Source organism: Schistocerca americana, chromosome 7 (assembly GCF_021461395.2).
Source record: "Schistocerca americana isolate TAMUIC-IGC-003095 chromosome 7, iqSchAmer2.1, whole genome shotgun sequence".
Taxonomy (NCBI): domain Eukaryota; kingdom Metazoa; phylum Arthropoda; class Insecta; order Orthoptera; family Acrididae; genus Schistocerca; species Schistocerca americana.
In genome coordinates, this window is record NC_060125.1 from 528,705,165 (window position 1) to 528,849,343 (window position 144,179).

A 144,179-nucleotide genomic window follows, 5' to 3' on the forward strand; every position below is an offset into this window, starting at 1 on the left:
AGATTAGCCTGCCGCTGTACTGGCTACCAACCATTAAGCATCTCGGCCACTTCTAGTGGCATACCAGAGTGCGTCCGAACAATAGCACCCCATTTCAACTTTCCGAACTGGAAATATCTCGTCTCATTAACACACAGGAACGTCCTGTCCTGAAATATTCCTGAAGGGTGACCCAAAAATTCTTTAATTCGGGTTGCAAGTTCGTGGCTTACATTCTCACTATTTAAATGTTTTCTAGTCCGCGTTTGTCGTCGAAATTCTGTAAGATATCGAATGCCCACATTCAGAAGCTCCCCAGCAGCCATTCGCATCACTTGGATTGTCTGTCGTTGTCATTCAGAACCTCATTCACCATACTCCAATCAAAAGAAATGTAATCTTTCAAGTGTGAAAAATTAAAACATGTAGAGAGAGACCACAGCTTGAAAACGCATGTAAGTTTTTGTAATTATGCAACTCTAGGAAGACTTCGCGGGTGGTGGGCTGGGTCGCTTCAAGTCAGTCATTGAAGTGTGACAACGACAACAACAGCAACAAATTAATACATTTCTTAATCTTTCCTCTTGGTGTAGGAGGACAACGGCAAAACAGCAAAAGGGTCACTCACTATTTATTATACTGTATTAGCTTTTCCCAGCCACACCTTGCTGTTAATTATAAGAGAAACAAGAGAGAAAGCACACATTTGTATTATATACAGGAATGGGATATACGTCGTAATCTCGTTCTCCCCCTTGTCTGTGTCCATCTTCTCCTCGCCCCGTCTCTCTCCATCCCCTCCTGCCACCTTCCTGTTCCCGTCTCTCTGTCCATCACTTCCTCCAACTTTTTATGTGCTCCCCTTCTCTCTCCATTTCTTCCTGCTCCCTCTCTTGTCCCGTCTCTCTGTCCAACACCTCCTCCGCCTTTCTATGTCCAGTTTTTCCTCCTCTTCTACTTCATCCTGCCCCATGTCCATTTCTTCCTTTCCGCTTTCTATGTCCATTTCCTCCCACCTTCCTGTCCATCTCCTATTCCCCACTCTCACTGATTTTGTGCCTTGTTTATTGCTACTTCAGATTCAGAAACAAAGGTCGATAAGGAATAAATGCAACTGTCATCTTTGCTAACGTTTCAGTATTATATATATATATATATATATATATATATATATATATATATATATATATATATAAAAATTCTGTCCCTACATAATTGGTGCCCAACATGGGGCCTAGCGAATTCTATCAGTACAAAAGTAAGTGTCCTGGAAATAGCAAGAAATCCTGGAAACTTACAGGATAAATGTCACATAGGATACATTTAAATAGCCATCCTGAGGAATAACTCACGTGCATAAGCTTAGAAGCCTGTCCATCTCCTCATTATGTTCCAGCCAGGTATGGGTACTTATTCACACAGAACAAAGAATAAGACGCAGTTGGTAAGCCCACAGGTAGAACCAACAAATCACATGAAGTTGAGTAAAGCAACAAAAGGAAAGTCCCCCAGCTAACAAGAACTGTCGTAGTGCGAGCTAGCCGAAAGAAACTTCATCTTCCATTTAGAGACTCTCATCGTTGTAAACGCAGATCTGTGTTCACAACCTTTGTTAATAACTCAGTTACTGATAATGGTGAGACCGCACATCGATTTTAAATAATCTAAGCAAGATGGTGCCACAGCTGTGAGAATTTGTTGCTACTGTAGGTAGCATGACCAGTGTACATCTTTAATTTTCGTTTGCGTGCTTTTCAAATGTTGTATGTCTCTAAATAGCTATTTCTTTCACTAAGCACTGATGCGACATATTATTATTATTATTATTATTATTATTACTATAGTAAATATTTTGTCAAATCGAAAGTTGATTCGAAAACCACAGAGAAACTACAGTTTAGGGTGGACTCTGAATTGTGTGTGTGATACTGTTTTACACTTCTTTGTTATTGATATTATTACAGCCCTAGGATCTCTGCCACGCTAAAACTAAGGGTGAAAGTTACATTTGCGAGGGTACATGAGGGGACGAGGAGAGACAATAACTATGTACAGTCTGCAATGAAAGTGGGCTGCATAAATACAGCAGCCAGCGTAACACCTGGAGGTATGTGAGCGTCACTCGCATCTTCTCCCTCCCCTATAAACACAACGATTATTAAAAGTATTTTAAAAATCTCACTAAGTCACGAATAACCGGTGGTTACCTCCCCAGAAACGAAACCTGGGTCTCAATCTGATATGTTCCTGCCTTGGAGGGAGACTGTCTTATTTGTTTCAAAATCTTGAACATGGCTGCGAATCAGCGAACATATAAATCTGAAGAGGTTGAAAACTCTGTCAACCAGTTCAAAACAAATGTTTATTAGCCTTTGACTTATATTTCGATATTTCTAAAAATATCTTCTTCAGAGAAGAATGCCCACTCCTGAAGATGTTTTTATGTTTTTAGAAATATCGAAACGTAGCCCAAGAGCTAATAAGGCTTTGTTCTGCAATTTGTTGGCTGATATTTTCAACCTCTTCTTATTTGTTTATTTATTTACTAGCCTTGTGCCTGTGACTTCGTTCATGCATATGTTCGTCACATGTATTGATCACACCTCCTCTTTCCCCTCTATCTGCCCACCTCTTCCTCCCTCTCTCTGTCTGTCTACATCCTCCCAATTAATTATCTTCTCCGCCCCCCCCCATTCTCTGTGTCTTATCTCCTACCTCCTCTCTTTGTTCATTTCCTTCACCCCCTCTCTCTGACTATATCTTCCTCCCTCTCCCCTCTTATCATATCCTACTCCTCCCTATCTTTCCATCTCCATCCGTCCTCTTCCTTTTCCACCTGCCCACCACTCATCTACACCTTACACATACCTCGCGCATCTCCCCTTCCTCCCTCCTCTCTGTCCATTTGCTTCTCCACTTGCTCCATCCATCCTCATCTGTATCTGTCACAACCTGTCCCCAGGCATGATCGTTGGCAAATATAGCTCGTGCAATACAGCTCAAGAAAGCAGGCTGATACTACTCACACAGTCATACCTCCCATGAAGGGCAGGCAATACATCAGGGAACTAAAAATCATTATTTGCCCCTGAGACACAGGCCGCCATGCAAAGCAGATCAATAAAGCGAGGTAGATACTACTGTGACAAAACATGCCTGTAATGCATAGCACACTGCTTTTCAGGGCCTGGAAAACTGTTTCTTTCCCGTGACATGTAGGCTGCCCTGGAGAGGAGGTTGTTTCGCCACACTACATCTACATCTACGTCCATACTCCGCAAGCCACCTGACGGTGTGTGGCGGAGGGTACCTTCAGTACCTCTATCGGTTCTCCCTTCTATTCCAGTCTCGTATTGTTCGTGGAAAGAAGGACTGTCGGTATGCCTCTGTGTGGGCTCTAATCTCTCTGGTTTTATCCTCATGGTCTCTTCGCGAGATATACGTAGGAGGGAGCAATATACTGCTTGACTCTTCGGTGAAGGTATGTTCTCGAAACTTCAATAAAAGCCCGTACCGAGCTACTGAGCGTCTCTCCTGCAGAGTCTTCCACTGGAGTTTATCTATCATCTCCGTAACGCTTTCGCGATTACTAAATGATCCTGTAACGAAGCGCGCTGCTCTCCGTTGGATCTTCTCTATCTCTTCTATCAACCCTACCTGGTACGGATCCCACACTGCTGAGCAGTATTCAAGCAGTGGGCGAACAAGCGTACTGTAACCTACTTCCTTTGTTTTCGGATTGCATTTCCTTAGGATTCTTCCAATGAATCTCAGTCTGGCATCTGCTTTACCGACGATCAACATTATATGATCATTCCATTTTAAATCACTCCTAATGCGTACTCCCAGATAATTTATGGTACTGTTCCCACATAACATGCCTGTTATGCAGGGCATCCTGTGAACCAGGGACTGGAAAAGCATGTTTTTTCATGTATCTCCGCTCCTATTTGAGCTAGGATTTTACAAACCACACAGTGTAGATACTCGTGAGGCCTGCTCTTTCTGTGCCAAGTTTGGTTGAAATCAATACCAAGTTAGTGAAGAGATCCCAGACACACACATATTCTCATACACTCTGCCTTACATATATAACAGACTTATTAGATTAGTTAATGTGCCAAAATTACAGCCATCAAGTTCCCTCTCAACTCTAACCAAAAATTACAGAAAGGTTGATTCCTGGCAGCACTCATCGTTAAAATATACCTTTCCGTAATTTGCTTCTCTTGAACTAATGTTGTTGTTGTGGTCTTCAGTACTGAGACTGGTTTGATGCAGCTCTCCATGCTACTCTATCCTGTGCAAGCTTCTTCATCTCCCAGTACCTACTGCAACCTACATCCTTCTGAATCTGCTTAGTGTATTGATCTCTTGGTCTCCCTCTACGATTTTTACCCTCCACGCTGCCCTCCAATGCTAAATTTGTGATCCCTTGATGCCTCAGAACATGTCCTACCAACCGATCCCTTCTTCTAGTCAAGTTGTGCCACAAACTTCTCTTCTCCCCAATCCTATTCAATACCTCCTCATTAGTTACGTGATCTACCCACCTTATCTTCAGCATTCTTCTGTAGCACCACATTTCGAAAGCTTCTATTCTCTTCTTGCCCAAACTGGTTATCGTCCATGTTTCACTTCCATACATGGCTACACTCCATACAAATACTTTCAGAAACGACTTCCTGACACTTCAATCTATACTCGATGTTAACAAATTTCTCTTCTTCAGAAACGATTTCCTTGCCATTGCCAGTCTACATTTTATATCCTCTCTACTTCGACCATCATCAGTTATTTTACTCCCTAAATAGCAAAACTCCTTTACTATTTTAAGTGTCTCATTTCCTAATCTAATCCCCTCAGCATCACCCGATTTAATTTGACTACATTCCATTATCCTCGTTTTGCTTTTGTTGATGTTCATCTTATATCCTCCTTTCAAGACACTGTCCATTCCGTTCAACTGCTCTTCCAAGTCCTTTGCTGTCTCTGACAGAATTACAATGTCATCGGCAAACCTCAAAGTTTTTACTTCTTCTCCATGAATTTTAATACCTACTCCGAATTTTTCTTTTGTTTCCTTTACGGCTTGCTCAATATACAGATTGAATAACATCAGGGAGAGGCTACAACCCTGTCTCACTCCTTTCCCAACCGCTGCTTCCCTTTCATGCCCCTCGAGTCGTATAACTGCCATCTGGTTTCTGTACAAATTGTAAATAGCCTTTCGCTCCCTGTATTTTACCCCTGCCACCTTCAGAATTTGAAAGAGAGTATTCCAGTTAACGTTGTCAAAAGCTTTCTCTAAGTCTACAAATGCTATAAAAGTAGGTTTGCCTTTTCTTAATCTTTCTTCTAAGATAAGTCGTAAGGTTAGTATTGCCTCACGTGTTCCAACATTTTTACGGAATCCAAACTGATCTTCCCCGAGGTCCGCTTCTACCAGCTTTTCCATTCTCTGTAAAGAATTTGCGTCAGTATTTTGCAGCTGTGACTTATTAAACTGATAGTTCGGTAATTTTCACATCTGTCAACACCTGCTTTCTTTGGGATTGGAATTATTATATTCTTCTTGAAGTCTGTGGCTATATCGCCTGTCTCATACATCTTGCGCACCAGATGGTAGAGTTTTGTCATGACTGGCTCTCCCAAGGCCATCAGTAGTTCTAATGGAATGTTGTCTACTCCCGGGGCCTTGTTTCGACTCAGGTCTTTCAGTGCTCTGTCAAACTCTTCACGCAGTATCTTATCTCCCATTTCATCTTCATCTACATCCTCTTCCATTTCCATAATATTGTCCTCAAGAACATCGCCCCTGTATTGACCCTCTATATACTCCTTCCACCTTTCTGCTTTCCCTTCTTTGCTTAGAACTGGGTTTCCATCTGAGCTCTTGATATTCATGCAAGTGGTTCTCTTTTCTCCTAAGGTCTCTTTAATTTTCCTGTTGGCAGTATCTATCTTACCCCTCATGAGAGAAGCCTCTACATCCTTACATTTGTCCTCTAGCCATCCCTGCTTAGCCATTTTGCACTTCCTGTCGATCTCATTTTTGAGACGTTTGTATTCCTTTTTGCCTGCTTCGTTTACTGCATTTTTATATTTTCTCCTTTCATCAATTAAATTCAATATTTCTTCTGTTACCCAAGGATTTCTATTATCCCTCGTCTTTTTACCTACTTGATCCTCTGCTGCCTTCACTACTTCATCCCTCAGAGCTACCCATTCTTCTTCTACTGTATTTCTTTCCCCCATTCCTGTCAATTGTTCCCTTATGCTCTCCCTGAAACTCTGTACAACCTCTGGTTCTTTCAGTTTATCCAGGTCCCATCTCCTTAAATTCCCGCCTTTTTGAAGTTTCTTCAGTTTCAATCTGCAGTTCATAACCAATAGATTGTGGTCAGAATCCACGTCTGCCCCTGGAAATGTCTTACAATTTAAAACCTGGTTCCTAAATCTCTGTCTTACCATTATGTAATCTGTCTGATACCTTTTAGTATCTCCAGGATTCTTCCAGGTATACAACCTTATTTCATGATTCTTGAACGTAAACTGTGCTTTTTCTGCAGAAGTGGAAGAGTGAGAGAAAGAAGAGCATCATTGTAGAAAAGAAAGTGGCGTAAATGATGAGATGAAAAGAGAAAGAAGCGTGGCTGGAAGAAGGTTAATTTCTAGGGTACTTAATGAGGTTGACCAGCTTCTTCTTAAAAGTAATTGGTCATTAAACTGTATGAAAAGTGCAGGATAGCTTGATCTGGAAATGGTCAGCAGCACCAGAAAAGCAGTGCGTGATTGTTTTGTTTTATCGGTAGCCACAGCTAGGATAATAAATATGTGGGACCTTAGGTTTCGGTTATTACAAGGTAACAGGTACTTAATATCTAATTTGAGATACTTGCATGCAAGCACATTGAGGGGCTGATGAAGCAGATGTAGCATATGGTTGTCATTTAAAGTGTCTGACTGCAACCAACATCACTGGGCATATGATAAAGTAGGCTGATGTTGCAGGTGTAAAACTGGCACGTATTCGTGGTCAGTACTGTCTAGTGCACTCACTACTTGTGCAATGATTACAGTGCAGCAGTCGAGCTTCGGTGGCATGAATCACTGCACAAATCTGCGTTTCACATCCTGTGGAAGCGTGGTACAAAGCTTTTGGAGGCAAACTGAAGTCTTCCTGAATGTGGCGACAGTATTTTCTACTCAGGTGAGGTACTCATCTGAAGTGCAATAGCCGGCCGCGGTGGCCGTGGGTTTTAGGCGCTGCAGTCCGGAACCGCGGGACTGCTACGGTCGCAGGTTCGAATCCTGCCTCGGGCATGGATGTGTGTGCTGTCCTTAGGTTAGTTAGGTTTAAGTAGTTCTAGGGGACTGATAACCTAAGATGTTAAGTCCCATAGTGCTCAGAGCCATTTGAACCATTTTTGAAGTGCAATGCGAAGTATTTCTGATACGGCACTAAAATTGTCTCGCAAGAGATAGAAGACAATTGTTCAAGAAATTCAGTAATTAGTAATTTGCTCGAGGCAGGATTCGAACCTGCGACCGTAGCAGCAGCGCGGTTCCGGACTGAAGCATCTAGAACCGCTCGGCCACAGCGGTTGTCGTACTAAAATTACTTTGGACTTTTTCGTATTTATTTTGTTCCCCGGTATTTGCATCCATCTTACTTCTGAAAATCGATTATCATTCATCTGGACGATCTTACTATTTGTGTATTCAAGTAAACTTGGGAGTCATTGGCTTAGAAATATTTAGAAGACAGAAACGACGAGCTATCGCTAATTGTACAGCAACAATAGTGATCCTAGGACTGACCCACTTGGTACACCAGAGATTACATGCTTCTAGCACTTCAGTGTCACCTCGTGTCTTTACCTCACTTTCCTCTGACGCCCTGACCGAAGCGCTGAACCTTTCGGACCGCTGACAAAAACAGCGCCACGTCGAGACGCTGGAAGGAGCTCCCTTTGAGTGACTGGACGCCGCACAGTGCGCCGTAATCCAGCCTCCAGGAGGCGCTCCCACAAGAAGCGTCGCTTCCAGCTGGGCAGCCTCCAGCTCTGACAGCCCAGCTGCCCGGGCCGGCACGTAGCCTATACGTGGTCCGTGACACGTGCCGCTCCGGCTGGCGGCAGCTTTTCTTGCTGCTGCACTCTCCGGCTACAAAGCCGTTTACACGAACGCTGACACCGACATGCAGAGCTGGTCAGCGGATGCTCCCAACTCACGAGTTAGTCGGAGTAAGCTCCTACCGGTTACGACAGTTTTTTTAATAAATTACACAAGTCTACAAATTTATACTTTGCAATATTTTCTTAATCATTTTAGATGATTATAACGTTTTTTGATATTCTAATTTCAGAATAGATTATGGTTTCCTTCCACCATAGCAAAAAGGTTTCTCACAAAGTAATGAAGATCCACAAAATTCAACGTCGTTATGTAGTGTTTTGCTCTTCACGTTTACTACAAAGGTATAAATCTTAGCGTCTCTTCTTTTTCTCCCCAAGTCCCCTTTGCTTTTCTTTCTATGCACTGACTGATGACACCCCATGTGCAGCGTTCAGGTGTTAGGTATCACACTAACATTCTGTCGGTCTGGTAACCCCGTTCAATTTGTTTAATGTTGTCATGGAACCTTTCTCCCTGTTCCTCACTCACGGAACCTAGATTTTCTACCAAACAGCTGACGTGGGAGTCCAGAAACTGCAGCTTCAATCTCACTGACCTATCCAGTACTCTGAAGATATCCAGTATGTTCCTTACAAATTCTCGCAGTCAAGGACTTTGCAGTTGCCAACAAACTTGTGGACTACTTGTTTAAAGGCTATCCAAGATGAAATTTCAATTTTGTTTCTAATGTTTCGTCTTTCATTTGTTGCTTTCACCTTAGCTTCAGACACCTACGGTAGCTTTCTACTTTCTAGCCACATACTTTGGAGTGTCACTACCTTTTGGTAGGTCTTCAGTAAATTGTTTTACAATGCCAAGTTTTTTCTGAAGTGGCGGCGATTTTTTTTTTTTTTTTTTTTTGAGGGGTTTGGGATTGAGGGCAATACCCGGCCTTCGAATTAACCAATTTTTTTCAGGCAAGTGCTTATCTTTTGCCTCTGCAGAAGTGTCCTAGTTGCATAGGAAGATGGGGGTCCTTTCCCACAACTTAAGTACACTTGGTGTGGGGCCCATGACTTGTTCTCATCCAAAACCTTTACACCGCAGCACGCAAAATACACTTCTTTGACAAAGATTGAGATTGTCAGTTGCTGCTTTTTCAATGTACATTTGACATAGATGTATCAAAAATGGTAACAAGCAGCAGCAGTAGATTTATCACATTTTCTGAAGTTCTCGTGTAAAACGATATGAAAAATAAACATACAAGCCTCAACATAGCAGTATTACCGAAATATATTGGCAGCTGCATTGTGGACTACAAAATGAAACATCTTTTTTTAGCAATTCACATTGAAAACCTTCACAGAACGATACTGACGTCATTATAACGATTAAATACACTTATGGAAAAAAATCGCAGTTCCCAAAAACAATAAATGTAGAGTACTGAAATTTCGGGAATACATTTCTCTAGGTAACATACTCAAGTGGTTAATATTCCAAGTTCACAGGTTAATGCAAGCGCGAGATAAGCCATTGCAATTGTGAAAATCTGGTACATTAATAACCGGTGTAACCGCCAGAATATTGCATGCAATCATGCAATCGTGCATGCATTCTGTCGTACAGGGGTAGGATTGTGGGGGGGACTGCCATGCCTGTTGCATTTGGTCGGTCAGTGCAGGGACGGTTAATGCTGTTTGTGATTGATGATGGAGCCTTCGTCCGATGGTTTCCCATATGTGCTCCACTGGAGACACATCTTGTGATCAAGCAGGCCAAGGCAACATGTCAACACTCTGTACAACATATTAAGTTACAGCAGCGGTGTGTGGGAGGGCGTTACTCTGTTGGAAAACACCCCCTTGAATGCTGCTCGTGAATGCCAGCGCAACAGGTCGAATCACCAGATTACCGTACAAATTTCCAATCAGGATGCGCGGGATAACCACCCTAGACCGTAACTCAAGCTGTAGGTCGAGTGTGTCTAGCAGGCAGACATGTTGGATTCAGGTCCTCAGTTGACCTCCTCCTAACTCAGAAACGGCATCACTGGCAAAGTGGCAGAACCAACTTCCATTAGAAAACGTGACACACCTCCAACCTGGCCTCCAATGAGCTCTCGCTTGACACCACTGAAGTTTCCAATGGCGGTTGTTTGAGAGTAGTAGAACGCACGCTACAGGGCATCTAGCTCAAAGCTGTCCTTGAAGAACCGATTTGTAACAGTTCGTTGTGGCACTGCGGGGGCAACTGCTGCTGATATTGCTGCTACAGATGCGCCAGAGCCATATGCCGAACACCATGGTCTTCCCTCTGGGTAGTGCCAGTGGCCTTCCGCCATCGTACAGTCTAGTGACCATCGCTGCCAGCAGTCATGTACAGTGGTTACGTTCCTGCCAAGTCAATCTGCAGTAGTGCGTAAGGAACATCCAGCTTCTCGTAGCCCTATGCCTTAAAGGCATTCTTGACAAACATCAATTCACCATGTCCAACCTCAAAGGTAACTAACGCGTATATTTAAAGCTAACCTGATATGCATCCTTATAGTGATGCTATTAGCGCCACTTTTATGCAACTGGAACGAAATTTTAATAGGCATCTTCATATGTAAGAACACGCCTACCAACTTCCGTTTATGTCGCACAATTGCTTCTTGGTGTTGCGATATTTTTGCTGTCAGTGTATCTACATTTTGCAAACCTAACAGAAATTCTAAATCTGTATCATAACTGCGCGTGACTGAGCATTCTAAATACTTTAGCCGAAATGACCACACAAAAGTACACCACAAAAACCTTTTACCTTTAAGAAAAAATAGCGCGTCAACCAGTTATTCCTTCGTTTAAGAGAGAAAATAATAGTTGATGTGTAAGAGTTATCGTGCAGTTCATACTTATAGCATGAATTCTCTTGCTCATGCTCTCTCTTTATCTCTAACAATAGTCTATAAATATTGTCACTTTATCCAGCGTACTCACCTCATTTGTACGGTAGCTTGAGAAATATTTTAAGTAACATGATTACTGAATCAAAGTTGATAGTGACACCTTGCAACAGATTTCTTGACAGTAACTTAAACTGATGTAATGTATGTTACATTTTTTATGTACAAGATATATTTCGAAGAATAGTACAACATGTTGTTTGTCTCTGATTCCATAGATAGGACCCCAACCGCACAATCCTTCTGAAACCGTATTTTAGAATTCATATTTCGAGTGTTGAAACCAGTTGAATTCATCGCCTGGCATTTTGCTACCATGAACTGAGGATCTATGACAACTAAAGATCATAACAGAGTAATAGTTTTCATGGGGAACCTACTTGTTTGGCTATTTCCAAAATTGTATCATGTATTGTCCAAGGGAGCTGTGGTGCAATATTAAAATTCAGTTAAATGACTGTTTTCAAAAGAATTGTTCAATCAACTAATACTGGCCGAGGAAAGATAATGATTTACTCATGCAGCTGTCACCCAAACGCGTCAGGTGAAGTAATATTACTACAGTATTAATCATAATACAAAATTATCCGTAAATTCAGACTCGCAAAATCTAAGACCAGTTTTGGAATTGACAGGAACATTCCTTTAAGATTTTACAGATCATTTAGCAATTGTTTTCAATTTCGTACAAAATGACATTAATTGTATTTTGTTAAGATAGCAGAAAGAGTTGTGGAAAGGAAAATGGAATCAAGTAGTTTTGCTACCACATTACTATAAATTCCCAATAATTTAATATACTAAGGGGAAACTCTTTTGAGTTAAAACTAATATAAATTAAAATAGCGGTAGCCTTCAGGCAACATAATTCCACTACGAAGTGCATAATTCTTCATCGTTTTTGTGGCGTCATACACCTTGAAACTGTGGAGAGAGGCAAGCCTATAAATACATTTTAGACATACGCCGAAAGGCAGTTCAGAGTTAACTGTCGTCGTAGAAGATCGTGTAAATCCACAATACTTTTATTTCTGTGAATGTCTTACATATTTTAGTCGGCAACAGTGGGAAAACATGGCCGATGGGCGTAGATACTGTGACCTTGTGTTGTGAACTGCGTTTACGAAAGAAATGTGGTTTAACTACATGGTTCTGATTTATTAATATTCAGATAGCACTAGTGAACTCTGAGATCAGTCTCCTGGAAAGGAATGCAGCCAATTTAATCCATGGCATGTTATTGATAAAATCCATAAATTGGATTTGTGGCATCATTTATTGTAGCTCAGACATTATTTCTATCAAACACAAGCTTAGAAAACGTCGTAAACTGCAGACTATGCAAATCACAGTAAGATTTTAACGCGTCGGAGAAGATTGCACACTTCTTTAATTTGTTCTGACCTAGTGTCTTCACTCCTGATATTTCTCCCAGGACATTGAAAGGTGAGGTGTCCTATCTTCATCAGGTACAGTATTGTTGAAATGGATTGCTACTACACGTGACTCTGATCTGTAGGTTCCGATAGACGTAAGTTCCATACTCGGAAATGGCTGCCAGTTATTTTACTTACGAAGTTATCATTGGTTAAAATAAGATAACATCACGAAGCCTCGTCTTCACATCGGCAGGCGATATACACATCCACACTCCAAATTATCCACTCATGCAACCAATATGTTAATAAAAAACCACCACAGCTGAATTGATAGACAATTACACTGAAGAGCCCAAAAAACTGGTACACCTGCCGTAACATCGAGTGGGGCCCCCGCGAGCACGCAGAAATGCCGTAATACGACGTGGCATGCACTCGACTGATGTCTGAAGTAATGCTGAAGGGAATTAACATCAATGCTGCAGGACTGCCCGTACATCCGAAAGAGTACGAGGAAGTGGAGATCTCTTCAGAGCAGCACGTTGCAAGGCATCCTAGATATGCATAATAATGTTCATGTCTGGGGGGATTGGTGGCTAGTGTTTGTGTTTAAACTCAGAAGAATGTGCCCTGGAGTAACTGTGTAGCAATTCTGGACGTGTGGAGTGACGCATTGTCCTGTTGAAATTTCCCATGTCCGTCGTAATGCACACTGGACATGAATGGATGCAGGTGATCAGACAAGATGCTTACGTATCACCTCTCAGAGTCATATCCAGACGTATCAGGAGTCCCATTTCACTCCAACTGCACAGGCCCCCCACCATTAAAGACCATCCAACAGTTCGAACAGGTTGCATGGATTCATGAGGTTGTCTCCATAACCGTACAGGTCCATCCACTCGATACAATTTGAAACGAGACTCGTCCGACCAGGCGACATGTCTCCAGTCATCAACAGTCCAATGTCGGTGTTGAAGGGCCCAAGCGAGGTGTAAAGCTTTGTGTCGTGCAGTCATTAGGGGCACACGGGTGCGTTTATCAATGAAGTTTCGTTGATGGTTCGCACGCTGACACTGCTTGATGGCCCAGTATTGAAATCTGCAGCAATTTGTGGGAGGGTTGCACTTCTGTCACGTTGAACGACTCTCTTCAGTCGTCATTAGTCCCGTTCTTCCAGGATCTTTTACCGGCCGCAAGCGATGTCGTACAGTTGATATTTTACTGGACTCCAGATATTGACGGTCTACTCGTGAAATGGTTGTACGGGAAAATTCCCACTTAATCGTTACCTCGGAGATGCTATGTTCCATCACTCGTGTGCCGGCTATAACTCACTTAAGTTTTGATAACCTGGAATTGTAGGAGCAGTAACCGATCTAACAATTGCGCCAGATGCTTGTTGTCTTATATAGGCGTTGCTGACCGCAGTGCTGTATATTGCCTCTTTATATATCTCTGTATTTCAATACGCATGCCTATACCAGTTTCTTTGGCACTTCGCGTATTATATGACGACCAATTACGCTCGAAAGAACATCAAGTTACAGTGCTAGCAGTCTTCATTAGAAATCCCACAGAATTGTGGCAATATCATGACCTAAGATGTCTGTTTATCTCACGCAACGTTAAATACGAATTCTGGAACATGAACGGCGAGCAGCGAGTGCAGGGAACTTGGCATTCCGTGTTCACTAGACTCCAGTCTGCACGAGAGGAACAATGGTGTCTTTTCATTGGAATAGAGCTTTCTCTAAGCAGAGAGTTATGTCACGTTTGGTACAAAACAAGGTGAATGTTGGTGGCAATACGTAAAACTTTGGCTTACGCTGGATAAGGTTGTCCATCATTTTTTGAGTTGATTGCCATCCGCTTCACCCATTCTTCCAGGACTTTAACAACACATGTAGAAGAATGCGAGCATAAGCATTACTAACCTGCTGCCTGATAAGTGTCATGGTTTCTGATCTTCATCACATACACAACCGCATGCACGTGTTCACACAGAAGTCTAATGGAATTCAATATAAGGAACGTGCCGGCCGCTCGGCTTGACCTCTATGACTTGCCCTTTGTGGCCAAAGTGGACAGCCAGGTGTGTCTAAATACCTCTTCTTTAATGGTGTGGAGTACCATCTACGGTGGCGCGGTTTCTTTTGCCCGTTACCTGCACCTACAAGTGAACTCGTTGCAGCAGATCGCCGATAGGAAAGCCGAGCAGAAACCTACCGTACTGCAGCTCGCACCGGGCTACATACAACGTAACTATTCCAAGGATCGGGAAATGGTCTTAATTTTGAATGAAAGGTGGAAATACTGCCAAGACTTCGGTATATTCTGAACCTTAATATTGTACACGTTCACTGCCAAGCCCATGCTAACCTTTCATTCACGTTAGCAATCTTACGGAAACGTATTTTCCGAAATCTGAACGGCTACTAAGCACGGACTGTCCTTAAATACAAATGCTTGCCGTACTGCTAGGTTTATAGATACCTAATGCACGCAAGTTTTTAGTCACCGATCTGCTCAATATTCCACGCGGAATTACTGTGTTTTCACATGCACAAAATTACTTAAAAAATCCGTACTTTCTAAAAAAAACACACCGGAATAAAATTGCCTTCACCTTAAAACACTTTTGATACATGTAGCACAACTGAAACCGGCAAATTATAAATTCCTTCGGAGCTGATACTACACACGACCGTACCATTGAAAGGCTGGGCTCCGATCCCTTAGACTGCTCTAAGCATTCTATATCTCCAAGAGAAAAGACGCGCGAAGAGTAGTCCGTTCTGAGTGGTCAGTTTTCTTTAAGGCCAATAGAGAAATACTATTCCCCGGCGTTAGTCAGTGCTTTTCATGACTAACCAATCAACAAATAACACACTTTCGAACTGTACTTCTTTCCGAAATAAAGATTTAACATTCTGACATTTTGTTTACACTTTACATTATTAACTATTTTCATTCGCACTCAAATTAACTTTCTTTTTACCATAAACTTACTTAAGTAATAACGATACAAAATTCCCCGTCGTCTGCATTCACACTGTCTTAAAACTTTCTCACACTAGTTCGTACAACGTTCGTCAGTAGAACAATGATTTATATATATTCACTTTAGACCACCTTCACATATCATTCACACTGCTGAAAGCATATACAAAACTGTACAAACATAAATAAACAAAAAACCTTGGAGAAATAAACAGAACAATTCACAAAAACATTTTCTTGATCTGTTCCTTGAATCTCTCTGTCCCCTACTGTCCTCTAGAAGATGAAAATTAGAACTACGTACTCGATTGAACCCGCTTCAGACCATCTGTCATTGTGCACACATGAGTCATTCTCCCGATACACAGGTTCTAGAGCCGCGCGCGATTAGCTGAGCGGTCTAAGGCGCTGCAGTCATGGACTGTGCGGCTGGTCCCGGCGGAGGTTCGAGTCCTCCCTCGGGCATGGGTGTGTGTGTGTGTGTGTGTGTGTGTGTGTGTGTGTGTGTGTGTTTCCTTCGGATAATTTAAGTTAAGCAGTGTGTAAGCTTAGGGACTGATGACCTTAGCAGTTAAGTCCCATAAGATTTCACACACATTTGAACAGGTTCCAGACAGTAGCGATATAAGGCCCGTCTTCATACAGCAGCGACGGCAGCACATTTTCGTTCAATAACTGCAGATAACAAGCTGCAGTTTGTGTATCCATGAGGAAAGGCCCAATAAAGCGAGAACACCTTGTTCCGCATCACATTCGATGTTCCATTTACCTTCTAACGATTCACCCAAACTTGACATTTGACGGAAATATGTGATTTTGTTTATTTACCCCTCCGTTCACATAGAAATGTACTTTACGACTTGGGGGAAACAACCGTTTTCATCAAGCTTGCATATAACCAATTCTACGAGGGGCGTTGTATAAGTAATGCAACATACTTTTTTCTAGGCCAATTTCGGTTGAAATAAATGCAGAATTGGTTGCGAACATCGTGTAATATTTCACCTTCGCACCCTATAATTTCATAAAGCTCCGATAGGCGGAGACGCTACACTGAACCTCCAAAATAGCGTCTGTAACTCATGTACGTTCCAAGCAAAGAGCTGTCATTAACTTTCTTTTGGCGGAAAAGCATCACATATATTCATAGGCGCTTGCAGAATGTCTGCGGAGACCTGGCAGTTAACAAAAGCACGGTAAGTCGTTGGGCGAGGCGTCTGTCATCATCGCAAGAAGGTCGCCCAAACTTGTCAGATCTCCCGTGAGCCGGTCGGCCACATAAAATTGTGACTCCTGCAGTGTTGGAACGTGCGGACACTCCCATCCTAGGAGATCGACAAAAAACGGTGATGCATCTCGCTGCTGCACAACTGGATGTCTCTGTTGGCAGTGCTGACACAGTTGTCCGCTAGATGGGGTACTCAAGGATGTGCGCCAGCTGGGTTCCACTCCAACAGAAGACCATAAACAGCAACGAAGGACGATGTGTGTGGAATTGCTTGCACGTTACAAGGCTGACCGTGACAATTTTTTGTCGAACATCGCCAGAGGCGATGAAACATGGATTCATCGCTTGGAACAGGAAACAAAACGGCAAACCGCGCAGTGGCGCCACACCAATTCTCCCCCGCAGAAAAAGTTCAAAGCCACGATCTGAGCCGGTAAAGTCATGGCAATGGTCTTCTGGGATTCTGGAGAGGTTATTTTGTTTGACGTCCTTCTTCATGGCGCAACGATTAACTATTAACACTTTGCCGTCCGCACGTCTCGTACAAACTTATTCGCTTGGCGCCGGCAGCGTTACGTCGGACTACTTGGCTTGTCGCCGGTCGCTTGTCACCTTTCCGTTGATGATTGCGCCCTTTAATTTACCGGAAATCCTCTATTTTTCCATATCGTTTCACCAACTCGAATTTTCCTTTCAAGTAACTTCTCTGCAAGTTCTACACTGTTATATCCATGCAAAGGTGATGCCACTTTCCATCAGAATGTGTCAATAGTTCCATCACTGTATTTGCTAAAGGCTGTCCAGCGCCGGAATATATCTTGAATGAGGAAATGTATACCGTACTCGAATCACACAGCATCCGAATGAGTATGCCATATTTCGCAATTTTCGACTGATTATAAACTTTAAAATTTAACCGTCCACATCACTGTATCATTTCTTCATCAGTCGAGATGTTTTGACTTACATTAAATGTTTCTTTAAACTTTTTGCAAAAATAATCAATTACGAATTGCACTTTGACACGCCGGTCGGCATTATCCAGTTTATTGTTGCTGTCGGAAAAATGGAAAAATGATAATATTTGCCTGAATCGATTGCGGGACATCATTTTGTGAAATATCGGTGTGTCTATCAACGGATTCGTTGACCAATAGTCACTGATCCTTGCTTTTCTTACCCTTCCCATAAGGATAGCAAGCCCAAACCATTTTCTAAGTTCGGGTCCCGTGACGTCGACAAATTTGGCATTTTTTAAATCCAGTTTCCTTCTACTGCAATTTTGACTGTAGTACGTTTTGGTTTCGTTGCTAATATATTCAGGTAGATCGTTCCCAGTATAGAATTGTACGATATCCTCGACGCTCTGTGTATCTTTGGGAAATATGTTTGGACCCGGGGATCCTTCAAATTTATTATTGGTCCTCGGAAATCAAAGTCTGACCACTGTGCACTGTCTTCTTCGTCTGTTTCAGCCGAATCAGTTGACAACCGCAGCGTTCGCCGAATTCTTCTTGGACTTATTGAACTATCTTCCTTCGATTCGGCTTCACTTTCATTTTTTTGATATCCAGTGTCTTCTCCCCTATCGGTCAAGTCGTCCGGAACGTCAGACAAGACGTCCGCGCATTCATCGTAAATAATCCTATTGTCTCTTATAAAAACAAAACATTTGCTGTAGTGTGTAAGTTATTGTTAATTTAAAAAAACACCAACAGAATGCAAAAGATACTAACATGCTGTCGCCGGCCACTGCGCGACGCTATGCTCATGACACCACTGTGCTGTCACCGGCCACTGACTGATACTATGCAGACGGCAACACTGTGCTGTCGCCGGCCGTTGACCGCTATATAGTGCACGACACCACTGTGGTGTCGCCGGACGGCATAGTGTTAAGTGTATTGCGCTACCCTCAGGAAACTGAAGAAACGGCTTCAACGTGTTCGTCGCCACAAAAATGCAAACGAACTTCTTTTTCTCCTTGAGAACGCAAGGCCTCACACAAGTCTGGGCACACGACGGGTGCTCACAAAACTTCATTGGACTGTTCTTCCTCATCCTCCCTACAGCCCACATGTCGCACCTGCCGACTTCTGTTTGGCCCAATGAAGAATGTACTCCGTGGGAAGCAGTTCGTGGATGATGGGGAGGTTATTGACGCAGCAAGACGTTGACTCCGACACCAACCGGCAGAGAGTACCCATGCGGGCATCCTGGCCCTCCCAGCAAGGTTGCGTAAGGCCTTCACATTGAACGTAGATTATGCTCAAAAATAGGGTTTTGTAGCCAAAAGAGTGGGGAATAACATAGAGTATTGGAATAATGAATAAAACCAACCTCCTTTAAAAAAAAGTGGTACATTGCGTATTGAACGCCGTTCGTACGAGCCGAACCTGACGGAATGGATTTTCCTCTTTGAGATGTTTCGACATTTGGAATTTGCAAGGGTGTCATTTATGAGTGGCCAAAACTCGTTATTTCTGGACGGCTGAACCAAGTTTTGTGTGAGTGCGGTGAGTACAGAGCTCTGGACTCTCACTGAACGGTGCCAGATCAGCGACTGATGTTTCATCCGTAGTCGTTTACGATCGTCCATCGCTCAGTCTGTCTGTGACACAGTTGCATGGAATTTCGCAAGAACTTTCACCACTGCCCAGTGGGTGGTGAGTGGTTTGTTTGGGTGGCGCTGGACAAAATCATTCGCAGCAACACGGGTGCTCCTATCTCCTGATATCACGACGACTCAGCGATTTTGGCTTGTGCAACGTCGTCACCTTTCATGTCACCCATAAATAAGAAACGTCTGTCAGAATTTGTAAAGCTACGCTCAGATGAATGTCAGGATTGTTTTTCTTTATTCTTTAGGTACGTTACACGACCAACTTTGAATGTGAATAATATGAGTTACATCCAAGATGGTGGCTTCTAAAATGGCTGCTATGTTGGTAACGCGATCTCAAAAGTTTTCCCCCTCTCCCATTCTATACAACCTGACTTAAAATTTCTATGACCTGCTTTTGTTTCAGAAGAGTGACTCCACATCTATGACCACCGAGCACTTTGCATGCCACATACATATGTATTTTTTCGGAGATAATGTTGACTTTCAAACATTTACATTTATATTCGATTTTAACAAATTTCTCTTTGAGAGAAATGCTTTTTTTTCTATTGCCAGTCGGCATTTTATATTCTTTCTACTAGCGAATGTAGTCACTTATTTTACTGCTCAAATAGCAAAAACGCGTGTAACACTCCTAGTGTCTTATTTTCTAATCTAATCGCTTCAGTATCATCTCATGTAATTGAACTACATTCAGTTACCTTTGTTTTTGGTTTGCAGTTGTTCATCTTAAATCTTTTTTCAAGATATTTTCCATTTATTTAAATTGCCCTTCCAAGTCCTTCGTAAACCCAATATTTTATATTTCTTCTCACTGATCTTAAATCCTTTTCAGATTTTTACTTTTTCTTTCAAAATTCACTCAAAGTAGAAATAAATATCACTGTATCTCTCCCCTCACAACTACTGCTTCTTTTATGTACTTCAGCTCTTAAAGCTACCGTCTGGTTTTTGTACAAGTTGCTAGTAACCTTTCCGTTCCTGTATTTTATCTCTGCCCCCTTCTGAATTTCAGAATGTGTTCCGGTCCACATTTCCAGAAGTTATCTCTAAATCCTCAAGTGCTATAAATGTAGACGTGGCTTTCTTCAGCCTGTCTTCTAAGGCAAATCGTATTCCCCAGTATCGCCTAGTGTGTTCCTACTTTTTTCTGGAACCCAAAATGGTCTTCCCTGAGGTTGGGTTCTACCATTTTTTTTCCAATTCTTCTGTAAATAATTCGTGTCGGTAGTTTGTGATAATGGTTGATGAAACCTCTGGTTCGCGCGGTATTCACACTCGTCAGTAGCTGCCTATTTTTGAATTGGAAATACATATTCTTGTGGAAGTGTGAAGGTATTTCACCTGTATCATACGTCGCAGCCCAGGTGGAATATTTTTGTAATGGCTGGCTCTCCGAAAGATCACAATAATTCTGAAGGAATGTCGTCTGCTCCAGGTGCCTTCTTTCTTTCAATGCTACATCTAATTTCTATCATCGTATCATATCTTCAGTCTTAGTTCATCAACATCTGCTTCTGTTTCTATAAAATTATCTTCAATTTCGTTTTCTTTACACATATTCCCCCCAGTTTTCAGTTTTCGCTTCTTTGATCAATTCTGGTTTGCTATCTAAGCCGTTATTATTCACGCAAATGCAACTTGTTTTTACGATAGTTACTGTACAATGCCTAGATGTAACCACCAGCAATGAAAATATCGTTCTTGTGCAACGCAGTTAGCTTTTTATTCCCATGGAATAATGAGTGCAACTGTCAAGCGATCTCAGATCGATTCCATATTCCGATATTTCCAGAAGGCTTTTGATACCGTTCCTCACAAGCGACTATTAATCAAATTGCGTTCATATGGAGTATCGTCTCAGTTGTGTGACTGGATTCGTGATTTCCTCTCAGAGAGTAAATCATCGAGTAGAACAGAACTGACATCTGGCGTGCCGCAGTGTAGTATCATAGGCCCTCTGCTGTTTCTGATTTACATAAATGATCTAGGTGATAATCTGAGCAGCCCCCTTAGCTTGTTTGCAGATGACGCTGTAATTTACCGTCTAGTAAAATCATCAGACGATCAATTCCAATTACAAAATGATCTAGAGAGAATTTCTGCATGGTGTGAAAAGTGGCAACTGGCTTTAAACAAAGAAAAGTGCGAGGTCATCCACATGGGTACTAAAAGTAATCCGATAAATTTCGGGTATACGACAAATCGCACATATCTAAGGGCTGTCAATTCGACTAAATACCTAGGAATTACAGTTACGAGCAACATAAATTGGAAAGACCACATAGATAATATTGTGGGGAAGGCGAAACAAAGACTGCGCTTTGTTGACAGAACACTTAGAAGATGCGACAAACCCACTAAAGAAACAGACTATATTACACTTGTCCGTCCTCTGCTGGAATATTGCTGCACGGTATGGGATCTTTACCAGGTAGGATTAACGGAGGACATCGAAAAAGTGCAAAGAAGGGCAGCTTGTTTCGTGTTATCGCGCAATAGGGGTGAGAATGTCACAGATATGATACGCGAGTCGGGGTGGCAGTCACTGAAACAAAGGCGGTTTTCTTTGCGGCGAGATCGATTTACGAAATTTCAATCACCAACTTTCTCATCTGAATGCGAACATATTTTGTTGACACCCACCTACGTAAAGATAAATGATCATCACAATAAAATAAGAGAAATCAGAGGTCGAACGGAAAGATTTAGGTGTTCCTTTTTCCCACGCGCCATTCGAGAGTGGAATGGTAGAGAAGTGGTATGAAAATGGTTCGATGAACCCTCTGCCAGGCACTTACGTGTGAATTGCAGAGTAACCATGTGGATGTAGATGCAGATGAAAAAGTAACATAACATGTTGGAGAATCTCTCTCACATAGAGTGAGAGATTCTCATCGGCATCATCATCTTCATCTACATTCATGGATTAGGTCCGAGGAACCTGTTGTGGCTTCAGTGTCTTAGCTCCACCACGTCCTGGACCTGCCCAAGTGCCTTACCACTTTGGCTATATAATGAACAGCTTTTAGGATATCTTTCTACATGTTGCTTCCATTTCTGCTTATATGTGTCGTTTTGTTCTGTCATTGCAAATAGTTTAAGCTAATTTTTGATATCCTCGTTTCCTATTTTCTTTACTTCATTTAACTGATCTGAGGAATTTTATTTCTGACGTCACTACTCGGTTTATGTCTTTCTTGTTTGCGATCCAAGCCCCAAACCGAAAAGTAGCACTGAAACAGCTATTCATTTGTATTTCTTTAGCTGTCTTTATGATTAACATTCGTTTTATTTCTCCACAGACATCCTGTAGTTTCGCTGTTTTATTTGTATTTATCGTGATTAAAAGAAATATCGCAGCCCAGGTACTTAAAGTGACCTACTTGTTCTATAATTTTGTTTTCAATCATTATTTATGAGCGCACCTTTTGTTTCCCTCGGGATGCAATTACTTTTTTCTTTTCTGTACATTTTTTGAAATTATAATTTTGGCGAACATGGTTTAATGTAAAGATATGTCTTTGCATTTCTTCTTCAGAAATGTCTATTGTAGTCTGGTCGTCAGCATACGTTGATATTTTTATATGATAGTAATTATGTAGTTTTATCCTTTTGTGTTTCTTTGTTCCTCTTTACATTTTTAATCATATCATTGATATATAAATCGAACAAAATCGGAGAAAGACTGAAACCCGGTTAGTAAAAATGTCATTCTTACATATTTTGTTTCCTGTCTCGTTGTATAAGCTTCTTAAGGAAATGCAATTCATCCACGAAAGCACGAAATAAATGGTTTATAAAAGCCTTGTTCGACCGATTCTTGAGTGTTATCAATACGGGACGCTTATTTGGTTGACTTAATAGGAGAGACATAAGAGAGGAGAAACGCGTTTCGTCAGAGGATCATATAGTAAGTGCGAGACAGTTACGGAGATGCTCTACACAGTCTTCAGCAGCAGACGCTGCAAGAGAGGCGAAGTGAATCATGGAGAGATTTGTTGCTGAAATTTGCTGTAACTTATTACTTTCTCCCACATATGTGTAGCGATATGACCATAAAAATAAACTGGAGTTCATGCAGAGGTTCACAGACAGTACTCTTTGCACTTCTCATTCGCGACTGCAACAGGAAAGAGGGTGGGGAAAGTGTGAGAGAACATATACTGGTAACAGAAATACCCTAAGCCGCACTTCGTAAAGTGGATTCTGCAGCGTAGGTGTAGATGTATATGCAGTCAATTCAGGTTTACTTCTATATCGATTTCACATGTGGTGGTATTCAGCTGTTCCCTACGATTTATTTTCCGATTTTTAAAAAAGTGTACAAGCTATGAGGGAGACAGAAAACTATTTCCAGCAGTGGATTATCTGCACAGAAATTCACTAAGTCACTTCTAATATTTTCTGGGTATTGGGTTCCGTTTCATGGGTACTGGTTGGTGCCATTCTTTTCGCGATGCGGTATCAATCATCTCAGTTTTTTATTTTCAGTCCATATGCTTTATTTGTTTATTTACATTTTCTACAAGTAAGTATTGTATGAATTACAATTGTTTGTGAGTCTGTCACAACTTCGAAATTTTTTGGTAACTGTATTTTTATTATATTGTAACCCTTCTGTATTTTAAGTATAATTTGAAATTTGTAACAACAGATATTCTAGTGAAATTTTTGCAGTAACTTTTTTCATGAAATAATAATTACCGAAACAGTTATTTGTTGCTAATATTTTATTAGCGCAAAGTATTTCGACATGCTACCGCTATCAAGTGCGTTTACTGTCACTTTTACAATTGTAGTTACTATGAAGTGAGGTTAGTTTCCTTTGCTGTGTGTGCCAGTCATATTACGTGTCAAAAGGGCGCCTGTTCAAGAAGATAAATATGTTATAGTGTGTACATTACGTAACAATCATGATTAGTCATTTTGTTAGTGCATTCACTTACATCTTTGTTGATAATTATTTGTCTGGCTAAGATAAACTAGTTTCTTTCGCCAAAACAGTAGTACACAGTGAAAATGAAGCATTTATACCTAGATATAGTTATGTCATGGCAAATATTAGGTGAGCGGAAGGTAAGGCAAGTCATGTAGATTCAAATGTTTCATCTTCACTGTGTAGTATTCTTTTAGCAATAATACTAGTTTATCTAGGCTTTTAATACACTTTGGATTAATGCATACAAATGATTGTGAAAGTGTTAAGTTATGATGGACTTGTTACTGTGGTCTGTGCGCCAGACTACGCAATTGCAAAAAAAAAAAAAAAAAAAAAAAAAAATTAAGTAAATGCAATAACAAAATGACTAATCGCGCTTATCACATAATGTACACACTATTACAGGTATGTTTTAACTTTTTAACTCATAACCTTACTGGCACACACAGCAAAGAAAACTAACCTGTAGCTATACATACACCTGATGATGGCAGTATGCTGCCGAAACTCGTCGTGCTAAAAAATATTAGTAACAAGTAACTGTTGCAGTATATGTCATTTCATAATAACTTAAAATACAGTTACAGCTCTCAACTAATATTATTGTAACTGTATTAAAAGTCAAAACATAATTTGGGAGCTATTTAATGTATCTTCTTCGTTCACGACATCTTTGACGGTTACATGTCTTTTGTACAGTTTCCTCTATGATGTAGATTTTCAAAAGAAACCAGATGGGAGGTGAAGTTGTGGGCGAGAGCAATGTGATTCTGTTGAGATTTTAGCGAAGAACCCAAATACCAGAGTAAGTTATCTAACAACTAGCTGCGAAGAAATATCTTCGCCACAAAATACAGTAGATAATTGAAAATTTGTTGTACTCCTTATTCCAGGTAAATTTTAACATGTGCAAAACATCCGTTTCCTAAGTAAATTGAATTCAACTTAATTTTTCATGGCTGGGTGGAAATTGATGCTGTGGCAGAACACCTTTCTCATTCCTAGCTATGTAAAAGTTAATCGACAACTGCACAGCGTTTCAGAGAGACCATCAAGTTGGCAAGTGTGTGTTCCGAATTTACTGCAGTGATAGCCATTCGCGTTACATTACCTGTAGCCAGTGACTGGATATGTGCGTCGATCGCCGGAACCATTACAGAAGTTGTTTGCCGTAAGAAATCGACCGGAAGGGGAAATTAAACTGATTGGCACGGCCCTCGACTGCGGCGGTTCGCGGAATTGGAGTGTTATGGCAGAAGTCACAAAGCGCTGCTTTTAAACTGGCGTCGTTGGCGCTCACAGCGGAGCGCGGCTCTTCCAATTTCGTACTTTAGTACTCACTGTCGCAAGCCCTCGTTCACTTTCAAATGGTGTCGTACTCTCACAACAGCACTGCGAAACGAGCAAAACACCTCATATTCTCCCATGTTTTTCAGCACTCAGAGCTGCTCAGGGCAGTCCGCAATTAGTCAACCACACGGAAGTAGAGAGCAATTTTTAGTACCATAAAACTGCGCGTGAAACAGGATTATGAGACAGTCAGCAGCCAACAGCTGTTTCTAATCGCGCATTCGTTCCGTTACAACTTCTTCTTAGCTACCTTTGGACGCTGTGTGATTGTTCGGAACGTTTATTGATGTCAACAGGGACAGGTGGGCCCAATGTTCAACACTTCCGTAAAATGAGACTACTCTCTTGTAGGTGTATATCGTACCTTACTGAAAGGGAAGTGCAACTTCTGGCGGTTATCAAATAGCGAAAAACAAGACGTAACGTCACTCAGCCTTTAATATGAAATTTTCAAAAGACTGTACATGCAGATGCATCTCAAACTAATGAAAACATCTGTCTTAAATGGGATTTGGATAACCTCCTCCAGCACTGTAACTGCCATTCGACTATAATGGAAACGAGCTGGAGTTGCTAAAATTGAACGATGCCTCAGGTATCTAAGGGACCCCTATCAGATTTTATACAGGAATAGCTGGGGTACTCGGCTTCTCTCAGGTAGTTTATATGAGATTGTATGTTAATTGGAATAAAAGGATAAACTTTATCGCGTAACTTTTTTTTGAAAGAGCATATTCTGATAATTGAATGAACTGTTTTGTTAAAAATTCTTTTTTATGTTTGTTAACACCAGGGCTAAATTTTCTCAGGGCGCTATCGCCAGAAATATCATACGTATTCCAAAATGAAGACATCCGTCTTACTCACGATGGAGTAAAAAAAAAATCTTTCTTTAATATTAAGCGAAAAGCCAATTAAACAATATGCTTAATTATTTTTCCTGTGAGGCCTAATGCTCAAGGATAGCTGCCTATGTGCAATGGCAGCGTACACATTTATAGAAGTTACTCTTAATAAAGTTGTACCTCTGGCCAAAAATGAATTGGAAAATATTACAAGACGCCGTTTGGTATTTATTGAGATTATTCTTGTTAATACCTTTAGCATTAAATTATTAAAATAGCTTATATCATTTTTATCATTAATGGCGTCGCTACAAAAATGAGTCTATAAAAATTTCATATATATTCAAAATATTACTAGTACTACTACAGTACTATTATCTACAGACCGTGAACAATAAGCGTCCGTCAGTTAGAACATCAGAACCAGGAAGACAATGAAACAAAAAACGTTCATCCCTTTTGTACCAAATGACAAAGATACTACAAATTAATATTCTGAGAGCGCATATAGCGCTTCCACTGTTGAGTATCGATTATTTAATTTATACTCTTTTTTTCGGAGGCTATGCTATAACTCTATGCTATAACTTTAAATTATAAGGGGTAAAAAAAGTTTATTGAAAACATATCCTAACTATTTACAACACTTGTTTATAAACAAAACTTTTCGTTTTGTTATCCGCGTTGTATATGTACAAGAAAGCTACGCGTAGTTGACCGTGAGAGAAGCAGGAGTCTTTGAGGCTGCTGCTCCAATCTTTTAAAGTTTGCCCTTTGCGCTTTGTATTAATTGTAAATCTGTAAGCTAATCTGATTGGAAATTTCAGTTTTTTAAGTTGGAATGGAAGTTCGTTAGAGATCAGTGGTATTCTGGGGATAAATACTGTGTGTCCTTTGTGCTTTCCAGTCATAAGTTCGGCTTAGATGATGTTATTCGATAGTTGTTTGACGACCAGTCTTGTTCCATTACGTACATTTGGTGAGTTGAGATTTCTGAGTAGTATGATCTATGATCTGAGCTCCAATTTTAAGTCGAAGGCAGTGTTGCGGCATTTGTAGTACTTGAAAAGTGTTTAGAAATTTTATAGGGAAGTTGTGTATTCTGTCTTCACCAAGAATTTTCTTTTGAATATTGAAGCTGGCGTAGTTTACGATATTATTTTTAGTTGTCAAAATTGCTCTTTAAAATAGCCAGACAGGTATAATCTGGATAGGTATAGTGGTAAACAATGTTTGGATAAATTTGGTTGATTATTCGCTTTCAGCAGTGGGTATGTTGTAGAAATAGCTGTTGAGATTAATGAGGCCGGTCATCTGGTCAGTGGGATATGCGCTTTTGCTTATTTGTAAAATTTGTTTATCACAATGTGCTTTTGTTTCGTCTTTCGATAGTTTTACAGCCTTTTATCGTAAGACTGTATCGCAATTCTTGATTCTTCAATCCGTTAATTTCGTTGTCCTTTGGTTTCTCTGCCTCTCGCCGTGTTCATTGTCGTCTGTTGGGAAATTCAACGCGCTTCGCGATCTTCGTCTGTTTCGTTCTATTCGTCTGTTTCGTCGTGCTTGGGTAGCTCAGTTGGTAGAGCACTTGCCCGCGAAAGGCAGAGGTCCCGAGTTCGAGTCTCGGTCCGGCACGCAGTTTTAATCTACCAGGAAGTTTCATATCAGCGCACACTCCGCTGAAGAGTGAAAATCTCATTCTGCAAGCGTTGTATCATTTGAGAAATACAGAGGCGAGCGAGTGTGCCGGAACCTACAACACTTCACTGCTAGTAGCGCAACTTCATCATAACGCGCCTGTGCGTAGCACCATAATCTAAGGATGACACTAAAAATTAAAGTAGCTTTTCCAAAATCTGTCAATATATGCTTCAGTGTTTTGTTGTTGTTGTGGTCTTCGCTTCAGTATATTAACGTTTAAATTGTCAGATCTCAGAGTGATCAACTGAATATATTTCGCTAAATACATAGTTTTAAGCGAAAAACAAGTGGCACTCAATAATAAAGCTAGACAGCCAAAAATTGTTATGAATACGCACATGCATGTCGCAATCAACTGTTACAAGTCTGAACTTGTTAGGAGCTATATTTTGGTCAAAATCGGCGTTTTTACGAAAAATTGAAGGCGCTAAGTATTAGACTCAGAAAGACGAAAAGTGGTATGAAGCTTCAGTTTGATATAAAAAACATTGACTTTGTGACCCCATTAAGCTTCTTCTAATAGATTTCAAGTAGTTTAATAAAAACTAAATTTGGAACAAAAACATCCTTATTTGTAATAGATTAACTGTCACTTGTATTAATGACAGCACTTGATTACATCTATCAAATAACGATAAGAAGCTTCAAGACTTTAGCGTAAATAACAATCAATACAAGAACTCTTAAAGAAGTAGTTCAATGTTCCACTGCCGGTTACGTCCTAAAAACTCTAGCCGACAAAGTTTAAATGCAGGCGAGCTAAAACTTTTTCTGTGATTAAAGTTAACTTAACTCTCTTCATACAAATATTACGAAGACTGTAAATTAATTCATTAGTTATTAAATAATGTGAGTCCGAGAAAGCAGCCATTTAGATTCTGCTACTAGGGCATACAGCAGATGACGGCAAGTGTTCCCTTCGGCCGTCCGTATACAAATACTGCCTGGGAGGCAGTAACCAAGATAAGTATACAAACATAAATTCTTGTCCTGTTGAGAATGGCCTTTCTGATCATGGCGTTCAGCTAGCTACAGTATCTAACATAGCTCCATTCAGTAATTCAAAACTACCCTCCAAAGTTGTGCCTTCAATTAATGATTCAACAATTAGAAATTTCAGGGAAAATCTTCAGCGGTTAGACTGGGATGAAATGTACAAGGAACCGGATGCTAATTTAAATTATAACTTATTTCATGATACACTTGTAAGAGACTTTGAAAACCGGTTCCCCAAGAAAATAGTTAAATCTAATTATAAGAAACCATGCAAAAAAACCTTGGCTTACTAAAGGAATAAAAATATCTTGTAACCACAAAAGGGAACTGTATCTAACAACAAGAAAGAGTAATGACCCAGAAACAGCCAAATATTATAAAAACTATTGTGCTACATTAAGAAACATTATTAAAAAGTCCATAAGCATGTGCATCATGTCTGAGATTAATACCTCTGATACCAAAATCAAAACAATTTGGAATATTATTGCAAGGGAGACAGGGCAACCAAGAGTACAGGATGACGGCATGACCAATGAAGAAAATGTAAACTTGAACAACAAGTCGGAAGTCGAAAACATTTTGAATAATTATTTTTTATATGTTGTAGAGAAAATAGGATCTAAATGTTCATTAGAAGGAGCAAGGTAGTTAATGGAAGAGGCCTTACTCACACAATTTGACACAATTGAAATTCCACCCACCTCTCCTTCTGAAATCAGGAATACAATAAACTCTCTCAAGAATAAAAGCTCACGTGGAACTGATGGCATTTCCAGCAGGATAATAAAAGCTTGTTCCCAAGAGATAAGTGGGATTCTTAGCCACATGTGTAATAGCTCTCTTAAGCAGGGTATTTTCCCAGATAGACTGAAATATGTCATTGTTAAACCACTGCACATAAAAAGGGGATACGTCTAATGTCAACAACTACCACCCGATCTCTCTTCTGACTGCCTTATCCAAAATTCTTGAAAACGTAGTGTATTGTACAGTAGCTTCACACCTTTTTAAAAATAAAGTTTTAACAAAATGTCACTTTGGTTTCCAGAAAGGTTTTTCAACGGAAAATGCTATATATACTTTCACTAATGAAATATTAAATGCTCTCAGTAACCAGAAGTCACCCGTTGGGATTTTTTGTGGTCTCTCAAAGGCTTTTGATTGTGTAAATCACGGAATAATTCTAGATAAGCTCAAGTAATGTGGCATGTTTTCGGTAAAAATAGGAAGTGAACTTGCGTGGACTGTACTCCGTCCTGGATTGTTTAGATTTCTAAAACGACACAAACTTCGCGCGGAGCTATCACTCTGTCCGCGTCAGTCAAACGCCGACTTATGCGCTGCTTCGGATGACGTCACAGCGAAGCTGCTGCTAAATACATGTTTGCGAGACAAATAGGAAGTGAGCTCGAGTGGACTGTACTCCGTCCTGGATCGTTTAGATTTCATGGAAGTAACAGTTTGTGTGCTGTCCATAATGTTAACAGAATTGCATGGCAAGTGGTGAGATTATTTGCCACTTTGTGGCTTGCAATTATCTATGATGAACAAAAGTCACGAAGATTATTTTAACTGGAACTTACGGCAGAGGTCGCCTCTGGAGTGCTACTAGAGCAGTTTATGATAGGAACATTATTATTGTTGTTATGAGGAATAGTATTCTGTTTTGCGTGTGAACTTTTTCTGAATATAATTGAATCAGTTAGAACTCAAAACCTTTATTCATAAACATAGTTCATGATCCCGCTGAGTAATTAGAGAGGAAGAAACATTTTCTTTCAGTGAGCGAAACAAGAATGCGGACTTGCAGACTGGAAACTATGGTTAGTGTGTTCTCCATGGCTTTCTGGCTGACCGCAAAAATAGTTTTCAGGCTGTGGTAAAAGACGGCGAATTGCAAAAATTTCTTACTATTATCAACCCGCCACGCCACGACATCCATGAAGAAAGATTTATCAGAGTATTACCCACCTCCATATATATGCCACTATCCCATGCAATGTCATCTCAGCTGCGCCGGAGAGGGTGCCATGACAGAAGAATACGGAGGATATGGGGGGGGGGGGGGGGTAAACCAAAATTTGGTGGGTCCAAGAAGCAGAATTTGTGACTGAAACGTCAGGAGGTTAAAGTAGTACGCTAATACGCTCCTGTGACGATTTGCTCCTTACGAGCGTAGTTTGTTAGTACTGCATCATTGCATGCCCCCCCCCCCCCCCAAAAAAAAGAAAAGCATCATCCTGACTTATTTTGGTCGGGTCTTCACCATTTTTTGTTTATTTTTTTAACCTGATATGATTGGGACCATCAGACTCTCTCTTACATCGGAACAGGGTTCTCCACATACAATGCCTTTTTCCATCACAGTTTCTTAAGAAATAAAAATTTTAATACGTCAAACAGTAGTAAAATGATTTGAGTGTCTATAATGACAATGTGAGTAAGTAATACTGAGTATAAACTTATAAAGCTAACACTTGCAATACTTGTACTACTACTGCTGCTGCTGTCACTGATAACAATGATAATAATAACAATATTGACAATACTGACAATAATAACAATAATGACAATGGCAGGTACACAAAGAATTTATGAACATACCAAATAGATATTTTCTGATACCGCAAGTTCTGGGGGAAATGAAATGTAAGGAGACTGTGCCAGCTAAGAATACGGGAAAATTAGGAAGATCTGGTTGGAAAAGAAGGACGTACGGAGGTTATGAGTGCGTACAGGGAGAATGGTACTCATTCATCCTTCACTAGATACCTCATTAAATACACTCCTGGAAATGGAAAAAAGAACACATTGACACCGGTGTGTCAGACCCACCATACTTGCTCCGGACACTGCGAGAGGGCTGTACAAGCAATGATCACACGCACGGCACAGCGGACACACCAGGAACCGCGGTGTTGGCCGTCGAATGGCGCTAGCTGCGCAGCATTTGTGCACCGCCGCCGTCAGTGTCAGCCAGTTTGCCGTGGCACGCGGAGCTCCATCGCAGTCTTTAACACTGGTAGCATGCCGCGACAGCGTGGACGTGAACCGTATGTGCAGTTGACGGACTTTGAGCGAGGGCGTATAGTGGGCATGCGGGAGGCTGGGTGGACGTACGGCCGAATTGCTCAACACGTGGGGCGTGAGGTCTCCACAGTACATCGATGTTGTCGCCAGTGGTCGGCGGAAGGTGCACGTGCCCGTCGATCTGGGACCGGACCGCAGCGACGCACGGATGCACGCCAAGACCGTAGGATCCTACGCAGTGCCATAGGGGACCGCACCGCCACTTCCCAGCAAATTAGGGACACTGTTGCTCCTGGGGTATCGGCGAGGACCATTCGCAACCGTCTCCATGAAGCTGGGCTACGGTCCCGCACACCGTTAGGCCGTCTTCCGCTCACGCCCCAACATCGTGCAGCCCGCCTCCAGTGGTGTCGCGACAGGCGTGAATGGAGGGACGAATGGAGACGTGTCGTCTTCAGCGATGAGAGTCGCTTCTGCCTTGGTGCCAATGATGGTCGTATGCGTGTTTGGCGCCGTGCAGGTGAGCGCCACAATCAGGACTGCATACGACCGAGGCACACAGGGCCAACACCCGGCATCATGGTGTGGGGAGCGATCTCCTACACTGGCCGTACACCACTGGTGATCGTCGAGGGGACACTGAATAGTGCACGGTACATCCAAACCGTCATCGAACCCATCGTTCTACCATTCCTAGACCGGCAAGGGAACTTGCTGTTCCAACGGGACAATGCACGTCCGCATGTATCCCGTGCCACCCAACGTGCTCTAGAAGGTGTAAGTCAACTACCCTGGCCAGCAAGATCTCCGGATCTGTCCCACATTGAGCATGTTTGGGACTGGATGAAGCGTCGTCTCACGCGGTCTGCACGTCCAGCACGAACGCTGGTCCAACTGAGGCGCCAGGTGGAAATGGCATGGCAAGCTGTTCCACAGGACTACATCCAGCATCCCTACGATCGTCTCCATGGGAGAATAGCAGCCTGCATTGCTGCGAAAGGTGGATATACACTGTACTAGTGCCGACATTGTGCATGCTCTGTTGCCTGTGTCTATGTGCCTGTGGTTCTGTCAGTGTGATCATGTGATGTATCTGACCCCAGGAATGTGTCAATAAAGTTTCCCCTTCCTGGGACAATGAATTCACGGTGTTCTTATTTCAATTTCCAGGAGTGTAGTTCAAATGGCTCTGAGCACTATGGGACTTAACATCCGAGGTCATCAGTCCCCTAGAACTTATAACAACTTAAACCTAACTAACCTAAGCACATCACACACATCCATGCCCGAGGCAGGATTCGAACCTGCGACCGTAGCAGCAGCGCGGTTCCGGACTGAATCGCCTAGAACCGCATGGCCACTCCGGCCGGCGATACCTCATTAGCTGTCTTTTGAAACTGGAGATGTTACTCATTACTCTAATGTAATTTGGGAGGTTATTCCAGCGTCCGGTTCCTGCTGCTGGAAGAACATCGAGAAAGTAGCTGAACGATGGGGTGGGACAGAAAGGATTTTGCTCTGATGGGAGAGAATCTTTCTGTGTTGTTGTTGGGACAAGACCGTTAAGAACAACGTGAGAGATAAGGAACAATGTACGTTGATAGGACAGTAGAGAAGATAGAGGGTATGGAAGTCTCTGCACAGACAGGATAGCTGCGCATATGATGGTAAAGTATGATCAAAGAGAAGAAAATCACAGATATAACGAACACAGGCATTCATAACCAGTTTCATGCGCAGTGAGCTTTCCAGGGGAAAAGACCTTGTAGGATAACATCGCTGCATTGAATGACTGGAAGTGTAAATATTTGTACAAGTTCTTTGTTTTCAGGTCAAGAGGGACGACCTTCTTATATTTTTGTAGGGCGCGAAGAGATACTGATGCCTTCTTGTATATTGCAGTTCATGCTGAATCAAATTTAGAGTTTCATGTATTATTGCTCCTAGACGCTTTCCTGATTCCTGATTCCATCTAGAATAAAAGATGGTAAGGATACCCGATATTTCAGGTTAATCAGACTAGAATGACCAACCAGTACCGTTTGGGTTTTCGATGGGTTGAGCTCGTCCCTATGTTCTGCGCCCACTTTGGTAGTTCACTCAGGTCTGTCTTAAGATTCTCGATAGGTGTATTCACGTTTTTTGGTTTTATACTTATGTACAACTGGAGGTCATCAGCCTACACGTGGTACTGCAGTCGAAGAAAACCGATGACATGTCACTGACATACAATAAAAAGAGTACAGGATCTAATACCGAACCCTGGTGGACGCAAGGCGGTGGTGAATCCACATGTTTCCTCTGTTTTGCTCCTACGTCTCGGGGTTGTAGTGACAAACCCAGCACTCGTCCATGGTCATTAGGCCGCTAAAGATGTCATCTAGATTGGCCCGATACTGCGACTTTCCCGCTGCTGTCTCATTTCGGTATGGCCATGTGGGCGGTTGTGAGCAGTCGCGGAATGTAGACGTCGTCGGCGAACTTTGTCATGTTCAAAGGCAAGATGTTGAAAACTGATCCATGAATGGTTCTCATTCTTTCCCTATCGTCTCGAATTTGATACGCAAGACTTCGATCACGAGGGCCTCTTTTTATTTTACGTTCTACACAATAGAATGCTATACCGCTTCGTTCGCCATTCATAGGTTACTGACTACACTGGAACTGTCTGTGCCAGCTAACCACAGTGTGTGAGTATGATGGCGTGTTGTTGCCGTATACTGCCACAAACTCATTGTGGATCGTAGTAGCGTTGTTTCCTTGCAAGTGTAAGAAAGAATTACAGCACGATACTCCAATTCACCAGTGGGCTGGGCTATACTTGTTTGGCTCCTCTAGTGCCGTGAGACGTTTCTCTTGCTCCGGGATGTCTATGTGTGTGTATAGATGCGAAACAACAAATTATTAATTAAACTCTATTTTCTCTCGAGATGATAATGAAAGCTTTATGACTACCCGTTTTAGTTGCAAAAAACATACTTAAATATTATGTCATACTATGTAAAATTTGCCAACCGAATAAAAACTTCGATCCTGTAACTGGTCGACCAGCCTTGAGTGGAAACAGATGCCAACGAATGATAAGCCTGTATCTTAAGGTCTACATTAAAAATCTGTTGTTGCACGGAAGGCGGCGCTACGGTGAAAGTGCCTTATTGCTACACAAACTTGCAAATGAGTGATAGCAAAAGAAGCTTTCCCGAAAAAACTCGAGAATCGTGAGAAGGAATTAAGCGGCAGGCGTATACTGTTAGGATTTACATCGATTAGGCTGCATTTAATTTACATTTATGGAAAATTTCTCGTGTAGCCCGAACAATTGCAGGTTCCCTCGCTTTATAATGCTGTATTTCTTTTTGTTACGGACGGCCTGGAAATGGCAGAAATTCTGGGGAGGAGATCCGGTGTCTGTGCGTAGGCCATTCGCCTCACACAGAGGTACGGCGGACAGCCGATACGAATGCTGGACGGGCCGCTGTCTGCAGAATCACAGGACTCATCCCGTCGAGTCCCGGTGTAGAGGTCAGCACATCAGCAGTAGTGACCCGCTATCTACCTCCCTCCCCCCCCCCCCCCTGTTGACCAATTACTGCTCATGGAAATTTGTTCCTCTACCGACGTGCTTAACAGAAGTAAAATGAAGGTGTAAATAATCAAACATTTTAGCATCTTAGAACTCATGTTCGACTTGTACCGGAGTGAAAACGACTTAAACTTAAATAGTAGTGACCCATGTTTGACAATACGACAATGCAAAGCAACATACAGAACCTGACCAAAAGTATCTAGACACATACCCTGACTGAAAGAAAGTCGCACCAACAAGGAGGAGTTGTGCAACGTAAATGAAAGTTGGTAAGTATAGTGCCCCTTTTGAAATATTCAAGCCGATATATTTGAAGTAAATAATAAAAGGACTCTGAATAATATTATATGGACATAAACGACAAATTAATTATGAAAATGTATTAAATTAGCTTCAAAGAAAGACTATATCTATTGCAATGTAATAAAAACACATTATTTATATTAGACGAGATCGTAGTGCATAACGTCCTCGAAACTAACATTATTATCTTTGTCATTACATATAGGAGAAAAAAGATATTTAAAATCACTTCGAGTCAGATCATTTGTTCTGCTGTATGTAAGGTACGGTTGCTATTGTAAAGCGGTAGCTTTTGTTCTATTTGTTCTCGTACGTAGCAAATAATTCAAGTGTGTATTCTGTGCTTAGTGGAAATATATTTACAAAAACTGAGTGCATTCTGTTACTTAAAGAACGCGTGCAAACAATTCTTCCTGAATTAATAACTGCAAGAAGTTATTTAGCATTTTTTCAGTATCTGCGAAGCGAGCAGCAGTGATATTTGACTGGCAACAATTGGCAGCCATTACGCGGCGTATTTAAATTTATTTTTTTGTGTGACGTATCACCACAGACGGAGCAGAAAGAATCTTTTCAAGTTATTCAATTGACTAAAGTGCAAAGCTTCGCTAATTTTATTTAGTCAAAAAATGCATGCTTTCGAAGATAGGATTTATTCTAGTTCAGTGAACTTGGCCTGCATTACATTTCGCCGAAAGCAAATGAAATAATTTGTAGGTAGCCTGGCGCTCATTTGAAACAATTTAATATTTATCTTTGGCCACCTATATATATATATATATATATATATATATATATATATATATATATATATATAGACATTCCGATCTCTTCTGGAACTTATATATATATAATCCCTTTCATGTGTTTCACTTAATAATAATAATTAATAACCACAAAAAGGAAGGGATAATATATAAGCCTGTCTCTACATCTGAAAGATGATCACACCAGTCTCCTAAGACCGGCGCTAATAGCGCCACGTAAGGATGCTTATCGGTTTAGCTTTAGATACACGCTGTAACGGTCGAGAGCGTCAGTTACGTTTGGGATTGGACGCAGTGAGCTGATGTTAGGCAAGAATTTCGTTAAGGCAACAAAGACGCCATTATCAACACCTCACTGAGTTTGAACGAAGTCGTGTTAAAGGGCTACGAGAAGCTGGATGTTCCTTAAGCTATACTGCAGAAACACTTGACAGGAATGTAGCCACTGTACATGACGGCTGGCAGCGGTAGTCACAGAATGTAAGGTCGCAAGAAGATCGGGCTATCGACGGCCACGTGACACTACCGAGAAGGAAGGTCAACGTGTTCGGTACATGGCTATGCCGCATCGTACTGCGTCGGCAGCAGTTAGCACCACAGTGGCAAAATGAGCCGTTGCAAATCGGTTTCTTCAAGGACAGCCAGAGGCCGTGTAAAGTGCTTCCTATTGACCCGAAACAACCGCCATTTGCGACTTCAGTGGTGTCAATCTGGAGCTCATTGGAAGGCAGGGTGGAGGTCTGTTGTGTTTTCAGATGAAAGTTGGTTCTGCCTCGGTGTCAGTGATGGCTGTGTGTTGGTTAGGAGGGGGCCAGTTGAGGGCCGATATCCAACCTCTCTGCATGCCAGAGACGCTGCACCTGCAGCACCTTGGTTGCGATTTCGTATGACAGCAAGAGCACCATGTTGGTTGTCCCATACACTCTGATTGCAAATCTGTACGTCAGTTTGGTGATTCGACCTGTTGTGCTGCCATTCATTAACACCATTCCAGGTGGTATGTTACACAGGATTACTCTCGCTCACATAACGCTGTTTTAACCCAAGACTCTTTACAGATTGTCGACATGTTACCTTGGCCTGCTGGATCAACAGACCTGTCTCCGATCGAGCCACATATGCGACGTCATCGGATGATAACTCCAGCATCATCGACAACGAGCATTAACCGTCCTTTTCTTGACTGACCAAGGGCATGGAATTCCACCCCACACCTTGTTAATAGTAGGCAGACACTACTTACGCAGGTAGGTAACCAACCATTTTAACTGCTAATACAATTATTTTATATTATTATTCTGGAGACAAGGACCTGTAAAATAATTTGGTGAGGCCTATTTCAGCACATACATTACAAATAACGTAGGATCATTGGTTTTTTAGTCACACAAAGGCATCTATCGTGTTTTAAGGCTTAAAATATTAAGAACATAAACACAATTAACTTCAGTTGTAGTTTCGGAATTAACAAAGAAGTATGGTCTACAAACAAACGCATAAGTCTAACATGGCGAATGCTGTATCTTTACTCTGCGCAGGCCCTCTTGCGTAGCTGGTGGCATCGGCAGATCGGACCTCGTGACCGCCTTTTGTCACGACGCTACCGCCAATCCCCAAACTTCTCTCGGGCCAGTGAACCCGTATATATATCCCTAAGCAAATAGCTTCTGATGACACAACCCACAGATACGAACTCTTCCTCTACCGAGTGAGGTGGCGCAGTGGTTAGCACACTGGACTCCCATTCGGGAGGACGACGTTCAATCCCGCTTCCGGTCATCCTGATTTAGGTTTTCCGCAATTTCCCTAAATCACTCCAGGCAAATACCGGGATGGTTCATTTGAAAGGGCACGGCCGCCTTCCTTCCCCGTCCTTCCCTAATCCGATGAGACCGATGACCTCGCTGTTTGGTCTCTTCCCCCAAACAACCCCAACCCAACCAACTCTTCCTCATTGGTATTGGTGTTAGGCCCGCAAGAAGGATGATTGATACTACACCTGAGCCAGTGGCGCCATACAAAAGTCTATTAAATTAGTAGAACCATGGCTCAGGATTATTATTTTGCAAAGTTGCAACACTCAAAATGCTGTCGATAAAACCGTAGTACTGATGGCAACTGAAGACAGGTAATCGTGCGTTTCTTGGCATAAATAAAGCGTAATTAAATTTGTACCACCATTTTTATGGATAAACTTAAGTTAACTCGTAAGTATTAACGGTACAAGAGGTATAGAGAAGAAACGTCGACCATTCCCACTACGATATTAGAAATACGGTGCATGAATGAATGAGAAATCTCAACTATTAACAAGAACCATGCCATAAACCAGGTGCATCCGATTATGATGTCACATTATACTTGAGGATGGTCTGTTTCTGACCGGAATTAGTTGTTTAATAAAGCGACAATACAGCTGTAGGTAGTCCATGATTCTCCAAAAATTTCTAGAACCATGACCCCACAAAATAATGTATATCTAAAGCTTTGTAAACACGTATCCACAGGGCGTCCACAATTAAAATTCTCGCCGTCAAATATGAACAGCATGTTATTGGCACAGGGGGACACTTCATAAAAGAAAAGAAAAAAACAGAAAAAACGAAAACTGTACCAACAAATGTAAGTGTGTTAATCTAAAAGGTAGATGATGAATCGAAATACGATGGCTCTGGTTTGAGTTGTAAATTACACCATCCGTACTGTTCAATATCCATGACTGCTCAAGTCGACAAGCTACAGTTATATCACTGTCCATATCCACCACGGCAAGGTCGTACCACATTGGATGGGAATAGTCGGTTTCTGCTGTCCTGAGGCCAAAAACCGTATAAAAATCGAAATGACGTCTGTTTTTATTTGCCCTGGGGCCAAAATCCTTATAAAAAACAAAATGACATCTGTTTCAAACCGTCGTGAGACTGGCCCTAGACATGTTCAACATGCTGTCCGTCGTTTCCTATCACAAGTTGAAATCGAGAAACAGCAAGTTCCACAAGAGATCGGAATGTATCTGTAGTTATATCCGGAACCCGTTGCGCAATGCGTGCCTTCAATTCAGTTAGGCCTATGTTAATTGGAGCTCTAAACATGACATCTTTCAGATAACCCCACAGCCAGAAGTCACACGGATGAAGATGAGGGGATCTGGACGGCTGGCTGTAGCGAAATGACGGCTGATAATTCTAACATTCCCGCAATACCTGTCCAGCAGCCAGTTCACTGGCTGTGCAATGAGCGGAGTAGCGCCACATTACATAAAATTTATCCCCCCACCCCGTCCCCCTTCACACACACACACACACACACACACACACACACACACACACACACACATGCACACTGCTGGGGTTAGAATGCCGCTGGTGCTCAAACGAGTCTCTTAGCGTTTACCAGTGACGGTACAGGAAATACGGCCCGCAAGACCCATCTCCTCGAAAAAATACACTCTACGGTAAATGGTGCCCTCAACCCGCACCCCGAAGTTTCCATTGCAGAATTAGGTTGTACCGGTTGAAAATGCGTCCAGAACGAATTTTCCTTTGCATGCATTCTGCATTTCGCGTGCTAAAATGTCCTTAGGGATAGAAATGGGCTTCGTCTGCCCACAGGATGTTCCATGGCCGTTCATCGACCACTTCCATGTGAGCAGAAATTCCAGAACGAACTTTTGTCTTGCTAGTAGTTCAGCAGGAACGTAGGTGATCTTGTTTGGATAGCAACGCAGAATGTTTCGTAGGATTTTATGCATCGTGCTCGCAGGCATGTCCGACGTTCGCTCAATTCCCCGTACACTGGCATGTTTGCACACCACCGCTCCAACCATCCTGTAGTGCTATGGCCACATCTTCGACAGACGTCGGATCAACTGCTTTCCTTCCTCTAAAACATTGTATTTTAAAAGAACCTGTGTTTTCGAGTTATGTAATCATTTTCGTTAGACCCTTAGCACAAGTCGGACCAATGCCTTTATTCATAATCTTGAATGTCCGGAACATCTGGAGGGCTACTGGCGCACAGTCACCATCCTTGTAAAAGAGCTTTAGCATCAATGCGCGATCCTTCATAGACACAGTCATGTTGGACGTCTCGAGCGCAGACTGAGGCACAGCAGTGGGCCGCTCATCTGTGCAAATTCTGACGTTTACGGCGCCATCTACTGGTTAAATTTTCGATAATTTTTTTATTCCGTGACGTTTCGTCCTACGTCAATAATATACTGTTCAAATTTGACGTCATTCTAAGCAGTGTTTCTCTTTCTACAGCGTCTTGAAACTGGAGCTTTAATTATGGACACCCTGTATACTGAGAGCATTTTAGGGTTACAACGGCGCTCATTCTTCAGAATAAATAGATGTAGGTAAAGAAATGAACTTTTCTGATATTCCCAAAAATCTTTTGTGGGAGAAAATTTCAAATAAAAAATAATTACTTCTCTGGGCTCGCAACGATTGTGGAATTATTGTTGCATTCGCCTGAAGACGTTGTAGAAGACCACAGTGAACTAAAATCAGGACATGAAGAATAATAAAAGCAAGAATAGGTCGTCTTTTCGATCTTCATAAACAACTTGTCCGAGACACACAATTACGGGAAGCTTTGTTCTCCATGTAAACACTTAATACCATCCACATCAGTGAAATAGAAACCCGTGGTGTATTTTAACATACGCTACGAAACTAAAAGCTTACGTTGGCACCAGTTCTAAGTTTCCGGTTCTTGTGGTTACCGGTACTGGTTCCCGAGGTACGGCTAGATGGCTAGCTCATTCATGGCACAACGTGCGTCGAGTCCGCCCGGTGATACGGCAACAAAAGGCATTTTGTGTTCTTTGTTTCAACAGGTGCAATTCAGTTACAACTGTGTGACGTGAATTTCATGGAGAGTACTGCACTACATTTACTACAGAGCAAAACATTCGACCAAAGCACCAGCTGTTTAAATACAATTTATATAAGGGGGAATCTACAGAGCACCACCGTATGATCTTTGAAGCCGTAGGGTGCACTGAACAGAATTTTGCACATGGTCCACAAAAATTTAGTCGCCATGCCAGTTGAGAGATATCCGTTTCTCACGTACGTGTCTGGCGTGTTTTGGGACAACGTTAGTGTTTCAGACTATACAGGAATCAACTGCTAAAAGCATTCATGATGGTATTAAAAAACAATATGAATCGTTTTGTGAATCCATTCCAGGCGTGAAGGTGGTAGACAACAGTTTACTTTTACGTTTATTGACAAAGCGATCCGCCACAACGTCAGAACATAAGTAACACATGAAGAGTGGCTCCTAAATTGCAACTTTCAGTTTGGTATTTCTCACAGTTCAGTTACTTCGCTTATTCCATATTCCAGGGTCACTGCCTCGTGATGACTGTGTGTTGTGTGATGTCTTTAGGTTAGTTAGGTTTAAGTAGTTCCAAGTTCTAGGGGACTGATGGCCATAGATGTTAAGTCCCATAGTGCTCAGAGCCATTTGAACCAGGGTCAATGCCAAGACGCTATTTTGTACTTGGCACCGATCAAAAACAGCTTGCTTACCTGAGGGGTAGTCTGCAAGGCTTACGGAAAGTGTGTTTTGGTTTTCCGGATGAACGAACCGATCAGATCACTACCCGCTGAGCTCGAGTGTGAATAGAGTACTCTTACGTTACTCGAGGTGGAACACCACGTATTTCTGGATGCTGATTGGTGAGCTGGTGAGATGCTGCTAGCCTTCTCGTAGAAAATGCACACTTGGCATGTGACCTTGTTAATTATTCACGACGAATATGTGATTCATGCGTACCTATTTTCTTGATTCGCATCGCGAAGTAGCTGTAACTTTCATGTACTGAATACGCGTCTCCTGTGTGGTTGACGCTTCTTTGTGTCTTTGTGAGGCGAGTTCATTCAGAGACTCGGTACAGAATCTGATGCTGCTAATTCAACCAAAGGGTAATGCAGTCAATCGAGTAATCTCTCCATTACCGAATCTTTGTAAATGCCTTGCGATCTGTATTGGATCACAAATCGTCCAGTTATTTTTCACTTCAACTATCTGTAATGCGACATGTCCTCCACATACAAGTAATACGTACATCTTGGTGACTTATTCACTTTGCCGAGATCGGTTTATGAATTTCCATTTAAACATTCGACACAGTAGTTCTCTTTGTAATGCCTTCTCCTCTTTAAACAAAATTAAGTCTATTTCTGTACTACCCCTTGATCCAAGAGTTTGTTGCATGACTACCTCCCGTGGTATATCTTCACGATTTTCTCATTGTAATTTACTTTAACAACAGTCGTAATCACAATGTATACGAGTATTATTCGTTACATTTCTGTGCATGATTTCAGCAAATAAGGTAGGTTCTGGAGCTGGCGAAGGAAGTAGAGACACAGTGCTTGTTCTACAGAAAGTGTGTTTATTCTGTATCCTGCGTTTTGTATATCACTGCAACGAACTGGGGCACATTCCCATTGCACTGCAGATAGCTATAAGGTACGTTGCTTGAACTCTCTCACACTTTTGAAATATGTAGTATGATTTTCATCCTTACTTAGATTCAATTTCTTTTTGCTATGCTGACTATGAACCTATGGGCTTACAAAGTACAGGAAATGGACAAATATGTGGAAATTTACTACGCATAAAACGATGTAGGAAACCCGTTGGCTTTCAAAGTGGGCTCCTGCCGTTTCGGAATGGATAGACACATGTCCAGTATGGTTTTCGAGGCAATCTTTTACCATTCTTTCTGCAAAATAGTAGCGAGTTTAGGTAACGATTATCGAGATAGATTACGCACCATTTCCGCCTAAATGGCTCATTAATATTGAGATTTGGTGACTGTACTGGGCAGTGGGAACTGTATGAAAGTAGATGCTGCCGTCTTGGAACAAAGCATCATTGGGGAACATCTGTTTTACCATGGGATGGACGTGATCAGCCGAAAAGATCACAATGCCTTGGCAGTAATACGACCTTGCAGAGTAACTATGGAGCCCATGGAGTACTATCATATGACTACTCAAATCATCACCGACCCCCTGCCAATTCACTCTTGGACGTAAACTCGTCCAGAAGTTGAAAACAGTGTTAGACAAATCTAATCTGAAGTAAAGACTTTCTTTCGTTGTTCCATAGTCCAGGTTTTATGGCTTCTACATCACGTTTTCGTGTTCGTATCATTGATGAGTGATTTTTGATTACTAGCTCGCCGTGCAATTCCCTGCTTACGAAGCTCCATTCGTGTTATTTAGTGCTGACAGGGTTCTCGAGAGTGACATTGAGTCCTACAGTGACTTTTACACCTAGGTCCACTTATTTTTCGTCAGAGTCCTCTTCAAGGAGCGTCTGTGACCATCACTGAACACACATATTAGTCCGTGCTCTGATTAAACGGATGATGCTTTTCTGCTTTCCTTTTACGTCGTATAAAACTGATACGGTGCCTCTTGAATGCTAGCATCTGCATTTATGAAATCTCTTGGCAGATTAAAACTGTGCGCCGGACCGAGACTTGAACTCGGGACCTTTTCCTTACGCGGGCAAGTATTCTACCATCTGAGCTACCCAAGCAGGTTTCATGACCCGTCCTCACAACTCCAATTCTGCTAGTACCTCGTCTCCTACCTTCCAAATTTCGCAGAAGCTCTTCTGCGAAACTTGCAGAACTAGCGCTCCTGGAAGAACCGATATTGCAGAGACATGGCATTTATGTTCAAGCATACCTTTCTTGCGGTGTTTCCGTATTTTTGTCCAATCCCTGTAAGTGTTAAGTGTCGAGGTAAATTTGTATATATTGTTTGTAATTAGAATGCGTTCCTGAATTTGATTCATGGGTTAAAATTTTGTATATGAGAGCGGATTGTTTCCCAATAAAAGGATATTCGGACCTACTTTGATTCGTACACGCACCACACTCGAGCACGAGAGAGACTAACCCAAACTTCTTAAAATTTGCCTCGATATTTACGACTCGAGCTTTTTTGCTGATAAAAATCGGGTACCTGAGAGATGTAATTCTTTTCACAGTTGTGAGAACATGCCGAAAATTTAATTTTTAAACACGACGGAGCACCATCGTACTCTCAGCTGCATCGGACAATATTTCTTAACAATGAGCTGCCCCAGCCACGGATCGGTAGTAAGGAGTCTACGGCTCGTATATTGCACAATTGGCCTCCAAGGTTACCTCACGGTCTGCGATATTTTAGTGGCATTCGTCTCTGTTACTCCATTTCCAGCAGCCTACGATGAATTGTGACTTTGCAGACTAACATCAATAAACGCAGCCGCTCCACACATGATCGCTAAAGTTCGGACCGAGTTTCTCTATCGCCTGCGCATTTGTCTTGCGTTTGATGGTAGGTACGTTTATGATTTGTGAAAGGCAAAAGAAAAATTTGGTACTAAGTGTAATTATGGAAAGTTTGCAAAATTTGACATAATGTCCTTGGACAAAAAGTCCTCTATTATTGGTTTCAAAGGAGACTGCAATAATTTGAAAAGTAATAATAATAAATTAATGCACTCAAGACGCATGCATGTAAAAGATATAATTTTTAAATTCGGATGGCTGTTTTGAAAATAAATACAGGCCAAGTATTTATCTTTATTCACGTAGAAGATATACGAGAGCTATTAAGAAAGTAAGGTCCGATCTGGCGTGAAATGGAAACCACAATACAGATCCAACGGAGCTTTGCACCGATGTGTTGGACACTGTATCTAATACTCCCGATGATCGCGTTACGTCGGTCCTTTCAGTTCTTAACCCACAGTGAGCATGCATATATGCCTAGAAAATATATCTACCATCATGTATGAGGACCTGATAAGAGATTTCGCCTGATACCATGCAGCCCACACAACACACCTGTCGTGCGTTTCATTCTTCATGACGATTCTCGGCCGCACTCTGCAGGGGCACTGAAGATGCTCCTTCAGCGTTTTCGATGAGAAGTTATCAACCACAATACAGCACATACTGTCTGCCCATGATGTTCATCCCTGTTTAGATGAACCGCCCGCTAGGAAGACAACATTTTGACATAGACAATGAGCTGTATACCAGTGTAGAGAATTGGTGGAATGCACAGGCGGCTGCCTTCTACAGCGAGTGTAATGGAAAGTTGTTACAACGCTATGATAGATATCTAAGTCGGTGTGGTGACTATGTAAAGAAGTAGCTGGAAGGTGTAACTAACTGCTACAAATAAAACATCGTTGATTTTCACAGTGGTTTCCATTTTGCGGCCGATCTGACCTTACTTTCCGAATAGTCTTCGTTGTTTTGTGCATTAGATGAATTTTTTGAAACACACATTGTTCTGCAACAGCAGCTGGAGTAGGACCCACTGTGTAGATTTTGCAGTTACTAATCGTGTATTTCAGAGGAAACAGAATGTAGGAGACAGTTTTGCAAACGTCAGATGTCCAAGTTAAAAGCCAGAGTAATGGACATAAAGTAATTGCCAGAATCAGTAACCGGGCGAACGTCTGGGTGCTGGGCTGTCAGACCTGCCTCCCCGTGTTTCCGCCCAGGTGGCTCTGGCGTTGGCGCGGCTTGCCTGTCTTGTAAGCACCCGGAGTTACCCAATTTTGGGAAAGTTTAAAGGCCGGCCGAAGCAGAAACTCGGCTGAGAGGCTGAAGTGCCGTGTCGCGTCTCATACTTAAGACGACAGGCGGTTCGCAACAACTAAGGAGGGCCCCAGCGTCTCCGTTAAACACTGACGAGATGATTTTGTTAGTAAAAATGTTCTCTTTTCTGTCTATCGATCATTGTTTATTATGTCTGGGTTACTGGTTTCACACATTACCACACGTCTTCAGGCCGGTTAAAAATATAAACTCAAATACTGATGCTAAGGAGTTTAAAAGTTAAAATATTATGAAACTAGTTTATCTTTCATATATTTACGAAAGCAAAGATTGTATGACACACCACATTCCTAGTTACGCAGTAACCACTGTTACAGAAACATTATCAGTTTCATTGTCATCAACACTGAAAAACAAATTTTACGTTGGTCAATTTGAGAGGAATTTAGAAGTCTGTTACAAAAAATCATTCTGGTCACAGCATTAAGAAGCAAGAGAGAGGTAGTAAACATGAACTCCACAACACAGGCAAGTAGATGAAGGTAACGCTCAGGAGTGAGGTTTGTAACATTTAGAAATTCTTCCAGTCCATATGTGGCATAACAGCAAACCATTGCTTACCAGTATTGGTTAAAAACAGTCTTGGTTGCAATTCAGTGTTTTTTTTAGTTTTCAACGACGCTTTTCGCCTTATTTAGGCATCTTCAGGTTATCTTTTCTAGATGGACGCGAGAGGCACCAAGATCTGCATAACGCGTTCCCGTTCACAGAAGCGAGTAACAGTCACCGCTGCTACGGTCGCAGGTTTGAATCCTCCCTCGGGCATGGATGTGTGCGATGTCCTTAGGTTAGTTAGGTTTAAGTAGTTCTAAGTCTAGGGGACTGATGACCTCCGATGTTATGTCCCATAGTGCTTAGAGCCATTTGAACCATTTTCAACCATTTGAATCTGCATAACGCGTTCCCGTTCACAGGAGCGAGTAACAGCCACTCGCTCCTGTGAACGGGAACGCGTTATGCAGATCTTGGTGCCTCTCGCGTCCATCTAGAAAAGATAACCTGAAGATGCCTCAATAAGGCGAAACAAGTCGTTGACAAATAAAAAAAAAAACTAAATTGCAACCAAGACTGTTTTTAACCAATGCTTTGTAACATTTATTTTCGAATTTACGCCCACAGTTGTCGGTTGCTTCTACATTTTTAACTAATACGATGGGCGGCAGTACCTGGAACCTGTAATCTAGAGACAATAAATAGCGACTGACAGCCTGAAAGAAGAGAATTTTATAGAGTAAAAGAACGTGGATCACTCACTACTGATAGTATGTCCAGTTTTCAGGATGTTTTTTTGTTGCTGCTCAAACCTGCACAGTCTAGAAATTAGCGAGAAACACGTCAATAATATGTGTACAAACATGCTATTCTTCAATTTTATGAGTTAATTTGAGTTACTTTTCAATCTGGACAAATACAGAAAAAAATTACCTTTGTTAAATACTGATTCCGTGGGCAATATAAGTCACCCTCTTAGTATGCATTGTAATCGCAGATAGAGCTCCACATTCAATAGTAATGTCTTAATATTTTATTCAGTCTATACATTGAGAGGCCGGCCGCTGTGTCCGAGCGGTTCTAGGCGCTTCAGTCCGGTACCGCACCGCTGCTACGGTCGCAGGTTCGAATCCTCCCTCGGGCATGGATGTGTGTGATGTCCTTAGGTTAGTTAGGTTTAAGTAGTTCTAAGTCTAGGGGACTGATGACCTCCGATGTTATGTCCCATAGTGCTTAGAGCCATTTGAACCATTTTTTATACATTGAGAAAGCTGTAAGGGAAATCAAGAAGAAATTTAGAAAGCGATTTAACCTTCAGGAAAAAGAAATAAAAATTTTTAGCTGATATTTTAATGGCGAATTACAGTGTCAGATACTTAAATTTATTCCTGAAATGCAGCTTAACGGTAATAGGTATAGATGTTCTAGCTAAAGCGACATATGCAACTTTGTTCGTGAACGGGACTCGTACACGTATTTTCCGCTTATCGTAGGCTGTCGTCTTACCACATGGCGTATCAGAGCACGCTTCCCACACAGATGCAATTTCCATATGTCACACAATCATCTATTTCTTCTCATCGATTATTAAAATTGGTAGATCGGGGAGCTTGTTCGGATAGTTAAAGCGGTAAGGCGACGCAGCGGGAAATCCGGGTTCGAGTCCTGATGCGGCACAAATTCTCATATATTGATTTAGATAGTGGCTCTATATTACAGTTAAGTTCAATTTCAGGATTAAATTTCATAAACTTTGAGATTTCGAATGTTATTTATAATCCGATTGCAAAAAATGTTTATTCACATGACCGGTTTCGGTTCCTCTAGAACCATCTTCAGATCTGCAATTTCGGTTACAGGAGTAACCCGTCCATACACAGCAACCTTCACATACTGTGTATGGACGGGTTACGCCTATAACCGAAATTGCAGATCTGAAGATGGTTCTAGAGGAACCGAAACCGGTCATGTGAATAAACATTTTTTGCAATCAAGACGGATTATAAATAACATTGGAAAAACCAGTGATTGCGGTTATCCCATCAGACGTTATGTCTGTTTGCAAACTTTGAGATTTGCCAATGACGCTGTAATAAGTGACGGCTAAGGATTTGGAAGACCAGTCGAAGTGAACTTCTTAGAAAGACATCCTAAGTTTAACATAGATAAAAGTAAAATAAGGCAATGGAAGGTAGTCGAATTAAACAGAAGAGCCAAAGAAACTGGTACACCTGCATAATATCGTGTACGGCCCACTCGAGCACGCAGAAGTGCCGCAACACGACGTGCCATGGATTCGACTAATGTCTGAAGCAGTGCTGGAGGGAACTGACAACATGAATCCTGCAGGGCTGTCCGTAAATCCGCACTGCAGTTCCTTCTCTACATCCTCGCACAAACGAAAAAATGGCTGACATCGAAATAAGTGTCCACGGAATAGAAAAGCGAGTGGAATCACTCAACAGTGGAAAGTCCACTGGACCTGACGGGATACCAGTTCGATTCTACACAGAGTACGCGAAAGAACTTGCCCCCCTTATAACAGCCGTGGACCGCAAGTCTCTAGAGGAACGGAAGGTTCCAAATGATTGGAAAAGAGCACAGGTAGTCCCAGTCTTCATGAAGGGTCGTCGAGCAGATGCGCAAAACTATAGACCTATATCTCTGACGTCGATCTGTTGTAGAATTTTAGAACATGTTTTTTGCTCGAGTATCATGTCGTTTTTGGAAACCCAGAATCTACTCTGTAGGAATCAACATGGATTCCGGAAACAGCGATCATGTGAGACCCAACTCGCTTTATTTGTTCATGAAACCCAGAAAATATTACATACAGGCTCCCAGGTAGATGCTATTTTCCTTGACTTCCGGAAGGCGTTCGATACAGTTCCGCACTGTCGCCTGGAGCCTACGGAATATCAGACCAGCTGTGTGGCTGGATTGAAGAGTTTTTAGCAAACAGAACACAGCATGTTGTTATCAATGGAGAGACGTCTACAGACGTTAAAGTAACTTCTGGCGTGCCACAGGGGAGTGTTATGGGACCATTGCTTTTCACAATATATATAAATGACCTAGCAGATACCGTCGGAAGTTCCATGCGGCTTTTTGCGGATGATGCTGTAGTATACAGAGAAGTTGCAGCATTAGAAAATTGTAGCGAAATGCAGGAAGATCTGCAGCGGATAGGCACTTGGTGCAGGGAGTGGCAACTGACCCTTAACATAGACAAATGTAATGTATTGCGAATACATAGAAAGAAGGATCCTTTATTGTATGATTATATGATACCGGAACAAACACTGGTAGCAGTTACTTCTGTAAAATATCTGGGAGTATGAGTGCGGAACGATTTGAAGTGGAATGATCATATAAAATTAATTGTTGGTAAGGCGGGTGGCAGGTTGAGATTCATTGGGAGAGTCCTTAGAAAATGTAGTCCATCAACAAAGGAGGTGGCTTACAAAACACTCGTTCGACTTATACTTGAGTATTGCTCATCAGTGTGGGATCCGTACCAGATCGGGTTGACGGAGGAGATAGAGAAGATCCAAAGAAGAGCGGCGCGTTTCGTCACAGGGTTATTTGGTAACCGTGATAGCGTTACGGAGACGTTTAGCAAACTCAAGTGGCAGACTCTGCAAGAGAGGCGCTATGCATCGCGGTGTAGCTTGCTCGCCAGGTTTCGAGAGGGTGATGAGGTATCGAATATATTGCTTCCCCCTACTTATACATCCCGAGGAGATCACGAATGTAAAATTACAGATATCCAAGCGCACACGTAGGCTTTCAGACAGTCGTTCTTCCCGCGAACCATACGCGACTGGAACAGGAAAGGGAGGTAATGACAGTGGCACGTAAAGTGCCCTCCGCCACACTCCGTTGGGTGGCTTGCGGAGTATAAATGCAGACGTAGATGTAGATGAAGAGTACGACGGGGTGAATATCTCTTCTGAACAGCACGTTGCAAGGCATCCTAGATATGCTCAATGGTGTTCATGTCTGGGGAGTTTGGTGGCCAGCGGAAGTGTTTAAACTCAGAAGAGTGTTTCTGGAGCCACTCCACAGCAATTCTGGATGTGTGGGGTGTCGAATTGTCCGGCTGGAATTGCCCAAGTACTTCGGAATGAACAATGGGCATGATTGGATGCAGGTGATTAGACGGGATGCTTATGTACGTGTCACCTGTCAGAGTCGAATCTAGGCGTATCAGGGGTCCCAGCTCACTCCAACTGCACACGCCCCACGCCATTACAGAGCCTCCGCCAATTAGTTACAGAAGCTGCTGATATGCAGGGTCCATGGATTTATGAGGTTGTTTCCATACCGGTACACGTCCATTCACTCGATACAATTTGAAATGGGACTCGTCCGACCAGACAACATGTTTCTAGTCATCAACAGCCCAATCTCGGTGTTGACGGGCCCAAGCGAGGCGTAAAGCGTTGTGTCGCGCAGTCATCAAGGGTACACGAGTGGGCCTACTGTTCCGAACGCTCATATCGATGACGTTTTGTTGAATGGTTAGCATGCTGACACTTCTTGATGGTCCAGCGATGAAATCTGCAGCAATTTGCAGAAGGGTTGCACTTCTGTCACGTTGAACGATTCTACTCAGTAGTTGTTGGTCCCGTTCTTGTATGATCTTTTTCCGGCCGCAGCGATGTTAGAGATTTGATGTTTTACAGGATTCTTGATAGTGACGGTACACTTATGAAATGGTCGTACGGTAAAATCCCCACTTCACCGCTACCTCCGGGACGCCGTGTTCTATTGCCCGTGCATCGATGATAAGACCACGTTGAAACTCACTTAAATCTTGATAATGTGCCATTGTAGCAGCAGTAACAGATCCAACAACTGCGCCAGACACTTGTTGTCTCACAAGCGTTGCCGACAGCCTGTTTACATATTTCTGTATTTTAATACGCGTGCCTGTACCAGTTTTTTTGGCGCTTCGGTGTCAATCAGGCGATGCTGAAGTAATTAGATACGGCAATGAGACACTAAAAATAGTAGATGAGTTTTGCTATTTGGGCAGGTGGCGAGGTAACACGCCTCTGCTTGGACGACCACAAACGCCGCAGGGACGCCGACATCGGCCTCCTGTACGGAAGTCATACTGAATAAACAATGTTTGTGCTGAATGCACTCTTCTGACTCCACGCTCGCTGTGATATTTGCTACAACGGCCCCCACAGTTCCTCCCACACGAAACTCAGGGGCGTAAGCGTCCTTCCTGGTTAACGCTGGAATCGGCATTCATGACTCTGTTAGAAACTCAATATTGCACGAGCACGCCACCCTTGCCTTGCATTGTAAACATCTTCCTCCAGGACATAGAAAACAACCATATGTAACGACTTATGGTCCTCACACGTACTCAATTGAGAATGCTTGATAACATTTCACACTATCAGTCGTCGCAAGGAGCCTCCATACACTCTGGATGAGTTCAGCAGGGCCGATACTCCTCAGTAACGAACGTTGTTAATACTTCAGCTGAAAATTGCAGCAGAATATAGAAACCCTTGTATGCAGAAGAACCGAAATTTATCATTAACTTTGAAACTGTGCAAGTTGTGAAACAGTTTGAAAAGTTCTGACGATGTGATAATCATTACCACTTACCAACAAAGTTAAACTTAGATTTATCCGTATCATCTTGAAATGTTTGATGTCTATGACTGTATTGTAAATTTATGAAATAATTTTATAAAGTAATTTGTACTGCTTCAGTCCCTTTCACTCATATTTATTAGCATGATGCGTTTCGGCAACATGGTTGCATAATCAGGTCCATTGCAGCTACATGTACATTGTATTAATGTGAATCATGATGTTGATTTGCTTGGTGTGATACTACGTAACGAACTGCAGCCCTGAACAGAAAGATTCATCTATTTCAGTGTGTACCTTAAGTGAGCTCTATATGAAAACAATTTCATTAGTGTATTTTTTTACGTTTAAGCTGGCAGTTTATTTGGATGGCACACCGAGAACAGTAAAAAACACATCACCCCTTAACAATTTCACAATCAGATGTTTACGTCATTCTGGAACTGTTAACTACTAAGATAAATTTTTGGTTGTTAAGATATTACACACAATGAAGATTAAACCTTTTCTGTATAGGTTTGCTTACGACATGGTACATATTAAGTGATATCATTATTTGGGTAAAGATATTTATATTGTTACTGCCTAGCTTATCATTTAGTAGCCTGTTACCATACAGTATGCCATAAATGGAAATTTAAATTAGTTCATTAACAACAAAGTTGCTAAAAAGTATAAGTACGCCATCTCTACTGCATAGTACAGTCAGCAAAATACACAATCCACAAATATGGTGTACAATGAAAAACAAGATGCTACTGAAATTGCATTTTGCTCAAGGTGGAATTCTAAAATTATGCTTATATTTTGTTTTGCTGGTGTTTGCTGTGCAATGACGTAAATCAACAGTCATCTTCTTCTGTGAATTAGTTCTTTCACACGCCTTTTCAGCATAGTAGGCTACTTTCAATAGAATAATAAACTGAAGAGCCATTCTGTAATTACATTCTTTGCTTCGGATAGTTTATCACCAACAGAAAGTCATTTGTAAATAGTGAAGGTACCTGTATAGAGATTGATCATTTTCAGTAGTTTGAATTCAGTCTGTCTTGCTTCTCCCAGATTATCCATCTCAGAGTTCTCTGCTTTACGTTTTCAGATTAAAACGCCGTGGTATGAGACTGGGCGAGCTCAGATTAAAACATTTCAAAAGAATGATCACATTCAGTTTGCAGCGTTAAAATGAGGAAGTTTTGTGAAAGGAGAATGTCCGTTTGTTCTGGCCAGTAGGAAGTGCGAAATGAATGTCTCATCATTGTGTAGATAGTTTCAGAAAGAATCCAGTTGTTTTTATACTTTAGAAAGGTGTCAGCAATAAAGGCAATGGATGAACGCCAGTGTTCATATCAGAAGCGTAGCGGCCAGTAAAATTTGGGATGCTAAAGGCGTCTTTTATTGTTTATTACCATGAAAGCGTAAGACAATAACTGGCCCTACTTTTCGGGCGTAGGCAGAGGCCGTCGGAGCTCCTATATATTTGAAGTCCGCCAGAAACTAGTTTGCTGAAGAGATTAGAAGCCACCTAGATCTGTCCGACGCTGCATTTAACCAGCTACGTGCGTTCTCGAAAGTTTTCTCATGACTATTGCAACTAAGTAGGGATGGTAACTAGGACAATGCGAAAGGGTGGGCAGGAATACAGAGGGACAAAGTAACAACAGTTGCTTACTAACACTCCCAGAGCCTCGCTTGTAAAATGTTACACGGAATTTTCTTCGCAGTTGGTCCCTGTGGAGACAATCTCGTGAAGGAGGACGGATTCATTAGAGATACGGCTTCTTTCTTTAGAAAAGCCAGGAGTATCAAGTTTTGTGTTCCGACTATACATTCCTCATTATCAACAAACCTAATACGTCATCTCAAAGACAGGAGATACACACGCAAGAGAATAATGAAAATAATGACAAAGAAAACAGTTAATACGATTTATAAATGCTTCACCTTGTCATACTGCCTAAATTCGTAAGGTAATACTACGGTCCAAAATCAATGGCGTCCACTTTAGTAACGCAGACTCTTAAAACATATTCTGAACAGAAATGTAATGAGGTTTCTTGTACAAAATGACTTTCTCAGTGACAACCACCGCAGGTCTCGAAAATATCGGACGTGTGAAGCCCTACTCGCACTTTCTTTACATGACATCCTGAAAGCCATTGATCAAGGAAATCAGGTACATAAAGATAAAATATCCCGCCTATTTTTTCTTCCTGTATGTGAAGGTTAACATCAGAAACTCCTGTAGGGATTTTGGTACTGTTTTCGCTAACAGACAGACTACTCCCGAGGCAGTTTTCTGTGTCCAGTTTTTTACATCTTGGCAGTAGATCCTTACTGGTACCCATGCGAAGCTGGGTCAGGTCGATAGTGTTGTATATCCTGACTTAAGTAGCATTTGACTTAGTACCACATAAAAGTTTACTATCGAAAGTTAGGTCATATGAGCTTCAAACAAAATTTGACTGGACTGACGATTTTATGGAGGGCAAAACATTGCATGTTACCTTTGAGAGATATTCATCGATAAATGTGGAAGTAAACACAGGAAAATGTGTTGGGACATTTTCTGTTCATATTATGCGTTAATGAACTGAGACAATATTAGTAGTAAACTCAGACGTTTGGCGAATGCTGCAGTCATCTATAATGAAATACAATCGAAGAAAACTGCATAGATAGGTCTTGATAAGGTTTCAAAGAGGTTCAAAAACTGATAACTTGCATTAAATTTTCGTGAAAGTTTAAGATTATACAGACTCAGTCGTAATAAAAAAGATGACAAACATCAGTTCTCTGACATGATACTGGGAAAATACGATAAGTGTACCTAAGACTGCTTAAATAGTACTGCTGTGACCCATTCTAGAACAGTGGTCAATCGTGTGCGACAGATATCTAACAGGATTAACAGGGATATTGGACAAATGCAGAAAAGGGTGGCGCGAATGGTCACAGGTTTGTTTGACTCACGGGAGAGCGTCACAGAAATGATTCAGGACCTCAGCAGACAGGTATTTAAAGAAATGCGCCACCTATCTGGCGAAAGCCTCACTACGGAGTAGGGTATTCGAAGACGAAGTAAGAACAATGACCGTCACACAGAGGTGTTTAGGAAGTATTTCTTTCGGTACAATACACACGAACTGAGCGGGAACAAACCCCAATTGGTGGCACTATGGCAAGTACTGTACGAGAGATGTTGGGAAAGAAAGCCAATGGGAGACCAAGAAACAGAATGCTCGGATAAGTCCGGCCTAGGTGCCCGAGCGGTTCTAGACGCTTCAGTCCGGAACCGCGCTGCTGCTACGGTCGCATGTTCGAATCCTGCCTCGGGCATGGATGTGTGTAATGTCCTTAGGTTAGTTAGGTTTACCTAGTTATAAGTCTAGGGGACTGGTGACCTCAGATGTTAAGTTCCGTAGTGCTTAGAGCCATTTGAACCATTTGATCGGAGAAGAAGCGACAAAATTTTCAGAGCGTACATAGGCTTACTATCTGCAGAAGCTCTACGGTATATATACTCCACAATCCCCCGTACGGAGCGTGGTGGAAGGTACCTTGAACCACTACTAACCATTTCCCTCCGTGTTCCAATCGCAAATAGAGCGAGGGAAAAACGGCTATCTATATGCCGTCGTACGAACCTTAATTTCTCTTTTCTTCGTAGTACCTACGCGAAATGAAGGTTCGCGGCAGCAGAATTCAAATGGTTCAAATGGCTCTAAGCACTATGGAACTTAACATCTGAGGTCATCAGTCCCCTTGACTTAGAACTACTTAAACCTAACTAACCTAAGGACATCACACACATCCATGCCCGAGGCAGGATTCGAACCTGCGGTCGTAGCAGCAGCGCGGTTCCGGACTGAGGCGCCTAGAACCGCTCGGTCACAGCGGCCGGCGCAGCGGAATTGTTCTGCAGTCAGCTTCAAATCCTGATTCACTAAACTTTGTCAATAGCTTCCCTCGAAAAGAACGTCAGATTTTCCCAATTCCTCTTTGAGCTCCCGAAGCATCTCCGTAATACTTGCATTTTGATCTAACCTACCGGTAACCAGTCTAGCAGCCCGCCTCTAATTTTCTTCGATGTCTTACTATAATCCGACCTGGTGGGGATCCCACACACTAGAGTAGTACTCAAGAGTGGGTCGCACTGTGTTCTCTACGTGGTCTCCATTGCAGATTAACCACAGTTTCCTAAAATTTGTCCCAAAATACCGCAGTCGCCCATTCACCTTTCCTACATGATCGTTCCATTTCATTTCGCTTTGCAACGTTATGCCTAAATATTTAATCAATGTGACTGTGTCAGGTAGCACACTAGTAGTGCTGTGTTCGAACATTACGGCATTGTTCTCCTACTCATCTGCTTTTAGAGCTAGCTCCCATTTCTTGCATCAGCTACAAATTTTGTCTACCATCCTCCTACAGTCACTCAACAACGACACCTTCCCATACGTCACAGCATCACTAGGAAACAGCCACTGATTGCTGCTCACCCTGTACGTCAGATAATTCATGTACATACAGAATCAGAGCGGTCCTATCACACTTTCCTGGAGTACTCAGACGATACTGTTGTCTCTGATGAACACTCACCATCGAGGACAGCACACTGGGTTCTGTTACTTGTGAAGTCTTCGAGCCTCTCATATAGCTGGGAATATACTTTCCTTGCAGTATGCAGAGGTCAACCGTGTCACACATCTTTCGGAAATCTAGAAATAAATTCTTGCCATTGCTCATGGGATGCACCACCTGTTCCAATAAGCAATAATTATTCATCAAATTTGTATCCGAATTAGTACTCAAAGATCGATCACATATGCTCTGAGATATCAATTGTGGTGCTCAAGAAGTGCTAAAAGTTTATGGATGTACGATTCATTTCGCACATGGACTAGGAAAAAAGTGTGAAGCTCGATGCATCAACTTTGGAGTAACTGTTACGTGTTACGAAAGAAAATCTGAAGTACTTGGTTTCCTAGGCCACATAAATTTTTTCTTAGATCTCGATCTAATTTTTTTAACTAATGCAAGGATCAAACGAGTGTAGTGAACACGCAACCTACCGCACCTCGACGTCAGCTCAGATTTTATAGTGGGATGTACGTCGTCAGATTCATAAAATTCATTGGCTTTTCGTCACACATAAATCTGCGATATTATTGTAAACAATATTAATAATGATTCATACGACTAAATTTATAATTGACCTGCGATTGCTATATGTCGTGTTGTCTTGGCTAAATTGGCCTCACGATAACATATTGTTGTCAGTGATCAGAAGCTGTGACTGAACTGAGACCACCTAGCTATAATATGCCCTATCGAGTTCTTTGAGGTAACCCTTTCAATTAAATTCTGTAGAAATGAGATGAATAACTACACAACTTATTTTTTGGCATTTCAGAAAAACAAATGGAAGAAAGTTCAAGTGAAGTAGATCCTTCTCGGATAGTACTAAATAAAAGGACTATTTGCAGGAATACAAACAAAGCACTTTAAATTGGTTTCTTTCCCCGAAACATACTTTTTTACCATGTCTGGATTGTCTGTAGTTGCCCTTTATCCTAACACAATCCATGTTTTTCTATCAACATAACAACTATAAATTAAGAAAATAATTGTGTACCTATTGTTATCTCGGAGACACTTTTCAAGCTTTCATCTGCTTCTGCATGTATACTCTGTAAACCACTGTGAAGTACATGGCAAAGGGTGCGCCCTATTGCACCAGTTTTAGGTTTTAATTTGGGTTCAAATGGCTCTGAGTACTATGGGACTCAACTGCTGAGGTCATTAGTCCCCTAGAACTTAGAACTAGTTAAACCTAACTAACCTAAGGACATCACAAACATCCATGCCCGAGGCAGGATTCGAACCTGCGACCGTAGCGGTCTTGCGGTTCCAGACTGCAGCGCCTTTAACCACACGGCCACTTCGGCCGGCTTTAATTTGGGAATAGAACATTCTTGATAAGTGTGTGTTTCTTTTAGCATGGGAAAAGAGAGCGCTACACAACAAAAGTTGCTAACAAGTATTTGGAATGGCGGGACGAAGGATCCGAGTTATCCAATCAAATGTGTAGATGTGGCTGTGCAAATTTACCCAGTGCTAGGGGAGAGGTCTTGCTAGAGTGATACAGTTTGCTGAGAGGTAGGTAATTCAATTTCTACGATTCTGACAAGGGAAGAAAAACTTCTATTTTGGGAAATATCATTTTGAAAGTACTGCATATTTTAACACATTTGGATTCAAATAAATGTTTAAAGTTTCCGAAATAATACATACTTTATGTCTTGTGAATCTCCTTGTCATAATTTTCGGCTACTTGTTATTATTACTCAGACAGCTCGTGCATCTCGTTCTATGGATTAGTTAACATTCGAACATCGACCGTGTACAGATGAAGTGTTTTAGAAGTAAATTACCTCAATACATCGTACGATAGGCAAATCTCCGTATTTTAAATTAATTTTTATTCATTTTTGGCCTTTGAAGTTGCGGTACTTACCTCGTGAGTAACGCCAGTATGTGGAAATCATTACTTATAACGGGACAGAGTAATGGACTGGCTTTGCTGCTGTGAACTGTTAGTATGTCCTGACTGCAGCAGCGAACTGCTGATACTGTTACCGACAACGCTCAGAGGAAACAACACCACAGCATCTGTACGGTATCTCAGAAGACGGCCACAGGCCGGAAGCAGACGTTGCAAGGAGTGGCAATAACCAAGCAGCGGTTCCCATTGTTCTAATTACCTTGGCGCCGCTACACCCCCCAGTTCCCTGCAACTCTTTTCTCTCGTTCCGGACCTTCTTCTCCTCTGGACCTCCTCGCTACCTCCTCCTCTCTCTGCCTCCCTGTCCTGTACCCCACAGGGAACTGCGGCCGTCTCATTTCCGCCGCTTATACAGCCACGATCGCAATCTCCCTCCGTCCGCCGCCCTCCGATCTCTAGTTACTCCCCCACACCCCGCCACCCTCACCCAATCCAACAAACCACAATGAGGCCAAGGCGCCCCATTCTGCAGCTCTGAGACACCCATCGCCCTTCCCGCCCTTTCCACCCTTTCCTTCCTTTCGCCATTCCTGCTCGCATTTCCTTTAGCTTGCTGACTTATTTCAAGTTCTTTTAGGCCTCAGGCATTAGCAAAAGCCTGACTACCTCAACGATCTATTGTAAATTGGTGTGGTTTTTTTTCGTTTTTGTCGTCTAGTAGGTGAAAATGATAATTTCAGTAGATCGCTGCTGGAAAGGCAGGTGAAAATTTAAAAGAACTCTGTGTTCCAGCGTCACTCAAGTCACGCTACCGTGATTTGGAAACGCAAAGAGAAATATAAACTGCTCGAGATCAGTAAAGAACGATAGTGACCTTTTTGCATATGACAAGACATTAACGAAGTGCTAGAAATTCAGTTTTTCTTGTTTTTAGGTAACTAAATATTGTTATTCGGTTACTGCCAACAAATCTTAAATACGCTGGACTGCAAATTTAAGGGCGAAAGTTATTTTCACATTATGTGTCACTGCTAAGTAACATAGCTGGATAGAACCTGTACCATACTTAGCCAGAACTGCTACACTATAGCGCAGAAGGAAAGATGCAATCTGACAAATAGAAACTGAAATGTCTGGGCTAGCAGGACAGAGAGAATTAGGTTGTGGAAAGGGGCCAAAATGAGTTCCTGTCAGTTGCGCTCAACATACGAACTTCATTTATCAACACACAATATTACAACAAGGATGCAAAACCCTCAAATCTTTAATCGACCTCCTTTGACTAACTTTAGATCGGCTGAAAGCCCCATTCAAAATCCAAGACACAAAGCTTAAGTAAAATTGAAATACAAGGTTCTTCAGGAGGTTTCACCCAAGAATATTTTCTAAATCTTCAATGTAATCGGCTGAAGGCCTTAGCAATTTAATTTTAATGAAACTAGGCTGGAGGTCGCATATTAAGCAACAAGAGGAGTTTCAATCAAAAGGTAGAATGCCTTATCTTAAAACATTTCATGCAAATTGGGCTGCCGGCCCTGTAGCAAAGCGGTTCTAGGCGCTTCAGTCCGGAACCGCGCTACTACTACGGTCGCAGGTTCGAATCCTGCCTCGGGCATGGATGTGTGTGATGTCCTTAGGTTAGTTAGGTTTAAGTAGTCCTAAGTTCTAGGGGATTGATGACCTCAGATGTTAAGTCCCATAGTGCTCAGAGCCATTTGAACCATTTTTGAGCAAATTGGGCTGAAGGCCCCATTCAAAAGCATAACAGTCTTATACCTTTAGGGCAAGAGAAGAAGATTAATTTAAGAGATATTAAAACTCGGCTGAAGGTTGCTCACCAACAAATAATTTAACGGCTTGAGCACTAGAAAGAAGAGTTTCAATTTTAAAGGGCAGAAGGCCATATCTTAAAACATTTCATATAAAATAAAGAATGACAATCTCATGGTTTAAGGGCAAGACAAGGACATTAATTTAAGACATTAATACTTGGCTGAAGGCCACATATCAACAAAATATATTTTATTTTTTAATGGCTTAAGGCCTAGAAAGAGTTTCAATCTAAAAGGCAGAAGGCCTTATCTTGAAACCTCTCTAGTACAATTCGGCTGAAGGCCCCATGTAAAAATATAACAATCTCATGCCTTAAGGGCAAGACAAGAACATCAATTTAACAGATACTGATACTTGGCTGAAAGCGACACATCAACCAAATAACTAAAATCCAAACAGGGAAATTACTACATAACACACAAAGAACGGTGCTCAGGATTTTCAAACGGTCAGCCTAGGATTGTAAGACAACGCCCATTTAGTTGAGACAGGCGGCCTGTGCAACAACTTCTTAATCTGCAGGCAACGCAACCGACAAACAGCTGACCATCCAATCAACCAAATCAGTTCCACTCCACACAACCAGCAAAACGACCACAACATTTCAATACACGACATACAGAATATTGGCGCCCACAATGACCAACAAGACCTCAGCTGTCGAACTACACGCTACGCTGGACAGCAACAACATGACGACGAAAATACATTACCTAAAATTACGTCAACGACCAGGGCAGGCCACCGGAACGTCAACGGCCACAAGGCAGAAGATACCGCTGGTGAACTTCCATAACAGGGAATAAATTAAGTTAAATTTCACAGGAAGACGTCTGGTATCTTAGCCGACTTAAATACACACATGTTGTTGTTGCTCGCGGGAACGTCCCAAAAGCGACAACCAGGATCAAACAAAGAAATGTAAACAGTTGAGTCTCCATAGTAAGTTAAGTGGGGACTCAACTTTCATGTCCAAGATTGGTGGGCGACGGACTTCGTAGCACGCGCAAGCAGCACCTCACACTCCAACCGCGCGTGCACATCGCCAGCGGCTCTAGCCCGACTCCATGCGACGGGGGCTTGCTTGCTGCTCCACGCCAACCGACCCACTGGACTGCTGGTCCGTCTGCGACTGATGCTCCGTAGCGACTGCACTCCTGGTGCGTCTCCCACTCACTCACCACCCGACACACGACGACCTGGAAATACTATCGGCCGCTCCAGAGATGGTATGGCAGTGTGCTTATCGATACGCGCTGGTACTGCCATTCTTGGGCAAGTAAGGCAGGAAGTTAGTGACGCCAGTAAATGGAGTATGAAAACGAGCCGTACACAACTCAGAAATGACAAGATAATAGTTGAACTATAATCACCATCATTTATGATTGTATCCTGGCTGCTGCAAAAGGCAGAACAATGTTTTTAAGCCGGCCGGTGTGGCCGAGCGGTTCTAGGCGCTACAGTCTGGAACCGCGCGACCGCTACGGTTGCAGGTTCGAATCCTGCCTCGGGCATGGGTGTGTGTGATGTCCTTAGGTTAGTTAGGTTTAGGTAGTTCTAAGTTCTAGGGGACTGATGACCTCAGATGTGCTCCCATAGTGCTCAGAGCAATTTGAACCAATGTTTTTAATAGGGTGTGTGATCACCGTGGATGGCAATGCGTGCTGTGGAACGTGCTCCCATGCAGACCAGGAAGTTGGTAAGGGGTGCTTGTGGTAGGGCTTTCCATTCATCCACCAGCGTGGCTGATTACTACTGGGTGGAGTACAAGAAATGCATTCAGAATTGCGAATGTGATCACATTCGCAATTCTGATCAGACTCAAGCTTCACGCAGTATTGGTGACGATGAAAATCTGTTCCGGTAGGCGACTAGAACCCGAATTTCTCGATCTACGCAAGCGATCACCTTAACCACCTCGGCCATCTGAGCACGCCTACATGACCGACCCAAACCTCCATACATCATCGTGTGTCTGTGTTCTGTACTCGTATATAGTTACTGTGATTCCTGCACAGGAAGAGACATGATATTTGTCGTGGCCTTGTCGTGGTATGAAATACTATATTGTAGGACTATACTGCATTTTACGATGTACCCTGCTATGTCCTTCAGACATGCATGCAAGTGCGGGAAGGTATGCTCGGATGGCCTCGGCGTTCATGGCTAGCTCTCGCGTAAAGTGGGAAATAAGGATTCGAGTCCCAGACTAGTTCAGGTTTTCATTGTCACCAATGCATTGTGCAGCTGGAATCTCATCATATTCGCAAATGTGAATCCATTTGTTTCATTTCATACAGCTGTAGATAGCAGCAGTGCCTATTGCTTCAGACATACTTACATTTCTGGAGGACATACCAAAGTAGATCGTAAAAACACAGGCATGCTAGAATTTCTGAAGGACATTGCAGACAGAGCGCTTGCGCCGTATTTTACCCCTTATGGATTTTATCTGGCGCCACTGGCTCGAGTTCGGTATCGATTTACTATTTCTTCAGTAAGCATCTTTTGCCGAAGCCGGCCCAGAAGGAAGTGCTGGCTGTGTGGTGTGTCTCTGAGTGGGAACACAGTTGGTCTGAGACAGCGGAGTCGCACGCTAGAGCCGAGTTGTTTTGTAACACCGTGTTCCTATGTGAGAGCAGAGTTGGGCTGTTTGAACCAAGCTGGTCTGCGAGAGCCGCATACGTCCGACACAGGAAATTGGCTGTAGGAGTCCGGCTGTGGAATGGGGCAACTTTGTGGCCGTCCGATCGTTGGTTAGTGACACGGCAGTTCATCGGGTTCTATCGACTGCCGCTTCACTTTGCTCGCAGCCCGGTTCATCTGCTTCACCCTGGACCGATCTGCCGGATACGTCATCCGACTGTATTTAATAATTATGATCTCAAGGCACATCTTGCATCCATGCAGCGCCGACACCTTACACAGGATGAGTGTTAAGTGTGTATCAAAAATGGTTCAAATGGCTCTGAGCACCATGGGACTTAACTGCTGTGGCCATCAGTCCCCTAGAAGTTAGAACTACTAACTAACCTAAGGACATCACACACATCCATGCCCAAGGCAAGATTCGAACCTGCGACCGTAGCGGTCGCGCGGTTCCAGACTGTAGCTCCTAGAACCGCTCGGCCGCTCCGGCTGGCATAAGTGTGGCTTTGTTTGACTACAGTAGTCTGAAAAGAGTGGTCTTGTAGTGATATTTGTCCAAACTGTGGCCTTAAGATTTAAATTGCAAATTTCACCTGAATTTTTACCTGGCTTCCAGTTTTCTCGTTATTATTGTTATTATTATTATTATTATTATTAAAAGCATGTTATATTTCTCAGAACTGTGGCGTTATGATGTAAATTGCAAATTTCATTGAACTTTTCCGTAGCTGGCCCTTTTATTATTATTGTTATTAAAAGATTGTTATATTTCTTTTAAAATGTGGCTTTAAGATTTAAATTGCCGTATTTGTTTCATTGATTTTAAGTTAAATTTTAACTTAACAATAAATTGTTATTTTCATGAAATAACAATCAGTTAATTTCTGGGCCCCGTCCTTCCGGTTTTCCTTAACTCCCGATTGTCCGGTCCGCAGAGTACATAGTAAAAACACAGGCACTGCAATGTAGTGCTGATTAGAGACTGGTGCGTGTGGACGTGCGTCTCCCCAACGCATTCCACGTGTGTTTAGTGGGATTTAAGTCGGGGGAATAGGCAGGTCAGTCCATGTGGGAATATCCCCTTATCCCACGAACGATGCGCTATGCGATGTGGCCATGCATTTTCATCCACAGAAATGAAGCCAGTGGTGAATGCATCCCCGAAAAGCACGTGGGGAAGTAGTACAGTGTCACAATAATGCTTATCCGTGGGTGTACCGTCTTCGAAGATCTGGAGGTTAGTAAGCGTTGACGCCTCCAACCCATAACCCTGCACCACCAAACCCATCATGTTCGACAATGCACTCTCATACGGCGTGAGGTAGGAACACGTAATCCATGAACACCGTCAGCTTTGATCGCTTTAGTGGTCCTTGTGTTACGGAGTAGCAAGGCACACTTATCTTTGAGCGTACTGACCTTATAAATCTTTGTACACGGTACAGCCACCAGTCAATTTCATTGTGACATTATAGCCTTCCCCATGTGAGTCTTTTCAGGTATGCATTCGGCCCTCACTGTATTGTTATAATGATAATACGCGACCACACTGAACATGGCAGAGGGAGAGTTCTTGGAACGAGAGGGTATTCGGCGAATTGATTGGGTTGCCTGTTACCCCGACTTAAATCCCATCTAGCACGTGTGGTGTGCGTTTCCGAGGCGTATTTCAGCACATCCTCAAGCATCCTCGACCATCCAGCAGTTGTTAACAGCTCTGGACGTGGAATGGAACGCCCCACAGCAAGAACTTCTTACCAGCGTCATGACCACCATGGGAACACGTTACAGAACATGCAATGCCGCTCGTGGGGATGTATGTCCCACTTTTTGAAATGTCCAGGGAACTACCATAAATGACGGTGACTTGATTGTAATTATCCTCATTTCTTTTCATCTCATTGGCTACTTCTTTCAGTTACCGTATGTGCTGTTCTCGTACTGCAGCAGATCTTTCTATGTGTCGTTCAAGTTACGTCGAGCTATGTTTCTTGGCAGTGACACAGCACACAAAAGTTACCTTAATCTTTAGTTTTGCGCGGTAGCCGCGCGGTCTAGGGTGCTTTGTCACGGTCCGCGCGGCTGCCCTCGTCGGAGGTTCGAGTCCTCCCGCAGGCATGGGTGTGTGTGTTGCCTTAGGGTAAGTTAGTTCAAGTTAGATTAAGTAGTGTGTAAGCTTAGGGATTGTGTACCTCAGTAGTTTGCTCCCACAGGATCTTACCACAAATTTCCAAAATTTCGTACATCAAATGTGCATCAAAGTAATTTTGAAGCTACAAAACCGTAACAAGCTAGCATTGCGCATTCGGTAGATGCGGTAAATGGCCAAAAACTGCACTTACGATGTACGGAATACAAAGTCGAAGACGATTTTCATACAAATTCTGTTTATGTTTTCTCCAGTGTTATTTGCTGTTGTTCTGCAGAACAAGTCGTGTGCTGATCTTTCTGTGTTGCTTGACTGTGTTTGTATTTGCGTTTTCCGGAGAGAACTGGCCTGATTCATTGTGACCGGTAGCCATTGTGACTGAGAACGGAGATTAGATAGTTTATTTCGGCGCCGAGATTGTTCCTGTCCGATATGCTTTTACTTTATGGAACTCTAGATCTGTCGCTCCGGGTGCAGTGCGATAGGAAAAGTTCACCACTCAAATACTGGTCTGTTTGGGTCGGTTTATGACGCAACGTCTGCTCATCCGACCGTCTAAAGTAAGTAACCATTATAATGAAATGAGCTAAAGCGGATTACTGTGCCCGACCACAACTTATGAAAAATGGCGCTCTTGCAATGCAGACAGCGCCTGTCACACATCCGCAGTCAGGATTAATATTACGCTGACAGTTAGTAACAAAAGTCTGTTAATATTTGCGACTTCTATTGCTACCTGCTATTGTCTGTTCTGACACTTCATTCTGTACGTAAAAATGTCAAGTAATCTTTTACTTCTTGCTTCTTAATCTAGAATGGTCTGATTTACATAGCATTATACTACGACCAACACATCAAGAACTTTTTTAAGTCACAAAAGATTCACTACACCTGTCCTATCATTAACTCAGCCAATTGGAACAGAGTGAGATGCATTTCTCGGTTGTTTCTCGGTTGCCTGATAGAACTAAATCAATAAATCACGTACCACGATTCTTTAAAGAATCGAACACCCATGTATAAAATAGCTTCTACCTTCGGATGATGATGATGATTAGCGTTTTAGGGCGCACAACTTCTAACTTCGGATTGCCTTAATACGAATTAATATATTAAATATTTGACTTAAGACATGTAGGGGAAAAAGCTTAGAAAAGGTTTGAAACTGCGTTTAAAGTTTGTTGTAAGTTGCTAAAGGCTTTCATTATTCATGACAGGATGAGTATTTTCTGGGTTCGCATCCCAATGTTTATGACGTTGCATCTCCTGAACTTTGTGTTGTAAAATGATATAATTTCACAGGTATATTCCGTTTCATAAGTAGATACTGTCTGCGAATATAGTGAATAAAATTATTAATAAAGAATCAATAAATTAAAATGTCGTACCTGATGCTAAAGTCTTACTGCACTAACAACGAAAATGTAGTAAGCTATTTTTTTTCCTTTCATCATTTTGTGGGGTGTGTCAGGGAGAAAATTTTTTGTAAAGGTTTGAAATTATGTCGTTGGAAGTCCCAAAATGCACTCATTCTGAAATGCTAGATGGAAGGCCCAACAGAACCGGCTGACGGCTGGATCATTCTCATCCGACAGTTGTCACTAAATGCAGACATGGAGGGGTATTTGGTCAGCACACCGCTCTCCCGGCTATTGTCAGCTTTCAAGACTGGAGCCGCTACTTCTCCCCTCAAGTAGCTCCTTAATTGACCTCACAAGGACTGAGTGCACCTTGCTTGTCAACAGCGCTCGGCAGACCCAGACGGTCAACCATCCAAGTGTTAGCGAAGCCCGGCAGCGCTTAACTTCAGTGATCTGACGCGAACCGGTGTTACCACTGCGGCAAGGCCGTTGGCTCGAGACATACGGGATGTAACTAACTTCTCTTTACAGACTTTGACAGGTTGCTTACACCATAACAAAAAATTAAGTCCAGTAAACATAGGCTCTAAAACTCATACCATAAGAACTATGAGCACGTGGTCATCTTCGCTACTGTGTAACCCATCTCTTCTATTGAACAAGTGCTCATAGCCGTCAAGGTATGCATTTTAGAGCCCATGTTTACTGAACTTTATTTCTTGTTTTGGTCCTTAGTACCCCTCCCAAAAAATGAAAGGCAAAGAGCCTGCAGTAGCAGAGATGTGTTTCACAGTATCGAAGATGAACAAGTGCTCATAGCTCTTAAGGTTCGCATTTTGGAGCGCATGTTTATTCGACATCTGTCACCTGTTTTGGTGTAAAGAAAATGCCCTCAAAGTCTGTAAAGGGATTTGGTTACACACTGTGCACACAGTTTCTAACAGTAGTACTTGTCACTTTATATTAAACCTTTAATATAAGACTATCCGTCTTTTTAAATTCGATCAGTAATTACGTGAAATACTGACATACAAATTTTTGCTGCTCATGGAAGCGGTTAGAAAATGGTTCAAATGGCTCTGAGCACTATGGGACTAAACATCTGAGGTCATCAGTCCCCTAGAACTTAGAACTAATTAAACCTAACTAACCTAAGGACATCACACACATCCATGCCCGAGGCAGGATTCGAACCTGCGACCGTAGCAGTCACGTGGTTCCAGACTGAAGCGCCTAGAACCGCTCGGCCATACCGGCCGGCAAGCCGTTAGACAGGCAACCTGTAGCTGGGATTGTGCATTACGACAGTGTTAGCCATTTAGTAATATAGACACGACGAAAAGGCAGTTACATACGAAGCTCATGTTTTTTTCCACGAAATGAAATGCTTTTCTATTTCTACACACAAATGTTTGGCATCATATAACCAACATCTCCGTAGGACCTTGCCGTACAAATCAATACGCACAGATACGTGAAACGTAGAAAGGAAAAGTTTTTGTTTATGTGTTTACCGTTAACCTCTCTCTCCCGGTTCCTTAGAAGTTCCAGTTTATTTCATGCAAACACACACACGCACACACGTGCGCGCGTACACACACAGAGACATACACATACAAAACGATAACAGCGAAATTTCTGAATGACGTGGAACGAGTTGTTTCGCTCAGCGTCAATTTTCTGTTTATTTTCGGGCTACCGATGTTGCCAACTGTAACAGCGCGGCCTTGTGTTTTGTTGGCAGCTGTTGGAACGTGCCGCTCACTACAAATACATGTAGCTGGAGCACAACAAAACGCTTCACGAACTGACATAATGGGGTGCATTTTACAAAAGACGCTCCATTAGAACACGATGCAATTTTGGTTTCCAAGTGAGGCCATCTCAGGCTTCGGGAGTATGAGTTCACTCTTTCGTCGACATAACGCCTTTACGACACTAACGCGTGCAAAAATGGTTCAAATGTCTCTGAGCACTATGGGACTTAACATCGTGAGGTCATTACTCCCCTAGAACTTAGAACTACTTAAACCTAACTAACCTAAGGACATCACACATCCATGCCCGAGGCAGGATTCGAACCCGTGACCGTAGCAGTCGCGCGGTTGTGGACTGAAGCGCCTAGAACCGCTCGGCCACCGCGGCCGGCAGTTAACTTCACAGCATGCAGTTATCTCAGACAGAACTCTGAAGATTAACTTCCCACATAGCAGTCACTATTCATCAGAGAACTACGACCAGAACAGAGTGTCTGCAAAAAATACTATCAGTGATACAATATATAGGCTGCCAAGTGCGAGTAGAGTTACTTAGATATTATTGTATTAGGTTTAGAATAAAAAGTGCCATGCATCAACTTATAACAAAGTGAAAGACCATTTGTAGCATACTCTTAATAAATGTTATTTGTTATTGCTTATTGCGTTGCCTCTTCTTTGTTATAGTGCCGCTCTGTCAGACAAGTGTTTAGTAATCATAGCGACGACCACCGCTAAGGAGCCGGCTGCGGTGGTCTCGTGGTTCTAGGCGCGCAGTCCGGAACCGCGCGACTGCTACGGTCGCAGGTTCGAATCCTGCCTCGGACATGGATGTGTGTGATGTCCTTCGGTTAGTTACGTTTAAGTAGTTCTCAGTTCTAGGGGACTGATGACCACAGCTGTTAAGTCCCATAGTGCTCAGAGCCATTTGAACCATTTGAACCACCGCTAAGGAACTGTAGCAAGGAAAGACATTTCTACTACAGTGGATGTTGGGGCTGAGTCGATAGCAGCATTCAGTTGCTGCATTCATAAGAACAGGTAGGTCCTGCTTCGGATGCCTGGCGCACGGCGTCAAACTGTTTGCGGATGTGCAATCGGCTACACGTGTGGGCGCACGTGGTCGGAGGAAGCCACAGGATGTCCGCATAAGGCTGCGGCAACAGCAACGGCAGTCGCAACAGGTGCCCGCCCGACGCCTGCCTGGTACGCAACCCGCGCAGCGTACTCACTGGGCTACCACATCAACTGATTGCATTTTCAATAACCACGAGGCGTGGCACACGAGGAAAGGCTACAGCATACCGGGTGATTCAGAAGGGCATTTTGAAAATTTTGTCACAAGAAAAATAGTCGAGTAAACATGGGCTCTATAATGCATATTATGAGAGCTATGAGCACCTTGTTCAATTTAAATTTATCCATGTTATATGGATGTTGTTTGAGGTCTGAGACTGTATTATAATATTATGTGGAATAATTTATACTGCTGCAGTCACTTTTTACTAAGTAACTTTGTTCAACATCGACACTGCGAAACTAATCTCTTCTACTGGAAGCTCTTACCTTTTCTTATTTAGGGAGGAGATTGTATGAATCAAAACGAAAAAAAAAAAAATTCGGTTAATATGGGCTCTCAAGTGCATACCTTAAGAGCTATGAGCATTTTTTTCAGTAGAAGAGATGTGTTTCACAGTAGCGAAAATGTTCATGTTCACATTTTTCTCATGTTTGGGGTAAGAAATTTTTAGAACATCGTTCTGAAAATCGTTGTTTGTCATAACTAACAGCGAAAACTTACACGCGTTAATGAACATGATAATAATAATAATAGAAGCAACAGAACATTTCGGTAAACATCTGAAACGAGTTGTCTGCGAGACAAATGCAAATCTGTACCTACGAGTCACCGCGAATTTCAATATAAAATATTGTCCTAGTTAGTACAAATGTATTTGTAAGCTTTCAGGTTAAATCTTTATCTAATAGTGCTCGAATTTCGCCTATGGTCCAATGCTGTGGAATGTGGTGCATGCTTGATGGTGCGTCGGCACATCCTGCTGGTAACCGTTAGCTTTTTGGCGATTCACGTTTGATTCCAGATTACCAGGAAGTTTTTTAATCCATGAATAGCTCTCTTTGAACACTGACTGATTATATTTTAGAACCAATAATATCTACGAAATCTCACGTAAGTGGACTTATGACACCTTTAGAAACGCAAAGTACTGAACCACTTACTCCCTTGCTAAATTAGTCTACGCTCTAGTGAAGGCTACTGCAACACGATAGGATTTTCAGACACTTGAGTATTGTAGCGCTATAACCTATCTGTCCAAAAAATTTAGAGACTGGATTAGACAAAAAAAGAAAAAAGTGAAGTGGCGGTTTTAATGTTACAAGTGTTCTACGTAGTCTTACCTCACTTGAGAACAACGCACAGAACGTTCACACAGTTATGTGAAACTGTCAGAAAAGTCTTTCTTTGCGATGTTGTTGGCTTCAGTGGCGGCTATGTCGTGAAAGCGTTGCGCGCTATACGAATTTCTGCACATTGCCGTTTTGTTGTAGCTTCGTATTGACAATACCAGTCTCGTCAATGGCGAGGATCTTTCCCGGAGAAGCGCTCCCCATGTTTTGCATTTAGATCAACTCCCTGCAGGCATCCATTCATCTTGGTTTTTGTTCAGTTAATAGCGTGTGCGGAAAAAACTTTAGACACGCTTTTCGATTCTTCTAAACAATCTGGAGATATTCCTGAAGATCTGTTTTACAGATGTCTCTCCATTGTGATTTTTGACACAAGAACGTTTACACAATAACACCGCGCATCCACTACTTTACACTGCCTGCTCACATCTGGCTGGTCGAATGCGTATCTGTTGTTTACAGTTGTTTGTTCGAGGTGCCACGGTAGCTATTGCACTGAAGTCGCTTGCACGTCAGAAATAAAATCAGTTTCTAAACTCTTTGGACGGATGGTGTATCTATTTTATATGATGACGCGGGAATACGCCCGAAGGATTTTAATGAGAATCTTTACCTGTAATCGGTAGGATTCCACTGTTCGTGCAGCTTGGAGATTCCCATGTTTACAGAATAAGAGGAAATATCTAGGGCGCGTTATAAATGAGTAAATATATTTCCAGAACCGCATGCTGTTACGCACCGTTCTTATTTTTTATTTTCAGACTTATTGTTCACTAAAAGGGAAAATATTAGCCGCTTAACGATACGCTTAGGAATCTCAAGGTAAAGTTATCTTATTCTCCCAACACTACATCATGCGACACCGCAAATTTCATTATTTGCATCAGCCAGCATTAAGGAAACATGGAAAAAAATCTCATCTTTTCGTAGAGTATCAACAATAGAAAAACACTTGTGTACCACACGTTGCCGACAGTTGCAGAATGTACAATCTGATGCCACGTAAGCTGCATCTGCAAGCGGAATGAGCGCCCGGTGTCTTCATGTAGAGTGATTATTTACAATGCTGGCTACTTCTACAGCCTTGCCGCTCTTTCGTGCCGGCTTATGCAGGCGTAGAGAAACGTTCAAAAGTCCACTTCAAGTTTCAAGATGCTATGAAAATTCAGATTTATTGCCTTTTATTGAAATAGGATTGTGGGAAAAACAATTGTGTTTGTAACGCAAGGTGTGTCTCTGTGCACGAAACTTTTTCACTCTTTGTGACTTAATGTACAACTAATTGATAGAAAGCTACAAAAAATCGCCAAAAATCTTGACCTATGGACGCAAACTAATAAAACAGTTAACTGCGTTTCAGACGATCTGCTGGTACCAAAATCTCACTACACATGTTGTTCACATTTCGATTTCAAAACCCATTTATCCGGTAAATCTGCGTCGAAAATCCCTGCACAGTCAGTTTTACTTCAGGAACATGTCTGGAAAACAGCAAGCAAACATCTGAACATTTTGTTGAAGTGTTTGCGCCTGAAAATGGTCTGAACGATCACGACTAAAATTAAAGCAGATCATCTATACGCTATCAGCGTGCTTATACCTTTTGAGTTTCATGAAGTAGTTAACAGCTGTGGAGGACCAATTAGCAGTAATATTTCGTAACAAGAAGTGTTGCTTCAGCGGAAATAACAACAATGGCTGAAATTTAAACATTTGATGCGAAAAGATATCGTAAGATTATTTGCTGGTAATGACCCTCAAACGGGTATGTGTAGACTCAAGAATTACTGCATGTACCAGCGAGAACAGAGTAGAACAAAACAAAAATAGTAGATTTGGCGGTGGGAGAAATTTGCTTAGGATTTGGAAAATATCACGAAGTTCCGGGATATAGCGGTACAATTTTACTTTGTGAAAAATGCAACCAATAATTTAAGATGGTCGTACGCTTACTAATTTTACAGCAAATATTTCATTTCCTTCCGAAATATTAATTATTTATCCTATAAATGTAATTACAGAATGAGAAATACGGCTTGTTTTGAGCTTCCAGGCTGCAAGTCCAGAATTAATTGCAATAAGCTGAATGGAATTGAAGTCTGAAATCGTCGTCAGTGTTGTCCCATGCGTGCAGGCATCGCAACCGTCTGTGGTTGTCTTAGACGGTATAGGGTAATGAATCACACTGTTTACAAAATTTCACTAAAAGCATGAAAGAGAATACTCGTTAATTACACTCCATCACGGGAAGTTTACTAATTTATTTTGTCAGATAATTTTAACATATATCGTTAGAGGACGCCTTCACCACAGTTAAGAGTTTCATTGAAGAATTCATGTAGGACGGCTTCTGAGAAGAAAAATTCATTCGTTCCCACGCAAGAGCGAACTTACGGCTCAGTGGCTGGTTGTAAGTTGACAGTGGGATGAGGCGCTAGCATATCGTGTCTCATGTCTCTCAGGCAGGAAAGTGCCACTGATAAATAAAAAACACGTGGATATCAGGAAGATTGAATTTCTTCATTAATTACGCCACAGTGACATAAATTATTATTTCAGCATTAACTAAAGCAACTAAGGTTTGTACTGCATGAGGACCATATCAAGTTGCAGTCGAAGACTTAAAAAGTACAGTTCAATGTTTAGAGTACACACAGAGTTATGACAAGGTAACTTACGATGCTCTGACATGGTATTGCCAAAACGTACATGTCGGGTTGAACTTCGTCTCAAAACAACGTGTAAGACCATGAGGAGCGCTAAGTGATGGAGTTCGTACGAAATTAACGTCCGTATCAGGTCTCGTAATAATCTTGACTTTACTGTAATTTTGTGCGAATCTGTGCAAGGAACAACATACACTACTGGCCATTAAAATTGCTACACCAAGAAGAAATGCAGATGATAAACGGGTATTCATTGGACAAATACGAGTATATTATACTAGAACTGACATGTCAGTACATTTTCACGCAATTTAGATCCTGAGAAATCAGTAGCCAAAACAACCACCTCTGGCCGTAATAACGGCCTTGGTACGCCTGGGCATTGAGTCAAACAGAGCTTGGATGGCGTGTACAGGTACAGCTGCCCATGGAGCTTCAACACGATACCACAGTTCGGCAAGAGTAGTGGCTGGCGTATTGTGACGAGCCAGTTGCCCGCCCACCATTGACCAGACGTTTTCAATTGGTGAGGGATCTAGAGGATGTGATGGCCAGGGCAACAGTCGAACATTTTCTGTATCCAGAAAGGCCCGTACAGGACCTGCAACATGCGGTCGTGCATTATCCTGCTGAAAGTTAGGGTTTCGCAGGGATCGAATGAAGGGTAGAGCCACGGGTCGTAACACATCTGAAATGTAACGTCCACTGTTCAAATTGCCGTCAATGCGAACAAGAGGTGACTGAGACGTGTAACCAATGGCACCCCATACCATCACGCCGCGTGATATGCCAGTATGGCGATGACGAATACACGCTTCCAATGTGCGTTCACCGCGGTGTCGCCAAACATGGATGCGACCATCATGATGCTGTACACAGAACCTGGATTCATCCGAAAAAATGAGGTTTTGGCACTCGTGCACCCAGGTTCGTCGTTGAGTACACCATCGCAGGCGCTCCTATCTGTGATGCAGCGCCAAGGGTAACCGCAGCCACGGTCTCCGAGCTGATAGTCCAAGCTGCTGCAAACGTCATCGAACTGTTCCTGCAGATGGTTGTTGTCTTGCAAACGTCCCCATCTGTTGACTCAGTGATCAAGACTTGTCTGCACCATCCGTTACAGCCATGCGGATAAGATGCCTGTCATCTCGACAGCTAGTAATTCGAGGCCGTTGGGCTCCAGCACGGCGTTCCCTATTACCCTCCCGAACCCAGCGATTCCGTATTCTGCTAACAGTCATTGGATCTCGACCAACGCGAGCAGCAACAGCGCGATACGATAAACCGCAATCGCGATAGGCTGCAATCCGACCTTTATCAAAGTCGGAAACGTGATGGTACGCATTTCTCCTCCTTACACACACAACAACGTTTCACCAGGCAACGCCGGTCAACTGCTGTTTGTGTATGAGAAATCGGTTGGAAACTTTCCTCATGTCAGCACGTTGTAGGTGTCGCCACCGGCGCCATCCTTGTGTGAATTCTCTGAAAAGCTAATCATTTGCATATCACAGCATCTTCTCCCCGTCGGTTAAATTTTACGTCTGTAGCATGTCTTCTTCGAGGTGTAGCAATTTTAATGGCCAGTAGTGTACTTAGATTAGTCGCTAGCGGCTATGTTGACAGTTTTATCACTGTGATGGTCAACTGTGTCGTTGTTGGTAAACGTTTACAAAACTGGTGTATTCACTTGTGTTGTTCTTGAGTGTGTGAATCACAGGTATTGTAGAAGTGTCAGTGTGTAAACTTCTCAAAACATAATATCTCGTAAACAACTAGCATCCAGCAACAAACATCCCTGACATTCTAATTTAGCATACTTTCAGTTTGTTAATGTCAATAGGCATTGTTCCTTTTAAAAAAGTGCGTTATTACAGTCTGTGTATTGATCAACAACACGAGTCCTTGCCTACCAATCTATTCTGTAAAAACCGGACATTAATAGCGCTTTCCATTTCCTCAATATTTGCGGTTCAAGTTTTAGTTGATTCGCCCTGTATATAGACGACATGGAGTGGATTTGCTGCGACCCTGTGATATAACATCTGTGCAAGATATCGAGTACCTCGTTCCGCGACATTTGTCCGGTAACAACGGAGCATCGGTGCGAGGAAGCTTCCTGATACGAAGTTCGTGCCGGCCGGGTGCGCCCATCTTCAGAAGTTGGTGCCTGTCCCCAGTGCCGGCCGGCAGCTCTTGGGATGAGGAACGGCGCCATATTTCACGCCGCCAAGCGGCGGCGCAGCGAGTCGCACCCCCACTCGCCTTTCCGACGGCTCCCTCGAGATCGCATTAACTCGACTGCGAGGTGTGCCACTCACGTTACACCGCGGGAATCGATAATTCAAGCAAACGACTTGCAACAGTTTCTAACGATGCAGGGTAATTTTTCATGAATACTGATACAGTGCCAGTTACTAGCAACAAACGAGCAAAGAACGTCAATTTCCGCCGACTTATCGAAACTGTAAAGAGTTTTTGGATATTGGTACTGGGCCATTCTTACAGAATCAGGTTTAAACAACTATTCGACAGTGCGAGTAAGTGTTTGTTAAAACTACACTTTTATTAAACGTTTGTCGTTTTTGAGCATTTGTCAGATGGTTCTAGCGGATAGATATACGTCAGCAAAATTACTTCAATGATTTGTTTTCATTTTGGCGTAAACACTGAAGTGCCAAAGAAACTAGTATAGGCTCAAAAATTCAAATGGCTCTGAGCAGTATGGGACTTAACATCTGTGGTCATCAGTCCCCTAGAACTTAGAACTACTTAAACCTAACTAACCTAAGGACATCACGCACATCCCTGCCCGAGGCAGGATTCGAACCTGCCACCGTAGCAGACGCGCGGTTCCGGATTGAAGCGCCTAGAACATCTCCGCCACCGCGGCCGGCAAACTTGTATAGGCATGCGTATTTAAATACAGATATACACTACTGGCCATTAAAATTGCTACACCAAGAAGATGACGTGCTACAGGCGCGAAATTTAACCGACAGGAAGATGATGATGTGAGGTGCAAATGATCATCTTTTCAGAGCATTCACACAAGGTTGGCGCCGGTGGCGACACCTACAACGTGCTGACACGAGGAAAGTTTCCAACCGATTTCTCATACATAAACAGCAGTTGACCAGCGTTGCCTAATGAAACGTTGGTGTGATGCCTCGTGCAAGGATCTGCGGTCGTGCACTCAACGACGAACTTGGGTACACGAATGGCAAAACGTCATTTTTTCGGATGAATACAGGTTCTGTTTACAGCATCATGATGGTCGCATCCGTGTTTGGCGACATCGCGGTGAACTCACATTGGAAGCGTGTATTCGTCATCTCAATACTGGCGTATCACCCGGCGTGATGGTATGGGGTGACATTGGTTACACGCCTCGGTCACCTCTTGATCGCATTGACGGCACTTTGAACAGTGGACATTACATTTCAGATGTGTTACGACCCGTGGCTTTACCCTTTATTCGATCACTGCGAAACCCTACATTTCAGCAGGGTAATGCACGACCGCATGTTGCAGGTTCTGTTCGAGCCTTTCTGGATACAGAAAATGTTCGACTGCTGCCCTCGCCAGCACATTCTCCAGATCTCTCACCAATTGAAAACGTCTGGTCAATGGTGGCCGAGCATCTGGCTCGTCACAATACGCCAGTCACTACTCTTGATGAACTGTGGTATCGTGCTGAAGCTGCATGGGCAGCTGTACCTGTATACGCATCCAAGCTCTGTTTGACTCAATGCCCAGGCGTATCAGAGGTGGTTGTTCTGGGTACAGATTTCTCAGGATCTATGCACCCAAATTGCGTGAAAATGTAATGACACGTCAGTTCTAGTATAATACATTTGTACAATGAATACCCGTTTATCATCTGCATTTTCTCTTTGTGTAGCAATTTTAATGGCCAATAGTGTATTTGAAGAGGCAGAATACGGCTCTGTGGTCGGCAACGCAAATGTAAGGCAACAAGCGTCTAGCGCATTTTTTAGATCGGTTACTGCTGGTACGATGGCAGGCACCAAGATTTAAATGAATATGAGAGTGGTGTTATGGTCGGTGCACGAGCGATGGGACGCAGCATCTCCGACGTAGTGATGAAGTGGGAATTTTTCCGTAGGACGATTTCACGAGTGTACCTCGAATATCAGGAATCCGGTAAAACATCAAATATCCGCCATCGCTGCGGCCGAAAATAGATCCTGCAAGAACGGGACCAACGATATGACTAAAGAGAATGGTACAGCGTGGCAGAAGTGCAGCCCTTCCGCAAATTTCAGTGCTGGGCCACCAACATATGTCAGCGTGCGAAGCATTCAACGAAACATTATCGATATGGGCTATCGGAGACGAAGGTCCACTCGTGTACCCTTGCTGACTGCACGACACAAAGCTTTATGCCTCGCCTGGGCCCGTCAACACCGACATTGGACTGTTGCTGACTGGAAACATGTTGCCTGGTCGGGCGAGTCTCGTTTCTAATTGTATCGAGAGGATAGACGTCTACTGTTATGGAGACAACGTCATGGATCCGTGGACCCTGCATGTCAGCAGGAGACTGTTCAAGCTGGTAGAGGCTCTGTATTGGTGCGGGGCGGCAGCAGTTGGAGTGATATGGGACCCCTGATACGTCTAGATACGACTCTGACAGGTAACACATACGTAAGCATCCCGTCTGATGCCCTGCATCCATTCATGTCTATTGCGCATTCCGACGGACTTGAGCAATTTCAGCATGACAATACAAGCTCCCACACGCCCAGAATTGGTACAGCATGGCTCCAGGAACACTCTTCTGAGTTTAATCACTTCCGCTGGCAACCAAACTCCCGAGACATGAACATTATTGAGTACACTCCAGCACTACTCCAGACATCAGTCGAGTCCATGTCACGCCGTGTGCGGCACTCTGCGTGATTTTTTTTGGGGGGGATGGGAGGGGGTGATGGGTTCCTCCACGATATTATGCAGGTGCACCAGTTTCTTTGGCTCTTCAGTGTATAAACACCAGTAGAAACTTGTGCGCATAATAGCGACCCGCTCCGTCTTCGCACCAGTAACACTACTTCCGGACGACCTGCCTGACGTAGCTGTAATTTTGTTTACGGGGCACTGCGCATGTTTATGATTAAAAATCAGAACAACGTTAGGTAAAAAATAGGTAGACAAAAAATCCTGGGTCCACATCCCTCAAACTCCTTTATTTGATAACTAGTTTCAGCTTACTGATTAGCCATCTTTAGAGCAATAAAAATTTAAATACTTAATATTTATTGATCTAAAAGTGGCTCGTCAATGAGCTGAAACTAGATATCAGATAAATGAGTTTTAGCGATCTTGCCACAGGACATTTTTATCCACATATTTCAACATACCAGATCGCATATTTTCCGATTTCACAATGTCAAATAACAAAGGTAGTTAACTTAATATCATCATGTCCATATGAATTAAACGATTTAACCCCCGCAGTACCAAGGGGAGGTGGGGGTGGGGGTGGGAGGATAGTTTGTACCTACCATTTGAGAATATTGTAATGTATTCAGTTCCTTTTTTATTTTAAAATTATGAAGGAATATTTATTGTTTTCAGTGAATCCTAACACCAGATTACATATATGATTTCAACTTTCCAGTTAAACTTAATCCAAAAATGTAAGTCTCAGTAGTGGATAAACTTTCCCCAATGACTGTCGTATTCAATATATCCAGGTTCAGACCCTTATTTTCACATCAGTAACATCAAATCAATAACAATAACGATGACATACTGGGAACAGCGATCCGTCATTAATAAACAGTTAGTAAAAATAGTCTTGAGCGCACAGGCATTTATGAAAACTACGACCGGTTTCTGCCGCTAGCAGTGGGCCATCTTCAGATAATGCACCATCCGGCTGACAATGATGACGCTTGGAGCAGCAGTGTTGACCCTTGTCGCAAAACAATTTTGCTAGTGGGGTAAGCGCAGCTGTTCAAAACCTCATCATTGTCAGCTGGATGGTGCATTATCTGAAGATGGCCTACTGCTAGAGGCCAAAACCGCTCGTGTTTTTAATAAATGACTGTGCGATCAAGACTGTTTGTACTAATTCTAACAATGAACGAAATTTTTATTTTTAAAATTTGTTTTTTAGTGATCGTAGACTCGGTAGTACACGTTACAGAAAGTTCGTTGATCCTACTGAGAGTACGCTAAGGTTATTTTCATCTTCTGGGATCTACTTTAACATCAGTAATTCTTAAAACAGTTTGTTAATATAATTCAACAACAATGAACGAATGTTGTTTTTTATATTTTTTTAGGGTGGGCATAAAATCCCCCCTCCTGGTAATCATGAAAATCGCATTGGTATTGTTAGTATTGAGCAGCACATACCATTTGTCGGCGTACTGCAGTGCCTCAGTACCTAACCTAGCTTTAATCCAGGCTCACACAGGCGATTTTCCTGCTGGCGCGAGTAAACAAAAAAAAAAAAAAAAAAAATGGTTCAAATGGCTCTTAGCACTATGGGACTTAACTTCTAAGATCATCAGTCCCCTAGAACTTAGAAGTAATTAAACCTAACTAACCTAAGGACATCACACACATCCATGCCCGAGGCAGACTGTTGCGCCTAGAACCGCTTGGCCATCCCGGCCGGCGCGAGTAAACAACGGCTGTCGCGGAAGTACATTATGATGCGCACACAGCAACAGGAAAATCGTAAGTGCTCTCAGTATCACTATGCATTCCATGGAAACAGCTTGTTTGGTGGCGTCTTTGCTATGAAGAAAAGTGAGAAAACATCGCAAATATCGTTATTGTGTGCATTCAGTTGTTAAGTCAGAGACTGGTGAAAGGCCAGTTTTACAAATTAAATGGAGAATTACAAAATCACCCAAATAAATTCTTTCAATACTATCGAATGAGTAAGAATAGTTTTGACGCACTGCTTAAAGTAATAGGACCGAAAATAACAAACCAAGACACGACATGGAGGAAATCAACACCGCCTGAGGAGCGGTTATCAGCGACCTTGAGGTAAGCACACATCATTTCATTCAACAGTTTTTATTGTCCTTTTGCATTACCGATTACTTTTACATTACTGATGAGATACGTCAAGAAAATAAATACTACAAGTCCAAATTGCCAAGTTGCGCGTAGAATTTTGAGGTGTGCAGTTGTCTGCGGAGGGGCACAGGAACACTGCTTGTGGAGGTTCCATTTTATTTAGTACATTTGACGAATACGGCTGAACGGATGAAGTTTCTGGAGAATAAGTTGTTTCAGTGGTGTTGGTATAGCTCATGTTCGGATGCTGTGGAAAAATTTGTGGATGTTGATAATTTCCGGCATTCCTCATCACGTTCAGTACTTCCACTTTCGTGCAATGTTTCTGTTCTTCGTTTAACTTCACCAGCGTTGGCACAAGCATTAAAGCAAAGTTTTTGTCCTCTTTAATTTCTTCGTTTTGTTTCTTTTTTAATATATTGGAGAGAGATTCCTGTATGAAGTAACCTCCTGATCTTCTCTTGTAGTAGGATGTCTCACCTTTGTTCATTGTGCTGCGACATTGTTGTTTTGTGAAGATAACCTGGGGAGGCGAACATTCATCCTTGTTTCGTTTGATATTTGCTAGGATTTGGATGTTGGTGGTGGTTAGAAATAACACTGCACCGAGGTACATATACTTCTCTGGCGAAACGTTTATTCTGATTCCTCCACTTCTTTTGAATTTCTTTACCTGTCATGAATGCAATTAACACTGTGTACACTTTATTGCAAGTATGCAGCCTAATATTCCTATGATTAAATATTAATACTGCTACTGAACATTATTTCTTCGAGATAACTTTAAACTGGAAATAGCGTCGTTCGTTACACTGCGAATATCTGCTAGGAGCTACTACAATCAGAGAAATTGTGAAGGACACATGCGAACAGTTGTGGAAACAGCCTCTACAACCTCTTCATGCTATATGGCAGAGAAAACTCAGGATGACTGGATGATTATTACCAAACAGTTTTTAGACAGAACTAACTTTCCAAATTGTGTTGGTGCTGTGGACAGAAAGCATGAAAGACTGAGGAAACCTGCTAACAGTGCCACAGAGTTTCATAATTACAAGAAATTTTTTTCGAGAATAGTTTTGGATGTAGTGGACGCTGACTATTGTTTCTTTGTGATAGACCTTGGCTCTTATGACGCCAGTGGGGATTCTAATGTACTCAATAAATCCGAATTCTATCAAAGACTGAAAGCTAATCGGTTAAACTTTCCAAATTCTCAAACATTACCTCACGACGAGGATGGAGAACTTCAGACTTTTAATTTTGTAGGAGACGAAGCATTTTCCATATCCAGACATATTCTGCGGCCTTATTCTAAGAAAAACCTGACAACGAAACAGTGTGTTTTTAGCTATAGACATTGTCGTGCTTGTAGAATGGTTGAATGTTCTTTTGGAATTTTGGCTAACAAATAGGGAATGTTTCAACGGGCTGTCGACGTGGATGTATAAAAGCATGTTGTATTCTATATAATTTCTTAAGACGAAATGACGAGTCGAGGACGAGGCAAAAGAATGCCTTCTGCAACGCTGAGAACCTATAGGAATTAGAGCTGCTAGGTGTGGTACACAGATTAGAGATTACTTTGCAAATTACTGTGTCATTCCACAAGTATCTGAACCTTGGCAATACGACAAAATATAAACTGTGGCAACGACGTGGTCTACGTGAATGAACAAAATTAATGAACTGTGAAGTACCTTTGTAGCTCTTTTCTGGTCCAGACAATTTAGTCCAGTTCCGAATGACGCTGCAGCACACTTCACCCCGTAGTTTCTCTTTCAAACTGCGATCACTGTATTCTTATAATTTCCTATTGCGCAGAGCTGGCCTCTTTTCTACGCCTGCAATTTGCCTTTCTGGATCGGCAACACAACTCACAATGCGTTCCGTAGCGCAGCTCTCATTATCAGACATGCTGCTGGCGCACAGAAAGTGTCTGAAAACACATTGCGAGAAACAACGTTGCCAGTGCGCGCCGGCACATGCCAGGGCGTGTGGTCCACACATCTGCGACTATCGCGTCCCACGTGAAATAGAGCGGGTTGCGTTTTTTAAAATGCCGCTACTGTTTGATCGCAGGTGTGCGCGCTCGTATTCCAGCCAGCGTGTTTCATTCTCGCGACAAACAATTAGAACGACGTAAAATCGACTGTGCGCGCCAAGCCTTTAAAGGCGTGAGCGGACTGGCCGACCGCAACCCGTATAACCATGCGAGCAGTGTATCAAAGGGGCCGCATCTCGAAGGCCGCTCTATTGTCAGCGGGGCGTCGCGCCAGTGTCTCTACAATAGTTCCTGAGAGTGCCCTTCACATACTGGCTGAGAAAACGCCACGGGACACTATAATTGATCTTTCTGTTTTTTTGGTCATCAGTCTTCTGACTCGTTTGATGCGGGCCGCCACGAATTCCTCTCCTGTGCTAACCTCTTCATCTCAGAGCAGCACTTGCAACCAACGTCCTCTATTATTTGCTCTATGTATTCCAATCTCTGTCTTCCTCTACTGGTTTTGACTTTTACAGCTCACTATAGTACCGTGGAGGTCATTCCCTCATGTCGTAACAGATGTCCTATCATCCTGTCCCTTCTCCTTATCAGTGTTTTCCACATATTCCTTTCTTCTACGATTCTGCGCAGAACCTCCTCATTCCTTACCTTATCAGTCCACCTAATTTTCAACATTCGTCTGTAGCACTACATCTCAAATGCTTGGATTCTCTTCTGTTCCGGTTTTACTACAATGTTCCACTACCATAAAATACTGTACTCCAGGCATACATTCTCATAAATTTCTTCCTCAAATTAAGGCCGATATTTGATATTAGTAGACTTGTCTTGGCCAGGAATGCCCTTTTTGCCATTGCTAGTCTGCTTTTGATGTCCTCCTTGCCACGTCCGTCATTGGTTATTTTGCTGCCTCGGTAGCAGAATTCCTTAACTTCATCTACTTCGTGACCATAAATCCTGATGTTAAGTTTCTCGCTGTTCTCATTTCTACTACTTCTCATTACCTTCGTCTTTCTTCAAATTACGCTCGATCCATACTCTGTACTCATAGTTCAGCTAATTTACAAATGGTTCAAATAGCTCTGAGCACTACGTGACTTAACATCTGAGGTCATCAGTCCCCTAGAACTTAGAACTACTTAAACCTAACTAACTAAGGACATCACACACATCCATGCCCGAGGCAGGATTCGAACCTGCGATTGTAGCGTCCGCAGCTCGTGGTCGTGCGGTAGCGTTCTCGCTTCCCACGCCCGGGTTCCCGGGTTCGATTCCCGGCGGGGTCAGGGATTTTCTCTGCCTCGTGATGACTGGGTGTTGTGTGATGTCCTTAGGTTAGTTAGGTTTAAGTAGTTATAAGTTCTAGGGGAGTGATGACCATAGATGTTAAGTCCCATAGTGCTCAGAGCCATTTGAACCATTTTTTTTGCGATCGTAGCGGTCGCGCGGTTCCAGACTGTAGCGCCTAGAACCCCTCGGGCTAATTTACACCAAACATTTATACTTACATTGTCCTTCCTTGTGGATAAATGTGACAACTTCATCAAGTCAATACTGTTTCTGTGCTAAGCCTTCATATATTGGCAGAATAAAGCGGTGGGCGGCTTTAGTTTATAACATCGGGCGTTTATAATTAAACTGTCCCTATTTAACATGTTATAACATGGAAAATAATTACCGTACGAGTTCTTGGTAACGTTAATGTCCATATATATGGGGTGCATGATTTCCATGTGTCACGGCGCCGTCGTCCAGTTTCAACTATGGCCTGGAGGTGCCGTGATCAGTCTTCGTGATTCATTGTCTCGCGTACCTGACCAGTCGCAGTGTACTTTTTGACATGTCAGCATGAGCTTAGACAAAAGGAACAGGGCATTATTTGTGAAGCTCTGTTTTAAAAACAACAGTAATGCTGCAGCTGCACTTCGAGAATATCGCCCGTTGAAAGGATTACGGAAGGGTCCACTTTCTCCATCTGCTGTGCAGAGCATGACGAATAAGTTCGAATCAACAGGACAACTGGGCGTCGCTTCAGGAAGAGGCCAACCACCGGAAGCACCACAGGTGGTTGATGAAATCCGTGTTGCTATGGCAGACAACGCTGTACGCAGTTCCCAATCGTCAGGCACTGTCCGTGCTTTGTCACGACAGTTGAACACCCCGTGATCCACTGTACGGAAGGTGCTTCGAACCATTCTCAAATAGTATCCGTACAGGATCCATATCGTATGGCAGCTTGCACCACAGGACTCAGAACGACATGTTGACTTTGCTCTCCACATTCTCGCAAGGATTTAAGTCGACGAGGGCTGACCCTGGACCGTCCTATGGACAGACGGAGCTCATTTTTCTCTGATGGTTGAGGTGAACACACAGAATTGCCGAGCGTGAGGATGTTCACAGCCAGTCACTGTGCATGAAGTTCTTCTGTATGGCGACCGTGTCACAGAATGGTGTGGCTTCACGGCTTCGTTCATCTTTGGCCCATTCTTTTTTGAACAGGTTGGCGCTCAAGGACCAAATATGTGCAGTGTGACTGGCCAGCGTTACTGCGATTGCTTCGCCAGCACGTCATATCCGCCCTACAGGAGAGGGATGCATTGAACTTTTCATGCAGGATGGGGCCCCACCGCACATCGCTCGTGAAGTTCACCTGCTTCCCCAAAACACATTGCCTGGGACGATCACCTAATCCCACTTCCTGTGACTTCTGGTTGTGGGGCCATCTGAAAGAGAGGGTTTACCAGGGGAGCATTCACACATTTGCTGATCTGAAGCGCAGCATATCAAGAGAAGTAGCCAGCATACCTATGGACATGCTCCGTTCTGCTGTACAAAATGGATTCCTGCGCTTCCAGATTTTTATGGGCACTGATGGGGGCCACGTTGAGCCCTTTTTGTAGCAGTAATGGTATCGGTATGAAATGGTATGATGTACCGTAGCAGTACATTAAAAGTGTTTCAATTGAATTGATTCCCCATGTCCTTGACATTAACGCTACCAAGTTTGGTACTCGTACGGTAATAAGTTTCTGTGTTATAATGTGTTAAGTAGGGAAAGTTTAATTATAATTAGCTGGGATGTATAGAAGGAGAAAGGATGTAAATATGTATAGTTTCTGGTAATAATAATTTCGTATTGCTCGATGTCCTAGCGCAAGTGTTTCAAATTGACGGCACTTCAGCGACTTGCGTTTTCCTAGCCGGTGATCCAACTAGAAAAGGCGTCCTACAGTTTAAAGTCGAATACGAAAGACGTTTCTTTTCAGGAGAATTTCAACATATGTGTACAGTGATTTCTGGGTCAAAAAAAGAGATAAAAATCCTTGATCCCACCGCTATTACGATCCCAACTTCAGTACATCTCTAGGGAGACGAGATCTACACTTTAACATGGAATAGGAGCAACGTTTTGCTTGTGATGAATGTCTGCATCATTGAGAGGTGTATATTAGGTCAAAAGATAGTGAAAATCCTTGGTACAGGGATTCGATCCAGCGACCTTTCGGTTTTCAGACATGCGCTAGACTACCAGGCCCGAATCGGATTCTGCTTAAGCTTCGCTGCTGTCTGGAGTTCCAACGGCTATACCTCTAGATGGCGATTCCTTCCATTTTACAGAGGTGGCGGAGTTAAATTGATAATAGTTCAGCCAAATTCCTGGAAATATTTGCAAATTATAGACATGAACCTTCCTCGTGAATCAACCAGTCAATCAAAACTGTATCAAAATCCACACCATAGTTCCTAACATTAGCCCGTACATACAGAAAGAAGCAATCAGGGTATATTAGTTTATTTATATGTAGAGAAGACGAAAGAAGAAAAGATATACAGGGCCTTAAAAATGCACTGCACATTTGGACATCTGGTAGTATGGACCAAAACAAGACAAAAATGTCCAGTCAATATGCGCTGTAAAATACATGCCTTACGAGTTATGAGCTACTTTGAAACACCTTTCTATTACTGCAACGTCTTTGTTATCACCAAGGAACCACGGAATACAGTAAGCAAATGAGTAAACGAATGAGAACACATTTTTCCATTACTGTGAATCGGCAGAGATTCGAATGCAATTTACTTGCTATTAAACACGACCTGCACTTGTGAGTGATCGCTATAGAGGTTCTCACTATGGTGTCTAGTCATAATAATGCATGCTTCTGTCCAACTTCTTCGGCAATCACGCAGTCTGTGAACATCGGCCGGCGCGACCAGCTTCGCCGTTTCAGAGATTCTCGTTTCCATCCGAAGCGCCACAATAATGTTTCCTTTGTCAGAACCGCTAATATCAGTGGATTTCCATTTTTGTGGTCCGTATCTGCGTTATAATGACTGCCCATTCGTCTCTTTTCCTCTTACATTCTTTCCTTGCTGCGTCACGTCCCGCGAACACCACCGGGAGTCATTCAGCCTCGCGGTCGGCAGTGGTCATAATGTTTTCACTCATCAGTGTACTAACTTGGATAGTAACGAATCTGTTGGGTATTTTTCAGCATAAAGCATATGGGCTCGACGGTTGCCTCCATTTGCCAGTCCATAACAGGAGATCATGTGTGCTGTTTCTCCTGTGGGTTAATAACCCTCCATTATGCTGGTAAGTGCAGAGACAAAACTACAGTGTAAAAGCATTTCGAAAACTTATCAAAGCAGACTGGTTCCACTAGAACAATTGTATGCGCGGCACTTACCAAGACTGTGAATTCGGTTTGTTGTTTTTGTTGTGGTCTTCAGTCCTGAGACTGGTTTGATGCAGCTCTCCATGCTACTCTATCCTGTGCAAGCTTTTTCATCTCCCAGTACCTACTGCAACCTACATCCTTCTGAATCTGCTTAGTGTATTCATCTCTTGGTCTCCCTCTACGATTTTTACCCTCCACGCTGCCCTCCAATACTAAATTGGTGATCCCTTGATGCCTCAGAACATGTCCCACCAACCGATCCCTTCTTCTGGTCAAGTTGTGCCACAAACTTCTCTTCTCCCCAATCCTATTCAATACTTCCTCATTAGTTATGTGATCTACCCATCTAATCTTCAGCATTATTCTGTAGCACCACATTTCGAAAGCTTCTATTCTCTTCTTGTCCAAACTATTTATCGTCCATGTTTCACTTCCATACATGGCTATTCGGTTTATAGTAACAAAACTAGCAGATGTTTAGTGCATGCTGTAGCCATGCACAACAGAGGAATATCTCCTCATTTGTTTATTGCATTCTGTTGCTCGTTCGTAATAGTAAAGAGTTTGTTGTTGAAGAAATGTGTTTCATCGTAATGAATATGAAAGAATGCCCATAGCTTTTACGGTATTCATTTTAGATCCATGCTTTCGGACATACACTCCTGTAAATGGAAAAAATAACACATTGACACCGGTGTGTCAGACCCACCATACTTGCTCCGGACACTGCGAGAAGGCTGTACAAGCAATGATCACACGCACGGCACAGCGGACACACCAGGAACCGCGGTGTTGGCCGTCGAATGGCGCTAGCTGCGCAGCATTTGTGCACGCCGTCAGTGTCAGCCAGTTTGCCGTGGCATACGGAGCTCCATCGCAGTCTTTAACACTGGTAGCATGCCGCGACAGCGTGGACGTGAACCGTATGTGCAGTTGACGGACTTCGAGCGAGGGCGTATAGTGGGCATGCGGGAGGCCGGGTGGACGTACCGCCGAATTGCTCAACACGTGGGGCGTGAGGTCTCCACAGTACATCGATGTTGTCGCCAGTGGTCGGCGGAAGGTGCACGTGCCCGTCGACCTGGGACCGGACCGCAGCGACGCACGGATGCACGCCAAGACCGTAGGATCCTACGCAGTGCCGTAGGGGACCGCACCGCCACTTCCCAGCAAATTAGGGACACTGTTGCTCCTGGGGTATCGGCGAGGACCATTCGCAACCGTCTCCATGAAGCTGGGCTACGGTCCCGCACACCGTTAGGCCTTCTTCCGCTCACGCCCCAACATCGTGCAGCCCGCCTCCAGTGGTGTCGCGACAGGCGTGAATGGAGGGACGAATGGAGACGTGTCGTCTTCAGCGATGAGAGTCGCTTTTTCCTTGGTGCCAATGATGGTCGTATGCGTGTTTGGCGCCGTGCAGGTGAGCGCCACAATCAGGACTGCATACGACCGAGGCACACAGGGCCAACACCCGGCATCATGGTGTGGGGAGCGATCTCCTACACTGACCGTACACCACTGGTGATCGTCGAGGGGACACTGAATAGTGCACGGTACATCCAAACCGTCATCGAACCCATCGTTCTACCATTCCTAGACCGGCAAGGGAACTTGCTGTTCCAACAGGACAATGCACGTCCGCATGTATCCCGTGCCACCCAACGTGCTCTAGAAGGTGTAAGTCAACTACCCTGGCCAGCAAGATCTCCGGATCTGTCCCCCATTGAGCATGTTTGGGACTGGATGAAGCGTCGTCTCACGCGGTCTGCACGTCCAGCACGAACGCTGGTCCAACTGAGGCGCCAGGTGGAAATGGCATGGCAAGCCGTTCCATAGGACTACATCCAGCATCTCTAAGATCGTCTCCATGGGAGAATAGCAGCCTGCATTGCTGCGAAAGGTGGATATACACTGTACTAGTGCCGACATTGTGCATGCTCTGTTGCCTGTGTCTATGTGCCTGTGGTTCTGTCAGTGTGATCATGTGATGTATCTGACCCCAGGAATGTGTCAATAAAGTTTCCCCTTCCTGGGACAATGAATTCACGGTGTTCTTATTTCAATTTCCAGGAGTGTATTTGTCTTGTTCTGGTCCTTACTACTTTCTCTCAAAATATGGAACACATTTTTTTTTCACACCATATGGAAAAGGAGATGTGAGTCAAGCCTAGTCATATGTACACATCAACACAAACTATAGCACAAGGCAAATCTTACCCCACATGCCTTCCAATTTACGTGAGCTAAACTGACTGTCGACACACACGTATGCCAAAATGAAAACGTGGTCTGCGCAATATCGTCGTTGTGTGCAGGATGCTAGTACCACCTGAGCCGACAGGCCAAAGTTCTACACCCACGCTGAAATTCTGGATTTACTTTCGACAAATTCTTGGCAGCAAATGTACGAGAACTTAACGTACTACTCACTAGCACACATGTGAAATCTTCCAGCACTCATGGTTAAACAGGAAATACTATCCTTTAATTTGGGCAAGTATGATAACGTGTCTTTACTGTTGTACTTGTGATGAAGGGCTTCTTTCTGCCCTATTTATGCCACAGTAATTTCTAAATGTTGGATTTTATATCACATAAAACTTACATGCTTGTCGTAATGTAATTAATATACGGTAAAAAATGTTCAGTGCCGGATAATATGTAACATGATGGGACTAATCTTGCCAAATTATACAAATAGGTGTATAAGCAAATTTCCTGAACATAATTGAGTGCCTTTATCTCATCAACATTCTATATCTCACTTGAAGTTTGAAGTCAACGTTGTTTACCAATGTTCCAGTGGATACAGTGGAAATGCAAAGTAATGGAACTTTCATTGAGGCGGGAATTCCATTTTATGAGGCAGATAAGTAAACCTGAGACACGGCAGACCGGAAAACGACATAAGTTACTTAAGGACAGTGGTGGAGCACATTTATCAAGCGTATAAATTCATCACTTTGCGGAGTTTACTGTGCGGCTCCAGTGCAGAGCACGTCTGTTCCGTGGTAACACCTAAAGAGGTCAGTGTAATTGACGTGATTGTTAACCGTCATCGTTCCAGTCACACCTCCGCCGTGCACTGAGCGAGATCACAGTTCTTTTTACGTAAACATAAAATATATTACCAAGCATGAGCTCTCCTCGAAATATGGTAGTACTACGATTATCTGCATAACAATATCCAAGTTAGTACACTGATGAGTGAAAACATTATGACCACTGCCGACCGCGAGGCTGAATGACTCCCGGTGGTGTTCGCGGGACGTGACGCAGCAAGGAAAGAATGTAAGAGGAAAAGAGACGAATGGGCAGTCATTATAACGCAGATACGGACCACAAAAATGGAAATCCACTGATATTAGCGGTTCTGACAAAGGAAACATTATTGTGGCGCTTCGGATGGAAACGAGAATCTCTGAAACGGCGAAGCTGGTCGCGCCGGCCGATGTGGCCGAGCGGTTCTAGGCGCTTCAGTCTGGAACCGCGCGACCGCTACGTTAGCAGGTTCGAATCCTGCCTCGGGCGTGGATGTGTTTGTGATGTCGTTAGGTTAGTTAGGTTTAAGTAGTTCTAAGTTCTTGGGGACTGATGACCTCAGATGTTAAAGTCCCACAGAGGTCAGAGCCATTTGAATTTTTGAAGCTGGTCGCCTGTTGGCGTACTGCTGTCATGAGCACCTATGGAAAGTGGGTGAAGGAAGCTGAAATAACGAGCTGGCCGTATGGGAATGGATGACCACGTCTCTTCACAAAACGCAGAGATCGGAAGATACCCCGCTGTGTAGTCCTGGAGAGGCAGCGGTCTGTGGCAAATTCATCTGACGACAGAGTACAATGCTGGTGCAGACACAAGTGTTTCGGAGCACACCGTTCAAACACCATTGTTGAGCAAGGAGCTCAACATCCCACTATCCCTACGTGTTGCCGTGTTGATCCAACGGCATCGTCCGTTATGCTTGCAGTGGGCACAGCACCACTGAGTTTTCGCCTTGGATCGGTAGAAACGTGTCGGCTGTAGAATTAATAGCATTTCTTGCTGCACCAGGTCACTGGCAGGGTTCTTACACGCCGTCGTTCACGCGAATGGCTGCACGAAACATGCACCGCGCCACAGATGCAGGCCGCTGGGGGCAGAATTATGGTATGGGGTAAACTGAGTTGAGCTTCCGTGGGATCTGTGGTGGTAATCGAAGAGACCATGACAGTAGTGAACTACGTGAACATTAATGTGGATCACCTGCATCGCTTCATGCTGAAGTCTCGCCCTACAGCGATGACATCTTCCAGCAGGTAATTGTCAGTGCTGCAGAGTCACAATAGTGCTACAGTGGTTTGAGTGCCACTATAGTGCACTCACACTGATGTCTTGGCCAGCAGATGTGCCTGATCTGTACCCATTGCAACACATATTGGACGCCAACTGCTTGCCCGAAAACCACCATCCCGTAATTTTTGCGAATTGCTTAACCTATGCGTAGATATCTGGTTCTGCACACTTCTGGAATCCCACCAAGTACGTATAGAATCCATGTCAAGCAGAATCTATGTTGTACTGTGTTTGAAAAGTGGAAGAACACACTATTAAACATAGCGTTTCGGCTCATCGAGGTACGAGGGGCGTTTGAAAAGTCTGTGCAAAAATAAAAACTACTTACGTGTTTGGAGTAAACCTATTTTTATTTTTCGACATACTCTCCTTTTGGACTTATACACTTCGTCCAACGCTGTTTTAATTTGTTGATCCCTTCCGAATAACAGGAATTGCCCAAGTGTGCAAAATAGCTACACTACTGGCCATTAAAATTGCTACACCCGGAAGAAATGCAGATGATAAACGGGTATTCATTGGACAAATATATTATACTAGACTTGACATGTGATTATATTTTCACGCAATTTGGGTGAATAGATCCTGAGAAATCAGTACTCAGAACAACCACCAACCGTAATAACGGCCTTGATACGCCTGGCCATTGAGTCAAAAAGAGCTTGGATGGCGTGTACAGGTACAGCTCCCTATGCAGCTTCAACACGATACCACAATTAATCAAGAGTAGTGACTGGAGTATTGTAACAAGCCAGTTGCTCGGCCACCATTGACCAGACGCTTTCAATTGGTGAGAGATCTGGAGAATGTGCCGGCCAGGGAAGCAGTCGAACATTTTCTGTATCCAGAAAGGGCCGGACAGGACTTGCAACATGCGGTCGTGCATTATCCTGCTGAAATGTAGGGTTTCGCAGGGATCGAATGAAGGGTAAAGCCACGGGTCGTAACACATCTGAAATATAGCGTCCACTGTTCAAAGTGCCACCAATGCGAACAAGAGGTGACCGAGACGTGTTACCAATGTCACCCCATACCATCACGCCGGGTGATATGCCAGTATGAGGATGACGAATACACGCTTCCAACGTCAGTTCACCGCGATGTCGCCAAAGACGGATGCGACCATCATGATGCTGTAAACAGAACATGGATTCAACCGAAAAAATGACGTTTTCCATTCGTGCACCCAGGTTCGTCGTTGAGTACACCATCGCAGGCGCTCCTGTCTGTGATGCAGCATCAAGGGGAAACGCAGCCATGGTCTCCGACCTGATAGTCCATTCTATTGCAAACGTCGTCGAACTGTTCGTGCAGATGGTTGTTGTCTTGCAAACGTCCCCATCTGTTGACTCATGGTTCCAGACGTGGCCGCACGATCCGTTACAGCCATGTTGATAAGATGCCTGTCATCTCGACTGCTAGTGACACGAGGTCGTTGAGATCCAGCACGGCGTTCCCTATTACCCTCCTGAACCCACCGATTCCATATTCTGCTAACAGTCATTGGATCTCGACCAACGCGAGCAGCGTTGTCGCGATACGATAAACCGCAATCACGATAGGCTACAATCCGACTTTTATCAAAATCGGAAATGTGATGGTACGCATTTCTTCTCCTTACACGAGGCATCACAATAACGTCTCACCAGGCAACGCCGGTCAACTGCTGTTTGTGTATGAGAAATCGGTTGGAAAATTTCGTCATATGAGCACGTTGTAAGTGTAACCACCGGCGCCAACCTTGTGTGAATGCTCTGAAAAGCTGATCGTTTGCATATCACAGCATATTCTTCCTGTCAGTTAAATTTCGCGTCTGTAGCACGTCATCTTCGTGGTGTATCAATTTTAATGGCCAGTAGTGTATTAGTTGCTGCAATCACCTCCTCGTTTGAATAAAATCTTTGTCCCACCAGCCATTTCTTGAAATTGAGAAACAAATACTAGTCAGAGGGAGCAAAGTCTGGAAAATAGTGGGGATTTGAAAAGAGTTGGAATCCTTTTCCCATTAATTTTGCGACCACAACTGCTGAGGTGGGTGCTGGTGCATTGTCGTGATGGGAAAGGACTTTTTTGCGGTCCAATCGCCGGCGTTTTTTTGCTACTCGGTTTTTAAACGGACCAATAACGATGAATAATAGCCACCTGCAATAATTTTACCCTTGTCAAGATACTCGATGAGTATTATCCCTTGAGAATCCCAAAACACAGTCGCCACAACCTTTCTTGTCGAAGGACTGGTCTTCGATTTTTTTTTGGTACAGATTCTCCCTTGGTAACCAATTGTTTAGATTGTTGTTTGGTTTCAGGCGTATACTAATGTATCCATGTTTCAAACACAGTGACGAAACGACCCTTAAAGTACTGCGGATTCTTCCTGAACAGCTGCAAACCATCCTTGCGACACATCATACGATTCCGTTTTTCATTAAGCTTGAGCAATCGCGGAACCCATCTTGCGATAGCTTTTTCATATCCAAATGTTTATGCAAAATATTATGTACCCGCTCATTCGAGATGCCCACAGCACTAGCAGTCTCACGCACCTAAACTCTTCCGTCATCCATCACCGTATCATGGATTTTATCAATGATTTTTGGAGTCGTAATCTCCACAGGGCGTCCAGAACGTTCAGCATCACTTGTGCCCATATGGCCCCTCCGAAAATTTTGGAACCACTTATAAACTCTTCTAATCGAAGGTGCAGGGTCACCGTAATGTTTATGAAGCTTCTCTTTAGCCTTCTGAGTCGTTTTGCCTTTCATAAAGTAATATTTAATCACCACACGAAATTCTTCTTCGTCCATTTTTTGACAATCACTCTATTCTCTTGATTCACACGAATGCCAAACACAAAGAAATCGACCAATATGGCTGAAACTTGGTGTACGTTCTTTCCAAAGATGCTACAAACTAAACATGACCTCAATATGCGCCGGTGGTGCCATATCTCGGACATTGCACGGACTTTTCAAACGCCCCTCGTATATTGAACAGCTTCAAAAAATATGAGAGTACATCACTTTACCGAGCAGGTAATATTACGTCGCACCCTAGGAATACTATCATCCAAAATGGTAGTTTTAAACACGCTGAGGCAAGTTTCAGGTACGAAATATGGATGGCGGGAGAGGAAGAAATTATTTTCATCACGTGTCACAGCGAAGTAACACATATTTTGCGCGAATGGCACTGTAAGTTATACGTACACTTACGTGTAACTCTAAAGTACATGTCAACGTAAAAACAGTGGAGAAAAACGACGTTCCAGCTACTCTCGGAATTCCCTGCAGTTAGACGCGGCATTACATTCGTGTCGCTACTTGAGTGAACGTGGTGTAGATCGTGCGATATAGGAGGAATAAGTTTGGTGAAAATATAGTAGAAAATGATTTTAGTAAAAAGAAAAAGTTTCTTTCGCGGTATAGGCTCCACTCAGCTACTCACATTTGTCTTGTCTCATATCGCTGGCGCTCGTATGTAACTGACTCAACCCAGAAATAGTGAACTGGTAGATGCCTTGGGCTTAATTATTCGACATGATGTTGGAAAGAATTCCGCTAACAGCTGATAAAATTGTTGCTTATTGAAAACACAACAGATTTCGCGACTAAAGCCGCATCATCAGGTGCAACTTACGTGGTAAAATACGAAGTACAGTGGCAACACATTTTGTGGATATTGAAATTACTAAAGTAATGCCTAAAATGTAATGACAAGGTTAAAAGACAGAAGGCATATCACCGCTCCTAGGCATAATTTACTATTCAGCAATATTGACAATATGATAGCGATGGAAAGGTAACGAAGACGTGCTCCGTTCATTTAGGAAAAATTGCTGATGGTGAAACATCCGATTACAGAGCCATGTTTTAAAATTTGCCTGCATCCAAAACGAAAAGAGAAAAATATTTTACAGTGAGAGGACGCTAAAAGTTTTAAAGGGACCGGATTGCCATAAAAATTGTCACTGCTAACATAATTAGCTGTGGCACTACGCAAATTACGATGTGGAATGTATCAGGTGGCAGCGTCTTACCGGTGTGACGGCAGGAAAACCGGGTGTTGGGCAAAGTAAAAGTGGCCCGTACAAATGACAAATAGAGACTAATTGCATGACGGAACGGAAGCTATCCATGTGGGGAGTGTGACTAGGAGCACTAGCTCGCTACATTTCCAACAGAGAGTACGTACTAATACCTAATCATATAAACAATTAAAATTAGTCATAATGTTATGGTGCCTTATTTCAAATTAATTATTCAAGGTGAACTGTGCATTTCCTTTTTCATATCCGAAAATTTCTACTTCTTGTAATACATCAAAACATTGAGACTTCCTGGCAGATTAAAATTGTGTGCCGGACCGAGACTCGAACTCGCGGCCTTTGCCTTTCAAGAGCACTTGCCCGCGAAATGCAAAGGTCCCGAGTTCGAGTCTCTGTCCGGCACACAGTTTTAACCTGCCAGGAAGTTTCATATCAGCGCACACTCCGCTGAAGAGTGAAAATCTCATTCCGGCATTGCATTGCTGAACACATAACGATGCCATTCGTCAGCGATCCATGCTTCTCGACCATGACGCCACTACGAATTCGGCTGTTGTTGTTGTGGTCTTAAGGGCAGCCTGTGCTTGGCACAGTCACTGCGAGTCCGCCTGTTGCTAATCTCCGCCCAATGGTGTGTGTGTATGTGGGGGGGGGATGCTGCAAAATACTGTCGGGAGTCATTACTTGCTGTCGGATGGTAGGCGCAGATATCGAGGGGTCACGATGTGCTTTCTGCACAATATACCGAATGAGACGGCGGCGCAATGGTTAGCATACTGGACTAGCAATCATAAGGACGATGGTTCCCTGTCCAGGTTTAGTCTTTTGTGGTTTACTTAAACCACTGCAGGTAAATTTCGACATGGTTCCTTTGAAAGGGTATGGCCCATTTCCTTCGCCATCCTTGAAATGCTACGAGCTTGTGGTCCGTCTCTGATGACCTCATTGTCAGCAATACATTAAACCGTGATCGTCCTTCCTTTTTTTTTTTAGCACTACGTTGCGATCCTCCTTTGTGGTGGTCAGATGTGGTTTGTCAAAACCTTGACATCTAGTGTGACCGCCCTCACATTCCAGTGCTGTCCAACAATGGGCCACTGCCACATCCGAATACCTCACAAATCTGGGTAAGGCACGATTCGATCAGGTGGCCAAATGAAGACTTTTAATAAGGTCGTTTTCAAATTAAGTCACGTGCTGATAACGCTGTCTCACACAAGTACGCGGCTCCTTCATATCTTTCACAGTGATCATTCAACTTCTGAGTCTATTCACGAACAACATTATTTCACTCTGATGGCCGTTCTACCCGTGACCGAGAATATTAATTCTAGTTGATTACACATTCGCCGACGGTACATACGGATAGGACACTACAGTGCCATCTGATTACGTGTTCCGAGTGCTTCACTTTGCTATGTAATGTGCGTGTAGCTACAACGTTAACGTATTCTTAACTTTTCAAACGTTAGTTATGAACAAAAAGGAAAGGAAAACAAAACTCGCAATCAGGCGTTGAAGACCACGGGCTGTTGAACGGCCGGCTTATCATCCTTGCTGTGTGGCGTCATGCGGATGCCGTGTGGAGGGGAGGTGCGTGTGGCCGACACACCGCTCTACCGGCCGTTGTCGACGTTTAGGCCTTGGAGCCGCTACCTCTCAGGTAGGCATCTCCTGAAGTGGCATCACGAGACTGAGTGCAACCCGGTCCAATCCCCTCACCAAGGAAAAATCCGAGGCAGTGCCAGGAATCGAACTCGGACCCACCGTAAAGCAGCCATCTAGAACGCTCACTCAGCTACGGAGGAGCCCTAATTATGTACTGTTTCGCAAATGATTCCACAGTTTCATTCCAAATTAAACAATAACTATTATATTCCTCTATAACGCATGTATTGTTGCATGGAAACCAATACTGGAGCTGCAGGCTCCGATCGTTGTATAGGCTGACATCCGCTCCTCAGACTCAGGCAGATGGTGTATCGATTTCAGCCAAGTGGACGAGGTAGGAGCGGCTTCGAAAAGAAGTCCGAGAGAATTGTTCTGTCATATAGCACAGAACACACTTGTCACAGTAGCATTTTCTCGCAGATCTGCATAAGAACTGCAATTAAATTGTTGCTCAACCTCAGTACTGCAAGAGTCTCTAGCAATCTTGGCCTGTTTGAAGGTTTAGTGCGATTTTTTTCTGTTGAAGCACAGCTGCTTTTATGAAAGTAAGCGAGTTCACAAACAATCGAAGCTGTTGTTCTACACTACTGGTCATTAAAATTGCTACACCACGAAGATGACGTGCTACAGACGCGAAATTTATCCGACAGGAAGAACATGCTGCTATATGCAAATGATCAGCTTTTCAGAGCATTCACACAAGGTTGGCACCGGTGGCGACACCTACAACGTGCTGACATGAGGAAAGTTATCAACCGATTTCTCATACACAAACAGTTGTTGACCGGCGTTGCCTGGTGAAACGTTGTTGTGATGCCTCGTGTAAGGAGGAGAAATGCATACCATCACGTTTCCGACTTTGATAAAGGTCGGATTGTAGCCTATCGCGATTGCGGTTCATCGTATCGCGCTATTGCTGCTCGCGTTGGTCGAGATCCAATCACTGTTAGCAGAATATGGAATCGGTGAGTTCAGGAGGGTAATACGGAACGCCGTGCTGGATCCCAACGGCCTCTTTTCACTAGCAGTCGAGATGACAGGCATCTTATCCGCATGGCTGTAACGGATCGTGCAGCCACGTCTCGATCCCTGAGTCAACAGATGGGGACGATTGCGAGACAACAACCATCTGCACGAACAGTTCGACGACGTTTGCAATAGAATGGACTATCAGCTCGGAGACCATGGCTGCGTTTCCCCTTGATGCTGCATCACAGACAGGAGCGCCTGCGATGGTGTACTCAACGACGAACCTGGGTGCACGAATGGAAAACGTCATTTTTTCGGTTGAATCCATGTTCTGTTTACAGCATCATGATGGTCGCATCCGTGTTTGGCGACATCGCGGTGAACGCACATTCGAAGCGTGAATTCGTCATCGCCATACTGGAGTATCGCCCGCATCTCGTGGTCGTGCGGTAGCGTTCTCGCTTCCCACGCCCGGGTTCGATTCCCGGCGGGGTCAGGGATTTTCTCTGCCTGGTGATGACTAGGTGTTGTGTGCTGTCCTTAGGTTAGTTAGGTTTAAGTAGTTCTAAGTTCTAGGGGACTTATGACCACAGCAGTTGAGTCCCATAGTGCTCAGAGCCATTTGAACCATACTGGCGTATCACCCGGCGTGATGGTATGGGGTGTCATTGGTTACACGTCTCGGTCACCTCTTGTTCGCATTGACGGCACTTTGAACAGTGGACGTTACATTTCAGATGTGTTACGACCCGTGGCTCTACCCTTCATTCGATCCCATCGAAATCCTACATTTCAGCAGGATAATGCACGACCGCATGTTGCAGGTCCTGTACGGGCCTTTCTGGATACAGAAAATGTTTGACTACTGCCCTGGCCAGCACATTCTCCAGATCTCTCACCAATTGAAAACGTCTGGTCAATGGTGGCTGAGCAACTGACTCGTCACAATATGCCAGTCACACCTCTTGACGAACTGAGATATCGTGTTGAAGCTGCATGGGCAGCTGTACCTGTACACGCCATTCGAGCTCTGTTTGACTTAATGCCCAGGCGTATCAAGGCCGTTATTACGGCCAGAGGTGGTTGTTCTGGGTACTGATTTCTCAGGATCTACGCACCTAAATTGTGTGAAAATGTAACCACATTTCAGTTATAGTATAATATATTTGTCCCATGAATGCCCGTTTATCATCTGTATTTCTTCTTGGTGTACCAATTTTAATGGCCAGTAGTTTATAATCGTCGTAATACTTTCGTAGACACCTTGTGGCCTCAGCTCTTGCATTGTCCTGCATGAAATACGCTGTCCCAAAAGATATAGTGAAGCACCCAGGAGGGATTGGGGAGGAGATAAGAATGTAGCTTCGTACATGCACACACTATCGGCTGGTCGTAAAGAAATACAGAGCTACAACTGTCTGTGACAAGTACAGTGACCACAACGGCGCATTACTGTTTGCGTTCAGTTTTGTTACTGGGCTTCATAGGGGATGCAAAGTGCGTCAACAGCGTCAGATGTTGAGTGATAACTGAAGGATACAGATATGCCACGAACTCGCTTGAAACAGCGTTGTCAGTACCTGGCCCAGGACCTTATTTCTGTTCTCCATTTGGCTGGCAGGTCGACTTGTGCAATCTCCAGACTTGTGGGGCATTCGGATGTGGCAGTGGCCCGAAGTTGTATTGTACGGGAACGCGATGGCGCGCATAATCATTGTCATGGTTTCCAGTCAACGACTTCTGACCTCCACAAGGCAGGATAGCAGTATTGTGCAGCAATCACATCGGAACCCTTTCACATCTGCCGTTCGAGAACAAACAATAGACACTCCACGACATTCTGTGTCATCTCGCACCTTTGGTCGGAGACAAGCAACTGCCGCATCAGGGAAATACCGTCCCACATGTTGGCTGCTCTTAACACCACAACAGGAATTTTTCCATTCACTGTGGCAGGGTGCTATTGCAACCGATTTTGAATTACTTCAGAATAAAAACGGACTTGATTGCAGAGTTATTTTTGGGGCATCATCAGATTGTCTATAAAAAGAAGAAGCCAGTCTATTAGAAACAAATAAAGGAAGGAGCATTGTCCTATCTTGTACGACTACACTGGTAAAATAAACCAAACCTAAGTAGAAGTAGCTGGATATGTATCCCATCAGTCATAAGGCCACATAAAATCGAAAATGAATACATTTCCGTTCACTTTCGTGTCCGTTTTACATTTTACATGGATTTATGACGGATGGGATACCTCTCTATCTACTTTTACGTAAGTTTCTGTTACTTTTAGCTTATTTTACCTGCGTAGTCGTACAAGGTAGGAGCAAGCCTCTTCCTCTGTTTCTAATAGATTGGCTTCTTGTTTCTCTAGACAACCTAATGACACCACAAAGGGCGAGACGCATTTTTGATATAAAATAACTTTGCAACGAAGACTGTCGTGAATGGGAAGCACGGACTTCTGACACATAACACTGCATTCTGTTCAGCAGTGAGTCGTGGTTCTGCACTGCCCCAGATGATCACTTTCAGCCAGTATGGTGGCGACCTGGGGAGAGATCCCATTCTTACAATTTTTGAAGGGGCACGGCCAGTTCATGATGGCGTCGTTGTGTGGGGACTCATTGGATGTGACTTCCGATCACAGTTCATAGTGACTCAAGGAACTCATGTGTCACCTCTCATGTGCTTTTTTTTTTTTGAGTCATCAATCTTCTGACTGATTTGATGCGGGCCGCCACCAATTCGTCTCCTGTGCCAGCCTCTTCATCTCAGAGTAGCACTTGCGTCCTACGTCCTCAATTAGTTGCTGAATGTATTGCAATATCTGTCTTCCTCTACAGTTTTGACACCTCTACAGCTCCCTCTAGTACCACGTTAAGTCATTCCCTAATGTCTTAACACATGTCCTATCACCCTGTCCCTGCTCCTTGTCATTGTTTTCGACATATTCCTTTCCTCTCCGATTCTGCGCAGAACTTGCTCGTACCTTACCTTATCAGTCTATCTAAGTTTCAACATCCGTCTGTAGCACCACATCTCAAACGCTTCGATTCTCTTCTGTTTCGGTTTTCCCACAGTCCATGTTTTACTACCATACAACGCTGTGCTCCAAACGTACATTCTCAGAAAGTTCCTCCTCAAATTAAGGCCTATGTTTGATACTGACATTTCTCTAGGCCAAGAATGCCCTTTTTGCCAGTGCTAGTCTGCTTTTGATGTCCGCCTTGCTCCGTCCTTCATTGGTTATTTTTCTGCCCAGGTTTCAGAATTCGTTAACTTCACCTACTTCTTGACCATCAATCCGAATTTTAAGTTTCTCGCTGTTCTCACTTCTGCTGCTTCTCATTATTTTCGTCTTTCTCCGATTTACTCAGTCCATATCCTGTACTCATTAGACTGTTCATTCCGTTCAGCAGACCATGTAATTCTTCTTCACTTTCACTCAAGATAGCAACGTCATCAACGAAACGTTTCATTGATATCCTTTCACCTTTTATTTCCACTCCTGAACCTATGTTTTATTTGCATCATTGCTTCTTATAAGTACAGATTGAACAGGAGAGGCGGAAGACTACATTCCAGCCTTACACCCTTTTTAATCCGAGCACTTCGTTCTCGGTCGTCCACTCTTATTATTATATAACAATATCGTAGTGAAATTCTGCGACAGGATAGTGCTCGTCCAAAAATCAGACTAGCGTGACGTTCAGGTACTCCAGTGGCCAGCCGGTACCCCAGATCTGTCTGCGATAAGACAGGTGTGACTCCAGCACGTCACCTCCATTCCAGTTTGCCCCATGACAGGGTACAACGACTTTATGACACCGGTCCCAGCCGAAACAGATCGCGTATTATGGCCAGAGAAGGTGAAACGTCATACTGAAAAGTGGGCCCATACTGTCAAATTATTTTTAAATCTGATGCGATTTTGTAATAACTGAAATAATGTGACGTACCCTCTCATCCTTTGAACTTTAGTTTCGTTTCGTCCATCCCTTGTAGGCGCTTCACTGCTTTGCCAGGCAATCAAAGAATTTCCAATGGCTCTTATTTCTCTGAAGGTGGACGCAATATACTGCTCACACACTTCTCATAGGTTATGATTTAGTGAATAAAGATCGGTCCAGTATTAACTCGCGTTGCAGTTTTTGATTTACTTCTTGAGTTCTGACTTCTTGTTATTCTGTTTGTGGGTAATCCTAAACTAATAAAACCATCATAATTACAGATAAAGGTTTTATGTGTTTAGCATCAAATATATAACACATGACTTTATCTCGAAAGTAATCAGTCGTTTTAAGCTGTTTTACACATGGGAGTTCGTTTGTTTAACCTGAGCCCCAATAATAAAATCTTTTTTTTTTAAACTGACCTTTATCATCGTAGTAAGCAACGAGCACAAGATGAAATTGTCAAAACTAAGCGATAAATTGTTTTAAGGAGGTGGTTTCATTCTGGAAGCACTGGGACATACAGCCAACCAATTTATCATGAGATATGTCTGAAAGCAATTTCGCGCGTACCCTTCATAGAGTTCCACATCTCTAAACTTCTGTCAACTCATAATTCCTCAAACAAATTATAGTCCTAAATAACAAGGCAAATAGGCCTAAAATTTAATAAATCTATGTCAAAAGTACTTAGTGTCCCAGTGGCTTCATTTCGAAACATCTCAAAAAAGCAGTAGTATAAACTCAAATTTACATTACAACAGCCTCAGATGTAGTTACTTTCACGGTCGATGGTCTTCTCAATATGATCGCGATAGTAGAACACACTTCACAATCTCCTACAATCACTTAGCTTCTCCGCGGCGACTGTTAGTTTGAACGCTGTAAGAGACTGTTACGATGCACTACATACGTAGAACTATTTCAGTGAATCACTAGATATATATGTCTTGCAACAGTATCGACGGTTTCATGCAAAAGGCGCTGGTACGAAAAAAATTGAAATGGTGGTTTCAGGCAGAAGCCATTGGTATTGAGATGGTTAAAGAATCAGATGTTGGGGCGGGAAGTAATGGTGACATGTAACAGAAATATTAGGTAGCAGTACAGAAGTCATCGCACGAGAAGAAGACGTTGACTGATCAGAAGAAGAGCCGTGAATAACAGGGTAAAATTTACTGATGAGGTGGAACTGAGTGGGATGAGAGCAGTATGGGTTGTTTACAAGGCGACAGAGCTACTGGTGACCTGTTGTAGACAAGAAAAAGTCATAGTAAATTCAGAGAGAGAAGACAGGGCGCCGAAAGATGAAGCGTTAATTTCTTGTTGAATGAAAAGTGGGACTGAATAAGACTTGTGAGGTCTTGCAGGGTACTGAGTTTCAGAGTGGTATGGCTGAAATGGTAAGATGTTGAAAGATTTAGGTTACGTGAACGTACAACTAAGATACCAGACTTATCTGAAGGAAGGATGGTCATTCCCGGCGGGGTCAGGGATTTTCTCTGCCTCGTGATGACTGGGTGTTGTGTGCTGTCCTTAGGTTAGTTAGGTTTAAGTAGTTCTAAGTTCTAGGGGACTGATGACCATAGCTGTTAAGTCCCATAGTGCTCAGAGCTATTTGAACCAAGGATGGTCAACGTTCTGGGAGCTTTACAGGAGCCTCCATGGATACAAGCTGGAGCGAACGTCTTGGAAAAAGTATTGCTTCGGGTCTAAAAGATAGCTTTATATTCTGTAAGCACTGATAAATGCTAAATAATAGGGAGGAAAAGGAATGTAAACAATGCGAAGGATAAAGGAGGCTATAAAAGACCGTCCACCCCCACACCACCTCATTTTCGCCGTTCACCGGCAGAGCACTAGTTTTGCAGGTCGTGGGGGCTCACCAGAGGTCAGTAAGTGGGGAGACTGCGTCATACCCGTGTGGAAACTTGTATGCTGTGAGACTTTGTCGAAACAGAGCGAGTTAAAAGAAAGGAAAAAAAAACGAAAAATGGCTGTTGAAGTAAGTGCTTTTGGCTGTAGGAGTATTTTACTGGGTGTTGTGAACGTATGACACAATATATCTTGTTCCTCAGTGTGAAGTAACGGCCATGTATTTGCGCATTCTGCACGTTCAGTGCGCTGCGCGTTATTCTTCACAAGAACAAAGCCGTGTTGGAAGCGATTTATGGGCGACCTTGACCCACAAGCGAATGCATAGAGCGCATTACGAGATGCATGCAGTGTTTCAAACTGCGCCGACTGATGTTAATATATTGCCCTTACGGATTAACGACAGAGGAAGGAAGCTTCAGTATTCGGGGGAGGAGGGGTTGTAATGCGTCACGCTAGGGCTCCAGCTCTGACAATGGAAGCTTCAGTTCCCCCACCCTGAGAATGGAAACTACTGTCCTTTCTCGCTTAAGACAAAAAAATCTAGGCTTACAACACTGAAATCAGTAAAAATTGTATCTAGAGTCTTATCTCGTGCACGTTAGACTATTAATTCAAAATATAGCCACATTTTTCGCAAGAAATCAGAATAATTAGCGTACTTTGGAAATGCTCCCTTAACAGCTTTATGGCTGAGATAAATATTATTGTAGGAGACCAAAATGAACGCAACACCTATCGCTATCTCAGAACGTCAGTCATTTGATCGTTCTTGTTTCTTCTCTGCAAAAGTAGTGGCGCCGTAGTATGATACACTCCTGGAAATTGAAATAAGAACACCGTGAATTCATTGTCCCAGGAAGGGGAAGCTTTATTGACACATTCCTGGGGTCAGATACATCACATGATCACACTGACAGAACCACAGGAACATAGACACAGGCAACAGAGCATGCACAATGTCGGCACTAGTACAGTGTATATCCACCTTTCGCAGCAATGCAGGCTGCTATTCTCCCATGGAGATGATCGTAGAGATGCTGGATGTAGTCCTGTGGAACGGCTTGCCATGCCATTTCCACCTGGCGCCTCAGTTGGACCAGCGTTCGTGCTGGACGTGCAGACCGCGTGAGACGACGCTTCATCCAGTCCCAAACATGCTCAATGGGGGACAGATCCGGAGATCTTGCTGGCCAGGGTAGTTGACTTACACCTTCTAGAGCACGTTGGGTGGCACGGGATACATGCGGACGTGCATTGTCCTGTTGGAACAGCAAGTTCCCTTGCCGGTCTAGGAATGGTAGAACGATGGGTTCGATGACGGTTTGGATGTACCGTGCACTATTCAGTGTCCCCTCGACGATCACCAGTGGTGTACGGCCAGTGTAGGAGATCGCTCCCCACACCATGATGCCGGGTGTTGGCCCTGTGTGCCTCGGTCGTATGCAGTCCTGATTGTGGCGCTCACCTGCACGGCGCCAAACACGCATACGACCATCATTGGCACCAAGGCAGAAGCGACTCTCATCGCTGAAGACGACACGTCTCCATTCGTCTCTCCATTCACGCCTGTCGCGACACCACTGGAGGCGGGCTGCACGATGTTGGGGCGTGAGCGGAAGACGGCCTAACGGTGTGCGGGACCGTAGCCCAGCTTCATGGAGACGGTTGCGAATGGTCCTCGCCGATACCCCAGGAGCAACAGTGTCCCTAATTTGCTGGGAAGTGGCGGTGCGGTCCCCTACGGCACTGCGTAGGATCCTACGGTCTTGGCGTGCATCCGTGCGTCTCTGCGGTCCGGTCCCAGGTCGACGGGCACGTGCACCTTCCGCCGACCACTGGCGACAACATCGATGTACTGTGGAGACCTCACGCCCCACGTGTTGAGCAATTCGGCGGTACGTCCACCCGGCCTCCCGCATGCCCACTATACGCCCTCGCTCAAAGTCTGTCAACTGCACATACGGTTCACGTCCACGCTGTCGCGGCATGCTACCAGTGTTAAAGATTGCGATGGAGCTCCGTATGCCACGGCAAACTGGCTAACACTGATGGCGGCGGTGCACAAATGCTGCGCAGCTAGCGCCATTCGACGGCCAACACCGCGGTTCCTGGTGTGTCCGCTGTGCCGTGCGTGTGATCATTGCTTGTACAGCCCTCTCGCAGTGTCCGGAGCAAGTATGGTGGGTCTGACACACCGGTGTCAATGTGTTCTTTTTTCCATTTCCAGGAGTGTACAAGTCCACATTCAATAGAAAGCCTGTTCAATTTCCATGTCTAGGATTTTGGTAATTTTTCTAAATATATTAAGGCAAATGGTCAACGGCCTTGCCACAGTGGTGACACCGGTTCCCGTCAGATCACCGAAGTGAAGCACTGTCTGGCTGGGCTATCATTTGGATGGGTGACCATCCGGTCTGCCGAGGCCGAGCCCTGTTGGCAAGCGGGGTGCACTCAGCCCTTGTGAAGCAAACTGAGGAGCTACTTGATTGAGGATTAGCGGCTCCGGTCTCGTAAACTGACATACGGCCGGGAGAGTGGTGTGCTGACCACATGCCCCTCCATAACCTCAACCAATGACGGCTGAGGATGACACGGCAGCAGGTCGGTACCGTTGGGCTCTCATGATCTGTTCGGACGGAGTTTAGTTTAGTTTCATTAAGGCAAATGCAGGGATGCTTCGAAAAAAACGCGACCGATTTTTCTGCACATCTCTCCTGAATTCGAATTTGTGCTATCGTCCTAGTATGAATCTTCACATCTGTTGTCAAGTGCACAGAGGCACTGCAGATTTTCATTTTTGCTTTTACTTAAGACTCTATACACATGTTTTATTACAGGAAACTTTGCATACGACATACACTCAAGTTTAACATGTTTGTGTATATTTGTCATTTTCGGTTCATTCGATGTTTGTGTATATTTGTGTATATATAAAGACATTTGTTTTACTTTTATTGTGTTTACTGTGCCAAGAAACTTAAACAGTTTTTTTACTGGTGTACAACCGTGGTTCAGGCTGGTCATTAACTTGTACGAATGTATTGCAAACTGAAGCAGTCTTTTTCTGTTTCAGAGTAATTTCTCTAAAGTCTAGCTTAAGTGTGTTTGTGGATACCATTTAAAAGTGAATGGGAATATCACAGAGCTAAAACTGATTCTACAGCTTCACCCTTGTCTCTTCCGGCTTTTCTGTTTTGTTTTTTACTTTTTCGCTACGCGGTGAGTTGTGAAAAATTGTCTGAGAAAGGTCTCACTACATTTCTTGGTGAAACTTCTCTTGGCAACAGATTTAAATGTGACATGGGGGCGATGTGAGGCCATTTCCTGTTCCAGGCGTTACCTTACATGTTATCTTGTCTTCCATTCACGATTGGCGTATCACACTTTCCTTTCTTCATTTTGCTTTCAGAATCATTCTGTTTTTTTTTTTTGTTTTTTTTCGTAACTTCACGGATGTAGCTCATGAGCGGTTAGGACATATTTGCCGAAAGCGTTGCGTGATCACTTAGGATTTTAGTATCAAGCTCACTTCTGGTGACATTAAGATTTCTCTGTTCACATCTTGGCACGGCAACTGTGGCACACCAAATTTATTATGCTCTGCAGAACGACATGTCGGTCAGTCTTCGTTTCTCTAGGACCTGAGTTCCCTAGAGGATGGCACTGGCAGTCAAGATGACTTTGCATACAGTTACAACCGGTTTATCACGGGTGGTTTGGCTGAGACCTGGCTCTCGTTACAGCCATCGACAGGCACTTTGGCCGTCCACAGTGAAACTGCCTGCTATGTTCCTCATGTGGCGCTGTCTTGCTAACCTGAAATTATTGCCGTCCGTCCACTTTGAAAACCTCCCGAGCGCTCCTTCCGTGGGAAGAAGGCTGGTAGCTTTTCTAAAATTTGCAAAATTTCCCCTCGTGGGGAATCGGCCTTTGGAATCTTTGCCCCGTCCTTGCCCGCTAGTGAAACTATGGTTTTCATTGACTGATGCATGTTAAATTATATGGTGGCAGGCAGAGATCCAACATCCAGATCTGGGATCGGTGGCGTGACAGTAAGCCCTTTTGCTGGTTGGTCACTTTTTTTTAAAGTGTTGTTCCAAGGTGGAGGAGGAACTTCTTGTGCACGGTAGAAATCGGTGCCTAGTTAAGTGAAGGAGATGGTTGGACTTCGACCTTCTGCCAAGTCATTCTGGAGTTGTACTTTAACTTTTTCATTACTGAGATTATTCAACCGCGCCAGAACCGACAAGATGACGTTTTCGATTTCAAGAAGTCACCCCACTACAACCAGTGGCATACTCCATTAGCAAATATCACACCTGAGAAGTTGGCTCAGATACCTTCACCTACTGTCATTGCAGCCACGGTAAAACTTCAAATTGCGATATGCGCTTTCAATTTCGGACTAAGGGCAAGAGTGTGGAAAGAGATGTTTAATCTTGATTTAAAGCTCAGCTTTTTTGTACAAGGCATCTTTTCTGCTCTCTTGGGGACTTCCAGTCCCTGTTATCAGCTGCAGGTCTCGCGCCTATTCTAATGAGTCTAGTTGTGTACACTGTTGATATCAAACTAATTTGTTTCTTTTTCTAGCATGACTGAAATTGTGTGTCCGTACATTTTTTGAGGACCATCATTTCCATCGACTTTTCCAGTGTAATGCTGGTGACGTCCCTTTGTAATTAATTCTCTAACGGTAAGCTAGTGGAAGATGCCGCCTGATAGTTTCAGATATTTGCTTTCATTGTTTTGTATACGTAACAGTCGGTATATCTGTGTAATCCACGTGCTCCATAGGGGAGTTTAATATCTCTCAGGAACAGCTATGATGAATTAGCAACATTTGGTTATTTGCATACCCGTGTTGAAGACGTTAAGGCGATGCCTGTGTTCACAGAACACAGAGTGCAGACAGTATAACATCAAATGAAGATGGGTGAAAGCCCGAAACGCTTACTGGCATAAATAAAAATGCATGAAAAAGTGGCTGGTTGGAATAACATAATCGGATGTCTTAAATGTCAGTTTCGTACCGGTGCCGGCCCATCAGGTCATCTACAGACACACACCAGCGATCGAGTTCTATTTTACATGTAAGAGTCGTGTGGACTGGCGTCCCTAGCAACCAGAAAAGTAACGCTTATTGTGATTTGTCTGAAGGTGTTGCTATCGAATACGATGTAGATATTTATACTACAGAAACAATGAGATACAGCTGGAGTAAAATGCACGCACTTTTATCTACAATTTTTACGCGTATTCAAGCTGACAAAGGTAAGTAACAGGTATTTAACTTTTTCTGCTGGATTGTTAATGGCTTGTCTCACTGAATACTGCCTTTGTTCTGAATAGTTACTTCCAGTAACTGATAACTGAGCGCAGGTGTTGGTGGCAGCCCTTCAAGTTTCGGCGTGTCTCCAGCGTGTCTTCGGCATGAACCGACTTAATGCGCATCCCCCTTTGGAAAGATGTGGCTTGCGGCGTCGTGTGTGGCCGGTATAAACGCTGACGATCCCGTATGATGTGTAGGGGGCGTTCCACGTAACAATAAATGACGTTAACTGTCGAGTTTTAGCGGGGTGTTTTCGAGTGTTCAGCAGAGCTGTTGATACCAGTGAATCAGTACCTCTTCTGCCCACCTAGAAGCTCAGTATTAAAATGTAACTACATTCTTCAAATGGTTCAAATGGCTCGGAGCACTATGGGACTTAATATCTGAGGTCATCAGTCCCCTAGAACTTAGACCTACTTAAACCTAGCTCACCTAAGGACATCACACACATCCATGCCCGAGGCAGGATTCGAACCTGCAACTTAGCGGTCGCGCTGTTCCAGACTGTCGCGCCTAGAACCGCTCGGCCACACCGGCCGGCAAACTACACTATGTAACTGCTATTAGAATACGTGGAAGGCCATAACAGCGGCTAATATTTATAGTCAATTGGAAGGATACTATTGCATGCAAACGTCGTTATAGCTCAGGTCATCTTACTCAAAGACTGTATAAAATCTGAGTTTATTGAGGTGATGATCAGGATCCAATCACAAATTACAACGAGAGTAATCTGTCATTTACTGTAAGTTTATGTAGGTGAATGAAGCATACTACTGAGCTTGATTACACTGGTCGGTTTCTTGGTAACAGCTAGAATGTGTTCTATTTATTAAAAAGTACTCTGACTCATCTTTGGAGAGGTAACATCAAAAACGTTCGAGACAGAGAAGTAACGTACAAGGGGATGTTGTCTCATGTATTCTTTTCGTGTCCTCTTAAAGCATACAGTGTGAGAATTATTTAAACGACAAACTCTGGGAGGTTGTAGCGGACATCAAAACAAATATTTTTCCCTAATGTCATTTTTTCCTATGAGGGTTATTTAAACCGATGGAGGCCGCATTAGCCGGCTGGAGTGGCCGTGCGGTTCTAGGCGCTACAGTCTGGAGCCGAGCGACCGCTACGTTCGCAGGTTCGAATCTTGCCTCGGGCACGGATGTGTGTGATGTTCTTAGGTTGGTTAGGTTTAATTAGTTGTAAGTTCTAGGCGACTGATGACCTCAGAAGTTAAGTCGCATAGTGCTCAGAGCCATTTGAACCATTTTTTGAGGCCGCATTACGCTCTTCGGTTGTTAGAGGCCGTATTACGATCTTCAGTTGTTAGAGGGCGTATTACGATCTTCAGTTGTAGGCAACTGCTGTCCACCAGTGTAGTAGTGCATTGCCTCTGTTTACTAATGGAGCGATACACCTGGAGTGAGTACACTGACATGGTTGGTGCGTACTACGTAGCGCACCACAACGAACGAGCTGCACAACGGGTTTATCAACAACAATATCCTAATCGCCGTATCCTGCATCATACAACCTTTGCTGCTGTGTACCAATGTCTGCGTGAGACCGGGTCATTTAGCAGATTACCTGGACAGGGACGCCGTTGAACGGTAAGAACGCTGCAATTTGAGGAAGCTGTCTTGCAGCATGTGGAGCGGGATCCTTCAATCAGCACTCTTGCAATTGCACGTAACATGGGGACGAATCAGACAAATGTAAGAACAGTCATTCGAGAGTAATTGTGACATCCGCTTCACTTACAGCGTGTCCACAACCTGGAACCAGTTGATTATCCACTCACAGCACAGTTTTGGTTCAAATGGTTCAAATGGCTCTGAGCGCTATGGGACTTAACATCTATGGTCATCAGTCCCCTAGAACTTAGAACTACTTAAACCTAACTAACCTAAGGACAGCACACAACACCCAGCCATCACGAGGCAGAGAAAATCCCTGACCCCGCCGGGAATCGAACCCGGGAACCAGGGCGTGGGAAGCGAGAACGCTACCGCACGACCACGAGATGCGGGCAGCACAGTTTTCGCAGTGGTACCTGGAACAGTGTGAAATCCATCCTACATTTCTATCCTCTGTGATATTTACCGCTGAAGCAACGTTCGGGCGTGATGGAGTCTTCAACACGCACAATTCGCATGTTTGGAGTGAGGATAACCCACATGCCACAGTTACTAGCGCTCAGCAAGTGCGGTTCTTCGTTAATATGTAGGTCGGTGTTGTTGGGTCTGTTTAATTGGGCCGTATCTGCTACCCAGGCCATTAAATGACAGGCACTATTAGAATTTTCACGCCAGAGCATTGCCAGAATTGCTGAAAGACGTTCCGCTCCTTACAAGACAAAGCATGTGGTTCCAACATGACGGGGCGCCGGCACATTTCAGTCGTCGTGTGCGTCGATTCCCTGGACCGACGGTTCCCAGAAACATGGATTGGCAGAGGTGGTCCTGTACCGTGGCCTGCTCGATCCCCAGATATGTCCCCTCTGGACTTGTTTACGCAACTCCTGTTGCATCAGAAGAGAATCTGGTCGCCCGGATAGTAGCAGCAGCAGGAACAATTCAGGATACTCCTGGGGTTTTTGCCCGTGTCAGACAGAACATGATCCGACGGTGTAACCTTTGTTTACATGTCAATGGAGGCATTTTTGAAAATCTACTGTAATTGAAATTGGGTTGTGTTAATGTGTTGTCTCTTGATCATAAACTATGGAAGTGTTTGTTGGTTTAATTAATTTGCCGCCAGGGAAATCTTCCTCTACCGATTTAAATACTCCTCATAGGAAAAAATGACATTAGGGAAAAATATTTGTTTTGATATCTCCTACAACCTCCCAGAGTTTGTCGGTTTAAATACTTTTCACCCTGTATAATAAGGGAATTCAGGCAACGGGACTGGGATAGTGTAGATGAGTCTTAATTTCAGTCGTCTCACATATGCAGATCATATAGTACTACAAAGTGAATCACACTTTGTGCTGGAAGAAATGCGCATGAAAATAGGCAAGTAAGTACAGAAGGACAGGCTTAAGATGAATCAAGGTAAAATGTAGTTCATACAATTAGGAAGAAGATAAGAGCAGGAAGAGTTTCTTAAGGTTGGTGGCATGAGTTTCATAAGAGTTCACCAGTTCAACTCTTGGGCTCTTGCTTTGGAAGTGACAGGAGCATAAAAAATGCACATCAAGGAACGAATAGGCGAGAATGAAATGCATGTATTCCTCAGCGTAACGCTCATTTCAAAATCAATATTAGCGAAGATTGAGATGAGAAATATAACACAGGGATATGGCCAGCAGTCACTTATGGATCAAAAACCTGAAGTACGAGCAAACAACAAACGGAAAAACCGTTAATATTTGAAGGAAGATATAGGGACCGATATTAGATATAGGAGAATGGAGGAGGAGGAGGAACGAGGAGATCTACCTCTTGATGCAGCGGCCAACAATCCTACCGAAGAGCCAAAGAACCAGATGTGCGGGCCATGGAATTCCTATCGGGTGAAGAAAGCACTTGAGAGGAAACCAAACACCAGACGCTCAACAGTAAGACGAAATCAGCAGTGGATGGACGACCTGGTGAAGGACCTGGATGCTCTAGGGATTGAGGACACCTGGAGGAACCGTGCACAAAACAAGAAGGAATGGACACAGTTTGTGGAAGCAGCACGTGGTCTACAGGCATGTGGTCGCTAGATATGTATCTATGCATGTACGGTACGTATGCATGTATGTACATACTTTTAGCCATACCACCAGAAGCTATAAAAAGCAAGGAATTTGAAAAAGTGCGATTGGTGTTATTCAGGCTGACGTAGGACATAATTCAATGGTATAATGTATCTTCCCAGTCGCCTAACATACGCAAGCCGCAATTACATTTATATTGTGGTACTAATGTCTACAATTCCACATTAATTGGAAAACCGTTAGTCCGGAGCACTAAGTTCATATGCAGCATTCTTGGATGTGGTCCATGTGGTGCCATGTATATTTCTAATAGACATCGTACAAAAAAGTCGTCACTTTGATTTCGTAATTCTCACTACAGCCTTGGACCTCACCAGCACACACGCAGCCTTGAAGTATACTGTTATAGCTCTGTCATTCACAAAAAGCGACGGAAACGCTTTGGATGCGCTAACTAACGTCATTTTCTGCCTCAAGAGGCGGTGGAGCGCAGCGGAGGCACGCGTGCGGCGAAATGGGTATCGATTCGCCAGAATCACGACGGTGGGGTCGAGTGGCCGCCCTAAGGCATAGCCGGCAAGGCTGGAGGCTGGCTGAAGGCGGGCGCCCGGCCCGGGAAAGCCAACGATACCTCGCCGGCTTTACCGGAGCTCAGCTGCAACGCCTGGTTCAAGCAGGTATACAGAAGTGTTTGCGACTGAAATACATACACACTCAAGCAGGCACACAGAAGTGTTTGCGACTGAAATACATACACACTGTGTCCTTCTGAAGGAGCAAGATAAGGGAGGCGGTATGCGCCTCGGCGTTGGGACCCACATTTCGACAACGATATTGCTGTATTCAAATATTTCAAATGATAGGAGTTTAACTAACATCCAGTAATCTTACCTATTATTAATTACAGCCACAGTTTGTGATGTAAGATGACTAGCTGTACCCGGCCATGGGTTGCTGTGCCTTGGGCTAGTCAAATGGAAAAAAAGGAAAGAGAAACCTCGTCCTAGTCTCCTTCTCCACCCTGCCTTTGTCCACCTCCCCCTGTTCCTCTCCTTGTCCCCCTCCTCCTCCTTCCACCGCTCTATGTCCATCTCATAAGCGTCCAAACTTTTATTACGGTTAGGTGTAAAAATACGAAGTGCGTCTGTCAAGGACTTCTTGATATCTCTTGGTAGTCGGCCGTGGTGGCCGAGCAGTTCTATGCGCTTCAGTCCGGAACCTTGCGAGTGCTGCGGTCGCAGGTTCGAATCCTGCCTCGGGCATAGATGTGTGTGATGGCCTTAGGTTACTTAGGTTTAAGTAGTTCTAACTTCTGGGGGACTGATGACCTCAGATGTTAAGTCCCATAGTTCTCAGAGCCATTTGAACCATCTCTTGGTAATATGTTTCACCTTTATATAGTAAATATAAATTTGTATACATTAAAATATAAAGCCAAAACAAATAAGAATATAAGCGAAATTCTGAATGTAAGAACACGCAAAGGATTCTTCGAGTCAGACCATCACTTACTACAAATAAAAATTAGGTCAGTTCCAAGAAACATAAAGACAATACAGAAAAAAATTTATAAGACCTGACCCAGAATACTTGAAGGTGAACAAAGACTAAAATAACTGAGGAAATTAATCAAAGTTCAAAACAAAATTAGATAGACCTTGCGAAGACAATTCAGAACGCAATGCGTTGGGCTCAAGCTCCTAGGAAACGGAAACGTGGATGGTGGGATGCAACTTATGATGAGGCCACGTAACGTTGAATGCAGACTGGGAAGAAGTTTAGCAGTAACAGAACAAAAGAGACAAGACAGGATTTCCACAAAAAGTCAGGAATGTGTGTCAGGCAATCCTCGAAAGATAGTATAACAGTGAAAAGGACATACGACAAAAATAGACTACTCGAAAGACAGTAGAACAGTGAAGAGGACATACGACAAAAATAGACTAAATGAAATCGAGAAAGACTTCAAGAGAAATAACACGAGAAATTTCTACAGAATATTCAGGGAAAATATGAAGGGTTATCATTCCACGTATTTACTTCAAATGAACAGACGGATCTCTGGAAATAGATACTGAAGAAAACGGCAAAATTCTTAAAAACTATTTTGATAAACTCCCCAATTGCGAGAATCCTAAAGAAAAATTACACTTTACGAAAACAGTATGAAACCGAGATTCAAAACCGCTTTCAGTAACAGAGGTATAGGAGATTACAAAACAATTTAAAAAACAACAGAGCCCCAGCAGAAGACGGCATTATCTCCGAGATCTGGAAATCCAAAGACCAAACCAACATTAAAAAATCCATAAAATTCTCACAGCAATATAGACTACAGAGAAAATTCCACAGGAATGAAAATGTGCGTTAATTCACCCGCTTCACAAAAAAGGGCGACAAGACAGAACATAATTACTACACAGGTATCTCAATATTACCGGCTTATTTCAGTCGACGCCACACTGGGCGACTTGCGTGCCGGTGAGGAGGATGGAATGATGATGAGGACAACACAACACCCAGTCCACGAGCGGAGAAAATCCCCAACCCGGTCGGGAATCGAACCCGGGCCCGCTGCATGGGAGGCAAGCACGTAGCCACCCAGCTAAGCAGGCGGACATCAGAACAGAATCATACAGATTTGGAACCTGCGAACGCTCCTGAATTTCAGGGTGCTGAAAACGCTGAAGTCACATTCATCGACTTTAAGAAGGCTTACGACCCCATAGGCGGTTAGAGTCTCTTTGACACACTAGAATAACATTGAATAGACAGAAAAACTAAGACACTCATACAACAGACACTTACAGGCACCACATCCCAAATAAAATTTATGGGAGAAATCTCAGACCCATTAGATATACATACAGGGGTCAGAAAAGCAGATGATCTCTCACACCTTTTTGGCAACATGGTATTGGACAAAATTATCAAGCAATGGGAATAAAAGGTAAAAGGAATTTAGTTAGGAAAAACGCGTGCACACAAGACGATCAGAAAATGCGTGACTTTTGAAGACGTCCAGGAAACGCTCAGCCACGATAGACAAGAAGCACTGGAATATTTCATGAAGTCTCTGCCAAATCAGATCTACATATATCATATGAGAAAACGCAACACGTGGAAAGAAAGAACAACAACAACCAAGCCATGTCTACAAAATACGAAAGGTTAGCAGAGTAGAAAAATTCAAATATTTTGGGGAATACATGTATACAAATAGGAATATCAAATAAGTCATCCAATACAGAAAGAGCAGAAAAACTTTAGAAAGCGTACAAATTAACATGGACGCACACAATAAAAGATATATTTCAAGACAGGCCAAACTCAGACACAGTACAGTTGTGCTGCTAGAGGCACTCAACGGATCATAAACGACCACAGTCGGAGCATCAGGCATCACTGAGACAAAAAAAAAATAGTACGTAAAATTCTCAGAAAACCTTTTGGAGCGGTACACGGAGATAGAATACGGAAGAAGAGACCAACCAAGAATTATACGAACGTATAGAGAGGTTCACAGACATGATCAGGAAACGCCGACTAACATGCTATGGACGCACAAAGAGAATTTTTGTTGTAGTAAACAGTTCAATCAAAAAAAAAAAAAGGCCAATTTGTTTCAAGAAATAGAAGAAACCTACAACAAGCAGCGATCAGTATCGAAGTGAGAAATGAAAGTGAAAAATTCAGAAACAAAATTATGAACACGTAATTTTAAGTAAAAATAAAGTATGAAACAGGCAAAATATGGACAGAGCAAAGGAAACAGGAAGACAGCCAAAGATTGAAAAGGTTTTGGGAAGAGAAAAAGAAGATGAATACAAGAAAAAATAAAGAAGCATGTAACATTCACGCTAACCACATTCCTTGAGTCAAAAATATGTAATAATAGCAATAATAATAATAATAAATTGCCTGTTGTCGGTCTGAATGCCCCTTAGAGTAGAGTGCAAAAATTTCAAGTAAATCGGTCAACAGCTTTTCGAAATTCATATATTATATATTTATAAATTAAGTATTCATTTATGTATTACATATATTTTAAAAATATATGTAAGACATGCACGTATTCGTATGTGTAAATTGTCTTAAGTCGATCGACCGACTACTTCTCGAATTTTGCGAGCACAACCATACGCAGAAAGAATTTTTGTACATAAAGATTACCGGTTTCGGCTATTAGGAGCCCTCTTTTACCTACAGAATTAAATAAATGATAAGAAATATACAGATAGCACTAAGGTATCCTACTGAACAATTAACTATATACAACCTGTTTCCCCTTCTTGTCTCTCATTTGTATTACTGCCGGAGTGAACAGTATAAATCTACCTGCTGTAATTTATCTTAATTGTTCTACCTACCGCAAATTTCTGCTGTAGCATTTACTTCTTTCACTATTTATCTCATAGCTGTTTCAAAGTGCAAGATCCGTTATCTGATGTAAGGTTTCGTATAATCTGTAGATGGCAGTTAAATAAACTAAATATAATCTCACCCAAAAAATAATAGTGATCCTTAGAAATAATAGACTGGTTATTTGGAGCGCTGTAGATGATGTTGGCCGATGCAGAGGCACAGTCTAGATGCAATAGGGGTTCAGTAGTGGGACAGTGAAGTGAAATGGAAAGAAGATAAGGATTTATCGTCAGATGAGTATAATGTCATATCGACAACTGCATAAAATAGTGTAACGGGAGTAGAATTCGTCATTAGTAGGACTGTAAGGCAGAGAGTGAGTTATTGTCAACAGTAGGTGATAGGATTGTTCTCAGCAGGATCGACGGAGAGAATAGAACAGGTACACTTGCCGACATTACAAGCAGAACATGAAGAGGTGGATAAAGAATATGAGGATACTGAAAGGGTAATTCAGTATGTAAACGAAGATGAAAATGTAATAATCATGTGTGTCTGGAACGCTGTAGTAGAGGAGCAAATGAAAGAAAAATGTTACAGGAGAATATGGGCTCGCCAGTATGAATGAGAAGCGACAAAGAGAAGAGTAAATCCAGTTAGTAATAGCTGATACAATGTTCAGAAATTTCAAGAGGGGCAGGTATATTTGGATACGACCTGGAGACACGGAAAGAGATTTGCATATGAGATACTGGATTCTAAGGCGAACCCAGGAAGAGAGACAGCTTCGGATCACAATTTAGTAATGATGATCAGTAGACTGAAGTTTAATAGAATCGTACGGTAGAATCAGTATGTAAAGAAGAGGGATACTGTGCTACTAAATGTGCATTTCGAGTTCTTTACGGCAGCAGATACTGTGATAAGGAATATCACAGTATGCGGTCCAGGGTAATCACAGAAGTTGGACTAATAATGATAGAAAGAAAGTGACTTCGTCAAACATTGGGTAACAGAAGAAATACTTCAATTGGTCGACTAAAGAGGAAAATACACAGACGTCCAGAAAAATACAACAATACAGCTGTATAAACCACTTAGGAATGAAATAAGTAGCAAGTGCATGGAACCTAAAGCGAAACGGTTCCAGAAAAAAAAAATGTGAAGACATCGAGAAAGATGTGGTGTTCGGAAGAAGTGATTCAGTACGAAAAAAAGTCAAAAATTACAAGCAAGGGCGTCAACATCAAGAGTGCAATGTGTGTGAAATCTTATGGGACTTAACTGCGAAGGTCATCAGTCCCTAAGCTTACACACTACTTAACCTAAATTATCCTAAGGACTAACACACACACCCATGCCAGAGGGAGGACTCGTACCTCCCCCAGGACCAGCCGTGAAGAGTGCAAATGGAACTAAACTGTTCAACGCAGAGGAGAGAGCGGACTTGTGAAAAGAGTTCACTGAAAGCCACCAGATTATGGTGATAGCAATAAGGTAAATGAAACACCAGACTGTTCTCTGTATTGAAAGTGATAGTTTACTGGAGTGCAGTAGTGTTTGGTAATAGAATTGATATAAACATACACGGAGAAGTCAGTTAACACTTGTTTGGCCTTTTCTAATTTCGTGAGCCGCTCTGCCCCGCGCTGTCTGCTTCCGCATTGCAGCAGTGCTACTCAGTTGCTACTAGAATACTGGTTATTCGACTTTTTTGCGTCCCTGTTGACATGTATCATTAATTGTAATTTCGTAATGCACAAATTTGGGACTGTAATAAAGAATAAGCTAAAGTAAACTAAACTTCGGCCGACAGGCCATGAAGGCCCAACGGTAGCGACCGGCCACCATGTCATCCTCAGCCCTCAGGTGTCACCGGATGCATATATGTAGGGTATATGATCATCACACCGCTCATTCGGCCGTTTGTCAACTTACCAGACCGTGTAACAATGAATATGTACATAAAATCCCACTACAAAATACACTGAAGCACCAAAGAAGCTGGTATAGGCAAGCGCATTCAAATGCAGTGATATAAAAAAGGCAGAATGTGGCGCTGCGGTCGGCGACGCTTACATAACACAACAAGTGTCTGGCGCAGTTTACATCGGTTACTGCTGATACAACGGCAGGATATCAAGATTTACGTGAGTTTGAACGCGGTGCTTTAGTCGGCGCACGGGCGATGGGACAAGCACCTCCGAGGTAACGATGAAGTGGGGATTTTCCCGTACGACCATTTCACTAGTTGTTGTTGTTGTGGTCTTCAGTCCTGAGACTGGTTTGATGCAGCTCTCCATGCTACTCTATCCTGTGCAAGCTTTTTCATCTCCCAGTACCTACTGCAACCTACATCCTTCTGAATCTGTTTAGTGTATTCATCTCTTGGTCTCCCTCTACGATTTTTACCCTCCACGCTGCCCTCCAATACTAAATTGGTGATCCCTTGATGCCTCAGAACATGTCCTACCAACCGATCCCTTCTTCTGGTCAAGTTGTGCCACAAACTTCTCTTCTCCCCAATCATATTCAATACTTCCTCATTAGTTATGTGATCTACCCATCTAATCTTCAGCATTCTTCTGTAGCACCACATTTCGAAAGCTTCTATTCTCTTCTTGTCCAAACTATTTATCGTCCATGTTTCACTTCCATACATGGCTACACTCCATACGAATACTTTCAGAAATGACTTCCTGACACTTATATCAATACTGGATGTTAACAAATTTCTCTTCTTCAGAAACGCTTTCCTTGCCATTGCCAGCCTACATTTTATATCCTCTCTACTTCGACCATCATCAGTTATTTTGCTCCCCAAATAGCAAAACTCCTTTACTACTTTAAGTGCCTCATTTCCTAGTCTAATTCCCTCAGCATCACCCGACTTAATTAGACTACATTCCATTATCCTTGTTTTGCTTTTGTTGATGTTCATCTTATATCCTCCTTTCAAGACACTGTCCATTCCATTCAACTGCTCTTCCAAGTCCTTTGCTGTCTCTGACAGAATTACAATGTCATCGGCGAACCTCAAAGTTTTTATTTCTTCTCCATGAATTTTAATACCTACTCCGAATTTTTCTTTTGTTTCCTTTACTGATTGCTCAATATACAGATTGAACAACATCGGGGAGAGGCTACAACCCTGTCTTACTCCCTTCCCAACCACTCCTTCCCTTTCATGTCCCTCGACTCTTATAACTGCCATCTGGTTTCTGTACAAATTGTAAATAGCCTTTCGCTCCCTGTATTTTACCCCTGACACCTTTAGAATTTGAAAGAGAGTATTCCAGTCAACATTGTCAAAAGCTTTCTCTAAGTCTACAAATGCTAGAAACGTAGGTTTGCCTTTCCTTAATCTTTCTTCTAAGATAAGTCGTAAGGTCAGTATTGCCTCACGTGTTCCAGTGTTTCTACGGAATCCAAACTGATCTTCCCCGAGGTTGGCTTCTACTAGTTTTTCCATTCGTCTGTAAAGAATTCGTGTTAGTATTTTGCAGCTGTGACTTATTAAGCTGATAGTTCGGTAATTTTCACATCTGTCAACACCTGCTTTCTTTGGGATTGGAATTATTATATTCTTCTTGAAGTCTGAGGGTATTTCGCCTGTTTCATACATCTTTCTCACCAGATGGTAGAGTTTTGTCAGGACTGGCTCTCCCACGGCCGTCAGTAGTTCCAATGGAATATTGTCTACTCCGGGGGCCTTGTTTCGACTCAGGTCTTTCAGTGCTCTGTCAAACTCTTCACGCAGTATCGTATCTCCCATTTCATCTTCATCTACATCCTCCTCCATTTCCATAATATTGTCCTCAAGTACATCGCCCTTGTATAGACCCTCTATATACTCCTTCCACCTTTCTGCTTTCCCTTCTTTGCTTAGAACTGGGTTTCCATCTGAGCTCTTGATATTCATACAAGTCGTTCTCTTATCTCCAAAGGTCTCTTTAATTTTCCTGTAGGCGGTATCTATCTTACCCCTAGTGAGATAGGCCTCTACATCCTTACATCTGTCCTCTAGCCATCCCTGCTTAGCCATTTTGCACTTCCTGTCGATCTCATTTTTGAGACGTTTGTATTCCTTTTTGCCTGTTTCACTTACTGCATTTTTATATTTTCTCCTTTCATCAATTAAATTCAATATTTCTTCTGTTACCCAAGGATTTCTACTAGCCCTCATCTTTTTACCTACTTGATCCTCTGCTGCCTTCACTACTTCATCCCTCAAAGCTACCCATTCTTCTTCTACTGTATTTATTTCCCCCATTCCTGTCAATTGCTCCCTTATGCTCTCTCTGAATCTCTGTACAACCTCTGGTTCTTTTAGTTTATCCAGGTCCCATCTCCTTAAATTCCCACCTTTTTGCTGTTTCTTCAGTTTTAATCTACAGGTCATAACCAATAGATTGTGGTCAGAGTCCACATCTGCCCCTGGAAATGTCTTACAATTTAAAACCTGGTTCCTAAATCTCTGTCTTACCATTATATAATCTATCTGATACCTTTTAGTATCTCCAGGGTTCTTCCATGTATACAACCTTCTTTCATGATTCTTAAACCAAGTGTTAGTTATGATTATGTTGTGCTCTGTGCAAAATTCTACCAGGCGGCTTCCTCTTTTATTTCTGTCCCCCAATCCATATTCACCTACTATGTTTCCTTCTCTCCCTTTTCCTACACTCGAATTCCAGTCACCCATGACTATTAAATTTTCGTCTCCCTTCACAATCTGAATAATTTCTTTTATTTCATCATACATTTCTTCAATTTCTTCGTCATCTGCAGAGCTAGTTGGCATATAAACTTGTACTACTGTAGTAGGTGTAGGCTTCGTATCTATCTTGGCCACAATAATGCGTTCACTCTGCTGTTTGTAGTAGCTTACCCGAATTCCTATTTTCCTATTCATTATTAAACCTACTCCTGCATTACCCCTATTTGATTTTGTGTTTATAACCCTGTAGTCACCTGACCAGAAGTCTTGTTCCTCCTGCCACCGAACTTCACTAATTCCCACTATATCTAACTTCAACCTATCCATTTCCCTTTTTAAATTTTCTAACCTACCTGCCCGATTAAGGGATCTGACATTCCACGTTCCGATCCGTAGAACGCCAGTTTTCTTTCTCCTGATAACGACATCCTCTTGAGTAGTCCCCGCCCGGAGATCCGAATGGGGGACTATTTTACCTCCGGAATATTTTACCCAAGAGGACGCCATCATCATGTAATCATACAGTAAAGCTGCATTTCACTAGTATAACTTGAATATTAGGAATCCGATAAAACATCAGATCTCTGACATCGCTGATGCCGGAAAAACATCCTGCAAGAACGGGACCAACGACGACTGAAGAGACTCGTTCAACGTGACAGAAATGCAAGACTTCCGCAAATTGCTGCAGATTTCAACGCCGGGCCATCACCAAGTGTCAGCTTGCGAACCATTCAACAAAACATCATCGATATGGGCTTTCGGAACTGAAGGCTCACTCGTATACCCTTGATGACTGCACGACACAAAGCTTTACGCCTCGCCTGGGCCAATCAATACCGGGATGGGACTGTTGACGACTGAAAACATGTTGCCTGATCTCGTTTCAAATTGGATACTGTGATACTGTGAATTTCGAGCGGTTGGACTCTTACGGGTGTGGAGACAACCTTATTAATCCATGAGCCCTGCATATCAGCAGTGTACTATTCAAGTTGGTGAAGGCTCTGTAATGGTGTGGGGCATGTGCAGTTCGAGTGATATGGGAACCCTGATACGTCTAAATACGACTCTGACAGGCGACTCGTACGTAAGCATCCTGTGATGCTGTCCATTGCGTATTCCGACGGAACTTGGGTAATTCCAGCAGGACAATGCGACACCACACACGTCCATAATTGCTACAGGGTGGCCCCAGGAACACTATTCAGAGTTTAACCACTTCCGCTGGCCACCAAACTCCCCCACACATTAACCTTATTGAGCATATCTGGGATGCCTTGCAACGTGCTGTTCAGAAGAGATCTCCACCCCTGGTACTTTCATGGATTTATGACCAGCCCTGCAGGATTCGTGGTATCATATCCCTCTAGCACTACTTCAGACATTATTTGAGTCCATGCCACGTCGTGTTGCGGCACTTCTGCTTGTCGCGGGGGCCCTACACGATATTAGGCAGGTGTACCAGTTTCTTTGGCTCTTCAGTGTATATTTTTCATTGTAAGAAGAAACGAATTCGAAATTTTCTGTTGACAGCGTAGAGACCTGAAAACCTCTATGAACAGTGTTTATTTCAGCTAACAACATCTACACATACCAAAAATCACATCGCAAATACCTGCCGCAACGGAAGAGAAAATGATCTGACGAGTCTTAGGAAAGACAGACCTCAGTTTTCTCTTTCTACTGCTAGATCGCAACAGTTGTCAAAAAATGAAACCAGCGCTGAGAAAACATCGTTCGCATGAGCCGAGTCAGAACAATGGAACAGCAGTTCTGAAAGAGATTCCACAAAGACGCACAGAATGTGAGATTCATTCTGCGATGGAAAGCACAGTTTGCGGAGACAGGGTGACTTTTGAAGGGATGCTGTAATGCGTCCGCCGATGTGAACGATGGGCTACATGCATGAGACCTTCCTACACAAACCAGAAACCTCAGGAATCAACTGACAGAAGAGAGAGACAACAGACCGTTCCAGATACCATCGCTTGGAAGATCTCTAGGAAACGATGGAGGCATAAACCTTGCACTTACTGCAAGCACTCGATCATCAGAGGAAAAAAGAACCCCCTCCTGGCTTTAAATTATAAACCTACGTCACATCCACGGCAACAAAACGGAACGCAGAAACAGTAGGATTCGAATACTGCACATAAATTCATTTTCAGTTTGGTCTGCAGGCGGTACTCAATAAATGTGGCAGCCATATTGTGCGTAGCTTTCTCGTACTCCATTTCTTCACGTAAAATATGTAGTGACTTTTGATTTCTTCTGATATCTATTAGGAAGGGCCACCATAGAACGACTGTTTTATACTAATTAAAATATTCCGCAGATGATATTTTCACTTGATTTGCGTAATAGCTCAGCTGCGCCATACGCGCCAACATGAAGGAAATCTGACTGACGTGGACACCATCGTCTTCGTAGAATGAGGTTTCTTCTTTGCCCTCATAACATCGCTTTCAAAAATAATCAAAGCTAACTAGACGGTTCAGTTTCTAGCAACACCAGCTTTAATTGAAATATCTATGTGATAAACGATTGATGTGATTCGCAAGTTAATTACCCAAGAAAGTTATTTACACGTACCTACCTGCAGTTGTGTTCAGCGGGTGTTCGGCAGTGGCGGCCACTGGTTAGGATCGCCTTGCCTCTGAGCAGCGGCCTGTTCGCAGCAGAGCGGAGTACAACGAAAGTCAGACACTCTCGTCCCGCCGGTTGCCTGCAACACAGGGGCGGCCGTGCCTGTAATTCCCTAGCCAATTCTTTGCTCTGCTCATCAGTAATCAAACAGAAATGCGGTGATTAGTCAGGAACCGTAGCACACGTACATTGGTATTGTTACGCTGTTGAAAGCAGGTCCTACTTATGTATTAGATATATTATTACTAAGTTACGTTTCATGAAACTTTAAGATATTCTAATGTGTTAACGCCCATCAACGGTTTTCTTAATCACGGTATAGCTATGCAGTTTTTATTTCAAAAATCGTATATAGTCACAGTCTCTGTACTGTCGTACTCTGATTGTCGCGCTGTTAATACGTAGTATGAAAATGGCTGAGGCTGTTTCCTGTTTCGTAGTGAAACAGGCGTGTGGAGCACGGTTAAAAAGTGCCAAGAAATAGGTTCTTCTCAATGTTTTTTCGTAAATTTACAGAAAAAATCGGCTTTGAATTTTTCCAAAGGACTGTATTTAAAACATATGAGATTCAATCTTTTTTTTCGTTCAATTTGAAATACCTGCATCTCGTAATTGTAAAATTCATCATAATGCACGTCTTTTTGTTTCTAATTAAATATTGCACGCGAAATTCCTCTTTTCATTTCAAATATAAATTCTTAACTATCGATATTTTATGAAAGATTGTTAAGAAAGGTTGCTTAAACTTATCAAACATAACAATTTAATCTTTTACGGCAAAAATGAAAAACCAAATATTCTTTATTTAGACTATGTCCACTATTTTATACCACAGATGTAGCCTCACACGAACCACAGTGATAACTGTCGCAGAAACATGAAAAACAATAATTTTCACAGCATCGAGCACACCATAAAAATGTTGCATTTTTACATTTGCCACTGTACCATTTCTATATGAACCCAATGGAACTGATCTGGAGCCAAGTTAAGGGATTTGTCGTGAGAAATAACAAGACTATTAAGCTGTCAGAGTCACCGGAACTAACGCACGCAGCTTTTTCACATGTCACTGCTGAACGCTCGCTGGATATAGAACGGCACGTCATAAGAAAAGAGGAGAAAATGCGGCGCAGAAGTGGCTTCGTGGATTCTGTTGTTGATCGACTCGTTATCAACGTACCAGGTGATAGTTCCAGAACTGAAATATATTTCTCAGAGTCGGATAATGAAAGAGCTAAGACGACTGAGTGTAATTAATACCTTTAGTAATTTCAGTGTTCAACAGTACGGTGAAATCCCTGTAGTATGCCTTTACATTACCCTGTGTTTAAGTTAGGAATTTTCATTACTCTTTTTTGTGAGTAGAATACTGCGTTAGGTGAGGACGAGAGCATTTTATGCTGTCCGTCTGGTCTCCTAAGAAGCGCGAGGTGCTGGAGTTTTGACGAATACAATTTCATTCTCTTTAAGAATTAAATGAGATTCGAAGCTATATTGTTTCTTTGCCCGTCTCTTTTTACGTCTGAACTGCAACTGCTCACATTATTGCAGGATAGTAGGACCAGCTGGCTGGCCAGTGCTGTCCAAGTTTAAGGCGTCGGTAAAGCTGTTGTCCCGCAGTATGTGCGTGTAACACAGCATAAAATGTATCCTTAATGCCGTACTTTACTGTACTGGACACAGTTCGACTTCCGCTCCACGTGGAATGAAATCCAATGAAATTCAAGCAAACGTGTAAAAATACTTTGCATAATTACATCAGGTTTATTCTTATGATGAACAGAGTATAACTGTCCGTACTCTGCTGCTCGCTCATGTCCAGAGAGCACTACTTCAATAATATTCGTACCCACTACCCTAAGCGTAGCAGCGTAACACTGGGGCAAGGTTGTTCCCAGACATGGCGAGGACTGGACTGGATATCAGTCACGCCTATTCTGTCCCAGAACGCCAGTCTCAAAACGAAATGCGAAATATTTTAGCTAGATTTGATTGCTGTGAGCAAGTTTGTGCTGTAGGAACAGGAGACTCACTCTCGAGATGGAAATTCATCTCAGCAACAGATTCTTTGGTAATTCATCATTTTGGATAACGTTATTGCCAAACATCGATCTGTCAGTTAAGTCAAATTAGTAAAAAGCAGCCTCGATTGCACACTCATTTGTTAAAATAGGTTTCTGTCTCGAATAGTAGGCAGTCTTCAGGTAATCCACCATCCGGCTTACGCTGATGACGCCTGAAACAGTTGTGTTGACCCCAGTCGCAAAACTTGGGTGCACACATCTATTCGAAGAGTCATCATTGTCAGCTGGATGGTCCATTATCTGAAGATGGCCTACTACTAGAGGCCGAAACCGGTTGTATTTCTAATACATGATTACGCGATCGAGACAGATTTTTTTGTACTTGGTAATAATGAATTACTAACGTTACAATTATAAACGCAAAGCGCAGTATTGCGTATGTTATTCTGAATTAATTTATTTTGTTAACCATTTTTTTGCTTACGAGGCCATCATCAGACTTTAACTGACCATCGTCATCAAAGAAGATACAATATTCGTGAACAATACTGAAAAAGAGTGAGCTAAGAACACAACGTAAATGTCATCTTTGATATTTCAATGACAGCGCAGTGAAAAATATTAAATTTAAGCAGTATAGAAACGTAAAAGAAGAAACCAGCAAAACAACACTAAACTCGAAAACATAGTGCCCATGTAACGATTCAAATTAAATTAGCAGTCCCAATCAAATTGATGTGTTAATTTAATATAAATTGCTGTTCCGCTACGGTTTTTTCGAGTTTAGTGTCAGTGTTTATCAAAAACGACTCTTTTCGTGAAAAACTTTTTCTATACCAAAGACTAATTCTTGAATAGAAATAATTAGTCATTTCTACAGAAAAAACTGAATGTCAAGCTTGTCGACATCCAAATACTTGTTGATACATACATGTTGTATGTTTGTTCTTTAACAGATTCCACACTACTACTTTTGTCGTGAATGTGATCTATGCAGGAGGTGACAACTCACTAACTCACTCGCTCACTCACTAACTCACTATGTAATTGATGAGATCAACCTAACACTCCCGTCCTTGGAGAAATTAGAATAAAAAGACTTTGCAGCATGTCTTCCGCCGTGATACTATCAGCCGGTAATGGCCGCAGTCAGCGTCATGACAAGAGCAGTGACGTAATGAACCTCCAAACGACATTCGTAGCTACCCACTACGTTTAATCAGCTGCCTTATGTAAGAAAAAAGTAGAGTACGGGACAAATTTTGCAGAATTTTAGTGCTGAAAATGGAAGTAAATGGACAGCGGAGAGAGCTTTTTTTGCGGAACGCAAATCTCCCGCCGAGAAGTGGAAACTAGGACACTTGCGTAACATGTGCAGAAGAGAGATTCACATTTGTATCTCACTGTAGGGCGGTAGCTACGAATCTGCATAGCACTCCAATCGCGCCCCCGGCCTAGAGGGTTTGCGCCGTGCGCCGTTCTGTCCTGTTCCTGCTCGCCCCTCCCTCCCCCCCCACCCTCCCCCTTGCTCGCACACCGCCCAAATTAAGATCCGGCGTCCCCACAGCCCCGCCCCCCTTACAGCCCCGGGGTCTTTTATGCGCCGCACTTTACGACGTCGTTCCCCCAGCTGGGTGCGCACACAGACTCATGAGGTCGGTGTCGAAAAAGTGCGCAACAACTTCCCGGAGGAAAAAAAGAAAATTTAGTACCGAACAACTTTCGGAGAAACAAACTCCTTGACGTGAAGAACAAACTAAATGGGGACATGCTGAACTACGGGGGGAAAAATTTATAAGATAAAATCGGGAAAGGAAGGAAGAATACTGTAAGTACCTGCGTTGGTAGTACAGAAACTCGCTTTTTTTGTGAAAAATGGGCCTGCTCCACCTTCCACATAGCTTGTATATATTGTATGTTGTATTGCATGTTAACCGGGGACCTAGAAACGACGGAGAGGCTCCATCCCCGCCGCAGCCGCAGTGGTCCACAACCCCACGACGACTACCGCAGTCCACTTCTCCCCTCCGCCACCCTACACCGAACCCAGGGTTATTGTGCGGTTCGGCACCCCGTGGACACCCAGGGAACGTCTCACACCAGACGAGTGCAACCCCTATGTTTGCGTGGTAGAGTAATGGTGGTGTACGCGTACGTGGAGAACTTATTTGCGCCGCAATCGCCGACATAGTCTAAATGAGGCGGAATAAAGGGAACCAGCCCGCATTCGCCGAGGCAGATGGAAAACCGTCTAAAAATCATCCACAGACTGGCCGGTTCACCGGAGCTCGACACAAATTCGCCGGGTGCATTCGTGCCGGGGACCGTCGCTCCTTCCCGCCCGGAAAGCCGTGCGTTAGACCGCATGGCCAACCAGGCAGGCTGTCCACACAGCTTAGGTTTGGAAATATTTAAACTGAAACGTATCCGTGGTATCAGAATCCACACGGATAGCCAAGCGCGTCAACGCCCCTAGATTCTATGAAGCGGGTGTGTCCTGGATCGAATTCGCCTCGCGACCTAACGACGACGGCTGTTGAGCGGGTCAAAAAAGTCCCCTAGACTTAGAACTACTTAAACCTAACTAACCTAAGGACATCACACACATTTTCATGCCCGAGGCAGGATTCGAACCTGCGACCGTAGCGGTCGCACGGTTCCAGACTGAGGCGCCTAGAACCGCTCGGGCACACCAGCCTGCGTTGAACAGGTCAACCAGTATGTGGTTTTCTGGCGGTTTCACACATGCAACTACGTTCAAATGGTTCAAATGGCTCTAAGCACTATGGGACTTAACAGCTGAGGTCATCAGTCCCCTAGAGCTTAGAACTACGTAAACCTAACTTACCTAAGGACATCCCACACATCCATGCCCGAGGCAGGATTCGAACCTGCGACCGTAGCAGCAGCGCGGTTCCGGACTGAAGCGCCTAGAACCATTCGGCCACAGGTGCCGGCATGCAACTAGGTAAATGTAGTCTGGTACCCGCGTCCCGTCTCAGATGCACGCTAAGAGATTATTTAGAAAATGTCCTCAGGCTGGAACGCGGGATTTAAGCTATACACAGACAGATGGGTGTAACCTCCCAAAAGTAAAATAATTATAATATTCACATTTAGTGTAACCTCCCAACAGAAAAATCTCGTTTAAGTTCCCCAGAGAAAAATTTCTTTCCAACAATAAACTTTCAAGTTTTAATGTGACCTTCCATTAAAGACCGACTGCATATCAAGATTAATAAGTTTTGGCGTCAGCAGCGCTGCGCCATGGCCCTGTGAAATCATCCAGAATAAACTGAAAAATTCTTAACTCACAATGATGTCGCCGGATAATGCTATCTACATATCTGCTCCTGTAAGAAATTTTTTGGCACAGCCAAGTCCAATGTTGGCCACTAGATTTTCGTTTGTAGGAAAACAACTGATTTTCTTTTGCTTAATCAACATGAGTATGCACAGGAAAAATTCGTAAAATCTTTAAACTCAAGATAAATGACTGGCAAAAGTTTTCTTCAGAACAAAAGTTATTATTGAAAAATTTCTGCGAGGAATTACATGGGACTTTAACATCACAATCGTGGTTAAATCAGTTGTGGCAATTAACATATGCTCGTGGCAACAAAGAACAATAATATCATTTTACTACGTTATACTACGTCGCTCAGGCCTCCCATCGTTCTGCATGATCGGCCCAACACAAGTCAGCCACTGGACTACCCTGTCCGAACTCTAGAACTCAAGTGCTCTGTGCGAGTTACAAACACGACTGCTCTCTGCGACTTACTGCCAACACTGCTCTGACCTGCGATTCTATTGTAGCATAGATATTCCATATCGCAGGCAGCGCGTGAGCAATCCATCGAAATTACGTCTGATCATGTGCGCTAGCGGGTAGTAATGAACCCCTAATGAACCCCTTACAGGGGGTATAGAATTTTCGTCCCAGGGGCAGTGATGGCGATCGCTAACAATGGCAAAAAAGCTTAAAACAATGTCGACTCCTTAGAGAAACGGGAAACGTCATGGAAGAAAGTCTTCTTTTTCTTGTTCATTTATCCTGAATCGGCGTAGGGTCGTTATACGTATTTTACGGATATGGCGTGGTTAGTTTAAGAGGTGGCCGGATGCCCTTTCTGTCACCACGCCATTACGTTCCCCTCCTCCCGGCAGGACGGAATATGTGCACCCTAACTATCTGCGTGCAATGTTAATCGTGTCAAACTTAGCGAAATATTCCTAAACGCTTTAGAATTGTGTAACTGATGCGAGACTGGTGTGCCAGTGCGATATTCACTTAGTGGGATGTGGGAAACCGCATAAAATCCATATCCACGTTGACCAGCTCATCGACCCTGGTCTTTAATCCACCAGACGGATTCGATCCGTGGCCGGGGCACCTCCTCTTCCCAAAACTGGCCTTTTGTCATGCACGGCTGCCGGGGTAGCAGCAAGGAAGAGTAAGTATCCGTGGCATATGCTTCAGGTGAAATCTGCAGCTGTGACATGAATTCTGTAAATAACGTAATCTGCTACTTGACTCACATTTAATAGTAATATTTTGTTGAACACAACGACTTTCGGCAGAATGCTGCCATCAGCTGCACGTTCATTCAGTTTTAATAGTTGTCTTAGTTTAATTGAAGAATAATATTGTCTGCGTTCAACACCAACCATCTTCGGCTCCACTATAAAGTTAGCCATGTTGAAATATGAGCGACATATATTTTTTTAAATCCTTTAGTGACCTATGTTCCAGAAATACGAAGGTACAGTAAATTCACTCCATACGTAAGTAAGTGCAATAAGAATGGCAGGAAGTCTTCGAAGGGGTGTAACAGAACGATGTAATCTTTTGCTCCTACTGTTCACTCCATACTTCGAAGAAGCAATGAGAAATAAAATACAGTTTCAAGGTAACGATGACAATGCAGAGTAAAAGGATATGAATGCAGAGATTCGCTGACGACATTGCTATTCTCAGTGAAAGTGAGGAAGAAGTGCAGGACGTGCTGAATGGAGTGAACAGGCTAATTAGCGCACACAGTGGGCTGTGAGTAAGTCAGAGGAAGACAAAAGAAATGACGAGAAGCAGAAACGAGATTAGCGACAACCTATAAATTTAATATCTAAACTGGGGACAATAAAGACGAAGATCTGAGGGACCTGCGCAACCTCTGAAGCAAAACAATACAACACGTACGATGCAGACGAGCACAGGAAAAAGAGAGCATTCCTAATCAAAAACCACTATTAACCCTTTCGTGGGTTATGGGATACACATGTCCCATAGAGTAACACGCAGTTTTGACCGTTGATACGTCTGTCTCATGTACGTCTACTGCTAACCTGTAGCGACATGCTTTCGTACATTGCAGAAAAATACTATGAACCGAGGGATGGATATATAGAAAGCTGTGAGGGATCAAATGAGAAGGCGTGTGTTTAGAGGTGGCACATTCCACGAAAATCAGATCAAATCACCATCTCCTCCATTCCAATAATGCCTGAGGTAACTAACTGCGTTTTCTTTTATGTCATAGACATTATTTTGAAACATTACTACACACCTCAGTAATTCTGCTGGTTTGTACATAATTTGGGACGGATATGCTCCAGAAACTTTCGTATGTGACATGTCAAAGCCACCTTCAAATGTTATGTTGAAAATTTCTGTGCGATATTTCATGTTTTTCATTGTCTTGTGCATAAATGTGTTTCGATACTGATTTGTTACATTTTTTTCCACGTTTTTTAACCTGATAAATCATTATAAAATTAAAACTTTAGCTCTGAAAATCCTGTGTTCACATGAAAACATGGATCTAGCTACATTCGTGGGACCCATCTGATGTACTTCACTGATTTTCGAAATAGGTTATCTTAAAAAGTTTAGTGAAAGTATATTATTCATCAACAGGAAGACAGTTTTTCACTTTATACTTTTCAGATACATGCAGTGTTCTTAATTTGAGGAAGAAATTTCAGAGAATGTGCGTTTGGAGTACAGAACTGTGTGAAAGCAAATCATACACTGGTGAACAACCAGGAAAGAGGAGAATAGAAGCGTTTGAAATTCGATGCTATAAGATGATGTTGAGAATCAGAAGAACTGATAAAAAATGAGGTTTTCGGCAGAGTCGGTTATGAGAGGAACAAGTGAAATACATTGACAAGAAGAAGCGACAGGATAATAGGACATGTAGTAAGACATCAGGAAACAAGTTTTATGGTACTGCACCAGTGGCTCCCAAACTTTGAGAATCCTGGTACTTTGATGGAACATCTTGTTTATTTTGAAGGCTAATAACATTAATGCAACTTTTAAAATGAGAAAAATTTGATTTATTCAGTGATAACGTGAATTTTAAATCAGAACTTATAGTGCAGAAATCATGATAAAATTTTATCACTCCCTGCGGATCACCGGTGTTCCGCGGAATACAGTTTGGGAGGCCCTGTACTAGAGGGAGCACTAGAGGATAAAAAAACTCTAGGAGAAGCCGGAGACTGCAATATATCCAGCAAATAACTACGTTGGGTGCAACTCCGAGACGAAGAAATTGACACAGGAGAGGAATTTGCGGCGTGCTGATCAAAACAGAAGACTGACGAATCCTCCCTCCCCCCTCAGAGGAAATCTAAGTACTAGGTTATTTCGATAAATATATGCCCTGTTCAATCAAAAGATTGTTCCAGCGCAGTCCACTGTAAATTTCTCGGCAAAACTTCGCCACCTAAAAGCGCTGGCACACACCACGACAAAAACATTGTACCTGTCGCGTATTAGGCATGCAAATAGTGTTTAGTTTATGGGTGCTCAGCTGAAGACCGCAATATGATGTCAAAATACATTCCGCTACACTAAATATTTCTATAAAACGTGAGTGAAGCGGAAATCTATTTCGTTTATAAAGTAGACATATTTGCCAAATTGCGTCGTTGAAAGATCCTATTGCAGAAAATGACTCGCTTCTGCATACTTAATGTTCTATAGACACCGAGCAAGGTGTAGCACTCCCAGTCCGAGCTTGTGCTCCATCTCTAATGCCTTCGTTCCCGATGATGACTGTTGTTCTACAGAAATTGAGAGCTGGTTGGAGAAATAGCCACACTTAGCGTGACTTATGACTGAAAGACTGCTTTTGGCAAAAGTTCCATTCCTTCGACATCTTTCGTTTGTATGAATCCACTTATAATATTATTCCTCTAGTTCTCCAATTAATAAAATGTTTATTGTTTGTCTTTTGCATTTGTCCCATGTAAAATTACGATGAGGTGACAAAAATCATGGGACAGCGATATGCTTATATACTGATAGCGGTAGTATCGCGTATATCGCGTACACAAGGTATAAAAGGGCAGTGCATTGGCGGAGCAGTCATTTGTACTCAGGTGAGTCACGTGAAAAGGTTTCCGACGTGATTACGGTCTTACAACTGGAATTAACAGACTTTCAACGCTGTGTGGTAGTTGGAGCTAGACGCATGGGACAAGTGTCAAAGGTGTGCCGAGAATACCAAATTTTACGCATTACCTCTCACCATAGACAATGCAGTGGCCGACGGCCTTCACATAACGACCAAGAACAGTGGTTTTTGCGTAGCGTTGTCGGTACTGACAGACAAGCAACAATTGAGTTAAATAACTGCAGAAATCAATGTGGAGCGTACGACGAATGAGTGCGTTAGGACTGTGTGGCGAAGTTTGGCGTTAATGAGCTATGGCAGCAAACGACCGATGCTAGTCTGTTTGTCCGCAGCTCGTGGTCGTGCGGTAGCGTTCTCGCTTCACACGCCCGGGTTCCCGGGTTCGATTCCCGGCGGGGTGAGCCGGCCGCGGTGGCCGCGCGGTTCTAGGCGCTGCAGTCCGGAACCGCGGGACTGCTACGGTCGCAGGTTCGAATCCTGCCTCGGGCATGGATGTGTGTGATGTCCTTAGGTTAGTTAGGTTTAAGTAGTTCTAAGTTCTAGCGGACTGGTGACCTAAGATGTTAAGTCCCATAGTGCTCAGAGCCATTTGAACCCGGCGGGGTCAGGGATTTTCTCTGCCTTGTGATGACTGGGTGTTGTGTGCTGTCCTTAGGTTAGTTAGGTTTAAGCAGTTCTAAGTTCTAGGGGACTGATGACCATAGATGTTAAGTCCCATAGTGCTCAGAGCCATTTGAACCATTTCTAGTCTGTTTGCTAACAGCACTGTGTCGCCTGGGGAGCCTTCCCTGGGCTCCCGACCACGTCGGTTGGACCATAGACGACTGGAAAACCGTGGCCTGGTTTCGGTTGTTAAGAGCTGATCGTAGGGTTGAGTGTGGCGCAGACCCCACGAAGCCATGAACCCAAGGAGCCAAAAAGACACAGTGGAAGCCACTGGTGGCTTCATGATAGTGTGGGCTGTGTTTACAAGGAATGGACTGGGTCGTCTAGTCAATCTGAACCGATGAGTGACTGGAAATGGTAATGTTAGGCTATTTGGTGACCATTTGAAGCCATTTATGCACTTCACGTTCGCTAACAACGATGGAATTTTTATGGATAACAGTGCACCATGTCACCAGTCCGCTATTGGTTTCAAGAACACTCTGGAAAATTCGAGAGAATTATTTGACCACTCAGATTGGCCGATATGGGACATAATAGAGAGATAAGTTAGTGCGTAAAATCTTGCACCAGCAACACTTTCATAGTTATGACTGCTGCAGAGGCAACATGGTTCAGTATTTCTGCAGAGGACTTGCAACTGCTTGTTGAGTCCATGCTACGTCGCACTGCTGCACTACGCCGGCAAATGGAGATGTGAAATGATATTAAGAGGAATCTCATGGCTTTTGTCATCACTGTGTATTAATCATTAACAGTGTCGCCTAATTACGGGACGCGATATCGCACATTTTATATTATTACTTTTGTTCCCTGTTCATAGGATTCTGGTAGCAGAAAACAATTTTCTTGATTAATAAAGCACAGAAAACACAAACATTAACTTTTAATTACTGTTTTTCCTCGTTTAATCACATCTGAGCATCAATAACATTTCGAATACGCACCCCTACATATTTCTTCAATTACATTACAGGTAATTGCGCAACGTGATTTTTCGTAAAAATTATGCCACTTCTAATGGCGATCGTAGATAATGGCGGAGTAGATCACAAAAAGATCTTTCTAATAAATATGATGAACTAGGACTGAATTTCTCTGGCGCTGCCTCCATCTTCGAAAAGACACAGACAAAAGAACGAACAGAGAGTAACGTAAATATTTGCACTTCTCTATAGTAGGTAATCAAATTTGTTTAATATCACGTATCTTTCTATGTTGGAGGCAGAAGAGAATAACAGAGATTTTGCATAGTACGTCCAATACCCTTCCAGTGAGTAAATTGTATCGCTCATGTGTGATTTTAGAGACATACACAGACCTAGCACATTCTCTCCGTTGAGCTTAAAAATGGTTTGCATATATTATTTGGTTTCCAGATGTGAGTGTAACTGTACTGAAGGACCTAATAATACATGCTGGCCATATTCCCATCAGCTGTGTTTATTATTGCTGTTTGTTTCTACAATACTTTATCGATTTCAGAGCTGTACATCTCCATATTTCGACGTCCATAAGACTCTCTTTGATTGTGGAGAGCTGCAAGTAAATCAAACATCGTACACGTAGAAATTACTTTATCAAAATCCAATTTACGTGTGTACATGTAAAGAAGACACTACCAACAGATATTTTGACGTGGAGTTACATACGCCTATCTGACAAAGAAACAGTGTTATGAAGTATGTGAATCAAGAAGTCAGTACGAAAATCTGAATTTATACGGTTAATGGCTCCTTTCCTTACACACGCGTAAAGTGGGCTTTCACACTATATCTACTACGTATACGCTGTTTGATTTGATCTCTATTTTCCACAGTCGATTGATTTAGCAGCCATGTGCCTTTAAAGATGTATCACTACAGACTTCTACCCACTGCTTAGACTGCAATGATCTGTTTTGCTCCGGGAACAGCCATACCGCCCACCGAAAGAAATAAGCGCACATCAGATGGATTATCTTAGAGCGTTCAGGACACTCATTTTACTCAGAGTTCAACAAATGCGGAATGAATCTTCCACAAAGGAATCCTGTAGCTAATCCCTCATTAGAAGTATGTCGTTCTCTTTCTCTACTATGTCTACGTCGTCAGCTATTTCATACACCTTTAATACCCGAACTTCTTAAAGATACTGAGCCATTTATCAATATTTTCACCTGTGGTAGCAGAGGGGACGTCCTTGACGAGTATGATATGGGAGAATACTTCGGTCACATTTGAGTTCGGCTGTCCATTCTTTGAATTTTGATAATGAAGGTTGCGAGAACGGTGGATGAGTTTTCGTTGACCAAAGGCCGTCGGAAACGAAGAAATCTCTGCCGGCATAGAAATTCACAGATAAGAAGGTCGTTTGATAATTCTGGTATATTTCCATGAAAAAATGGACATTTTTGTTGCACCTTCATAGATGGTAAGCTTGGTTATTCCAAGGATCGTATACAGGATTTCAACAGTGTTCACCGTGAAGTTCATTGTTTACAGCCGCCTTAATTGGTCAGTGTGCTACTGCGACTGAATATGGAGACAACTGAGTTTCGCGCTGTTGTCAAACAGTTTCATTAGAAGAGTTTGACAGCCGCACAAAGCGAAACAGACTATTAGAAGAGTCACTCCTCTTGTCTTTAAGTTGGCATTGTGCTTGTCTTATTCAAGTCCACGCGGTCTCTGCACTATCATCGAAGAGCATTTACGTTGGGATTAATAAATTTAGAAGAGTCGGACAAGCGTCGGAGACGAAGAGAACCGCAGCCATCCAATTGAGGTCATCCGAAGAGTATCCATTGACAAATTCCGTGATATGGTAACGCAAGACCGCAGAATAAGAATCAGTGAGGACGCTCAGACGTGCGAGATGTGTGCTCACAGTCGACCAAAAGCGCATCCAGCACAACATTTCAACAGAATATCTGGCGATGTTTAATAGTAATCTGGACGACCTTTTGAGCCAAGCCGGTCGCGGTGTCCGAGCGGTTCTAGGCGCTTCAGTCCGGAACAGCGTGACTGCTACGGTCGCAGGTTCGAATCCTGCCTGGGGCATGGATGTGTGTGATGTCCTTAGGTTAGTTAGGTTCAAGTAGTTCTAAGTTCTAGAGGATTGATGACCTCAGAGCCATTTGAACCAATTTTTCGCCGACTTGTGACTGTTTTTGAAATATAGATCCATCATTAGACATCAGAGTCAAAACGGCAGTCAAAACACTAGAGAATGGCTGGTGAAAGTGCACCGAAGAAAGCAAAGACCATTTTGTCAGGTGGTAGGATCATGGATACTGTCTTTTGGGATTCCAAGGACCAGTCCTCACAGATTACTTGGACAAATGCAGAAACGTAACTGAACTCTAATATGCTTCATTGTTGGATCGTCTGAAACTTGCGTCAACTGAAAAAAGACCAAGGTTAGCAAGCAAAACTATTTCACCAGATATGAACTAACTCACACATCAGCGGCAACAATGGCGAAAGTGCATGAATTGATCTTTGAATTGGTTCCTCAACCATCCTACTCACCAGATGTAGCCCCAGGTGACGTCTTCCTTTTCTCTAACTGGTTAACTTGAAAATTTGGCATGTTGGGAAGAAATTTTCATCAAATGCGAAAGCGATAGTCGCAGTCGGCGAGTACTTTGTAGAGCTTGACAGAACCTGTTTCTCTGATGGGATGAAAAAGCTGGAGGATAACTAGACCAAGTGTAAATCCCTCAAAGTGACGTGAGACGTTTCCGAAAGAAATATTTTTCTTGCTTTAGTGCCAGACTTATTAACCTATTCTCGTAATAATATGAAATTAGCCAAATAGTATAAATCTAACCTGTAGATTTATGTTATTGCACAAAATTAATGCCGTCTGGCTAAACACGTTTCACATTTATGTCTTGGTGCTCCTACCAAACATTACTGGCTCCCACATTATTCCTGTTTCATGACAACAGCGTGAGTCACTAAAATAGGATTAGCAGTATGAAGAAGGAACTGGTGCCAACACGCTGACAGGTCTTCATTTCGTTCATTGCCTACGTTCCAGTTCTAAGAACCGCAATTTACTCTCATACATACTCTCCGTTCTTTCTTCAAATGAATTCTGCACAGTTACAGTCCTTAAAATAAGAACGGAGCCATCATCGACATTACGATTGTTCTCATTTCGCGAACTCATAAAACATTAATAGGCCATAGCAGTTTACTAATGTCGCATTTTATCTGAATGATCACTGAATTCATACCTCTTTAGATGTTAACTCAATAACGTGTAATTCATGAGAAATATACCCGTTGGGATTATTTAACAGACCACTCCCACTGGCCCTCTAATATTCTTGCTTTATGTTAAAGGCCTGTCATTTCATTTAAATCAGGAGGCAGAATTCGTTCTATTTTCAGGCGATAAGCATTACACTGAAGCCAAGCAAAGAAATATTGTCAACAGAGAATACAAACAGTAAATGAATTTTTTATGAAAGTCGCTCACTGATTTTGCACAGATCGAGTTAGCTTTAAACTTAAAAAAGGCACAGCTCATCGACCTTTTTCTGTTAAAAATATTCCACATTTCATTAACCTACTATATAAACAAGGGATAATAAATACGATAGAAAGTTCTCTCTCTTAGGTGTGCACATTGATAACAATTTGAAGTGGAAAACTATACAGCAGACCTTCTAAAACGAACAAGTTCGATCACATTTTCCATAATAATAACTGCCAACTGTGGCGATATATAACACAGTAAGTTAAGGTATTATGCGTATTTCAATTCACTAATGTCCTACAAGACACTACTCAGGGGTAATTCATGAGTTAAGCAAAAAGTATTCATTTCACAACGGAAAGCGATTAGAAGTACATTTAGGATTTACACGAGTACATCTTGCAGGCATTACTTTGAGCAGCAGGGAATTTTAATCACAGCATCACAGCATATTCTTTTGCTTCTGAAATTTGTTATCAACAATCCGTCTGAGTTTGAGATTAACAGCGATAATCACGAGTACAACATTGTAGAGAAAAACTTTCAGCATTAGCTTTTAATGAGTATAACTTCGACACAGAAAGGAGTAAAATATGGAGCTATAAAACATTGACACTCCACCCATCGAAATAAAATGTGTGACAGATAGCACAAATGTTTTAAAGTTGCGTCCTCAACAACTCCTCCTCTACCACAGAGAAATTCTCCAATAGAAACCCTGCAACTGTGTGTTTAATAAGACATGCATGTTACTTTACTGTATCGGGTTCTTGACATGTTTTCAGCACTGAAGATGGCCACACAGCGGTAGAAATATGCAAAAAGTGTAATTTACGACTGATTTCTGTGCCCTTTAGCACTTGCAATGAACAGTTTTCCCTATGAAACCAAACCTGACAAAATTTTAATTTAATTTTTTATAATTTTTTCTTGTTAGTTTTGAATAAGTAGCATAGCTGCTCTGATATTCCGGAAGTTAGCATTTTTTTTTTTTAATTTTTATTTTTTCCACTCGACGGTGCGGGGTTGTGTGGAAATATTTCTCGCCCGACAGACTCTGACAATAAACGAACGTTTGTTCGCTGTAATTGGACTTCCTGCGTTTCATTTCCTGGTACATAAGTTCCGTACGTTTTGTAGCCCTTTAGTATGGCAGAAAGTTAGTAGTTGTGAGCATTGTGAAGCTATGAAAGGTGACCCTTGGCGACCTAAGAAAAACAGACGCAGAATGGCGGGCTTCATTACAGAAGCGCCCCGAAACTGGAGGCGCAGTTAATTACGCAGCACGCGGGGAGCAGGGGACAGGAAATTGGACTCTGGCTTCGGGAGCTCGGGCGCGTTCGGTCAGCCGTCCATTCCCGGATCATGAGCCTTCAGTCGCAAACGAGACACTTAGAGAATTCAGCAATCTTTCCCGATTACGCAGGTCGCGGCTATTCCAACTGACCTACACTAAAGGGTGAATGTGGTACTTATCTGTAAGAAGGTGCTACAAGGAAAGCTAGATTTCTGTGTGTGTGTGTGTGTGTGTGTGTGTGTGTGTGTGTGTGTGTTTTGCGACTTCATACCAGGGGACAACGTGGGAGTAAGGTGCTACTTTGATAAACATTTGCGGAGTTGGAGGAGAGTAAGTGGTGACATGTGACTCTGGAACGCCTGAAGAATTATCACCCAAACGTGGTACGAATGTAACTATCTGGAAATAATAATTCGGGATGGACGAAGTGAGGGGGGGGGGGGGGGGGGGGGAGGGGAAGGGAGGAAGAGATGAGAAGGAAAGAACACAAGAAGCTGACCAGCAAAGGAAAATGTATCACTGCTCGTTAAAAGAAATCTAGTTGTGTAAAGCATTGCCCTCATTTTGAGGAAGATAAATCCGAGAATCAACACTGACACAGCGGACAGAGCGAAAATTGTACAAATGGAGATTGGGTTGGGTTGATTTTGGGGAAAGAGACCAAACAGCGAGGTGATCGGTCTCATCGAATTAGGGAAGGGTGGGAAAGGAAGTCGGCCGTGCCCTTTCAAAGGAACTATCCCGACATTTGCCTAAAGCGACGATTTAGGAAAATCAAGGAAAACCTAAATCAGGGTAGCCGGACGCGGGATTGAACCGTCGTCCTCCCGAATGCGGGTCCAGTGTGTGCTGACCATTGCACCACCTCGCTTGCTGCAAAAATTGAGACTCTAAACGTATGAGATGTGGTGTTATCGAGAGATGCTGAAATTTAATAAAAATGAACTGGTCCTCCGCAAGATCCTCAAGTAAAGGAAATGTGGGAAAGGCTCATTAGAAGAACGGAGAGGAGGAGAGGTTAGTATTTAACATTCCGTCGACAACGAGGTTATTAGAGACGGAGCACAAGCTCGGATTAGGGAGGGATGGGGAAAGAAATCGCCAGCGCCTTTTCAAAGAAACCATCCCGATATTTGCTTGGAACGGTTTAGGAAAATCACGAAAGACCTGGGTGGCCAGATGCAGGTTTGAACCACTGCCGTCCCGAATGCGAGTCCAGTGTGCTATCCACTGCGCCACCAAGTAGGGAGAGTATGATAGGATATTTGTTAAGACATCAGGGAATAATTTCTATGCACAAGAGAGGGTCGTACAGGGAAAAAACTATAGGGGGAGACAGAAACTGATATGTTCTTGTTGTGGTCTTCTGTCTGGAGACTAGTTTGATGAACTCGCCACTCTAGACTGCTCCTGTCAAGCCCCTTCATCTTTCCATAATCACTGCTATCAACATTTTTAATCTGCTTACTGTGATCAAGGCTTGTTGCCCCACTGCAACACACTATGTGATCAACAGAACAGATTTTAACTGTTTATTACAGACGAACTACACTATGTGATCAAAAGTATCCGGACACCCACTCCATATCAGCGACCTCAGTAGTCATTAGACATAGTGAGAGAGCAAAGTGGGGCGCTCTGCGAAACTCACGGACTTCGAACGTGGTCAGGTGGATTGGGTGTCACTTGTGTCATACGTCCGTACGGGAGACTTCCACGCTCCTAGACATTCCTAGGTCCACTGTTTGCGATGTGATAGTGAAGTAGAAACGTGAAGGGACACGTACAGCACAAAATCGTACAGGCCGACCTCGTCTGTTGACTGACAGAGACCGCCGACAATTCAAGAGGATCGTAATGTGTAATAGGCAGACATATATCCAGACCATCACACAGGAACTCCAAACTTCATCAGGATCCACTGCAAGAACTATGACAATTAGGCGGGAGGTGATAAAACTTGGATTTCATGATCGAGCGGCTGCTTATAAGCCACACATCAAGCCGGTAAATGCCAAACGACGCCTTGCTTAGTGTAAGGAACGTAAACATTGGAAGATTGAGCAGTGGAAAAACGTTGTGTGGAGTGACGAATCATGGTGCACAATGTGGCGATCCGATGGCAGGGTGTGGATATGGCGAATGCCCAGTGAACGTCATCCGCCAGCATATGTAGTGGCAACAGTAAAATTCAGAGGCGGTGGTGTGTTTTTCATGGAGGGGGCTTGCACTCTTGGTGTTTTACGTGACACTATCACAGCACAGGCCTACATTGGTGTTTTAAGCACATTCGTGCTTCCCACTGTTGAAGAGCCATTGGGAGATGGCGATTGCCTCTTTCAACACGATAATTCATATTCATAATGCACAGCCTGTGGCGGAGTGGTTACACGACAATAACATCCCTGTAATGGTCTGGCCTGCACAGAGTCCTGACCTGAAGCCAATAGAACACCTTTGGGCTGTTTTGGAATGCAGACTTCGTGCCAAGCCTCACCGACCGACATCGATATCTCTCCTCAGCGCAGCACTCCGTGAAGAATGGGCTGCCATTCCCTAAGAAACCTTCCAGCGCCTGATTCAACGTATGCCTGCGAGAGTGGAAGCTGTCATCAACGCTAAAGGTGGGCCAACACCATATTGAATTCCAGCAATACCGAGGGAGGGCGCCACAAATTTGTGAATCATTTTCAGCCAGATGTCTGCATACGTTTGATGACATAGTGTATTTATGCCTCACACTTATTCACATTAAGAAACTGAGAAATTGTTAATGACAACGGATGTGTCTTATCAACTGGACTCTTCTTTTAATCGTGTTGTGGCATAAAATCCTCCGTTCCTCTATTAGATTCATTAGCTCCTCATTAGTTATCCGATACACCCTACTGATCTTTAGCTTCTCCTGTAGCAGTACATTTAAAAAGTTTCTATTCCATTATCGTTTTCACTTCCACACAAGACTATGTTGTGTACCAAGGGTGGCCAATAA